General features: G+C 31.0%; 13 protein-coding genes, 1 long non-coding RNA gene and 2 pseudogenes across 19 annotated transcripts; 10 read left to right on the top strand and 6 right to left on the bottom strand.

Moving 5' to 3' along the window:
• Positions 1-27,623: 27,623 nt before the first annotated feature.
• On the top strand, positions 27,624-29,427 carry LOC124826962 (transcription factor bHLH94-like). The gene is made up of 3 exons (XM_047299936.2): positions 27,624-28,214; positions 28,341-28,754; positions 28,855-29,427. Exons 1-3 carry the CDS (start codon positions 27,696-27,698, stop codon positions 28,948-28,950), a joined length of 1,029 nt encoding a protein of 342 aa, XP_047155892.1. The 5' UTR covers positions 27,624-27,695; the 3' UTR covers positions 28,951-29,427.
• A 7,118-nt stretch (positions 29,428-36,545) lies between these two features.
• Positions 36,546-37,650, top strand: LOC148194535 (UDP-glycosyltransferase 88F5 pseudogene; annotated as a pseudogene).
• Positions 37,651-38,749: 1,099 nt separating this feature from the next.
• Positions 38,750-42,799, top strand: LOC148194536 (phosphoribosylamine--glycine ligase). Of its 2 annotated transcripts, none has more exons than XM_088096886.1 (5): positions 38,750-38,935; positions 39,269-39,541; positions 40,234-40,604; positions 41,015-41,545; positions 42,070-42,799. In XM_088096886.1, the coding sequence occupies exons 2-5, from the start codon at positions 39,277-39,279 to the stop codon at positions 42,484-42,486; spliced, it is 1,584 nt and encodes a 527-aa protein (XP_087953012.1). In that variant the 5' UTR covers positions 38,750-38,935; positions 39,269-39,276; the 3' UTR covers positions 42,487-42,799. The 2 variants fall into 2 exon arrangements, with proteins under 2 accessions (XP_087953012.1, XP_087953013.1); XM_088096887.1 differs by lacking the exon at positions 38,750-38,935 and adding an exon at positions 38,956-39,102.
• Positions 42,800-43,071: 272 nt separating this feature from the next.
• Positions 43,072-49,950, bottom strand: LOC124826960 (sodium/hydrogen exchanger 1-like). Its single transcript, XM_047299932.2, has 14 exons — positions 48,570-49,950; positions 48,322-48,440; positions 47,684-47,781; positions 47,447-47,506; positions 47,295-47,341; positions 46,883-47,077; positions 46,392-46,438; positions 46,074-46,140; positions 45,408-45,508; positions 45,007-45,108; positions 44,727-44,865; positions 44,580-44,642; positions 44,184-44,270; positions 43,072-43,716 (listed from the first exon to the last, which is right to left on the bottom strand). The coding sequence occupies exons 1-14, from the start codon at positions 48,741-48,743 to the stop codon at positions 43,411-43,413; spliced, it is 1,605 nt and encodes a 534-aa protein (XP_047155888.1). The 5' UTR covers positions 48,744-49,950; the 3' UTR covers positions 43,072-43,410.
• Positions 49,951-50,091: 141 nt separating this feature from the next.
• LOC124826959 (uncharacterized) lies at positions 50,092-53,397 on the bottom strand. 2 transcript variants are annotated; one of them, XM_047299931.2, is made up of 7 exons: positions 52,850-53,361; positions 52,350-52,429; positions 52,191-52,251; positions 51,646-51,703; positions 51,398-51,455; positions 50,831-50,903; positions 50,092-50,354 (listed from the first exon to the last, which is right to left on the bottom strand). In XM_047299931.2, the coding sequence occupies exons 1-7, from the start codon at positions 53,156-53,158 to the stop codon at positions 50,262-50,264; spliced, it is 732 nt and encodes a 243-aa protein (XP_047155887.1). In that variant the 5' UTR covers positions 53,159-53,361; the 3' UTR covers positions 50,092-50,261. The 2 variants fall into 2 exon arrangements, with proteins under 2 accessions (XP_047155887.1, XP_087953016.1); XM_088096890.1 differs by lacking the exon at positions 50,092-50,354 and adding an exon at positions 50,361-50,562 and having other exon boundaries at positions 52,850-53,397.
• A 200-nt stretch (positions 53,398-53,597) lies between these two features.
• Positions 53,598-57,710, top strand: LOC148194537 (UPF0603 protein At1g54780, chloroplastic-like). Its single transcript, XM_088096891.1, has 3 exons — positions 53,598-54,134; positions 54,318-54,510; positions 57,288-57,710. Exons 1-3 carry the CDS (start codon positions 53,697-53,699, stop codon positions 57,533-57,535), a joined length of 879 nt encoding a protein of 292 aa, XP_087953017.1. The 5' UTR covers positions 53,598-53,696; the 3' UTR covers positions 57,536-57,710.
• On the bottom strand, positions 57,557-60,556 carry LOC148194538 (GDSL esterase/lipase At1g54790-like). Of its 2 annotated transcripts, none has more exons than XM_088096889.1 (5): positions 60,025-60,556; positions 59,311-59,508; positions 59,040-59,206; positions 58,668-58,869; positions 57,557-58,122 (listed from the first exon to the last, which is right to left on the bottom strand). In XM_088096889.1, the coding sequence occupies exons 1-5, from the start codon at positions 60,269-60,271 to the stop codon at positions 57,893-57,895; spliced, it is 1,044 nt and encodes a 347-aa protein (XP_087953015.1). In that variant the 5' UTR covers positions 60,272-60,556; the 3' UTR covers positions 57,557-57,892. The 2 variants fall into 2 exon arrangements, with proteins under 2 accessions (XP_087953015.1, XP_087953014.1); XM_088096888.1 differs by having other exon boundaries at positions 58,668-58,938; positions 60,025-60,536.
• Positions 60,557-62,404: 1,848 nt separating this feature from the next.
• On the top strand, positions 62,405-74,347 carry LOC124826954 (uncharacterized). 2 transcript variants are annotated; one of them, XM_088095733.1, is made up of 12 exons: positions 62,408-62,609; positions 62,751-62,791; positions 62,927-63,027; positions 63,110-63,190; positions 70,412-70,491; positions 70,763-70,814; positions 71,360-71,449; positions 72,654-72,722; positions 72,859-72,960; positions 73,604-73,672; positions 73,774-73,830; positions 74,069-74,347. In XM_088095733.1, exons 1-12 carry the CDS (start codon positions 62,521-62,523, stop codon positions 74,174-74,176), a joined length of 939 nt encoding a protein of 312 aa, XP_087951859.1. In that variant the 5' UTR covers positions 62,408-62,520; the 3' UTR covers positions 74,177-74,347. The 2 variants fall into 2 exon arrangements, with proteins under 2 accessions (XP_087951860.1, XP_087951859.1); XM_088095734.1 differs by lacking the exon at positions 72,654-72,722 and having other exon boundaries at positions 62,405-62,609.
• Positions 74,348-74,366: 19 nt separating this feature from the next.
• On the top strand, positions 74,367-75,585 carry LOC148194539 (uncharacterized). Its single transcript, XM_088095736.1, has one exon. It carries the CDS (start codon positions 74,818-74,820, stop codon positions 75,376-75,378), a length of 561 nt encoding a protein of 186 aa, XP_087951862.1. The 5' UTR covers positions 74,367-74,817; the 3' UTR covers positions 75,379-75,585.
• A 145-nt stretch (positions 75,586-75,730) lies between these two features.
• LOC124826968 (phosphoglycerate mutase-like protein AT74) lies at positions 75,731-78,547 on the bottom strand (annotated as a pseudogene). Its single transcript, XR_015781346.1, has 2 exons — positions 77,969-78,547; positions 75,731-76,436 (listed from the first exon to the last, which is right to left on the bottom strand). The product of XR_015781346.1 is annotated as a phosphoglycerate mutase-like protein AT74 (transcript).
• A 4,873-nt stretch (positions 78,548-83,420) lies between these two features.
• LOC148194540 (uncharacterized) lies at positions 83,421-84,563 on the bottom strand. Its single transcript, XM_088095735.1, has one exon. It carries the CDS (start codon positions 84,243-84,245, stop codon positions 83,421-83,423), a length of 825 nt encoding a protein of 274 aa, XP_087951861.1. The 5' UTR covers positions 84,246-84,563.
• A 1,049-nt stretch (positions 84,564-85,612) lies between these two features.
• LOC124826966 (receptor-like cytosolic serine/threonine-protein kinase RBK2) lies at positions 85,613-89,163 on the top strand. Its single transcript, XM_088097240.1, has 8 exons — positions 85,613-85,742; positions 85,833-86,180; positions 86,269-86,520; positions 86,607-86,764; positions 87,707-87,786; positions 88,033-88,168; positions 88,737-88,886; positions 88,987-89,163. Exons 1-8 carry the CDS (start codon positions 85,613-85,615, stop codon positions 89,161-89,163), a joined length of 1,431 nt encoding a protein of 476 aa, XP_087953366.1.
• A 1,604-nt stretch (positions 89,164-90,767) lies between these two features.
• LOC148194541 (uncharacterized) lies at positions 90,768-93,252 on the bottom strand. The gene is made up of 3 exons (XR_015781463.1): positions 93,096-93,252; positions 92,875-92,946; positions 90,768-90,856 (listed from the first exon to the last, which is right to left on the bottom strand). It is a non-coding gene; the product is annotated as an uncharacterized LOC148194541 (long non-coding RNA).
• Positions 93,253-94,435: 1,183 nt separating this feature from the next.
• Positions 94,436-101,697, top strand: LOC124826952 (autophagy-related protein 18h). The gene is given in 10 exon segments (XM_047299926.2): positions 94,436-94,909; positions 95,677-96,120; positions 96,419-96,859; positions 97,168-97,413; positions 97,676-98,102; positions 98,105-98,469; positions 98,546-98,721; positions 100,420-100,550; positions 100,751-101,065; positions 101,258-101,697. Coding segments are annotated over 10 exon segments (2,721 nt in total). The 5' UTR covers positions 94,436-94,738; the 3' UTR covers positions 101,263-101,697.
• Positions 101,698-112,014: 10,317 nt separating this feature from the next.
• On the top strand, positions 112,015-113,438 carry LOC148194542 (histidine-containing phosphotransfer protein 1-like). Its single transcript, XM_088095701.1, has 6 exons — positions 112,015-112,215; positions 112,325-112,455; positions 112,575-112,643; positions 112,901-112,972; positions 113,062-113,134; positions 113,217-113,438. The coding sequence occupies exons 1-6, from the start codon at positions 112,153-112,155 to the stop codon at positions 113,247-113,249; spliced, it is 441 nt and encodes a 146-aa protein (XP_087951827.1). The 5' UTR covers positions 112,015-112,152; the 3' UTR covers positions 113,250-113,438.
• A 6,323-nt stretch (positions 113,439-119,761) lies between these two features.
• LOC124826951 (uncharacterized) lies at positions 119,762-121,711 on the top strand. The gene has a single exon (XM_047299925.2). It carries the CDS (start codon positions 119,823-119,825, stop codon positions 121,503-121,505), a length of 1,683 nt encoding a protein of 560 aa, XP_047155881.2. The 5' UTR covers positions 119,762-119,822; the 3' UTR covers positions 121,506-121,711.
• The last annotated feature ends 11,133 nt before the right edge of the window (positions 121,712-132,844 follow it).

The following is a 132,844-nucleotide window of genomic DNA, read 5'->3' on the forward strand; positions in this document are numbered from 1 at the left end:
AAAAAATTACTTTCTCTTTTTATTTAGTCAACTTTTTAATTCCATCTTAAACACGCGTCTCTCTCTTTTTCCCCACTCATTACATAATCTATTACGTTTCTTCCTATTCAAGGAAAAGTAATATATTTTTTATTTTTTTATTTTTAATTTAGCATCTATTCAACTCACTGATATCAATTACATCAGTATATGTATCGAGTGAAGAATCTCAAATATATAGCTTTGTCGCGATTTTCTAATGTTAATAATACACGTAGACACCAACAAAAAAAAGTTACCAATTTTAAAAAGAATAAAAATACATTAATTATTTTTCCGATGTATTAATTATAATTTTTGTACTTTATTCAACAACGTTAAGCAAAAAAAGAACGAAAAGAGTGTTTTTTATTCTTTCTTTCGCTGGTTGTGTATTTCACTGTTTTCAATTTATCAAAACTCATCGATAGCGTCACTCAAACTATCTGATCACAAGGAGTTCCTCGTGTAAGTGCATATTTAGCTCATTAATTAAAACTGAAAAATAATATATATTTTATTTTTTGCATGAAGAAGCACGTCCCTGACCATGCAAAATAAATAAATAAAAAATGATTTTGTGGCATTTGTAGCACAACCACGCTGAATTCCACAGACTCCAACTCTGAGAATTTTGTCGTAAAGAGAAAAGGGAAAGTGAGAAAAACTGAAAGGATTCTCTCATTTCGAATTTTGTGAAACTGTTTGTTTTCTGAATTATGATTTTTGAAGTAAAGAACTTATCCCAAATGTTACTGAAATCTCACTTTCAATATTATGTTTGGATAGATCAATTTCAAACTAAACACAATGTCACGAAGGAAAATATAACTAAATGAGAACCTCTAGACTTCCCAGATTTTTTTTTTTACATAAAAATAATTTGTCTATCATGTTTTGTAGTATCAATATCAGATTGGTTGGCTTTTATAACAATATACACAGAAAAAAAACATTAAAATTATGAAACATTTAAACCATCGTGTCTTTTACACATACATTTAATATTAAATGGACCATATTAATATTACACGGAATAATATTGAAATTAATAAATATAACTTATAATGTGTTTATTTGATATAATATATGTTTAATACCTTTTTTTGTCCCAATTTTGGTTGGAAATGTTCGAAACGGTCCTAATTTTTTTTTATGTTCAATGTTGTCCTAAAGAACATAATTTATGTTCAGTTTAATCTTTTTTTTGCAGACGGCGTTTAAATAGTTAGCAACGCACTGTCCAGCTGTGCAAACTCCAAATGAAATGGCATTTAACTGTCCACGTGGATTCCCTTCAGGCACAATGAGGTGGAAGGCAGGAAGAGATCGAGCAGTAAGGGAGAAGAAGAAGGGAACCGAACGGCTGAAGGGATGAGGGTACCGAGCGGTGGAAGCACAGGAGCTGATCGGTTCGCCAGAGGGATTTGCGATTTAAGCTTGTGGTCCTGCATATTTCTGGTTCTTGTGGTTTGCAGGTTTGGGGTTGGCGAGGATGATGGAGGTGTGTGTCACCGCGGCGCGTTGATGAAGGTAGCGGCAGCGATGGAGATTCCGCTGTTGGCTATGAATGTTGTACGAAACTCGTGATTTAGGTTGGTGCTAGAGGAGGAAGACTCGTGATTTGCTGTAGGTTTGATGGTGTCGCGGATGAAGATGTGGTGGTTGCAGGTTCTAGCGTTGAGTGGCGTGATTGTTACGGCGGCAACTGCCTGAAATGGGCTTTGTTGTGCAGTAGTGGTGGCGGCCTAAGGTTTTGGAAGCGCGAGGAAGATGATGCGCGAAGATGGTGCGTCGTTAACGATTTAAACACCGTATGCAAAAAGGACTAAATTGAATATAAATTACGTTCTTTAGGACAACATTGAACAGAAAAAATAAATTATGACCATTTCCAACCAAAATTGGGACAAAAAAAAGTATTAAACCTATAATATAATATAATATAATATAATATATAGCCATAACAATTGTAATAAATGTATGATAATATTAACATTTGTCCGTAAATACAAATTAAAAGATTAAATATTGTGTATTTATTAAATATTCATAAAATTTAAATCCATATTCATAAATAGCATACACTAACATAATATTAATAAATACATAATTATAATTAATATTAATGGATATAAATTAGTAAGTATTTGTCTGGTATTAATAATGTTAAATATATTTATTGGATTTTTTAAATATTACTATAGTTGAGATGGCTTTTATATATAAATTTAAAATATGATGTATTTATTATCATAGAATTTTATACCTTGTAAATGTGTTCGATATTAATATCAGTAGTTTATATTTGATTAGTTAAAGTAGTTAATGTCATAATAAAAACGTAATTGATATTTTAATATTCGTATACTTAATTTATATTTATAACTTTCTTCATATTATTAACTTATTTATATTAATTAAATGTTTAATTAATTTTAATCTGAAATTTATTTTTTCTATGTCACGGTCTCGATCATACTATTGCAATTGTTACGTACCAATCGATATATATAATAGAATGAACATGAAACTACGATGAAAAAGAAAAATGAAAATAAATAAAAGAAAGAAAGGAGATTTTTGTCTCTTGTCACACATGGGAAGATAAATAATGTTGAGAACTATAGCTAATGTTAAGAACAATTCAAGATAAATATATATGCATCTATATAAGGTTGATTTAGGGTTTTTCTTACATTATTACAGAGACACAGTTAAGTAAATAATAATATGAAATGAAATTTGATATTTTGATTCCTTTCTAGAAAAACATGATTCATTGTTTAGACTTCTGTATTCTCTCTCTCTATCTTCGTTTGACTTATATTTTATTTATTTATTTTAAGTTTTTTCCCGACGATTTTCTATGCAATGAATTTGATTTTGGAAGTTAAGGCACACACTGGTCAAATTCTAGAAACCGTAGATTGGACTTTGGTGGCTAATAAACTGTTGTAACTTGGGAGCTTTACACCATACACCTAACTCTTCCTTTTCAAACCTTATCCTCTGCTTCTTTTAATACATCAAAACATTAAATATCATAGAAATCAAACTCAAATCTTTAGGATTCATCAAACTGCTCAATCCTTTATATTAATTACTTTCATTTCACTCATAGTTACTCTTCATTTTAAAAAAAAAAAAGTTAAAGTTGACTGTGTTATCAAAATTGGATAAATAATTAAAGTTTTATATTAAACTATTTTTTCTTTTTATCTCAGCAAAAGTAATCTCTTTATTGTTAAAAAATGTCATTTTTAAAAAGTTACATGTTTAATTTTAACTTTTATATAAAATCATAGCAGAACTTGTTTTCTAATATTCTTTAGATAACTACAAACTGCTTACACACATATATAAATAATTATCATGAAAATATCAAGTCTTTCAATATACTTTTCAATTATTATGAAAATTCAAGCCAGGACCCCCAAAACATAAACTATTTTCTTTTCACTATACCTTAGAGAAAATAGAAAAACCACATGATTACCCTATTGAGAGTATGTTCGCTTATATATGATTCGGTGTATCATTAGAAATTGTATTGGTCAAAGATACAGTAAGTATTGAAGTTATTAATTTAGACAAAAATCAGAAAAGTTTCTTTCTAATATCATTTCCAATTAAACATGATTTTACTTACTAGTAAATAATAATTAAGGACTGCATATGAACTATATATATGGAAAACTTTGTAAAAATTATTATATTAAAATACCATTAAATTAATATAATAATGAAAGAAACCAATCCATTAAAGGAAAACAACAAGATTAAGGATTACTAATTTTCAATGTCTAATTCTAAACCTTGAGAAAATTAATAAATTATAAATAAGAGTTTAAGACTTTAAAAATTACAAGACACTATAAACTGAATGGTACTGTTTAAGTGATTTTCTATTCTTTTTACTGCAATAATTATATTTTTGTTCAATGAAACATAAAAATAAATCAATAAAAAAAAGTCAGATAAGTTTATTAATTTTTAAAATATAAAAACCATCAATAATTATGCAAAAGTTTTACTTGCTAATTTTTTTTTATAGATATGAAGATAAATATAAGAAAGAGACCATCAAGTGGTTAAAGTGCAGTACACTTTTCTTCATCAAGACCGAACCATTAATTATTCTTTTTGTTTGTCATTAACTAACATCGACAAAATTAATTAGAGATGTTTTTGTTTGTCATTAACTAACATAGACAACAGATTAATGCTGACACTAGGGATACCAAAATAAATATGCTTTTGAAATTTTTTCAATTTTTTGAAAATCGTTCTAATTTCTACCTAAGCAATAACTTCCTTTGCTTTTTTTTATTACAGTAAGTTATTCCACGCTTAAATTGAGAAAATTTGAATCCGACCAAGAAACAAAAATCACTGTAAATGCTAATCAATTGGTTGTTTCTTATTATACATCATTACTTATTTATGGTACGTGGCTTAAATGGGTGAGATCACATATCACTAAATAAGAAAGACAAGAAAACACTCTTATCCATAACCGATTTGTGGTTACTGGTTAACATAACGATGTTCTTGTATTAATTAATACATTTAAGTCATGGAATGTAGATTTATATTATGTGGTGAATGATATGCATCCTAAGGTTAGGTTTGGTCCACAATTTGATTTAATACGTGTCTCTCAACAACACCATAAAATTGTTAATGTTATAAATCCTTTAATATTATTTTCTTGTCCTTTTATGTATATGAAAATATGTTTTACTGATTATAATTAAGAAATACAGATCCACTTTAAATATATTGGTGATTGACAGTTTATAAAAAAAATTATTAATTTTTTATGACCGAAAATAATTTACAAGTATATTAACATTATAAGTCGCTCCATTATGTCAATAAACTAATTCTTAAATATGTGATAAGTCGAATAGTATTACTATTAAAATCCATTTTTACATTTTTAATAATAAAATGTAAAAAAATAAAAATAAAAAATAAAAAGGGTAGTCTTCTCCTTTCAGTCATGGTTCGATAAGCAAAAGTTTTTGTTTTAGTAAAACCATGTTCAAACTAGAAAGTTCCATTGACAAAATTTGTCAAATCTCTAACGAGAATGATTGTATACTTATTTTATAATTGTACTATAGGATACCCAATCCTCCAATGGTCGACCGGTGACTCGGGCGACCTAGTGACAGTTGAATCAATACGAGGCCTTCTTAAAGATACTGTGTCGTCGATCACTTGGCCCTCGACAACCAAATAGTGATGTCGCGACATAACGTTCGCACCGCGCACACGACAAGTCACCTATTCATGTCGACGCACAAGATGGTCGACATACAAGCGCTATATCGTAGCGTGCAGTTACAGATAAGCAGTTACGCATAATCAGCTAACCAACGCCGCGAATCACGGAAGTAATTGACTCAGTATCAGCACACGATCTAGCAGTTACAACTTCTACACAGTCAAACTTCAATAACTGACCGGATTGTCAGGTAACGGTTTATTTTACTGTTTTAAATACACAGAGCACACCAGAAAAAAGGTACGTTTTTTCCCCTTAGAGAAATTATTCTTCTTCTTGATCACTTTGAACCAAAAGATTCAGGTGACTCCTTTTCTGACTTGAGCGTCGGAGTGCCTTTGCAGGTACCCAGCCCACCTTTTCCTAAGGAACAGAACATAAAGAGAGGAAGGAAGCATTGTGACGAAAAGCATAAAGAGAAGCAGTTCAGTTTTGTTAGGTTTGTATCTCGGCCCCCACATCCCTACTGAAACAATAATTATAAGAAAATGACATTATTATTTACTTTTTCGTTTGGTCCAGTAATTTTAAATAAATTGTATAGTATTTTATGGAATTTGTCAAAACCAAAAAAAGTCTCTAATTAAATACTTGTTGGGATTTTGTAATTATACTTGATAGTAAAATATTTAAATTATTGTTAGCTGTTTTAAGGACTAAACGACGGAAATAACTAATATAAAGTTAGATATTTTTTTTTTCTTTTACTTTTTTACGTTCATTATTAACTGAAGGAATTGAATTTGTGACTAAGTTAATTTGACTTAACCTTTTCATCTTTGGTCTGATTTCGAATCATATTTGTAAGAACTTTATGAAAAACTTTAAAAGTATAATTCAATTTAATTACTTTATTTTACTAAGTAAATGTTAGCTTATTAAGCATCGGTCCAGAAGAAAAATTACATAAATGAATATCTTAAGACTATGCCATATAGAATCAGACTTTAATCGAGAACTAATAAAGATCATGATTTACCGGCTTTATCTTTTTCAATACTTTGACAAAAAAATCTATTAAATATTATAGACATGTTATAATAATACTATGATTTATTAAAAAATATTCCATTTTATGTGTGCCTTTAATATTTTAGTTACTTTTATATTTTAAAAAGGAAATAGAATATAAAACTCGTAAAAAACAGTAAGTATAATTTTCTATTCAAATTCTATTATTTTAAAAAATACATTAGAAAATTAATTTTGAAAAATCATGTAATTATAACAAAAATAGTAATATTCTCACACAACTATAACAAATATATTATTATATTACCTATCTATCACAGACATGTAATTATAATAAAATGTAAAATATGAAATTTATTATTTATTGTGTATGATATAAAAGCATACTATACCCCTTTTGAGATTACCCTTTATTATATTGTTATACATGAGTGTATCAGATGGGCCTTATTTATAGGAGTGTATCACATGGGCCTTATTTATCAGATGGGCCTTATTTATATGAGTGTATCAGGCAGTTTCTTCTTGTACCTCCATGTCTTTCTTCCTGCTCTCCCACATACAAAAATTGTTCATTTTGCATTTTTTTTATTGTGTGATCCAAGAATAAAAAATAACTTTTGGATTATGCAATTTAAACATTTTTTTTAAGAAAAAAATCATTTTAAATTAAATATTCCAAAATTCATTTTTACTTTTAGATTATACAATCTAAAAGTTAAAAATAATTCCTAGATTGTACAATTAAAAAAAATGAAAAACAAATCATAGGTATGGAGAAAAAAAAGTTATGGAGGTGCAGGAAAAACTTTCGTGTCTCATTAGCCTGAAAAGTGAAAATGCTCTGGTGCATTAGTAAACCTCACGATTGATTACTTCCTCCACCACCATACAATGCTTCTTACACCTCTTCCTTCCTTTTTTGTCCTTTTATAATATTTAATTTTTTGTGATTAAAAATTTTAACTTTATAATTTATATACCGAAACGAATATCAATATCGTTATATTTTTAAAGGGATGTCAATGAACGAATATCAACATCATATTTTTAAATGGATGTCAATGAACGAATATCAACATCTGTTGGATATCTACATCGGATATCACATTCCCAACATAGAAGAAGAGGCTAAGAAGGGAAAAGTAGTAAAGAAGAGATTTTGATAACAAGAAAAAAAGCTGAAACTAAATCGTAACCGAGAAGAAGAAATATGGTTAGGGTGGCATCGTATTTCGCAATGACGCTGGGTGTTTTCGTGTTCTGGCAGTCCATGAACAAAGGTCATGTCTGGATCACCCTCAGGACGAAAATGTTCATTTTCTTCATCTTTCTCTCAATTCCCTTCTCCAATTTTACTCTTCAGCAAAAAAAAAACCTAGATATCATCAAACAAATCATTGTTACAATTATAATTTCACACCTAACTAAACAAGAAAGCTAAGAGAGGAAGAAGAAGACACTGAAAAGAAGAAATGAAGGTTATGTGAAGGTGTGGGGTACTGCAGCGTAAAAAAGGAATGAGAAAGAAAATTGAGTTTTAAATTAAAATAGGTAAAAGTAAATAGGTTAATTTTGGAAATAAGAAAAGTTAGAAAGGTGTAAAAAACATTGTGTAGTGGTGGAGGGAGTAACACTTAATCATATTATTTTATTTGAATAAAATAAAACTGAATTCAGAACTTCAATTATTCTTTTTCTTTTCAGATTTAAATATATTCTTATTGGAAGGAATTCAATTATTTAAATATAACACTTGAATTTAATATATAAAACTTAAATTATTTAAATATAGCATTGAAACTACTCACTTAACTAAATCTAAGAAAAAACAATTTGATTCTCTATATGATAACAGGCGTTCAATCAAATATTGTGTTGTACATAAAAATAAATATAAAAGTAAACAACCAAATAATATGTTTTTTCTTAATTTAAAAATAAAATAGTAAACAAAATCAATATCTATTATTTACTTAAACATAATATTGAAAACAAACATAAATTTACGTCACTAAAATGTAAGTCATAATTGAACATTTAACGACATTGCTTATGTATTTATTTAATAAAATTATTTTTAAATTAAGATCATACTGTAAAGTAATTTAGGTTTAATCAATTTTATAAAAGTGACTTAGGATGACTTATATTTATATATTGCATTTTGATACTATATATATAGTTAATGTGAATTTTCAAATTTTCTCATTAGTAAATATCATCACCTATCTTAGGTTAAATAGTTATTCTAGAAGAAGGATGATACAAGTATTTACATCCCTGATATTTGGGATAAAAGCTGTAATTAACATTTAACGAGTTTTTTAAACTAATACTCATCACTTACATGGGTTTTTCTTTATCTGTGTACAGTTGGTAGGCTCAATTTGATGGGAGTTGTTACTCATAAAGCATACATAAGCAAAAAGATCAAAATGTATATTTTTAAAATTACATTAATAATATATTTTTAAGGACCTTGTTTTTTTTATCCTTATAAACTAAAGATGGTCAGTTTGAGGTTGTTGAAGGGAAAATGTCTTGAAAATTTTTTAATTTTATTTATTATATTTTAAACACAAAAAAAAATCATTTAAATTTCTGTTTTGGACTTAATAGATGAAATTTTATTTGTTTTTTTAAAAAGGAATTTGTTTTTAAAATTTTTTCAAATATACATGAATATTTTTATGGATACAATACTTCAATATTTTCATTTGACATACAAAATCAATCAGATAAAGAAAAAGAAATGAAATAATTTTTTTATTGATATATATATATATATATATATATATATATATATATATATATATATATATATATATATATATTTGTGTTAATAAAAATTTATCTTGTTATATTACTTAGATTTAGGTTTTTTAATTAAGGAGGGTCAATTTTAATTTTCTTTAAGAAAATTACCAATTACGTTGTGCTATATTTTGAAAGTAAAGTCGTCAAAGTAAATGACTATTTTGGTATAAATTAATGTTTTGAATTGAAATCGTCATCTCCTATAATAATTTAGTATAACTGAATTTGAATCACAGTAATCGTGACAATTTTAGTATAATTAATTTTAAATTACAATCATCATCCTTATAACAAAATCAAATACCAAATCCACTAGAAAAAGATGACCACTTCATTTAAAAAATAATTACACTAACATCATAAAAAATAATAACATTTTTGTTTAAAATCAATTATATTATAAGAGATTACAACTTTAGTTTAAACTTTAATTTATATAAAATCATCAGTTTTGACGATTTCAATTTTATAGTACAAAATCATCCATGAACATGACGACTTTTTCAAAATAAATTAAAATAAATTCATGCTTAAATAACATGATTTCATCTTAAGTACTCCAAGTACTCCTGTATCTTTTTATTATTTTTTTTATTCCAAAAATACTCTATACATTTTCACTATTTTTTTCATTTCAAAAATACTCAACACCTTCCCACTATATTCAACAATCTTTTTCTTTCTCTCTCCATATTAATGGAGCATTCACATGACTCAGATTTAAACTTGTGATATATTGCAAAATTTTATTTACACTTTCCCTTAAATAAATCTGATTCAATCTTATTTTCACTGTTCAATATATTTTTTTTTCTTCAAATTACTTAATAAATGATAAAATTTTGTTCTAAATTTCTAGAAAAATGTTTATATATATATATATATATATGTGTGTGTTTTATTTTTACATTTAATATATATAATTTTTAACATTATATTATATTTTAACTTACCGACATGTTTGACTCAAATAACTTGAATAAAATATTTAATTTATTAGATAAATAATATAAAAATATTATTAAATACTTAAAGTATAAAAGAAAAGTTATTTGTTAAAGATTTTGAATTTATTTAGTTCTTTCGTCGTTATAAAGTTAGTTTATAATAATAATAATATATTATTTACTATTAATATTATTATGTTTATTATTTTATATTTGCATCTAACTTTTAAGTTTATAAAATGGAAGTGGTAGAAGCACTAATATTGAAGTTTCCTCTGAACTTTATATTTTGCAATATATCACAATGCAGAGAGAGAAATAGAAAGATTGGGAGGATAGTGGGAAGGTGTATGATAGTTTTGGAATAAAAGAAAATAATGGAGAGGTACAGAAAAACTTGGGGTGATCGGGGAGAGCAACACCCTCACCTTAATATTGGTAAGTTTTTATTAAAGGGGACCCAAATTTATAATTTTAGAAACAAATTAATCCTATTCGTTTAAAAAACTTTAGATTTATTGAAACTCCTCACTAACAATATAATGGACTTAAGAGAATATATTTGAAATCATACTTTAAAACTAATCAATGGGCCAAATCCTATAAACCAACTTAGTTTCCCATTGATTCAAAGTTGGACTAAAAATCATTGTAAATTTTGGTGTGAACCGAAATTAAACCCAACCCATTAATAATACAATAAACATGATGTAATCTAAAAATAGTTCAACAAAATTAAAAGATGGTCTCTCTCTCACACACACATATTATATAACCTAATATTTTCATATTCTATGAATATGTTGAATTATTATTTTTTAGATATTATTTATAATTATTTAATATTTGTGTTTGGTAATGCATATTGGCATAATATTTGAAATTATCATCTATAAATATTAATTAACATATATTAACACATGTTGTGGTTGTTATAATATATTAATATGCTGTTTTTTTTCATGATTAATCAAATAATTAAGAATCTAGTTAAAAAAATTAATATAATAAAAAGTATATTGTAAAAGAAAAGTTGAAAACTATAATGTTTTTATCTTTTTAATTAACAAATAATTTGAATTGAGTTGACTAAAAAAACAATTAATCTCTAATAATTTTATTCATGATATATAAAAGTATAATTGAATTGTAATATATATTGACTTTATCTTATTAAAATGTTTTTATAAAGTTAAATTAAATTTAAATTCTAGAAAAAGAAGAATTTTTCTGTTTTCATTTGGATAAAAAGAAAAAAGAAGAAGAATAAGCTCGAATAATTTGATTGTGTCATTATATGTAGTACAAGTTATCATTATGTGTACTACAAGATATGGATGAACAAAATTATTGAGGCAATTTGGCTATGTTTGTTCTTGTGTAATGATTAGAATTTAAAAATGAATTTGATTTCAAATTCAGAATAAGCTGTTTATTCAACATTTAGATATTTTACAATTCATAGTTATATCTTACTAAAATAAATTGATGTTTTAAAGAATAATAAAAATATCTGTATCTGTTAAAAGCACTTTTTAGAAAACACTTTTTACAAGATAATAATAAATGTTTTGGGTTTAGAAATGAAAGTAATGAAATAAAGAAGACGAATATGGCAAATCCAATTTCTGTGGGTTCCCACATTTCAAACTGTTCGGCTCATGACCCCGGCTATGTATTCTTCTTACACGTAACTCTTTTTTTTTTTTTTTATCAATCACATAAAGTATTTTATTTTATATTTTAATTAAGTATATTTTAATTTATGTAAAAAATCTGATAATTTTTGTAAGAGATTAAAAAAAATTCTAATATATTTGTAATATGTTCAGCATATATTTTTATTTTGAAAATCCTTATTTCTAATTTCTTTAAATTTAAAATATTGTCTTTTTTTTTTTTGTTTTTATAAAACAATGATTTGTTCTAGTATTTATACTTTCTATCTCTTATTTTTTAAAATTTAGTGTTACGAATTTTTTTTCTTAATTTTACTAAAGATAAATAAATGGTAATTTAAAAAAAAAATAGGGATACTAGTTTGTATCATAATAGGATAGGATATCATTTCAGATTTTGGACACACAGAAAGAGTATTTTTAATGCAACGTAAAATCGTTTCATTATGCCTTATTTTATTTTAATAAATTCCATTTTATCAAATTATTTTAAAAATATTTTTGTGTCTTTTGCTTCAATACAAAGTATTATAACATTCACATTTTTATATTTTTTTATCCACATCTCAATTTTTTACAATTTAAAAACTAATTTAATTATTATATCAAGATTGACAATTTTTTTTTTTAAATTTAACGTCTTAAATTTTTAAATCCTTTTAGTTTTTACAACTTAAAAAGACAATTAAATTAAAATTTTAAATAATATTGTTTTATTCTCTACACTCAAGATGTTAAATTCCAGATCTCTCCATGTTATGTCAAAATGTTCGACCAAGATTTTCTTACAATACTCAAATTTTATATTTAAGGTTTTAATCACAACATCTCTATGAGAGATGTTCTAATACGTAAACTAAAAATAAAATCATAATTTCGAGGAATTTTTTTTATTAAAACGAAAAATATAAATACCCGTATATTTTTACAGTAACAAAATCATACTTAAGTTATATATAAGATGTAAAAAGTTACTTTTAAAATATCAACATTAATGTAATTAAATTATAATCGATATGTTATATGTTAAGAAAAGTGCTATGTTTGAATAATTAAAAAAAAAACAACTACCATTAAAATATAAAAAAAAAAACTAATAAAAGACAGTTAGTTAATTATTAAAAAAAACTAATAAAAGACAGTTAGTTAATTATTTTAATAAACATCAATAAAATAAATACTAATATCATGCAAACACAGTCTTTATATATAACAATCTGTAAAATTTTAATTTCATTTCATTTTTCTTTAGCGCGTTGTTTTAATATGGTAAATTAGTCAATGGACAAAGGAGAGTGTTCACATTGGAAATTAAATTAGAGTTAGATTTTAGTAGCGTTGAAAAATAACAATTAAATGTCAATCAAAATTTGAGATACATTTTTTTTTAAATCGAACAAAATAAGTGTCAAACATTTAATACAGAAATTTGTAAGAATAAATCAACTTCATAAATACCATAAATACGTTGGATTTTTATATTTTTCGAAACGAGAATTCAAAGTCCAATTCAATGATTACTATGTAGTACAAATGCGTTTTAGTTTTAAGGTAGAGTCGAAATATAATCAGTGTACAACTAATACAGTCATTAAATTTTGTAAATTATGAGTGACATTTATTGATAAAAAAATAAAGTTCACAATTTTTTTATAATTTAAATAAATTTCAATTAATGATAAATTAAACTTCGAGAGCATTATTGGAAGCGAGTTCCGACAGGTGTCCTTGTCGCACCTGCTTATTCTTGAGTGTCGCCGACACTTTGTGTCTCAAATTACTGTATATTTAAATTTTATTCTAAATTTAATTTAAAACATAAAAATATTATAACTTTCAAATTGGTTAAAGTTCGAGATAATTTTTTTAATTCAATTAAAAAATGCTAACACACATTAACACAATATTTAAATAAAAACTGAAACTTGCAGCCGTTACCACATTTTGTTTTTACGTATGCTCTTCACAATCTTTCAATTATTGTTGTGTTGTTGATATAAATTATATATAAATCAAACCACTAATTACTTTAGTAACATTAATTAATAGACGCGTGTCGAACTTTTGTATTTATACCACACTATAATCTCTATCTAATAGAGGAAAACAAACCTTCTTTTCACACTTGTTTTTGTTTTTATGTATAATATAAAATTATCTTATTTAATTATCTTCGGTATTTAAGTAATGCTGTCAACGAAAACTTCAAATAAAAAATGGTAATATACATTGTAACATTCCTTTCTTATATTTTTAACTTAATTTATAAAGTATTTTACATTTCTGTTTTTTTTACCTGTTTTTATATATTTCTACCAGTTAATAATAAAAAACTTAACAAAATAACGATTTAATGATAAAAAGTGCCTTTAGGTTAAAAAAAAATGTAGGGTCAAAATAGGTTTTTCATCCCTTCATGTTGTGAGGTGTCCTAAACAATGGAAGGATCCAATTTTAATTTGTTTGTCATCGTGTGTGAATCCTTACGTTCATAATAACTTATAACCTATCAAATCAAATGCGTTCATATATCGGATTAAATTTATAACTTTTTTTCATAAGTTTAACTAAACTAATTTAATCAAGAGTTTAATTTAGATCAATCGACTCCCTGTATTACTCCTTTTTAATATCTTTAATAATTTTTTAATTTTGTTTATAAATTAAGCAAAAAAATATTTTGTATACACGAGAATCAAGATGATTTGTTATGAGGTGTTAGAATTATTTCCTTCACTCTTCAGGGACATGCATATCTAGTAGAAATTAATGTGAAATGCATTTAATATCTATTTGCATGGTTGATTAGAAAGTAACAGCCTTTTAATATAAACATGGTGTCGAAAAATTAAGAAAACAACTTATAAATTGAGGAGTAGTAGTGATTTGAGAACCCAATTGAGAGAGAAAAAAGATATTTCACCATTCTTAGTGAAATTATTATACGTCACTAAAGAGAAGTGTTGCTCTATATATCTTTTTAAGAGATATCCTTTTATAATTATGCTTTTATAGTGAAACTCTTACCAATTTGGACAAGTGATTTTTTATTTCCACTTTGAGTAGATTTTCTATATCAAAAGAATTGTGTTATATTTGTTATTATTTTTTTTTATCGTAAACTTGTTTAAAGTTACATAGATATATGGAGGGAAACTTTTCCGTTTCTACATAAATTTCTCTGTTTTTCAGTAATGATATCAACTCTTGTTTTAAATGAGTAGCATATATGCGATTTAAGATGGAAGAAGTAATTTCACAGAGATATGTTTGAGTTTACTCGTGAGGATTACTTGTATTGAAACCCACAATAAAAGATCATTTACATGAGTTTATAACATGTAATCTGAAGCCAATAGAGAATATTTCCAAAGAACGAGAGCTTTTGAATCAAAACATTGCACCAATGATTCAAAAGTTTATTAATGGAAGTCAATTTGAGCACGTGCTGATGTACATTAACACTTAGGTTAGAGTCCGAATGTATTTTTTTTTAAATGAAATCAAACATCTAGGCTTGTTCATGTATATAGGTTGAAACTTTTATTGATAGGTTTTCTCTAATAATCTTATTGTTCAAGATCGAGGATAATAGGTCTTAATTTCATTCTCTCTAAATAGTTTTATCGCTCAAAACAAAAAATTACAAACCAATAGTTTTTATTCTATTCCATTTGATCAGCCGTCATCCTCTCGTAGAGAATTTATAATTTTGAACAAAAAATTGAATAATTGGAGGATACCTTAGAGTAAACGTGATTGTTTATTAAAATATTTTGTTTAAGTACATTGTTACCTGAAATTAGAAAACACTTTTTGTTTTTAACCTTTATAATTTTTATTAATGGTTGTTTACAATTTGGATTACGATTTTCATTTGGTAATTTTATATTATGTATTATTATAGTGATTACAAATTACTAGTACATAAATTTGCATTATTCATTTAAAGAGGTTGCCACACCTCTCCCTTTTTCTTTATTTTTTCATAGTTGTCTCTTTTTCTCTCTTTCCAAACTTCAATTCTTTTTCTCTACTTCCATTCCTTTACTTCATAAAAGAAAATGTTCTTTTGAAATAAGAATTACGAAAAGAACAAATACAACCACTATCATAACACAAGTTTTTTTCTTTATTGCAAGAAAAATAATAACCAATACAAGGTTGAGGTCAAATGACAAAATTTCACTAATATGTTCAATTAGGACATGAAAAAAGATATTCAAATTTCAATATCTTCAAAAATAATATCAAGATTGTAAAAGATGAATTATAGGAAGAACTACTTGTAAAATCTTGTTACAAAACCAACAAATCTACATAAGATTGACTTATAGGTAATGATTATACGAACAATATGACTGATGATCGAACACCTTTCAAAGAACTCAATAAATCATATTGATATTTCTAAAATAAGAATTGAGAGTGAAGAAAAACATGTTGCAAAAGGTACAAAGTGATTACAATTAAACTTTAGTTAATGTCAAAAATATATATTCCTAACATTATTCAAAATTTGTTAAGTGTTGCTCAATCCTTAAACAAATGTTATAAGATGTTATTTGAAATTAAACTTTATGTGATTAAAGATATTGACAACCTATAAATATTTAGAGTTCATATGAAAACAAAAAATTTACTTTGAATTTAACAAAAAGGAATTGGCTACATATGAAGATATAAAAGAAGAATCAAAATGAAAAGAATTTGGATATATGTTGAAAAGGTTTGATATTTTAATATTTATTAAAGTTTCAATGTTACTAATATGAAATGTCACATAATAAATAAAGAAGACGTTGTTGATAAAAGAAAAAATACAATAAAAAATGTCACATTGAATAAAGATATAATTGCAAGAGAGAAAAAGAAAAACACAATTTACAAACAAAAGAAGAAGGAAAAAATCAAACATAAAAAAGAAGAATAATCAAATTTTTAATTTAAAATTTAAACAAAAAATATTAAGAGAAAGAAAAATATTAAAAATATTTACTTAATATCTTTTTTATTTAAATTATTTTTTAGAAAACATTTCAATTTTAGAAATATCTTTTATACAAAGATAAAAATATATTTAATTATTTAAATTTGGGAAATATACTAATATTAAACATTTTATTACATTTTTCTTTACATATACAAATATATATGAATAAAATAAAGGCTTAATATCCTATTTTGTCTCCCGGCTCGAAAATGTCAAATTAGTCCATCCATTACCAAATGCGTCAATTACGTCCTCACTTGATAAAATTTGCATCAATGAAATCCCTTCCGTTAAATCCGTACAAACAGCGTTAATTGAGGAAGTAGAAGAAAGAGAAAAATAATTAACGCAGTTTGTACGGATTTAAGGGAAGGATTTGATTGATGCAAATTTTATTAAGTGAGGACATAATTTACGCTTTTTTTAAAGGATGGACTAATTTGACATTTTCGAGCGAAACTGAGTAAAAAAATAAGGTATTAAGCCTAAAATAAAATAACAAGTTACTCCATATAACTTATCTCTTATATTTCTATTTTAAAACAAAATCTTATAATCCCATCATCTCTTATATCTCTATTTTTTAAAAATATCTTGGCAAATGTTTTAAATGAGAGGGAACACTTATTTAAATATTCATACACATTTTATCATATATTTAATTTTATCTATTTAACTTATGAAATTATTGTTTATCTTTTATTTTATTTTATCTATCAAACTATTCCTAAAGTTTTTTCTAACGACTTTACTTTCAATATATTTCATTTTCTTATTTTATTTTTACTCCCTAATCTAAAATTATGAGCATGTGAATTTGGTCTGCTACAGTGTACTTATCTGTTCTCACTTTCTTTACTTATTTTTTTTAAGGTTTGCTATGACTCTTTCTGGTTAAAAAGTTTAACGTCATGCTTGGATTAACCGCTATAATTTTTAATTCATCTGCATTCCTGCAGGGTAAAAAACACACATTAACAACTCACCCTAGTTTTACTGAAAACAATCATATTTGCGTAAAAAAATATACACAAGATGGTCAGAACTTTCTCTTATAAAACTCTGATATTTACAAAACAATCATCTTGCACTACATATAATTAAATTGGAGATGCTGTATTTGTTTAAAGATATCTAATTAAGATTGGATAAAATACGATGACGATGATATAGGTATAGACAGTGTTGAGCTATATATTAGCAGTGGTAGTAGCGTTTGTGATATAATTCAGCAAATCTAAATAAATTGTTTGCGAAACATCCTTATCAATGTCAATGTCAAACTCAAAGAGAAGGGTAGCGAAGGTGTTTGTTTGTGTTGTTTGTTTCCAGAAACCAGAGCCAAGGTGGAAACCGCTTTCCACTTTGGCTAAGGTGGTTTTCTTCTCTCTAGCCGTTGTTTTGATTCTTGTCCCTGCCCTGCTGCATCCATGACATGAGGGAACTGTATAGTGATGTTGTAGCATGATGCAGTAGCATCACAACTGGGGAAATGTATGGTCCAGATGCCTACATCATGTGCTATTCTAATTCATAATGACAAATTCCTTTATGTCCAATCAAACAGCCCAGAGCAATAACAAATCAGGTTAAGATATGTTTGGTCTGCATGGGGGCCAAACACTACCTCTACCTTATATATATCTATATACATCTATGTCTGCTTCCAAAACCTTAAGCATGCATGCATTCTAGGACCCTGTTCTTCATTGCTTCCTTCACCTCATCTATATTCTCTCCTCCAACAAACCAATCATCATATGCATGGCACACATAACATATACTAATTGAGTCCTAAAAAATGAGAAACTTTCATTAATGAAGAGTTAATCATCATAATTTGTTGTTTTATACAGAGTGGTTCTGTGCACAGTAGATATATTTATATATAGTTTCGGAGTTATATAACAATTTATAATGGTAGGTGCGGTAGTGAAAAGCAACAAGGATACCAACCATGTTTTTGCTAGGTAGCACGTGTGGTTACAGTGGGAGGGTGTAATGAAAGAGAGGTTAATTATAGTCGTCCATATAACATAAATTGACAATTCCACTATGCATAATGATGTTTTGGAAAACTGGAGAAAGCTTCCTATCACCTGGAGACACTAAAAGCCTTGAGAAGAATTTGATTGGATGTGGATGAACTTTTCACTATAAAGAATCACAATAATTATTCAAAGGTATTTGGGATGGAGACGTAAAGAAGGTAGGTAGGGATTGTGGGCGGTCCAAGAATTAGAGACTGTAAAACCTTTTTTTTTTCTTAGGATTGAAATTGATTTTGCCCTGTACGTTAGGATATACGTTTCGGGAAGAAAGTGTTTGCCTTTTGCGATTGATTTCCATGCTGAACTGGCTTCTCAAATTGACCAACGTGGGTTTGCTTCATTGGAAGATTGAATCCATCACATATGAATTTACTCAATAATATACTCATTTCACTGCTCTTGTGTCTGCACATTAATGTGTATATGGAAAGATGTGAGTTGGATATGAGGGAATAAAGCATTGATTATCAGGACCCCACCACAAGGCTGATAAAAAAGGATTAAAGGGCTCATAATTTTTTTGCTTCCACACATAAAACAATCACACAGACACAGTATCTAGCTATAGTTCCCTCAAGTGAGAATAAAGCAACGACTTTTCTCTCATTTACTTGTCATTTTGAACCCTCTCTGCACTTTATTCTATGCATTAATATTGACAGCCAGCTACAAGACAAAAACGATCGAGTAACTTATTCACTCTTCTCTCCACTGCTAAGTTAATTTCTGCTTCTCTTTAGCTATATTCACGTTCAACAACAGAATTCCCGTGGATGTGTTCTCCAAAACAAATCAATTCAACCTTCTCTACAATCACTTTTCCCAACTCATCACTTTCTTCCACATTCTAATTAACCAACCAAGATCGTTTTATCTGCAATTGGTGAAATCCATGATCTTGCTTATACCCAATTGCACAAAGACAAGATGTACTGACAGCATCCTAAAATCTTGGAACAAGGGTCCGTTTGGTTTAAATAATTGACTTAAAAGGCTTGAACTGTGGATCTCGAATAGAATACGGACAGTTTTTGTTTTTGTTGTTAGCTTAACATGTATTTCTATACAGAGATGAAAACATTATATATATATATATATATATATGTTTCTCTCATAAGCAATGACATAAGGATGAGCTGTTATACATTAGGAGAAAGGAGCAGTGGTGTGTGTTTTTTCTATAAGCCAAAAGATTAATATAAGTGGTTATGATTAAATATGTGATTAGTTAATTTGTAGATGACCATGCATGTAATTTTAATACATATATAGGATGTCATTCATTAGGGACAAGAGCAGTGTAGACCAGCAGGCATGTGTGTTTCGTCCTTCTTCGGCAACACCAAAATCAGAATCCTTGAAATTAAACCTCATTAGGGACAAATTTTTCGGTATCTTTTAGCAAGATTCGACCAATTAACCGATTCCAAACCTTTCCTTAATCTGAATTAGTCTTCAATTAACCCTATCTCTGTGATCGTGAAGCAAAGGTGAGAGCAAAATTTGAAACAACTTTGATAATCTTACCGACTCCCTCGTCGACGCGGCATTCATGCATTTGCTCAAAACTTATCCAACTTGAACCCTAGAGTTAACCAAACCAAGACTTCAGCACACACACACATGTATGCGTTGTATCTGCCCAATACCATGCATGCCAAAATATGCAAAACCTAATTGGTTTACCTTGCTTCATATCTCACTTTAATTTGTCTCCAATATATAACATTAAATTTATATATACTTGTCCAATGAAGTTGATATATGTGTATAAATCAGCACCATTAATGCTTCCATACCTTATTTCAATGGAAATTGACCTGTGAGAATAAGTCTCCGGCTTCTGGATCAAACCGGCCTAATGCCTAAATAATCTTTCATAGCCCTAACCACATCCACTTTTAATTAATAATGCTTGTAATTTAGTGTGGATTTACCTAATCAATATCTCATTTTCTTTGATCTCTGGCTTGAATTTCTAATGGACGGTACTTGCTTTACACAGCTAATTATTCATATATATATGAAGATTCTTTTTTGCCCTAGCAGGGTAGCATGTAACCAACTAATTTAGATTAATATGATGCCTATATATATGGGTTGCCATTTACTTTAATTCTACGCTGTAATAATATTGATATATACTTGATGATTTGAGCTTTGGAATTAATTAATTAACATCAATTTTCATGCATAATATATAATAACATTGAAGTGAGGTTTTGAAGGCATCAAATGACAATATATATTAAAAAAAAAAATTTGATATACAAGTCATGACTTACGACGCCAGCAACGCCATTTTATATATTCACTTTGTTTTGTTTGAAGCATGGATTTATCACCATGTACAAAACGACAAGTATAGCTTTGTGTACAGAGAAAACAAAAAACTAATTAATTCAAACTAGCTAGACTAATCCACTAATTAATTTATTCAGATGTTTTCCTCGAATAAAATGAAAACGTGATATAAGGACTAAATTATATAACCCCACAGATTCTATATTCATTATTTATTACTGTATGTACTCACACACACATTAAAAAAAGCTGCTACGTAGGGAGACCTACTTCAGACTCTCCCAAAAATGATTATCAGTTTCTTCTAATTCACGTTTTAATTAAAAATAATTCAGTAAATTCCATGCATATATAATTTGAATTATCATTGGTTGTTTATTGCATATTTTGCGGAGAGAGAGTAATCTGAAAATGAATTTTAAAAAATGGTTCTTTGCATCTACCCACATGTGGATAACCTCGATCGCTAGTCAAAAGTAAGTCGATATTTCGACATGTCTTGTTTTTTGTTTATTTTCTTATTTTTGTGATGATACGTCTTCACTGTTCCACCTCACACATGCAGCAGCAGTCACATTAATGTATACATTACATACATATGCTCCTGTTGTTGTTTTTATGCATGAAAACAACCACAACAAGCCATAAACGTACTGTACTGTCTACTAATGCCTATTAATTAAAATCTATAATAACAATTATTAAATCCACACCAAATTAGAGAGGCCCCCACTAAAGTTAATCACAAAAGAAGATGAGACCCACAGTTCCCTCTGTTAGAAGCATCTTAACCACATGATCGACGTATTAGTGGTCACAACTGACAACATGCTTATTATATATATATATAGTGATCGTTATTGTACGTATCAGACAAAATAAACATATTGGTTTAATTGTTAATTAGCACTCTTCATTTTCAACGTATATATATATATATATATATATATATATATATATATATATATATATATATATATATATCTATTATGTAACAATACTTTTGAATGGTTCAAGCGATAGTGCCAGTTGGGTCTAACATTTCTTTTAATGGTTCTGTAGGTTGGCCAATATTAACAGTGCTGCTGATTAAACAATATCAATACTCTGCATTAATTAACTGGTTTTCGGGAAAAGCTTTTTTTTTTTTTTTGTAGCTTGGAAATATACTAATTCCTCCATTGGTGAGTTTGGTGTGATTAACCTGAGTTTGGCTGAGAAAGTTTGCATGCACGTTGAATCTGAACATTGTGTAACCAAAAGAAACCAAACGGCAACTTCAACGGCACCATCATCACTATTTGTCGACCATGTTTATGTGTTACATAATTCAACTTAGATTAAACAGTTGTAGCCTCGTAGGTTACGGATGTATTCGACCAAAAAAAGAAAAGCTCAAAGTTAGGTTTCCTTTCCCTATTTTAGAATTTTTTGGAAGCTTTGTGGTTGCTTTGAAGCACATGGTCTCTCTGCAAAATTCTGACGATGGAAATGTACTGCACTCTCTCTCTCTCTCTCTATATATATATATATATATATATCTCTTTCTGAGTAAAATTCTTAAGGCTTAGAGTCTATGTTTTGATTAAATCTATCAGTAAAATGAACCATACGTATCTTTTTTTCCTTTAAATCTTCTGTTTCTTTTCTTCTTCGTTGATCTTACTTCTGACCGCGTTATTCCCAAATCAATGACACAGCCAATTTCTCTTTATGTATTGAAGATTGTTGTTTCCTCTCACAAATCACAGTGGAGAAAGTCCATGTGCTTGTGTTCATTGATGTACATCATGGTCTGATGCATCCAAGGATTGGAAGCTGAACATTTTTCAATGTTTCTTGTGAGAAAATATAAATGTCACTTTTTTCCCTGTCAGCGTGAAACAAAGGACAGTGATAATGGAACAGCTTAACATATTCTTCATTCACATGTTACTTCATTCTATTTTTGTTCTAGTGAGGATGTGTTTGGTAATGTTAGCAAAATTCATATGAATAATGTGTTTTTTTTATTAAATTTATTACTGAAAAAAGAATTTAAGATAATTTCCTTTGAGTAATAAAAGATAATTTTTTATACGTAAAGTCATAAAAAGTTATATGCATGAAGTTGGAAAGTAAAAGTTGAAGGATAACTTTTGAGAGGGAAAAAATGGTTAAAATTAGTTATTGAAAAAAAAACCTTAAAAAGAATGAAAAACCTTTTATCTGGTTTCTATTGACATCTTAAATACGATTATTATTAAAACAACCTTTTGTTTTCTCAAAAAGTGCTTGAAATGTATCCAAAGTAAATGTAATCGACAAGTTTGAGCAAAAGAGAATTTTTTATGTTAGTAGACACATAAAAAATATTTTTTTTACAATATATTGTATTTGAAATAAAAAATTAACAAAAAGTTAATACATTGGAGCTATATTTTAATCAATTTCGGAACGTTGCCTTTATTAATTAATATACAATTAATTTCTTTAATGGTGTTTTCTGGTGAAGTTTAGCTGCTTAAGGAAAATCATTGTTAAAAAATAATCATGAATAATAAATATTATTACAGCATATATATATTGGAGATTCTCTAATACTTATATATTCATATCACAGCCCCAAAAATAATTTTAAAATTAAGCAATTTAGATATATCTCCCTAGTCCTTTTCGAGGCATGGCTTGAAGAGTCAGTGTCCATTTCTTAGGACTCTGTAATATAATTAGATTTTTAATTTCTTAATCAATAGTATTTCTTATTGAAATTTTTTATAGATTATGCAAACCTTGTATGAATTTAGTAACCATTTTTAAATGGATATAAGAATCTATTCACAGTTTACTATACAAATTGAAGCGTTTTTAGATACATTGAATGTTTATATTAAGCAAAGCATATGGGGACCCACTTATGAGTAACACTAAGTGTTAAAAAAAATGACAAATTTATGGATGAAAAAAATATTGTTTCTAATAAACTAATCTATACATATTAAAAATTTAATTTTTCATCACTAATTCATTTTTTTCGTGTTATATATGTCGTGGGCACTAGACAATCACAACACAGAAATTTGTATACTTATTTGGAATAAAATTTTAATACAAAATTAAATCAACATATGTAATTAGTAAAATGAGATGAGAATATAATAGGTTTAATGTCACACGTCCTTTTCTTTCGCTACTTTTGTAAAATTGAATCAAATAAAGGCTTTTCGTCAAATTGATCAAACGCCATTAAGGAAGGTGTTACGTGGAATGCTGACAGTATACATGTGTAAGGGAAGTTGGCGACGTGGCATGCTGATACCCTTGTGGTCGACCTAGTGGTTGACCACTGGGTTTGGTGGTCAGCCTCTCAGTCTAGTAGTCGGCCAGATCCACAAACCGTTCGGTTACTAACTGTTCGGTTACTAACTGTTCGACTTGTGAAGGAAGTGTTCATGACCGTTCGGCTTGTGAATTCGGTTTGTGAATGCATGCTCATGACCGTTCGGTTTGCTCTATCTATACCGTTCGATCATTAACTGTAAGCACCCTTCGACCTCTACCAATAAATCTTGGCCGAAGACTTTCATTCCCTACCAAACACATACACTCCACTAAGTTATGTTTTCCTTCTAATACAAAGTTTTAGACATTATGAAGCAATTCACGTACCTATGGACAAAACCCCTCATAAATTTCTCCCTTTGCTACACTTTGTGGGCTCCACTTGTATACCAATCATAAAAATAGAAAATAAGGACTAAAAACCGAACGGTCATGAGCATTTCTTCACAAACTGAATGGTCATGAGCCATTCCTTAACAAGCCGAACGATTATGAACACTTCCTTCACAAGTCGAACGGTTTGTGAATAAGACCGAGTTTCCGACCACCACATTGATTGGTCAACCACCGGACCGAGTGGTCGACCACCTGACTGAGTGGCCGACCACCAGGGTGTCAGCATGCCACGTCAGCATGCCAAATTCCCTTACAATTCAGTCACGTTTTTAATGTCACGTAATAAAAAATTACAGTGTCAGCGTGCCACGTAACACCCAACTTAACGGTGTTTGATCAATTTGACGAAAAACCTTTATTTGATCCAATTTTACAAGAATAAGGACCCAAGCCAAAAAAGAATGGACCTATTTGAGATTCTGGACGAAAATAGGGACATTAAACCAATATAATATATTATGTGAAAAAAAAAGATTTTAATTAAAAAAATTGGAAATAATTATTTAAGAAAAAAAGAAGAAGGGTTTACTGAAACGGAAGTGGCTACAAGCAGAATATGAGGCCAATGATTAATCCCAACATTTTTCCGTGTATAGGGGAATTTAACTCATTATGTTCTTCGACATATCATTTTCATACAAATACAGACATGACCGCAATTGTTGTAGAATTGGTTGCTGTGTTCTTTTATTTTATTTTCTTTGACGTTAACCATCTTCTTTATTACAACTTCACTTCATATACACCTACCATTGCCACCACAATTCCTTCGTTTATCATCTCTTTTTACCTAATTAACTAATTTATTTTAATTATTCAGACAATTCAATTTTTGCATTCTCTTTTTAACACTTTTATAATTTAATCATCTTTGAAATAATATGGAAGTAACAATATTTAGTCGTCAAAAGAAAACTGTGTTTTATTTTATCGGTAAATTTTAAAAAATAAAATAGTTTACTTGGTAATTTACATAAATAGAGTATTTAACATTTTTTTTATGTATTTAAGTAATGAGAGTCTTGAAGACTTTTTGTATAAAATTTTGAAAAGATAAAATGTTATAATTCATGACAATAATTTAAATCATGACGACTTTTAATTTGAATTAAAATAGTTAAGAATGATGACGATTTTTGATTTACATTGAATCAAAATAGTCATGACTCATTACAATTTAAATTGTAATGAATTTTCTTTCGAACAATTAAAATCAACATAAATCATGACAACTTTAGTTTAAATTTGAAGTCTTTATGAATTATGACGATTTTACATTTTCAAAACTTTATGAAAAAAATCGTTAAGATTCACGATGATTTATCTTAAATCTATTTTAATTATTATTTTTTAAAATTAAGAGGAAAACTATCCCATTTTTTAAACTTATCTCTTTTATTTCTTAACACATGTCGATTTGTTATTTCTTACTAATTTACTAATTAAAAGTAAAAGAAAGTATAATTTTCAATTTATAGTGAACGAAAGTTTTCATGACTCGTGACGATTTTAGTTGTAATGAATTTTTTTTCGGACAACTGAAATCGTTATGAGTTATAACAACTTTGGTTCAAATTAGAAATCGTTATAAATCTTCACGATTTCCCTCTCTCATAATTTTATAAAGAACATGAAGACTCATTGTCATTTATTCAGTGAAAAAGGTCAATCGTTAGTTTTTAAAAATTATTAGGCAATTTATTTCTTACTTGTTCATTAATTAAAAGTCACAATAAGCATAATTTATGTCTCTGTGTCACTGTAATCCGAAAAGTTTCAACATTTTTTTTATTCGGAAAGCTTCCATATGTAACACTCGTGCTCAATAACATGAATTCCAAATAAAGTGACTAAAGCAAATTCAATTTTGTTTGGAGTTTTTTGTGTGTTGTTATTGAATGATAGACGGAGGTCGTCATACAGAAGAAATGATCAAAACTACCATAACGAATCTTCACATTTTAAGAAATTAGTTTTTCGTTTTTAACCTTAAAATATCTAACACAAACAATAATTTCTTTTGCGATGATTCTGTATGTATTAATTATATATACATTATATTTATAAGAAAAAACACCATTTAAAAGAAATATTTGTTAAACAATTTAATATCATCATTCAACGTTAAATTTTATAATAACAATACTGAACTTTCCATGCAGAAAATTTGTGATTTTTTTTTTCATTTACAAACATAACATAAATATTTCATCTTACATTAATCCAACTTAACACAAAGTGTATAATTTCCGGTTTATTGTGGAATAGTTTAAAAATTTAGTCAGAAACATCCACCAAACAAATAACACCAAAAATAGAGTATAACCGAACTGCAAGTGCAAAAATTGATATAAGGTAAACATAAGAAAAGAAAAACAAACACACGCATAGGTTAAACTTGGCTCAAATCTACGTCCATAAAAGAATTTATTTTAATAGATATTATAACTTAAGGTTTCTCTAAGATAACTCAAATGTTATACAACTTTATATCAAAATGTAATTATTGAATTATCTAAACTATGTTAATCGTCTAGGAATCTCTTAGGATAAGATTATGATATACTTAATGTTCACTGAATTGAATACAAGTATAAAAGTATATTATACAGATCAATAAACTCATTTTAAAAAAACTGTCTTATTTGTTTGATGTATGAGATGAAAAAAGAAAAAAGATGATTGAATATTGTGACAAGTTATTTTGATATTTTGTAGTGTGTGAATAAAAGTTACTGTATTTAACATTGAATTAATTGTATTTCACGTGCAAAGCAGTGAGCATTTTTGGGGGGCTTTATAAGGCAAAAACTGGTTGCAAAGAGGACCCAACACAAGACTAGCTAGTGGTGTTTTCCTTTCATCGTCTTCCTCTTGAAGGTATTGAGGTTGTTTGTTATGTGTTTGCCAGAGGGAGAGAGAGAGAGAGAGAGAGCCATGGCACTGGAAGCAGTGGTGTTTCCACAATCACAAGACCCATTTGGTGGTTACGGATCAGTGAAGGACTTCTACAACTGCACTTTCTTGGCTGCTACTTCACCTAACTGGGGGGACTATGAACACATCAACATCAACATCCACAAAGAAGAAGAACAAGGTTCCATCTCTACTTTTCTCGATAATAGTAACAACCAACCAGACAATTACCCTTATGGAGGAGATTGGACCAGCTCCTCATCCTCTATCTTACCCCACTTGAATGATCTTCAAGAACCCACAGACCCCAGTAACGCCACTCACAGCTTGGATACCTTAACCACTCGTCCCAAGAGGCGCAGAGCCAAAAGCAGAAAGAACAAGGAAGAAATTGAGAACCAAAGAATGACTCACATTGCTGTCGAGCGCAATAGAAGAAAGCAGATGAATGAGTATCTTTCTGTTCTTCGCTCTCTCATGCCGGACTCTTATATCCAAAGGGTACTTCTCTCCTCTTCCTTTTTTTTGTTCTTACCTATTTGTTTCTTTACTTGGTTCCTTCGAAAATAAAAATTTTGTTTGTTTTGTTTGTTTGTTTTGTTTGTTTGGTCTGGTTGGCCATTGAAGGGTGATCAAGCTTCTATAATTGGAGGTGCTATTAACTTTGTGAAGGAGCTTGAACAGAGGCTGCATTTTCTTGGTGCTCAGAAAGAAGGAGAGGGGAAATCTGATGCTGGTGGTGCAACGAACATGCCCTTTTCTGAGTTCTTCGCCTTTCCGCAGTATTCAACAAGTGGTGGTGGTGGTGGTGGCTCTGATAATTCTGCAACCGTAGGTGAAGACGTGGGTGAAGTTAAGTCTGGCATTGCTGACATAGAAGTGACAATGGTGGAAAGCCATGCAAATCTCAAAATAAGATCCAAGAAGCGCCCGAAGCAACTCTTGAAGCTGGTCTCTGGTTTGCATACTATGCGCCTCACAATCTTGCACCTAAATGTTACCACCACCGGTGAAATTGTACTCTACTCTCTAAGTGTTAAGGTTTGTCTTTATTGGTGCCTTAAACTTGAGATATTTTTAGTTAATTGTTTTCTTCTGGAAAGTGAAAATGTGCTGAGTTTTTTGTTTTGTTTTTTTGCAGGTAGAAGATGATTGCAAGTTGGGATCCGTTGATGATATTGCTGAAGCTGTGTACCAGACGCTGGATAGGATTCAGCAAGAGGCAGTGTTGAATTAAGATGAGACGATGAGCACCAAATTTGGCTTGCTCCACTTGGTTTTTAACCTTACTTCATGGTGGATCATTATCTCTTGCTATTTTTCTCTTTCAAGATGTACCTAATTATTGCAACTTCTATTCACTTCACCCTTTTTTAATCTACTGATGGTGCCCTGATGTGGACTCCTTGGAGGAAGTTTTTTGGTTTATTCCTTCTTGTGTATGTCTTTGTAGCTCACGAACTTACTTTTGATCTCTCTCTTTCTCTTTCTTCTCTTTTTCTCTGAGGTAGGGGTGGAGGAGGCTCTGTGGTATATTGTTCTTGAGACATATTCTAGTGCTTGGTCAATTTTGCCCACTTTGCTTTGAAATTGGTGGGTCTTGTCTACCTCAACTATAAGCCAAAGCCTAATTGTCAAGCTGAAATTGGGAGCATCTCAAAATAAAATTGAATGAAAATGAGAGCCAAAGATTTTTGGCAATTGTCACATATAATCAATACTCCATTTTTCTTTCTTTTATTTGGCTGTCATAATTCAATAAATCTGTTCTAAATTACTCATCCATTCCCTGTAAATGTCATCAGAGGCTTAAACTCCATCACTTTAAACTGATTCTATGTTTATCATCAGAACTAACATGCACTTGAATTGAAGGTTATTTTTTGTGTAAAAATGGATTAAAGGGAGATAGTAACGAGAGTTTGCATTATTTTCTGTTCCGAATTTGTAGCAAAAGGTTGTAACTGTCGAAGGAGACCCACCTACACCGTAGTCTGTACCAAGTAAGTACTAAGTAGAGTTGCATTGCAGGGGAAGGCTGCGGAGCACAGCTTGAAAAGGGCTTACCTTTCTCTGTGCATTGTGTTGCACGCAGAACAATAAATAAAGGGTCCATCTTTTATGACCATTATCATCATCAAGATGGGAATACTGAATCCATGATGCATGTGTCTGAGAGTACGTGTATGTATTCTATCACGGATTCTTAGTTCCCATTCTGTGTATAATTATATGATAACTTAGAAAAAAATGCAAATGATTAGCACATTGAAGGGAAAATAATGGCCCCATGAGGCAGTACTATGTTCAATGCCGAATCCCTAGGTGAAATAAAAGATAAAAAAATGAAGGTTGGTTTGGGGTGTGGTGGTGGGATCTCCAAGAGCAGAATGAAAAGAATAAAGTTACAGATGTAAAATTAACTATAGTGCCAAAAACCAAAGTCCTTTTTTGCGGTTAACTTGTTGAATGATTTGAGAGCAAATAGCGTAAATTGTCTGGGTGAAAAAGTTTTTCTCCCTTCATCGATGCACTTTTTGTATGCATTGGAGGTTTGAGTTATCATCATGATTGATTGCTGGAGTAGTGAACTGTGTGACTTTTTCAGCAGAGGCCATTCGACAACCGTGATCTCTATCTCATATTTTCTCAAATTTAAAACCTTGTTCTGTTCCCTATTTGAGTGAAAATATTTTCATTTGGGTCAAATCCAAAACAGTAATGACATAGATTCATGGAATACTTTCCAACTCTGTAAAAGGATTTCCACAATTACTTCAACTATCTTACGAGTAAGCGTTTTGAACGTGTGTTCCTTTTGAACTATCAGTGCCACCAACCACCAAAGGTAGCCAAAAGTTGCCATCTTGCTGAGAAAGTTACAGAAAAGTGAATTCTGCAACTCCTAATTTCTTGTACAAAGAAAAGTCCTCAACAAGTATAAATCCTTCTCTGTTAGTCCACTAGCTTTTGCACCCTTTCCACGCCACACCACAGGTAATTATTGTTGCAAAGAAAACACATTAAAGCACTAGAAACACATACATATATATAAGATAATAAAACTATAGGTAAACATTCTCTAAAATAACGAGTATTTTTCAATTTAGTTTTTAAGTTGATATATTTGATTAACATTAAGGACTAATTTAAAAACTTTTCAATATGTAAAAATGATTATGCTGCTTTATTTTTAATACTTGAAAATTATTAATATTTTTTTACTTTATCCTCTATTTTGTAAGAAAGAAAAAAAGAGGAAATATAAAGATGAGTCCCAATTTTGTGTTAGATTGATGAAATATTTTTCTCTATTTTTCATTTTTCTTAAATAAAAATTTCATTTCTATTCAACTGTATATTTTATTTTATTTTTATTTTTATTAACTCCATTCTTTACATGTTTGTTTATTTTTATCAAATGGGCCACTAAATACTATTTAGAGAGAATAAAAAAGTAAGGAGGAAACATAGCATTTATTAATTATTTTATATAATTTCGTAGTACAACCTCCATTTCCTTTTATTTAAGGTGACTTATAAATATAACACAAACTTAATTAATAATTTCATTAAGACTAAATTTATTTTTAATTTCGTATCAATAACTTTTTTAATTTATAGTACATGCGATATGCAAATTTGTTAAATACTTCACAAATATACTCCAATGATCTTATTTAACCCAACTAATATTTATTTGTAAATATAATACTTGTAATTATTTTTTAAAAAACACAAAAACGTCCATGGTGAAGATACTAATTAATACTATATTAAAGTTTCAAACAGACAAATGAATAGATACAATTTGTTTTCTTTTAAAAATGGAAAACCAAAGGAAAGAGGTGAAGCATTCATTAAATAAGTTAAAATTAGCATGTGAGATAATAAAACTTAACATTTAATTGATTTAATTTACCAAACAAAATCATTAATGATTAAATATATTAGCATAGTAATTTAGAGTACATGACAACACATTGAATTTAACCTTTCACATTACTATCATATTTTTACATTGACTTTTAGCTTCATGTCCTTCATTTGCTATTCAATGAAGGATCTTAAGCTACCTTTATTGTATTAAACTATTAATCTAATAATTTATCTAGCTACTAGATATAGGCCTAGTTTTAAAAACAAAGTCATCATCATTATGGTGATGGAATTTTTCAAGTTGTTATTATTTTTGGGTAAATTAGAGGGAATGTGTTAAATATACATTTAAAAAGATATAAAAATAAGTGTGTTTTGTTTCAAATCATAACTATTATATAGAAATCTTGCTTGAAGAAAAACAAAAGTACAATTTGGAAACATGTGAATTTTGAGGTCCAAAGTACTAAAAGATCTCCAAATAGATTGAGGAACAATGACTCTAACTATTAAATTCAATGAATGATGATGTGATCAAATAGGATTGTGGAGGATTTTGGATATTATTTCTTTTTTTCTTCTTCTTGTGTTATTGTAGTTTTTTTCTTTTTCCATTTATAATTAAGCTCATTTATTGATTTGTCCATAAATTACAACGGCTATTAATTTTGATTTCATAGTGTTACAAATCAGACATATTGATCTTCTTATACATTTTGACTTGATTATTTAGTGACAACAATAAAAAAAAAGTACAGCTACTATGGCATATATGAAATTGATCATCAATTTCAAATAAGTCCGACAAATATTCCAAATATAAAAGCATAGATTGTCATGATGTAAATTATGAATATAAGTAATGAAGCATCTAGACTACCATATAATATTTAGATTCTTTACGTATATTTAATTTATGAATAAATAGATAACTTCTTATGTTTTTATATACTAATATATATGTTTAATGCAAAAATAAATTACAGTTTAGAGTAATCATGAATTCAAATTAGGCGCATGTAATTTTTTTAAAATATTATATTTAATATTTAAAAAAGTTGTGAAAAAAATTGAATACAATTCGTATAGGAAAGTACGACTTCATTATTGACAAATAAAAAATAGTAAGTGTGAAGTTGTGTTTAAAAAACAATGAGTTTGGTTATTTGTTAATAAAAAAAAATTATGTTTTGAAATACAACGTTTTTGTATTAAAAATATTTTTCGAAACACAACATTTTTTTAAAGTTGCTCCTTAATATAATTACGAAAGTAAATGATACCATTTCAATTATTTTCCATTTAATCAGCCGCTAGAATTTATAATTTATAATTTATAGATAAAATCAGGGTTATTGAACTGATTGAACTGTTCGTCTATGGTTAAATTATGAGAACAATCGTACTTCGTTAATTTATTTGTTTGTAATTTCTTATACAATATTTAAAATTAAAAATGATTTTATCATTAATTTCTAGTTGTTGTGACTTTCTACGAATATGCTATGTCACATGTCATCTCAATAATCATTGAACTAAAATGATTAAATATGTCAAAATAGTACTTGTTATTTTCAAATGTTAAGTTCTCCCAAGATTAGAAGCATTATTTTGAAGGACGAAGATTAAATTTTAATATATTTATAATAATTAAAAGTGTGCTGTATATGAGTAGAAAACTTGTTGATTCTATCAACTACATTTTTTAAATATTAGTTAACTCGACTTGAAACTGTTTATAAGATATCTGATACCAAATGTTTGGTAGTCGATAAAATTCATATGATAATTACTAAATACTTTATAAATTTATAAATAATGAGCTATTTATTGGATACCAAGAGTGTATATCATAAGGAATAAGTTTAATGTTGCATAAGCCACACCAATAGTCGAATATTGGGTGTTATATTTTTCAAACTAAAGTTTACCTCTTATCATCTTATAAGCATGTTTTTTTACTGGAATCGAGTGTTGCTTGTTGTCGGTATGTACCTTGCTCGTCGAAGACATTTACACGATAGACAGCTTAGCTAAAAAGTGATTGCAAGCCATTATAAGTAAGCTGGGTTTATGAGTCAATTGACCTATTTTTGAGGTCTATTCGAGTTAGATTCTAGCAAAACACTTATATAAATATTATTTTAATTACGATTCATTTTTTGTATTAATCCAATTTTGATTAGAATTTCTAATCCAATACACTAACTTGAACGTGAAAGAATCTTATGTAGATACTATATTATTCAATAAAAGACAAAGATGCTTGAAAGACGAGTACTAAATAATAGTAATAATAAGTGAATATATAAATGAATAAGATAAATATATTTACTTTTACCTTTTTTAATTATTTTATTTTTAATACAAAATTTTACTATTTTATGTTATATTATTTTGGGTATGAGATCAAAGTTAACCGTCTAAGTTGTGGTGAGTCATTCAAAAACTGAATGTTGTTCTAAAGTTCAAGTGTTAGGTCAAATCGATCGTTTAAATCATTCTAAAAATATATGTAAAAAACACTTTGATGGCAAAAGTCAGTTTCACCTTGGCAATTAAGAATTAATAGTGTAATAAATACAAAATCACTTTTCTCTTTACCTTAATCCTCTACTTATAAGTTTTAGGATGAACTTTTAATTAACGTTCACTTATTCACAACCTAATTACGGATAATCATAGTTTATCTTTAAATTGATAAGTATTGAGGTTAATATGTTAACTTATAATCAATCGATTTACTTGATATCTGTCAATAACCATATAATAGTTGTAATAATATGTATAATTAGAATCTCCTATGGTATAACACATATATAACTACATGTTATCATGAGATATAAAAATATTTTCTATTAAGTATATATCAATTATTGGCATCTAATATACGATTTTAATGTTTTGAATATAAATATTTTGCTAGTTTTTGTTGAAGGTACTTGTTGTATTTAAGAAAATTCCAAAGACCTTTGTTTAGGCCTTGTTGGGGAGTGTGGGATTCATAGATTCCTATACCCTCTCACACTCTCTCTCTTCTGATTTCAACTTTTGTTTGTTAACAAAAGAAAGAGGTTGAAAACAAGAGTTTTGGTAGGATTGCAGTTCCAAGAAATAAGCACATAAAAAGAGAATAATTGAGAATAAAATTTTGAATTGGTGCACTTGAATTTAATAAAGAACTAGTGTGCAAACTAGATAAGATTTCTTCATTTCTTTTGTTTGATGAAAAAGTATAAACAAAGCAAAGAAGGCATAATAGTGAGTAAAATAACGATGACAATGAGTCCAAGAAAGGAAAACAGAAAAGAAAATGGTATAGAAAGAAGACAGTAATAATTGGATGAAAATAAGCAGAGTGATAGAGAATATACCCTAATGTTGCTCTGCACCAGACATTGTTCAATGGCTTTTTCAAATTCTGCAACCATTCTCAAAACCAGGAAATCAGCTCATCTTTCAGAATTCTTTGTGTGATACTAATGCTTCAAATAACTGAATAACTAGACCTTTTATTAATACACATCAAATTCAAATTTCTTGGTGTCATTTCTACAAGAAAATATTCTTGGATGATTTTGATCACCATTTGTTTATAGTCCTAATTAACTATTTTATTAATAACTTAATTTTAAAATTTAAGTTTTAAATACATCTCATTCAAAAATTGATTGACACCATGAGTATCTTGATAATATATCTTCTATTACTTTTTCACTTAAAGAGTTTTGATTAGTCTTTTTAGGTTTAATTAAGTTTTTGAGTCTCCTAAATTTTAGATATTTTTAATTAACTTTTTATTGAATTTTGTTTATTTATTGACTTTTTAATATTTTTTATTTTTTTTAATTAAATTTTTTTTTCTATTAAACGAATACGTGGTCGTCATGTCATCATTTTACTTACTTATCTCAAAGTGTTAATAAATGAAAGGGTTAAATATGTTTTTAGTCCTTAAAATATTGGTCGTTTCTGGTTTTAGTCCCTCTTTCAAAATAAGGTACAATTTGGTCCTCATTCTTTTCGAAACTTTGGTTTTAGTCCTCGAAAACTAACGCCGTTAAAAATGTGCTGATGTGTCTAACGTCTCTGTCCACGTGTAATTGCTTTTTTGCTGACATGTGGACAGAGACGTTAAACACATCAGCACATTTTTAACGGCGTTAGTTTTTTAGGACTAAAACCAAAGTTTCGAAAAGAATGAGGATCAAATTGTACCTTATTTTGAAAGAGGGATTAAAACCAGAAACGACCAATAGTTTAGGGACTAAAAACATATTTAACCCTAAATGAAATGGTGTAATTAATATAAAAATAATATTATTGTTAATATAAAAAAACTACTTACTTTTGTTACTTTCATTAACAACATATGATAAGAAAAATGATTTCATAAATAACGAAGATCGTTGACCTCTCATTACTATTCACTTCGATAAGTTCTGGTCTTTCATGTCAGATTAACCATGTCTCAAATTAGGTTTAACCGGAAAAAAAAGGTTTAAATGCTTACTTCGTCCTCATGTTAAGAGGTGAATTTCGGTTTAGTACCCGATTTTAAAAATGCTTCTATTTTATTTCAAAGTAGTATAAATTGTATCAATTAGATCCCTTCCGTTAAATTGACATAAACAGAGTTAACTCCCTGCACTTTTTCGTCTCTCTCTTCTGCATTTCCTGCAATGTTTCAGTTTTTTCTGTTCTTCTTCCTCACTTTTCCTGCTCTTCTTCTCTTATGCTCCTCTGACATGCAATTAATATTTTGAAGTATTTTCTTCTACTCCTGTGCTCCAAAATTGCAAACCAATAACAACGAAGATGATTGCAGAAAATATATGCTTTAGTGTACCTGTTCCTCTCATGTTAGATTTTCCAAGAGAGGGTTGTTCTCTCGCTTAGATTGAGGTGATGGAGGTGGCAGTGAATGGAGGTGGCGGTGATGGAGGAGCGTAAGATTGGCGGGGGAGAAGATTGATCTGGCGGAGGTGGCGACGGAGAAAGGGTAGGTGGAAAAGGACACAATTGTAATGTGTCCAGCACCAGGCATAGGCCACCCCAAGCTCATCCAAACTCATCGTTTGAACAACACCATCATCCTCCCCACGGGCCTCCTCGACCACCCCACCATCGAAGCCTATATTCGCCGTATCACTACCGCCCATCCCTCCATCTCCTTCCTCCGCCTACCCCACATCCCACTCTCCGCCTCAACCTCCATAAGCCTCGCTGCCAGAGCCTTCGGCTTCATCAAAGCAAATGCTTCCAGCGTGGCCACCTCCCTTTCCCAAATATCCCAAACCTCCGCCGTCAAAGCCTTCTTTATCGACCTCTTCTGTACTTCCGCTATGGAATCAGCTTCTTCCATGGGAATCCCAGTCTACTACTTCTTCACTTCTGGTTCGTCGTTCTCGCGCTCTTCTCGTACTTTCCGAAACACCACGAAGAGAGGAGCGAGTCGTTTAAGGATATGGTCGGGGTGGAACTGCGCGTGCTGGGCAATGTGCCTCTGAAGGCGGTGAACATGCCGGAACCCCTGTTAGATGGCTGCGAGGAATGTCTGCGATGGCTGGAGGACCAACCGAGCAGAAGCGTGGTGTATCTGCGTTTCGGAAGCAGAGGATGATGGTAATGGATCAGGAAGCAGCAAAGCCAGGGGATCAATTCGACTTGGCTTTAGTGTAGCCATATGGGTTCCTTGAGAATACCAAGGATCGAGGCATGGTGGTCAAGGCCTGGGCACTGCAAGTGGAGGTGCTGAGTCGTGAATCGATGGGGGGTTTGTGAGTCACTACGGGTGGAACTCGGTGTTGGAAGGGGTGGTGGCGGGGTGCCGATGGTTGCATGGCCACTGTACGCAGAGCAACACGTGAACAGGGAGGTGATGGTGGGAGAGATGAAGGTGGCTGTTGGCGTGAATCAGAGGGTAGGAGATGGGTTTGTGAGTGCAGAGGAAGTAGAAAAAAGAGTGAGGGAAGTGATGGAGACAAAGCAGATCAGAGAGAGAAGCTTCAAGCTCAAACAAAAGGTGGGAATGCCAATGAGACCAATGAGATTATAACTGGAAACAGTTTCTCAGAGGTTGCATTTCAGACGATCAAAACAAAAGGAGCAGCAAAAACAACAACATGGGTTCTTGTTCTTTAGAAAATGACATTTAATTGAATTAGGATGATGAAGTCTTCTTGGCCCGCAAATCCTTGAAACTGGGAAACGAAATTGCCTCGACGCGTTTAGAGAGCTAGCTCTCTGTGTTGTGCGATTCTGAAATGGAAGAGAAAAAAAAATTGAATTTGGAGAATCGGTGACAATTGCAACTGGCAAATGCAAAACATTCATGAGTCATGAACGTGCATTCTTCCTTAGCATTAATTTAGGTAGTTAGTTTCATTGCATGTCAGAGGAGCAGAAGAGCAGGAAAAGTGAGGAAGAAGAACAGAAAAGGCTGGGACATGATAGGAAATGCAGAAAAGAGAAATGAAAAAATGTGGATTCGCCAGCTGGGAGTTAACTCCGTTTATGTCAATTTAACGGAAAGAATCTAATTGATACAATTTATACTACTTTGAGATAAAATAAAATCATTTTTAAAACTGAGTACTAAACAAAAATTCATCTCTTAACATAAGAACGATGTAAGCATTTAAGAAAAAAAGAAGAAGGTCATGCAAGTTATTGATTTTAGCCTAATTTTAGAAAATTGAATTAATCATGCTTGAAAATTGTTGAACTTAGACATTAATTTTTAGCACAAATTAAATACAGACATATTAAATGTAACTGGCGAGCACATTAGTTTTTAATTTTATATTTGGTTTGAATACTTTTAAAATTTCTAATTGGTTTGCAGTATATATATATATATATATATATACATATATATATATATATATATACATATATATGTATATATATATATATATATATATATATATATATATATATATATATATATGATATCTTAACAATTATTTTTAACCACTTTTTTTAACAATAAAATATATATTACTATTTTATTAGTTTGAATATTTAAAATTGACTAATAATGAGCTATTGGTAGTTGTAAGAAAAGTTATAAAAAAATTGTTAAAATAAGATTTTCCTATGTATATATATCATACTCTTGAGTTTTATATTAAATTCTACTGAGAGAAAGAGAGAGAAAGTGTTTGAATTTATTCAATAGGTGGTGATAGAACCTTTATCATTTTTTACATTTAATAATACTACCAGTAATTTTTTTGAAGGGGTAAGGGGGAAAAAACACAAGACGGCGCTCATAGTTTTTGTCGGAGAAACATTGGAACAAGGTTGGTTGTGTGTGAGAGGAGGATCGTGATTCCTAGGTAAAATTCATTTCATTACTTTCTAACTATCAAGTTCAATATCGGTAATCTCTAACCTTGGGTTGTGCCACTGCATATGTACCTTTAAAACCATTTTCGGTGCATCAATCCACTTTTTCCTTTATTGTTCCCTCTGGCTTTGCCAACACTTCGTCTTTATTCTCCAAGTACGCAACCTGTTTGATAAATTAACTCAATGGGTTTTATTTCAGTTTAAGGGACTGCTTTTTAAGTTTTAAATATATATATTTTCTTTCCTCTTTCTTTTTGCCGTTTCTTGGAAAGATTACACTTTTATACCGTTTTCACTAAAGCTGGATAATTTTGTAACAGGGAGTAGAATGTCTTGCGCCACCTTCAATGTTGCATTTTCTTTGAATCTTCATGGATGCAATAAGAATGCAGTTTCTAAGTCACTTGGTTTCAGACACCACACAACTTTCCACAAGTTTTCTTCTCTCTTTTTCGAGACCTTGGATTTGAGCCCCACTAATCGTAGTTTTGTCCAGCATGCACCCTCACGCTCATTCCATAGTGTTTTCAAATGTGCTGCTCAGAATTCCCAACCATCGCCTTCAGTTGGCATTGACACAGAGAACAATTCTCGTAAGCACTGCCGTTATTCTATCTACACATTCCTGTCTTTGTATTGCGATATTATATATTTTCATTATGGTTTTTAGGGACTTTGTCCTTCCCTAATACCGTCATCGTTCAATGGTCACATTAACGTAACCTGTAGTTTTCTCTATGGTTCTGAAAATCATCGAAGAGACTCTGTATTATGAAGTAAATTTCAAAGTTGTCGAGGTTGGCCCTTTCTTGGTTAATACCGATTGAAATTCTCATTAACATCCAAGTATAGGTTATTCTAGCATACGTTTACCACATTTAAAGTCTTGAATTCACAATTGTTTTCTCCAGTGAGGTGTAAACACTTGGTATATTAATGTAATAAAGGTTTCCGGTAATTGGTAAACTGCTGCCTGACAATAGGAACTAATGTCTTTATTGAACAGGTCAATGAGGGATAATTTTCCATTGTGACTTTTGTTTTTCACTTTTTGACATGATGGGGATTTCCAATGATATTAATGCTGTGAACATAATATAATGTGTACAACCGCATGCATGTGGCTTATAGTTTCTTGACAATTGCAACTGATTTAATCTTTTGTTTCTGTTAAAGTTTCAGAGTCAAGAAGATTCAGTGTCTTATATATCAGTCTTTATTCACTTTATTATATTTACTGATATTTTTCTGCTTACTTTCAAATTTCCTTGTGCCTCCTTCAAAGAAAGAGTGACTGTTCTGGTTATTGGTGGAGGAGGACGTGAACACGCACTTTGCTATGCCTTGCAACGATCACCATCCTGTGATACAGTACTTTGTGCCCCAGGCAATGCTGGGATTGCTAGCTCAGGAAATGCTACTTGCATCTCAGACCTTGATATTTCTGATGGAGCATCAGTGATCTCATTTTGCCAGAAAAGGGGAGTGGGACTTGTTGTTGTGGGACCTGAGGCTCCACTTGTTGCAGGTCTTACGAATAAGTTAGTTAAAGCGGGAATCCCAACTTTTGGTCCATCTGCTGAGGCTGCTGCTTTGGAAGGTTCTAAGAATTTCATGAAGAATTTGTGTGACAAGTACGATATTCCAACAGCCAAGGTCATCTCTCTTATTTTGAATCTCATCAACCAGATAAATAATTATTCCTAGTTTTGCTGGAATGATATTTGTGCATGCTTCCGTGTATTGTATCTTATTAGGAGCTTCTTCGTATATTCTGTAACATACTAATTATAATTAGTAAGCAGATTAGTCAAAACTATATCGTGTTGGTTTCTGGATATGAATTTTTGATAACCTGTCAGGGTTTCCTTGATATTAAATATGAATGTTGCCCATTTGGCTCTTAATTGTTCTATTAATCAAGTCAGAATATATTAAGAAGTCATTTTTATGATATTAGTGAAGTCATCATGTGCGTGCCTCCATTTTCCATTGACCCTATTTATGTCAATTTCACTCTGAAGAATTTTTTGTTAGTTTTTATTAATTGGGGTTTACTAGTGCAGTATAAAACATTTACCGATCCATCTGCTGCAAAGCAATATATTCAAGAACAAGGAGCCCCAATTGTTATAAAAGCAGATGGACTGGCTGCTGGAAAAGGAGTTACTGTTGCCATGACATTGGAAGAGGCATATAAAGCTGTTGATTCAATGCTGGTGCAGGGTGATTTTGGTTCTGCAGGTTGTCGTGTCATTGTTGAAGAATTTCTAGAAGGAGAGGAAGCATCTTTTTTTGCATTGGTTGATGGAGAAAATGCAATTCCACTAGAATCTGCTCAGGATCATAAGCGAGTTGGTGATGGTGACACAGGGCCAAATACTGGTGGTATGGGTGCATATTCCCCAGCTCCTATATTAACCAAGGAACTTCAATCTATTGTAATGGATTCTATTATCATCCCAACAGTAAAAGGAATGTCGGCTGAAGGTTCCAAGTTTGTTGGGGTTTTGTATGCTGGGCTTATGATTGAGAAGAAGTCTGGCATGCCTAAGTTAATTGAGTATAATGTGCGATTTGGTGATCCAGAGTGCCAGGTCAGTTAAGTATAAGATGCTTACTAGAATGAATTTACTTTCTGATGTAAGTAGTTATACCTTGAAATACAATAGTCTTGAAATCAGAAGACATTACTGAAAATTAATGCTTGAGGAATTGAGCTCATGTCATGGTTAGATATATGACTTGCATTTTTTCTTTATAATCCTTTTATCGAAATTTTAGTTTGAAAAATGTGTCAAGGGATTGTGATGTCTAAATATCTTTCTATGATTGTCCGAGTTTTGGGAGGTCATTATATTTGCTTACAAATTGCAAATTGGCAATTTGGTGGCCTACCCTTTCAAAGCTTTTTTAGTCATCTTTCTAGTTCATTGATATCATAGATCTTATTTAACGCAAGCACATGCCCACACGCACAATCATCAGTTTATTTTCACAATACAAAGTGTACAACCTATGTTAACAACATATAATCACATTTGCACTGTTATATGTTAATAACATGGAAGCTATGCTAACGGATAGTGTGCATAATTTTTCCTTCTGAAATTTTGAACAGGTCTTAATGGTACGGTTGGAGTCTGATTTGGTACAAGTTCTGCTCGCAGCATGCAGAGGAGAGTTGAATGGGGTATCACTGAAGTGGTCTCCTGGGTCTGCCATGGTTGTGGTAATGGCAAGTAACGGATATCCTGGATCATACCAGAAGGGAACAGTGATTGAAAACCTTGAAGAAGCTGAGGCTGTTGCTCCAGGTATCAAGATATTTCATGCAGGAACTGCATTTGACTCTGAAGGAAGGTTTATTGCAACTGGGGGACGTGTTCTTGGGGTCACTGCCAAGGGTAATGATCTTGAAGAGGCATGTGATCGAGCTTATCGAGCTGTTGAGAATGTTAATTGGCCTGGAGGCTTCTACCGTCGGGATATTGGCTGGAGAGCCCTACCTCAGAAACAGCATGCTAGAAAAGAATAAATTACTGAGACTGAGAACATTAGACATTGGCCAACGCTCAATACTGGTAAATCGGTTTACAAGCATTATGTAAGAGGGGCTCTCTACAGTAGATGAATCTTGTAACTTTTACTTTTCAGGTGTAACAACATCATTAGCCATGGTGGGGAACCTCGTGAGAACATATTCCTCCGCCCCCATCTCTTAAACTTGGTTCCAATAAAAGAAGTTAACTTATTATATACTAAAATGTATACTGAAATGGGTGAAAATAAATCCTTCTTCAAGACATTTTTAAGGTTCAAACATGAATGCTGAGCTAAAACTTGTTTAATATCATCCTTTCAGTTTATTTCCGTTGATTCTTTATTTGAGGGGTTCCGTAGTTCATATTTAAAAAAGTAGCGACTGATGTCGACGCCTGTCAATGTCCCTTGTCAATCTGTTCATATCCATGTGAACATATTCAAAGGATTAAAGACAAAGAAACTAACTTTATTCACGCTTGGAACATTTCAAAGTTTAACAGTATAAAGCTAATTAAATACAATCTTGTGCAGTTGGTGTTATATAATCATATCATAATCACTACATACATAAAAAATATTAGTAACAGGAAGTCGCTTAACGCAATTCAAGAAATCATTGAGCAAAAGGATCATCCATCCAACATAATGGAGCGAGGAAGGACTTAGATGTTTACATAAAATTTTATATTCAAACTTTATTCAAACTTCTTTGAAAACTTTATTACTTTTTTTTTTCAAAAAATCATCACAACAAAAATCTTACATGATAATATATATGATACATCTCGTGATCACCCTGAGATCAGACGGCAATTTAGAGAGAAGATGTATCAAACATACAGTGCATACAAGGTTCGGTTGTGCACCACGTTATTGAAGGAAAAAAGTGAAGAGAAGCAGCTAAATTGTTTGTGTTTCAAAAAATCTCTGCTGCTTCGCCAGGAACAAAAGGCACAAAACCCCTTCCACCAAACACAGGTCTCATAAACTTGTCATCGAATTTCCTCCAAAAGTAGTGAACAGTTTTGCTTGGATGGCTTATTAGCATCCTTATCCTACTTTGCCTTTGAATTTGCATATTGTTGCTTTGGTTAATGGGACCATTGTTTTCAAGCAATAGGAATCTCAAATCTTCTACGTTATCAGTGGAATCAAAACTGGTTGGTTTTGGATGCCTTGGTTGCACAGCCTCTATCAGTGGCTTAGTAATGGAGCCAAATACCTGTTTACAATTTTTGTTTGTTTGCAGTGAGCAACCACATTAGTACTTTATTTGATCTTGATGCATGTAATATTATTTATCTGACATATTTGTATATTTTACTACACAATTGTAATCATTTCCTGAATTTTATCATCAGCATTATATTCTATAATTGTTTATCATATATTAAATGTGTAATAACTGGTTGGCGTGTTCCTAAAAAAAATTATAACAAGTAAATAATGTCATTTTGCAAAAGTTAGAAACAAAATAATGTTGTTTAATAAAAACTGTATCAAAACAAAGTCATTTTGAACCTTTTTCTGGGGGGCCTCAACCAGTACTTATATATTCAACTGATCAGAAAAATGTATAAAGACTGCAAATTACGATAGTAAAATACACTAAAAAATGAGTAATAAAATTCACAATAAAGTAATTGAGTGATATTAAATTAAGACTGTTTATATCTATATGAAACCCACCACAGTGCTGAACAAGACCACAATTATAGAAGAAGTGATCATTAAGGCAGAGTCTTGAGTTGATGATGTACTCTTGGCTTCTGCAAACTACATTTCAAAGCATCACGGATGATTTAGTCTCCTGGATTTAGTCAAACTTTTTTTTTTTTAATTTTGATCATTGCAAATATTATTTTCTTTTGAAATGATCTGCATAATTATTTAGCAATAACATAACTGCAACTAGATATGAAAGTTACTACTTTGAAATAGCATCAGCCATGTCTAGATGTACAGCATGTTATTATAAAAACTATTTTTAAAACTTATGAGAATTAAAACTAAAATAATGAAAGACTGAAACCAAAATTTGCATTGACTAACATATAAACACAAAACCTTATATCATGCACTTGCCTGGTTATAAGATAGGGCAATAGTCACTGCACCTCTCATCAGGCCAGCCCACCATATGATAAACTGGCATTTTGAATAGTTTAGCAAAAATTCAGTTTGGTCAACTGAAAAGTCAATGTTGTCGAATTATAAGTCCACAATTATCACCTGTGAACGAAATTCAATTCTGGTATTCTCTCTTGTATTGATACGATTTTTAATGTATGCAATAGGGAACACAAAAGCTGCTCTTCCAATCAACACTAATGCAAACAAAGTAGAACTCACAGCAACTGAAATTCCTGCACTGCTCCAACAACATGGTAATGTATTAAGAAAATGACAATGATTAAAGTAGAATTTATGTTTTCCTTGATGAAAATATATGGTTGCATCAGTGGTGCTGAAGATCCTGGCTAAAGTGCAACATGGAGAATTTTCTGGTTACCTGCCTTTACTGCTTTTCCATTTGTCAATGTCTAGAGCATCCATGCCAACACATATAAATATAAAAGTTTCTGCAATGAATGAGAGGGTTGCAAAGGCGTGCCTGAAATAGTGAAAGTATTTTTCAAATTAGGATTCTAAATTGTTTCACTTGTTTAGTTAAAATTTATTTATTTTGCCTGCTTCCATGGTCATCTTTGTTTGAAAAAGAAGCATCAAAACAGAGTTTAGATACCTCAATAACACTCAAGGAAGAGAGGAGAAAAATAATATTTCAGTAGAATGATATGGTTTTCATAAATCTCATAACTACGTGATTGTCATTGCATTTCTCAGGGTTGACGAACATTAATGATTATTAATCTTTTCCTTTTAAAAAGAGTTAAGAGATCATGTCCTTACTTGGTTGTTGTCCTTGAGCTTAATGTAACATTGTGCCAAGTGTAGTGTGACATAACAATGCCACAGAAGAAAATAGTCAATATCCCACTGAGGCTCAAAAGCTGCAGAAGCCACACACATATGTACATATACATCTTGAATTTCTAAAGTGAAATAACTGCATTTATGATACACTACTAATGAATATTTTTTTCCATTCTGCAGAAAATTTGTAACACTCATGTACAAAAAACCTCTGTTGATAGTAATTGTTCATAATGTCATTTTCTTCAGCCACTTTCCTAAGGAATATTGCCCGGTTGGAACTTGGAAAAACTATGTTAAGTATTTGAATAACACATATTGTTCTTGATACTGTATTTATCGCTGGTAAGTGGTACCAAATTAACGAGGATTTGATGAAAACTGCATATACTTTTGGTATGGCCCTCATTTTCAATTCAATATTGATGCAAAAGTTTTCAAATTACTCAGTATGTATAAATGTTTGATCTTTTTTTGTTATAATCTTTTTCATAACTTTTGGGCACATGGATTTAATTTTATTATGCACGGATCAAATTAAAGTAAGTACCATATATAAGAATTGAGGATATATTTTAACCTAAAGATTGAAGTGAAAGTAAACAAAACAAAATATGTATTTTGTAGATGGTGGTTTTGTACCTCAGCGATCATATATGATAAATATGCCAACAACATCATAAGTGCAAGTTCACGATCAGTAGAATGCCTGCAAATGAAAGGCACTATATAAGACAGATTGCACAAAGCCATCGGTCAAACATAGTACAAGTTATATTTGTTAATCTATTATACCATTCTATAGTTTCATTAAGTTTTAAAACAGATTAACATAATTCAAAACTTTAGTAATTGGGTTATTCTAAAAGTTTGTAATTGGGTTCTAATTGTAAATTACAAACTTTTAAGCCAAAGGAAGCTATTTGAAAGATTAGTAAACTAGAGGGAAGGAAACCACACCTTCCCAGGTAGAGTTTTTTCAAAATATAAGCACTTAAAAGGCCAACCTGAAAAAGTCATCATCTACAGCAAGTCAGAATAAATTGCTTCAACACTCTCAACAATTAGTAATTTAAAATTGCACGAAAGTTGAATGCCATTTTTTTTAAGTATTGTTGGTGTTACTCTCCTATCAGAATAACTATGTATTACTGAGGTGAAACTTCAATTTTGTTTGAAAAACAGTTCACCTAAGTAATTGTATATCTAATTTTGTTTGCTCACAAATGGGGTAGTTGAATCAAGTCCATGTAATGCTTTCATGGAGAAAATATTTCTTCAGACTGTTTATTGTTAATACAGATAATGAGAGAGGTGATTACAGAAAGAGAAAATATAACTATAGGAAGCACTAATATGCTGCCTTATATTAACATACAGAATTTCTCACTATGGCATAATTTTGCCTCCCGGAAAGTCTGCTCTAAAGAGTCTTTTAAAGTTAAACTTACTGCTATGCCAAGGGCAGTACTAGTGCAGAAGAGGTAAAGGAAGGTCCCCAACAATTTCAAGGCTGTCATAGAATTGGAGCTGCTGAAGTCAAGGGATTGGACCGAATTGAAAAGCACAATAGACGTGGCATCATTTACTACTCCCTCCCCAAATACAATGCTGTAAAGCAAGGGTGTTTCATCTTGATTGAGAACCTTCAACACAAGAATGGAAAAAGGAAGGCATTTAAATGATGATATATGAAGATTTTAATTTCGAATGAAAAACCAGGGTATGTATGATTTCTAATGTAGTTATAGTGAAAGACGCTAAATTTAATGTTTACTTGTGATTAAATAGCAGTAAAAACCTTCTACAGAATAAACTATTTTCTTTTATATAGATTGTATCTCCACCAATGTTAGAGTGTACCTGCAATGTACAAACTGAGTCCGTTGCTGACAGTATGGCACCGATGGCTTCATATGCACGGCACACGAACAGTCATCAGAATAGAAGGACGAGTGCTGATTAGATTAAGGGATAGTGAGTGAGATTGTTCTAAACCAAAAACTATTTCTCACCTAGGTAATCTTTTATGCCAAGGTTAGATATTCCAATCCATTGAATGAGCATAAGGGCACCTAGAGAAGTTGCAGAAGAAATTATAGAGTCTTTAATATGTTCTTTTCACATAGATTGTGTAATTGACAATGAAAGCAATGCAACTGTTTTTCATTGGTATTCAACATAAGGAGGCTAAGTGCGTCTGAAATTAAACGATTTGAAACTGAATGGTTACCAGATAAAGGAGATCTTACCGACAGATATAAGACAGAACGAAATAACTGTTCCAATGACTCCAAAGAGCAGTATAATGGTGAAATTCTTGAAGAACTGTTTCTTCTTGACTTGGAAACTAACATGCCATTTGAAATGATACAAAAAATCGAATAAGTAATGAGTAAAATAACTGATATGGAAATAGTAGATAGATAGAGAAAAGTGACAATTGTTGGTTTAACAACAACAAAAAGAAAACAAGAAGAAAAAGAGATGACAGAAACATTAGATCCAACACATTTTGAGATTAGAACCTTATTCGTAGAGTGGTAAACATCTATATATAGATTTTGAGTGTAACTGAAGATTTTTACAATGGTTGAGATGCTGAACGCATTATATCATCATATAAAAAAGAGTAGAGGATCTAGCTAGAAGGCTACTAGACATGTCTATCATACGCACGTATAAGATCCTCTAGTGTTCTTCAGACGCATCCAATTACCAAACACTCTCATGTTCATAGATGCGCTTAAAGACTACTACACCACCATTCCGTCATAACACTATTACTAAATCGTCTAAGTAGACAATCCAGTAGAAAATCTCCTGTGCTTGTTATAAGACGATCATGATTTTAGAATCAATCATCACAATAACTTTTAAGCATACTTACCCGGCATTGAAAATGATAGGGGGAAGCAAGTAGAGAAAGAACAAGTCTTCACTGAATATTAAAATCTTGGCACTTTTAAAGTTAGTCACGAACAACACCACCGTCCCAGCACACAACCCCTGCAAGTTTTTTAAGCAAGCCAAGCAAAATGTACCATATAGTATATTAATATAGAAACTCTAGAAGCACAATATTACATGTACGTACGTGGAGAGTAGAAGAATGAGTTGAGTTGTAGTGTTGTATACCAGAAGGAGGGCAATGATGGATTCATTAGCCCACCGATTCTCTTCCAGAAGATGGCCAATGATGACACAAGTGCCTAGGAGGGTGAAGAATACACAGAGAGCCACAATGGTGCTTGTGCTGAGATAGGAAGTTGAAAGAAGAAGCGGTGGCAGTAACAAAGCCATTGCGAGCATTCAGGTTAAGTACTTAATAAGTTTGTTGTCTTTTCTGACAGTGGTGATGATTACTGAGGTGAGTTATATATAAATTTGGTCCGCGTGGTTTGGTTCTATACACCGATAAATATCAAACTAGTTTGAGAGTTTTGTCACAACGTGGAGGGTAGCACATATTAGATAACGCTGAGAAGTGACAACAAACTGCAAGTCTAATTTTCTCTTTTTTTAATTATTTCTGTACATTGAAAGAAACCTAACATTCAGGCACTAGACTGACTTGCTGTTTGCATTTCCTTTTAGCATTTCAAGTTTATAGTATCACACATTATTTGGTAAGCTAGTCCTTTTCCCTAATTATGCCATGTGAGGCAAAATGGAGGTCATAAGTTAGCATGTATTCCGTGCAGATTGTTCTTTTGAGTCCATTATCAGAAGAGAACCAATAAAAGCAATTTTGATAACCTTTTTTCATCTGCACAATGAGTCCTGTGATTGATTTTGGATAGAATTCATTGAACCTCTAGGACTCAAATTATGTTTTTTAACACCTCGAAAGGAAGTTTGGTTCTCAAACACGCTATTTTAGACATTTTTCTTACAGAAAAAAAAAAGTCATTCGAGTGAAATGAAATTTGCTGGTAAAGATATCATGCCCAAACACAAATCAATATTTTTTGTTTAAATCAATCCAAAATCTAAAATAATTGCCCTCAGTGCTACTATGCATCTTATAATATTTTATTTCTTTTATAATGATCACCTTGAGATTAGAACGAATGATCTTATGCATACTATCCAAATATACAATTTAGGTAGTTGTGTATCATTCAGTACTTGTCTGCATCATAGTTGTCTCGAGTTGCATTTGTGCTTTCTAAATCTTGGTATCATGCTAAATGGAATAAAATCGTCTGTCTCAGAAGTTTATCCCTTTTCCTGTACCTTCCAATCATACTTTCAGACGTCATTATTGAATCCAAGTTACTTTCAATCATTTTAAGGAACAATAATACAACCTTTCACATTTTGGATTTTGTCCCTGGTTCTCCTTGTAACACCAACCCAATTCCAATTCATCTATTCCAAACCTCAGTAACTAGAATGATGGATCTTTCCCATCATATTAGATAAAAATTTCAGTAATCAGTACAAGCAATTGCTTTAAAACATTAAAAAAGAATGTTAATTTAATGTCCAATGATTAACATCTTTTCAGCTTTGACGGGCAGCTGAAAGCGCTCAAGATGTTAAGGTTTATGCAGTCATGCAGACGACAAACAGAGAACTGCTTCAAATCAGAAAGAGATAAAAAAGAAAAACATTATTATGGAATAGAAGCTAGAAAGATTTGTTTGACAAGTCATTGAACCCATAGAATAGAATGATTAGACATTTATCAAATGAATGGCCTACATCACCAGTTGTGACTTAAAATAGCATATAATGTTACACTAGATTAAAATATTAAAAACCATACCACTTAAGTGTTGAAATTATGAGTGACATACCCAGCTAAAAAAAATCAGTACATGGCTACAAAATTTTTAATGATATTGCAGCAGAACGAAGCTTTACACCATCGCTGTCCCACTTCGACTGTGGTGCAGTTGCTCCAGCAATAAAAGCCTACAGAATATAATAAGGGCCAGGTATCTTACTTTTCTGTAATTTATGTTGGCGAAATATAAAGTGATTGATGTGTATCACCACAGAAAAAAAAAAGGAGAATTTCCTCTACTGGTATTGGCTTAACTAGCAGAAGTTGATGACCAATTGGCAGTGATTTATTCCTACCATTGCTTATCAGTATACTGGGATGTGGAGAGAGGCGAACCTACACCGAATTGAGGGTGGACAGTTTCGTCCTCTTAATGTTCTAAATTTATAATTAAATATATTTATTTTTTACACTTTTTAAATTTCTTATTGATCTTACTGTCAAGTGATAAACATACTAATATATTGATATAAACATATGCACATTAGTATATTTCATGATATTAATAATTATTCTTTATTAAGAAAACTATCCCCCTGGTCCAGGGTCTTTCTTGCTTCCGCCACTAGGCTAATTATATCAGTAAATGGATGAAGCAACAAACCTTTCCATTGCTGACACCAGTCATCATAGCTACGTGCTGGTCATCTTTACCAAATTCATAGAAATAGTAAGTCCTGGAATTGTAAAAGCCAATAATGTATTGGAATTTGATGCAATACAAAGACTAAATATTATAGAGACACATTAATAAGGTTAGTTCCATATAGGGTGGTAAAAAGGGCCAACTGATCCGATATTGGCATGCCAAAAATGGGCTAGACCAAGCCGAGCTGACCTATCAATTGAAAATGAATTGAACTTTACAACCTAGTCCACCGAGTTGTCAAGCTAGCCTTGACTCTTTTTTCCATTCTTAGTTCCAAATGAAATAGCAATGTTTAAAAAATTAATTCACACCCAGAATTTTCTACATTAGCATTTTGAGTATTCAATCAAATATTGGGGGAAAGGATATGAATGCTATTTACTTTTAGCCATTCTGTTCTTAAGACAAACTCTGTTTTTTATTTAGAAAGAAATATAAAGAAAATGACTATTTTTGTATGTTGTCCTGAAAAGGAGAAAAGTTTTGGTCCATATAGTTTCAGTCAGTTGAAAATGAACTTACGTAAAACCCTCATCTTCCTTTATTTTTATTGATCTTGCAGAGTAAAGTTTGGACCCTCCTGCATGCACATCATGGGAAGAATGAAATACTAATACCAAGAACTATAAGTAACCGGAAAGAGCAACGAAGCATGTCGTATAATTTGAAAAACTAAATGTTGGATATAACAATCAACGAAAAAAAAAATTTGATAAAATTAACTTCTTTCTGAACCTACAGAAACATGAAGGCATTTAAACAAGTTGTACCTGGAACAAATATTTTTGCTGCTTCCTTCAGGGACCCTAAATCAGATAAATTCTGAGCCTGCTCTAATCAGAGAAGAATACGTAAATTCCTTGAGGGGTTCTCATAAAGAATAGCAAACAGGACTAGATATAATTTCAGTTACAGTGACTTATTCATATGTTCTGATAGTGAAATCATGACGAAGTAAAATGATTATGAATTATATGGACTAAACCAGTTTCTCCATCCTTTATGAAATTATCATGAGTAGCAAAAATTTCCAAGCTCTAGTGCAAGCTCATAAAAAGGAAAAATTTCAAATAAGAAAGAGCTCAATGCTAACTCAACATTGAACTAGAAAGGAACCAAACCAATACAGAATCTAAAGGCCAAGCCGGAGCAGACTCATCACGTTGACTTAGACAAGGGTTTCTGATGTACAAATAGCAAATGGCTCGCTTATCTTTTACTAATTACTCATCCATGGTGAATTTTATGCCCTACTGATATAATTTGGGGGAGAAAAGTACATGTGTATAATAAATGTCATTGACAGCATGATTACCTGCAAGAAGGTGATTTTAAGTTGATTGGTTGGACGAGTGACAACACTTAGAATCTCAGATCTGTTACAATCGCAGAGAACATGCTCCTGTTCATTCTAAAAATACGCAAGTGCATTGCAAGAAAATGTGGAATTGCTGGGAATTCAATATAAAATTACCCATCGGATGATGCAAACCGTGCTGAAAATGTTTTTGCTTTTGCCTTGTCCCCATAAAGAGACCCACCAGCATTGAAATCCTACAAGTAAATGGAATATTATCTCACTCAACTAAGTTTCACAAAGTTTCAAAACCTTCAATGAAATTGTTGCTAAAATGCAAGTTCTCAAAATTAATATTACTGTGTGGTGCATTACGCAGATCAATAAGCTATATATAGTTGTACAATTTCAATTCAACTAATAAGACTAACTAATTCAACCATAAAAATGACTTAACTAACTATTACATCAAACTCCAACTAACTGAAAACTGGATTCAGCTTAGTTGAGCAAACCCCTCATTACTAAAAGCTGTAGACACCTTCAAGTTTCTATTTACACATTTCACACTCATCTTTCAATTGTAGATTTCTATATTACAATGTACTAAGTTAAACAAGGAAATAAATTCAGTGATTGTAATTAAAATTGAGAGAGAAAAGTAGTTAAAAGTGCACCTCTGGTTCCATGATATCCTTAAACTCTGGCGGGACTCGAATGGAAAACCCATCACCGTAGAACTGAAACCAAGATGACGTGTTTTCAATGCCAGAAAGAAGCGATTTCGACGGCAACGTTTGAGGTGACGATTGCGCAAGTGAGACTCGAGGAGTTAGGCCAATGCCAATGCTGACCAGAGAAGTTTGAAGGATAAGGTTCCGTTTGGAGGTGAAATTCTTGGCCTCACAAATTATGGGTTTTGAGGTGAAAGAGAAGAAGGGTTTGGTGTTGTTGGTGATGCAGAGATTGGATAAAAGAACGGCCATGAAAGAAAGTTCATGGAGACAGAGGTATCATTAGTTTCAGCCAAAATAAATTGATTTTGAAGTTTACCCAATTCAGGGGCACATGATTCATTGTAATATGTAGCTTCTTTTTTAGAACATTATCCTCACAGAGGAACAATTATGATCAGACAAAAATTACGGTTTAAGCTTAAACACTGTTTCAAGAAGACATTATAGGTAAGAAATGCTAAAAGTTCAGAAATAAAAATAGCTAGTTAATCAGAGCATAACCACGTTAATTTATTTAGTGTAGTAAACATTATTTATGAATCAAGGAAAATAATATATAAAAAATTGAAATAGGCTTATTTAGTTATTTAGAAATGCAGGTTCGCTTTGGAAAAAATGAACACTTTTAGTTCTGTGGACCAAAAGATCCACATGGCTAATAGACGTTATCCACTTTCAAACACTGCCGACCAATCGAGACCACCCGAAATCTGAACCAAATCAGAGGACAAGGAATGATGTGGAAGAGAAGGAGCCTTCTGCAATTGAATCCTTGCTGATCCTCATCATGGGAGCCATTTTTCCTCCTCACTCTCTCTCTCCACTCCTCAACATCAAACCTTCACCCTCAAGAATCCTCTTGGCTCCCTCTCCCCAACCCAAGTCAAATTCTCTCTTTTGCTCCAAACCCATTGTTTCCAGTCTCAGAAAGAACCAAACTTCATCTCCTAAACCTTCATGCACAACCTGGTTGTCTCATGCTCAACAGGGCTTAGCAGCTTTGGCTATCTCCTTGGCCCTCAACTTTAGCCCAGTTTTGTTCAGTGACAATGCTCTGGCATCTGAGTTTGATGTGCTTAACGAGGGTCCACCCCAAGAATCTTATGTGGTTGATGATGCAGGAGTTCTTAGTAGGGTGACCAGGTCTGATTTGAAGCGGTTGTTGTCTGATTTGGAGTCAAGGAAGAACTTCCACATCAATTTTATCACTGTTAGAAAACTCACGGTTAGTTACACAATTATGTGATTAAATAATTAAACTGTCTTTCATATTTCCGCATGATGCTCTGTGAAGAAGCATTTGGTTTGTTGTGCAACTTTGTTTATGTTCTCTGCCATGCAACTGAACGGAGCATGAAACAAAATGCTAAATGAAATGTTTTTATTGTATGAATGTGGCTAATTGCAGAGCAAAGCTGATGCATTTGAGTATGCTGATCAAGTCCTTGAGCGTTGGTATCCCTCTGTAGAAGAAGGCAACAACAAGGGTATTGTGGTTCTTATCACCAGTCAGAAAGAAGGAGCAGTCACTGGTGGTCCAGCTTTTGTCCAAGCTGTGGGAGAAAACATCCTTGATGCCACTGTCTCAGAGAACCTTCCAGGTATTTACAAGTTTGCAAAATTATTTACTGGAATTTAATTGTCATGCACAAAGATTTTTATAGTATCAAACAATTAGAAATCATCCAGTATATGAAATTAACACTAATAAGTTTAAACACAATTTTGTTATTACATGTGTCGAAAATTCTTAATTTGATCCCTTTAAGCACTTAGTTTGGTTCTTGTAAACATAACACGTTCTTAATTTGATATAGCGCATTCTTAATTTGATATAACGCATTCTTAATTTGGTCTCGTATATGTGATTAAAAATGTGTTACGAGGTTAGAAAAGTCACTGTACAAGGAATCACATGGAAATGATGAATTGGATAGAAAGGAACCTGGGAAAACAATTATGCGGAATACAAGTGACAGAGGGTAAGGAAAGCAAGGCTAACAGAAACCATATTGCCATTCCACTTATACCTGAAACCTAAACACTAACCATAAAACAAACAACCGCCCTCCCCTTTTACCTACCCTAAACTAAAAAACATTCACTCAACTCTTAGATGCCTAACAATGTCAAAAATGTCACCATCCGAAATGCAGTTGAGGAAGGACAAAGGGTTGTTATACCTGTAATGACAAATTCACACTTGTAATTTCAATTTGGATTAGTTGAAGTAGACTGTCTTGGTCAAGCAGTTTTGGGAAGTGGAATGGTAACGGATCAGTCCAAAGTGCAAGCAGTGTTGAACTGGAAGATTCCATCTACATCAAAGAAACTACGGAGTGTTTTGGGCTTAACTGGATACTATTGGAGATTTATTACAAGTTGTGTATCCATAGCTACACCTCTCACTAATTTGCTAAAAAAGGATGTTTTTGGTGGAACTCTCAGGGTACAACAACGTTTTAGCAATTAAAGGAGGCCATTTGCCATCACAATGGCGCAAGTTCTAGTAGTTCCAGATTTTTCAATACCTTGATGCAACAAGTTCTCCAAGAATTTCACATCTCTCCCATTGGAGGACATGCCGGAATTGCACACTGTGGCTAGAATTGTGGTCCAATTTTTTTAAGGCATATACTGGGACATTAATGACCACGTGCAGCAATGTCTCCTATGCCAACAAGCTAAAAAGAATAACGTGCTACCTACTGGTCTATTGCAACATCTTCCCATTCCTGCCCAAATTTAGGAAGACTTAGCCATGGATGTTGTTGTTGGTTTATCTCCCTCTAGTGGCGTTGCAGTTATTTTGGTAGTTATAGACCAACTGTCTAAATATGCTCATTTTCACAAACTCAACCAATTAAACTAGCGATCAAGTTACTAAAGTATTCATGAAACACATTGTGAAATTGCATTGCCTCTGAAAATCAATATCATCCGATTGTGACTGAGTCTTCACTAGCAACTTTTGACTGAGTAGCACTACCCTTGCCATGGGCCCAACATTTCACTCTCGAAGTGATGGACAATTAGAGGCCTCAATAGGTGTCTAGAGATGTACCTGAGATGCTTCATAGTGAATAATCCAAGGGAATGGAGTAAGCTACATCCTTGCGCAGAATTTTGGTAAAGTAGTTCCTTCCAATATAGCAATGGCATGACTACCTTTTTGAGTTGTTTGTAGCAGAGATCCCCCAGCCATTACCTAGAACCAATTGAACCACAATAATCCACCCTCCCTACAAGAGTTGTTGCAACAATGAGATTTAGCCTTCTAAAGTTTCATTTGCTCAAGGCTCAACATCAAATGAAGAAATTTTGTTGATAAAAAGTGTATTCCATTGTATTTTGAGGAAGGTGATTAGTTTTGGTTGAAACTAGGACTCAGATATTTTGGTCATTTTCCCATAATCCAGAAAATTGGTATAGTAGCATATGAGTTACTCTTGCCTGCTTCAGCAAAAATTCATCTAGTCTTCCATCAGACCTTACTGAAAAGATGCAAAGATGATCATCAAAAGTCATATCTGTCACTTCCTTTACTCACCAATGAGTTCGGTCCTATGGTTCAAACAAGTAAAATTCTTGATTCTCGAACTATTATAAGAGGTGATCAACATATTATCATCAGATTGTTTGGATGCAAATCAGGATACTTGGGAAGACACCACTGTTGTTAGCATAGATTATCCTAACTTCAACCTTGAGGATAAGGAGTCACATGGAAATGATGAATGGATTAGTAAGGAACTTGGGAAAATCGTTGTGCAGAATACACAACAAGACTAACAGAAAAAAGTGAGCGTCAGAGGAGGGTCAGTCAAACGTTGAAGGAATTCATCTAGTGAATGAAGTCACTATATAAGGATTAGAGAGAAGGGAAGAAAGAGGAGAATATTTTGAGAATCTATTTTCTCTGGCCCTTGGAGGAAATTTCTAATCTTCTCTTTCTCTGTATTCTGCTTCACTGACATTTGTGCTTGCCTTCACTCCCTAATGTAAGAAAACCATATACTACTATATCCAAAATACAATACAGAGATACTTCACTATTACTCTGTTCTTTTCCATTGCCTTTTACTGTGAGCTTCTTACATGTTACGTGTATGGCAACCAAATTAAGAATAGATCACGTGTATAAAGGACACACAAATTAATAATGTGTAAGGGGTTAGCAGTGGCATGAACCATATCGGTTATGTTTACATGTTAAAGACCAATTTAATTACTTTTTTTCTAGGGACGATATTGAGAAGTCATGACATGTATAAGACTAAAGATATGTTTAACCATTTACAGTGGTTAATGAACTACAACAATCATTGTGATTTTCTGGAGGGGTACAAAACTAGCTATGTGTGGTTTATGTATGCAGTTTTGGCTACGGATGAGAAGTACAATGAAGCTATTTATAGCACAGCTAAACGTCTAGTTGCTGCCATTGATGGCCTTCCAGATCCTGGTGGGCCTTCATTTAAAGACAACAAACGTGAGTCTAACTTCAAGACCAAGGAAGAGACAGAAGAAAAGCGTGGACAATTCACTCTGGTTGTTGGAGGTTTGTTGGTCATTGCATTCGTTGTTCCAATGGCACAATATTATGCTTATGTATCCAAAAAATAAAATAATGTAAGTAGATCTGTCTTTCAAATTCTTACTCTTTATATTCAGATGCATAATATGCAGTTGTAGCCATGCTCATCTTACAATTGAGTGTGGGAAGGCTGAAGAATAAGATGAAAGTTTTTTCTTGTAAATTCAATTCCAAAGTATATGCATTTGACTATGTTATTATCCAGTTGGGTTCTTAAAGTCGGGTAGAAGGAGTTCCAGTTCTTAAAGTCATTTTATTTGATTATTTCATCCTGAATCATATAGTTGTTCGTTTCACTACAACAGTACCATAAGAATGAAATTGTTAAAACAATAAACAGATGAGGGTTTAGAACTTGAGCTAGAGAAGGAAGGCATTTAGCCTCCCTAAAAAAGAGTGGAGTAGTTTCCAGTGAGAATTTGTGATGCCACATGTTGATTTGCTGCCTCAGTGTAGTGAGTTCCGTCCCAGCTTACGTACACACTGCTGTCGTTGCAACCTTTTGCTGTTATTTCAGTCCCATTCAAGATCTTTGTTAGTCCACAAGAAACTCTGCTGTCAAAGTTGAATGGTGGACCTCCATATCCACAGCATGCCATAATGGATTGTTTAAACCCTGCAAACATATATTCACAGAAATTTAGTAGTGTTTGACCGAAAAGTACTCGTGTTAGAAAAGAAATAATGCCATATTGGCCTATCTTGATCCCTATATTCATCATACTTAGACACAATTCTAGAATTGTAACGATTTTGAATGTAATAGATAACTGGGGTATTTTTGCTGCAATCAGAATTGTGATGCAGTGGATTCCCATCAAGTGTCATGCAGTGTAAGTGTTAGTCGAGTTTAGATTCTGGGTTTTTTGTATTGTTTCTCCTCTGAACCTTCAAAATATCTTGATATTGGTATACTAAAAGAAAGTTTTAATATATTTTAAAATATCAAACTCAGTGTTCGTCGGTGTATTTTGAAGACTCGGTAGAGGGACGACACAAAAAACTCAACAAAGAATCAAAATTCATGTTAGTCGCTCAGTTGCATTCAAAATAATATCTATAAGTACTGGGAATAAATGATCATTACCCCAAAAAATGGTGAAATCAATAGTAATTGGAACTGAGATGAAGCAACATATAAATTTCTGAAATTACACTCACCATATTTAGAATAGTTTGCAATGAGGTTTGATTTTATGGTAAAGATATCAACATGTGTTACATTTGCATCTGGATACTGTCCTTTCAATTTACTGCAAAAGGCTTGAAGCTGTATATTAAAGGCTTTGGCAGCTTGGTTGGGTGAACTAACACATCCTAGTTCATCAAGCGTTGATGGATTAGTGCCAAATTTGGCAACAACCTGAGGCAAGCATCCAAGTGGACCCGTGTTATGTATCCAGAAATTCCTTGCCCCGCTATCATAAAGTTTCTAGCTCACACATCACAGAGAGATTGTTAAGTTCGGTATAACTATTTTTATGGAAGTAATAAAATGAAACTTTTAGGAGAAAATAATATTATGCTATCAACCTTTATTCCACTTTCAAATTCTAATAAAATTGCTTGAATTGAGGAGAGTATTTGGTCCAATGTTTTTGAATAAAACGCACCAGCAAGATCGTTCTGGCCTATGTCAAACATGTATAACCCCTTCTCAAAGGAGTCTACAGCAGGGACATACTGATCAAATTTTTTTCCTGAAACATTATTGAGATCACTTTCCTTCAAACGAACGGATAAACAGCAAGCTAGATTTTGAAAACAAAGTAGTAAGAACATAGTTCGTTATTTTATCAAATACCTTGAAGCAATTGAAGAGACAGAGCTCTGAATCTCAGAAACTGGTATACCTGAACCCCAAAGCTGAACGGGCTGATGGATGCTGCATTGGCTGGAAGGATGGTTGAACCTGCTGCTGCAAAGTTGCATCCTCGCTGAAAATTTGGCAACCCCACAGAATCCATGTAGGCATTCAAGAATGGCAATTTCATCGCATCCACTGCAATGCACAACCAACAGCAACACATGGAACTATCATGTCAATGCAAATGATACATTTGGTGCTGCTCACTTGGCTATATGTTCACAATTGCATGGATGATAGTCAAGCCTTAGAGTTTCATATGCTTAGTTACCTCACATTTGTAACATTAGATGATGGCAGTCCAGATTCTCTATGGATTTTTGGTACCAAACTGATGTTGATATATTAAATTTCTTTTTAATATCTCTTAAACCATCATAATCAGTATCCATCAGCGTATTTTAAAGGCAACACACCAAAATAACACAGAAAAATCCAGCAGAAAATCCAAATTCATTAAACGTGTTCCGATACAAACAAAATCCCACTTTAATAAAAATAAAAGATGCACATAAAATTATATACACCTAAGATACTTTCATTGGTAAGAGACTTTTAGAATGTAACCAACCTAAGATGTCGTTGTTATTTGCCTATTTCATACTAGTAAGAGTACGAGTGTGACAATTTCATGAAAGATTAGAAACTTACTCAGAAAGTCCACAATGAGACGTCCATCACAGAACCTCCCAGATGGGGTTTTGAAGTACTTCTGTCCATTAGGCGGGGAAACTAAAAATCCCATAGCTGCAGCAAGTTCACCTGTGTCTGAGTTTGAATCACCAAAGTTGAAAACTGCAGGGTAACTGAAATCAATCGAATTTGCAGCAGCCAAACACAAGCAAAATGTAACAACTTGAAAAGCAACAACATTCTTAGAATCCATGGCAACTCTCATTTTATTCCTGCCAAATACCAATAACACAAACAGAATACCAACTATAGCTAGACTCTATGCTTTTCAACAAAACCAGACTTATTGCATTATTCAAAGACTGTTCCATAAGTTAAAGAGATGGTTTATCTTGTATTAGAATGCTTCCCGTGAACCTTTACACATATCAATGACAACTGTTTCCATGCAATCCAACGAGAGTGAAAAGACAGATGCATTAGCTTTAACAAATCCCACATGTTCTCGGTATGCGTTACATGCAGTGAACAGATTCATCCTTTTATTATTATTTGTTTGGGCTGCCCGTGAGCAATAATGTGCCAAATCTGTAGCAGAAACAGGATTCTTGATCTTGTTATTAGATTCTTTTGAAAAGAAACCAATATGTATTGTTTTTGTGCCAATGTTAGAGGACACAAATTAGCTTTACCTAACAGCAGACAATAAATAATTTGCTTAGAGTTCTCACGTGGCTTAAAGATATATTTGTAATGTTGTGTTAAAGCTTTCAAGTGCACAATTTTGGATGATAACAAAAATTATTTTCTTCTAAAAATGTTATTCAAAATGCTCTATTTAAGAATTCAAGAAATTAATAGTACTGAACATATAGAAGTCACTTGACCCACTTTTTTAGTAGTGACTAAAAGTGTTTAACATGATAATGTATTTAATGTTTCTTAATTGGCATCATTGGGATAATGACCAGCAAAATCAAACTCCAACTTTTGAAAACCTAAAAGTCTTAATATGATTTATTAATATTTGGTAAAATATATAGTGTTTCTTTTTTCAATTATACAGTGATATGTTGTAAAAAAATAAAAAGTTGAAATTAATTCGAACACATGATTAAAAATTGTTTTAGTTTAAGTTAGATTAATTTTTCTTGTCAACAAAATAAAGTAAAAATATAGTGTCTATTTTATTCTTCTAAAGGTGACTTTTAGATTACTGGTTGCAAAAATCTTCCCAAACAAGCATTGTAAAAAATTTTAAACAAGATTTTCAGAATAGGATTTTTAAAACACCTTTTTCCTACGAAAACAAGCTTTTCAAAATGAGTTTTCCAAAATAAACTTTCCAGATCAAACTTTTGAAACATATGAACATATGAGATGCGTTCTTATGTTTCAACATTTCTGGAATTAAGACTTTTGGAACATATTTTCCACAACATATATAATATTTTCTAGAACAAATTTCTCTTTTTCTTTCACCTATCGAAGAGTACGATGACAATTGAAAACGAAGGTGTAGTTTGAAGCAGTTGCAGATTTGGTTGCTGGTATGGGGTGGAGGTAGTAATCATGGGGTGTAGGAAAAATATGCTTTCCAGTCAAATACTCTTCTAAGTAAATTATACACTTTTTCTATTTACACCCAATACTTTCCTTCTACACCTCCCACTTCTCTCTACACTTATGAAAATACCATATATATATTTTTTTTTCTTTGAAGCTCGTCTTAGTAAGAATAGAATTCTCTTACACATTTGACTTTCAAATTGTGCAAGTTAGATTACAAAATGATTGTTTCATCCTACAGTTCCAATCATTTCATCTTGCACTTCCAAATTTTTCTAAAATTCTAAAACTATCTTTTACAATTCAAAATACTCTACCTTTCATTATTTTTATTTCATCAAATTTTGAAATTTAATAAATGATTTTTTTTATTAAATTTTGAAATCTGACAAAAAAATTTTCAAAGTTTCATCGAAATTTAAAATTCGTTAAAGAAAAATATAATTTCTAAAATTATTTTTTAAAATTGGAGATATGATATGAAATGATTGGAAGTGTAAGGTGAGACAGCCTTACAAAATTGTGTTTCAAACAGTAATATGGAAGTCAATTTTATATTTTAATTAATAACATTACTCAAATTTATGTTTTAATTAATAACATTACACAATTCAAATTTGAATTTTACAATTCCAGAGTAATAACTCTTTTTTTTCATATTACACAATAATAAAAAAACTCAAAACTAGAAAAATGTAAGATTGTTGAAAATCAAAAGTAAAAAAAATAATTAAAACTAAAACAACTACACAGTTTTAAATCTTACAGGGTGCAGAAGCAACTTATGGGGTGAAAAAGAAATTCCTTAAATTCTAAGCTCCTACCTTTTCTAATGAAAGAAGGCTTAAACCCTTGAAAAACCAGAGACCTGTGTGGGGGTGAATCTTGCATCCTCCGTTCATCTGTTATCAAAGGTGTAATTGTAACATTAATGTTTCTGAGTCCATGTTGAAGATGACGACGCCGTTCAAACGCTTACATTTAGTTCGCACACTTTATCGTTCATCTCAAATTGGAGAATCTTCGTCGTATCTGTGAGTAAAAATACTGCTTTCATCGGGATCTGAGAAAATGCATTTTCTTTATCAACCCAAATGGTTGTTCTGACCTTGAAATGAAAGTCATGGCGCAATTTGCATTTCCTTACTATCAATTTGGTGTGTTTAAATTTTCAGACTCGTTAGCTGCAAGACTTATTCCTCTGCTATATCAAACGGTAATCTACTTTAAATTTGTTTTGTTGCTTCATTTCTATGCGAAAGGGATTTTATAAGAGAGATGTATGTGAACGATTAGGAACTGGCCTTTAACATCTACTTGTTTACATTCAAGTTAGTTTTTGCCTGATCAGGTTCTGAGGGTAATTTCAGGAGCTTCTATCCTCATTTATTAAAGGGCCAAGATGGCTTTCCCTTTACTGGTGTAAAATCTTTGACACTGCGATCTTCAATGGTAAATAGTTTTGAACATTTTAATCTATTAGGACCGTGATTTTTGGGATTGAAGCTTTTTGTCATTTTTATGTTTCTCTTAGGCGACTGAGTTGTCCATTTTCATGAACGATAAGAGGATGATAACTACTCAGGCCAAAGCCCCAGCACAAGCGCGGCAAGTGGTATCTCTCTTACGTTTCTTTTCTTTGTTTTATGACGCTCAAGTGTTTTCTGCTATTCTTCATGGTACATAGTATATGCTACACGTGTTTTATCCAAGATATTCAAAAGATAAAATTTATGGGTTGTTCTTTTTTGTATGAATGTTTTCTATATCTTTTGGGCTTCAGTCTTTAGTTATGGAACTGTTGATTTTAAGGATTGCTATCCCTCTCTCATTTATGCACTTCTTGTATGCTGGATTATATATCCATTTATTTGAATATTGAAATTCAATAACTGGATTAGTTATCCTGTTTCCTTTCAATGAAAAAAAAAATACCAATTGAGGTAAATGGATTCTTCAAACAAGTTTTTTCTACACTTCAATGACATGGTGTGGGGAAACTAAGACATATAGTTTATGGCTACAGTTAAGCTAAGTCATTAAAAGATTTTGATTATTTATAAATTTAGAGTATTTTCATAAGATTCAAAGCGTATTAGCATTTCAATTAACAGACCACCCGAGAAGCCTCCATTTTAAAACCTGGATATGCTAGATGTAAGTGCATGTGCCTCATTTGGGTCTTGTTCTCTAAAATAGCTAGCTAGAGAGTTGATGGCTAGATGGATTTCAGGCTACCCTCTTATTTGAATTTGTGCATTTATGTACAACTTAAAAGGATAGTGCAAATGGATTTGATCTATAATAGTTGTATGTGATTGTAACATCCCATTTTTAATAGTTTTAACACTACTATGGAAGTCTCACATATTTAATAAGCAAGAACAGTTAACTTAGTAGAAAACCTATAACATATCATTATAGTTATCCACTCATAACCATAATAACAAACTTTATATACAACTGACATTTTAACACTAAGAGTTTCTATACAAAAACTTAAGGTTTAACTAGAGTTTTACAAAATATTAACTGTACACATAAACTACTCTTACTGTCTATACATTTGTACCATCACCCTCCAGCTCCTGCTCAACAAAATCATCCTTCTCTAGTCACGCCATTTAGATGATTATTGCAAAAGAGAAAAGAAACAAACCAACAGACACAAAAAGAAGGGTAAGCTAATTTACCAAAGAGCATACATATAACTGAAACATACATCCCAAACACATCAACACAGATAAATAAAACAATCCTAAGCATATCAGCTTACATTCTAGAGTTGACTATCTAGATAAATTTACTGATGTCGAACTTTGGTGAGTTTTGCACTTGTAGTGGTGAAACAGTTTGTCCACCCAAGCTACCACACAAGGTTAATCCATCAACCAATTATGGAAAAAGAATCAAGCCATAGACTAGGACCTCTTGTTACTCCTCACGACATAACCCACCCTTCTCTACTTGAGATTGGATGGTTATTGGAATGCTAGGATAACCCCCAATACAGAATCTTTACATTGATACATACACTACTTGAAACAACCACAAGAACTTCCCCCTTGGAATTCCTTTCACAACATTCTTTAACCATACATATAACCATGTTTACAAACTGTTGTAATTTGAAATAATATTTTTAGAATCTTCCTAATTACAGGAAATAAATATATAATCTTTTGTTTTATTTTATTTTCCTTATTTTCCTTTTTAGGAGAATTAAATTATTACAAATAGAGGGTATCAGAATGTTTTTTTATGATTGAGAATAATAAATGAGTCTTATTTTCAACTTGGTATCAGAGCTTGTCTGATCCGCTTCCGCTGTCTTTGCTGTTTGCCGGCGGCCCCCTAAAAGTCTCTTCTTTAACATGTGTTTTTAATGGGCTCCAATTGCCCTAATCAAGTTCTGCCTTAGAATTCTGGTCTTTTTTCCAGTATTAGCAAATACAGAGTTCTTGTTTCTTTTCTTCTCCCTGACTTCATATCTCTCTTGGCACATATCAGTCAACCACGCGCCAGGGCTCACCAAAAGTAAGCTTCTTTGGATGAGTTTTGCTCTCTTTTTGGGTCGCTAAGGAAGCTTACACCCCTTCATGGCCAGAAAATCTTCCTCTTTCTCCTTGCTTGAAAGAGTGATGTAAAGCTTCGGCCACACTAGGGCCCGTTCCTCGCCGTTGTTACCGTCGCTGCTGCGATTTTTCCGCTCTCCTCAGCCGATCCCCTCATCGTGTAGTACCGGTCCTCCTTCTCTGGCGATGTTGATTTCCTGGTCTCATCGACCAACGATCGGATTTCTCTGCCGTGCACCGCTGCTCTCTGCCGTCGACCACCGTCTGCCGTCGGCCACCGTCGCACTTTCATCCGATGACCAGCGGATCTGGACCGCCTCCTTGAGCCACGGCCAACCCCGCCGGAGTCAGGACTAGACTTCGCTCAACACGCCTCCACGCGTCGCCTTTCTACAGCTGGTCTCGGGTGCGTGTTTGTCATGCGCCGCCTTCTCGGTGTCGGAATCGCAACGCGCCGCTACCGGTCGTGTCGCCGAACCTCCATCTCTATGTTCTGACCCTCCATAGCAGCCATGGCTGCCATCTTCATTGTCTTCACAACATCTTCGTCTTCTCGAAGCACACTTCCGCACCGCTGGACCTCCTCTCGTTTTTGCGTTTTGGTTTGGTCTTTCATCCTACCCTTTGTTGTCTTCTCCGCTACTTTGATGCCGCTAATGCCACAGTCGGCGTCGGCGCAGTCAATCGCCGCTACAGTCAGTCACTACCACCACAGACGGGAGTGGCGTCGCTTTGCGAGCTACTGTCAATCTCTCTGCAACCCTTGACCAGTCTTTTGATCTTCGGGTGTTCCACCTCCAATCCAACTTGGAGGAGTTGGAATCCATGTACGCTCCTTCTTGGGACCAAGCGATCGCTCTTCCTTTCCTTGTTGCTCCGTTGATTCAACTTGTGAGCCACTGATGTGTCTCCACCATCTGGTTACAGTTCCGTGATTCTCTCTTGCAAGTGTTTTCCTATCACAGGAAAACAAACCTGGCCATTTCCTGTCTACACCACTTAATTCACTTTCTTGCCGGGTTGACGTGTTTAAGGTTGGGGGATCTCATTATACCTCAGACTCTTTGGACGCCGTTGCCTCACTTCATTGGTTTTTTGATGCCATAATAAGTTCTAAGTGTTTTGCTTTCTGCCATGTGAAAGGATCTTTGCACCGTCAATGCCTTGTTGTAACAGCTCACTGAGAGTTGTTCTATGAGACCGCCCGCTGATTTGACTCGTTAGATGTTAGGGGTTTCAGATTTGTCCCCAAGTACGGATCGGTTCTCACTAGTTCTTCCACCTTCACGTTCTGTCATTGACGTGCATATGACGTTTAGTCGTGAGGGGAAGAAAAGTTTCAGCCGTTGTAGGGTGGTTAAGTCCCTATAGGTTTTTTGCTGTTAGCCGCTGCAGGGCAGTTCAGTTCCTGCAGGTTTGTTGTTGTTAAGGCAGTTAAGTCCCTAAAGGTTAGGACAGTGAAGTCCTTGAAGGTTCGTTGTTGTTAGGTAGTTAAGTCCCTAAAGGTTCGTTGTTGTTAGGGCAGTTAAGTCCCTAAAGGTTAGGACAGTGAAGTTCTTGAAGGTTTGTTGTTGTTGGGGCAGTTAAGTCCCTAAAGGTTCGTTGTTGTTAGGGCAATTAAGTCCCTAAAGGTTCATTGTTGTTCAGGCTAGTTAAGTCCCTACAGGTTTGTGGTTGTTAGCCTTTGAAGGTCTCCCATATGTTACTCATGGAAATCATGTTCTTGAAGTTTTGTTGTTGTTCGCCACTATTGATGGCAATCCAGTCCCTGCAGTATGGTGCTAGTTTGCCTCGTCCATTGCTGTCCAAGTTCAAGTTTCATTGTGCTAGTTCACTTTTGTTCATTGCTGTCCAATTTGGTTTATTGACGTTCTCTACAATTGAGTTTGACTATTCCAAGCTTGGTTCATACAATCTTGTATAATCCAGCTTGAGGGGGAGTGTTGTAATTTGAAATAATATCTTTAGAATCTTCCTAATTAGAGGAAATAAATATATAATCTTTTATTTTATTTTCCTAGTTTCCTTATTTTCCTTTTTAGGATAATTAAATTATTACAAATAGAGGGTATTTTTTATGATTGAGAATAATAAATCAGTCTTATTTTCAACTCAAACCACAAAACATCCATAATTCCACACAAGTAGACATTGAATCTATATAAACCAGTTCAAACCAAACAAGAATAAGAAAAACACAGAAAACATAAAAAGACATGAAACAGGGAGTGCCCAACGTCCAGAATTGGTGCCCAGCGAGCCAACCTCTTGCCTTGCGTAAGGAGAAAAAGAGTCTAGACTTGCAAGGATGAAGTGGCGCTCAACGTCCAAAAGCACCGCTCAGTGGCATATAACACACGAGCCCTCTGACTTCGCAACGCTCAGCACCCTGGAGCTTAGAGACTCTCTGACTTTGCAGAGCTTAGCGCCACATGGGGCCACTCAGCATCACACTAGAAGCCATAAACTTTGATTCTTGATCTGATTGCACTCAAGACCTATCCCAATGACCTAATTGGTATTCTTAACATTGTGATTGATTTGAAAACATGTTTAAACATCATATTGAATACCAATTTGCTCTATTGGTCAACAATTCAGTCCATCAGATCAAACCAGTAACAACCAAAAACCCAAACAACATACCAAATGACCAATTTCCAGCAATAAGCAAAGCTAACCAAGTTCTAATGGCACAAACTCGGGCTTCTAACATCAAGCTCATTTAATAAACGATTCTCAAAGAATTTCACCTGTCAAACCGCCAATTCTAGACCAATTTTGTTACGTACCTGAGTACGTAAACTAGCCAAATACAACCTTTCACACTCTCTCACACGTAACAGAACAATAAACAAATGATATTGGATGAATGAATCTCTTTTATTGATGGTAATATATGAATAAACAAGGGTAAACAATAATTGGGAGCATAACCTCCTTCAATTACTTTGAAAGCATAACCTCCCTCACAAGACAATAATGTCTGTCACAAAACTCAATAATCAAAAGCATGTCTTTAACCCTAGACTCAAACTTTATTTATATTAATTATTTCCCGCCCATCTCTTATTAAATATTTCTCTAGAATATATATACATTTAATATAAATATCCTTATATTTAATATTTAATATAAATATCCGTATATTTAATATAAATATCTCTCCGTATATTATCCTAGCATATATCCTTAATTATAAATATCTTATATTGAATATTTCCCTGAATATATATTTATTTACTATAATTAACTTATACTATATTTATTTACTTTAATTAACTTATACTGAATATTCTCTCTGCTTCCCACCGTTTGGCCTGGTCACGCCCCGTTGTCCACCGTCCGACCTAACCTCTCCATGCCTTCCACCATTCGGCCTAACCTCTCCATGTCTTCCACCGTTCGGCCTTTACGGTCAATACCGTTTGGCCTCACTTCCCTCCTACCTTTCTTCTCCTTCTCATTACCTCCCACCTTATACCCTAACATTAATGTTACGATCTAAGGTAGGGGTAATAATAAGGGTTGGAAAGTATATGAGCAGAGAGAATATTTAGTATAAGTTAATTAGAGTAAATAAATATAGTATAAGTTAATTATAGTAAATAAATATATATTCAGGGAAATATTCAATATAAGATATTTATAATTAAGGATATATGCTAGGATAATATACGGAGAGATATTTATATTAAATATAGGGATATTTATATTAAATATTATATAAATATCCCTATATTTAATATAAATATCTCTCCGTATATTATCCTAGCATATATCCTTAATTATAAATATCTTATATTGAATATTTCCCTGAATATATATTTATTTACTATAATTAACTTATACTATATTTATTTACTCTAATTAACTTATACTGAATATTCTCTCTGCTTCCCACCGTTCGGCCTGGTCACACCCCGTTGTCCACCGTCCGACCTAACCTCTCCATGCCTTCCACCGTTCGGCCTAACCTCTCCATGTCTTCCACCGTTCGGCCTTTACGGTCAATACCGTTCGGCCTCACTTCCCTCCTACCTTTCTTCTCCTTCTCATTACCTCCCACCTTATACCCTAACAAATTTCCAACCAGCACTTAACCTATTACTAAACCAAAGTTCAGCAGCAAAATGACCAATCAAAAACAGAAATTGTATTATTCTCAGCTCATCAAAAACCAGTAACAATCAGCAAGCTATCTATAACAAGAATTCACCATACCAAACTATCAATTCAACATGTCACACAATACACTATCATAGAACTCAAAACAGATTTCAACAATGGTTCCATACAATTCCTACATACCAAATCATATTATCAAGTTACTAAAACTTTAGAAACAAGGTATTTAACTTTCCTTACTTGTTAGAAGCTCAAATGACTCTATCTTCTCCTACAAAACACCGAATCATGATCAGGGTATACCGTTAAAACCACTGATAAATAGAGAAACTAATGGAAGACTCAAACAACACATGCGATATAGCCAACATCACATGCATTGGAAAACGTGAAACTAGAGAGAAAAGAGCAGAAGCTAAGTTACTCTTTTACAAGACCTGATTGGATAGATTAGAAGATCTCACCTCAATGATCACTTAGGCGTTTCCTGATCTTCAAATAGATAAACAATGGATGAGTAGATTTAGTCAGAAGGTAACGATCTCTAAGAGAACAAGTTTTAGAAAGATGGTATGTTTCTATATAATGAAACTCTTTAATTGGAATTCTATTCATACTTTTGAAATTTTATAATAAAATAAGCGAGTGTCATTATTTAAAACATTCTATCACTTCTAATATTCTATTTTCTAGACTTTCATAGTGATCATTTAGAGATTGTTTGATTTCTGTTTTTGAGTTTTAAAACTATCCTACAAGATCAATTTTGAATACTAAAATATAGAAACAGCTAAAAGATTTCCAGACCAGTTTCCATAAAATCATGATGGCATAACTGTAAATATGTACATTCACTAATGCCAGTTTTCTAACTAACAAAATACAATGGTATCATTTGCATATGAATGAAAAGTAAACCATTCATATTGATGGAGCTCAAACCTCGCCAATTTTCAAAACTTTAGAAGTTGTCCTGCCAGACAAATTTTTCATTCATTCTGTTTTCAAAATGTTATCTTATCTTAAATTTCATACTGTTTTAAAAATTAAAAACAGAAACATATGTCAAACAAGGCATTAATTTACTGATCTGGTAATTATTTTGATGCTTTGCTATCATATCATTGATGCAGGGTCAACAAATATCCCTATCAAGTCCTGGATTTATCTATGAACCTTATGAACCTCGTGAAAAAATCCCATTTTGGAAGAGGTTAGATCTCAGTGGTTTTAAATCTCTATGGTTTATACATGGCTTGTCGTCACAAACAGACTCTAGTGTTGTGTATGTGGGTGTGTGTATATAAATTTGAAATTTGCATTGCTATTTATGTTTTTATTTTAACATTTAGAATTCTTTATGCCTTTTTCTAGTTATTTTCTTTACCATTTTGATATGCCTTCCGTGTATAAGCATTACATTTCCTTATAAACTATGATAATGATTTATCATGATCTTATGTATAATTTCTCTGTATCATCAGATGGTTCACTATAAGTGGTTGGAGAAGAACAAAAGTTGACATAATTCTTGAGGTGATTATGCATATAAATTATTTTAATTTTGTTTTGCATTATTTCCCCAAATTTCGAGAATAGGACCAAACTATATTAATGTAATCATTCATCCAAATTGTTCTTTCCATTCTCTTTTCTTTACACCCAGTCTTGGATAATCACAGAAGATTGTTGCTTTCTTTGAAGGGGAGATTATTTTCCTCTCTTTGACTTCATTCTTCTCCTTTTCTCCTAAATATTCTCTTTTATAATAGATTGGAAAAGAAAATGAAAATGAAAATCACTCTGAAAGTTTTGTCCTTGGATCCTTTTATTTTGATCCATTCTTCTCTCTTTTCTTTACACCCATTCTTGGAGAATCGCAGCAGATTGTTGCTGTCGGGAGGAATTATTTTCCTTTTTGAGTACATTCTTCCCTTTTTCTTCTAAATATTCTCTTTTATAACAGAGTGGAAAAGAAAAAGAAAATTAAAATCAATCTGAAAATATTGACCCTGGACCCTTTTATTTTAATGGAGCCTATCAATAACCTTAATCAAGCTTTGTGTTTTACTCTGTTGCAGCTCAAAAGTGCCTATGCTATTGCTAAGTTAAGAAAAAAGGGATATTCAAAAAAACAGTTCTACAAAGAGGCTGTCAATATGTACAAGGAGGTATGCTCTGTTGCCTTTACTAAGTTTTTTTTTTCTAATTCATCGTGACAAGATCAAACAACAACTAACCCGCAAAGTCTTTCTCCTTTAGGTGGTGATGTCTGCTAAGTAAATCAAATAATGTGTTTTTCTTTCTTGCTACTGATTCTACCATTTGATAAGATCTTTTACCAATTACCTGTTAGTTCAGGCAGCACTACTGTAGAACTAAAACTAAAAGAAATTAAGAAATGGAAAAAATGTCTTATTAATTACACTTTTGGTCCCACTAGTTTCAACTTTAACAATATCATTCATATGTTTGAAATTTCTAATTGAAACAAATAAAAAAATTCAGTCCTCCTGTTGTTTCATTGTTTCTATTGTCAGAAAAGATAGTGCCACTGTGCCACATTTGTAAAACTGACTTGTATTCCCATATCTTTTCTTACGGGGCTCATGTTTGCTGGTGTTGCACTATCTCTGGATTCTCTACTGCCACAGAGATGATGTCGATCAGTTCCAAATCTTCAAGATTGTCAGATGATATTACATCAATTTGTTGAAAACTAGAGGGATCAATTGTTAATTAATTTAATTTGATACAAGTGTTTAAATTGTTCAAAATTATGAATGATGAATATGCTGCTCTGAACATGCAGTCTTTTTTAAATTTGAAATCTCTGCTAGTTGTTGAGTTACTTATGATGATTTCAAATCCTTATTTAATTGAACAGATTGTGTGGGTAAAGCAGATACCTAATGGCATTTGATGCCCTGTCTTAAGAAACAAAATCACTCTTATTTTGTGGAATTGCCACTCCTTGTGAATGCCAAAATTGGAAGCACGCACTTTCTGTTATAGAATGTTGGTGCATGGTAGTTATAATTTAATATATTAGGAGAGTGTATTATTGGAAAGATTTGAAGGGAGACCATTTTGGAGTGATACAGCCAATTCAGATAGTGTTCAGGAGAAACAATTTAAACAAATGCCTTGAAGAAATTAAGTACAGAAGACACTTTGTCTGGTCTTTGTTCATGTTTTGAATTTTAACCAGCTAGGACAATTTGTAATCCTTATTTCTTGGTAGTTTCTTTCTATTGGTTGTAGTATACGTTGTTGTATTGACTTTCTTTTCCTCTATGATTTCAGTAGGGATATCTTGTTAGCCCCAATGCTGATATTTATATATATATATATATATATACATTTTTTTTTCAGATAAACACTCTAATAGCCAATGGTGACAGAAGATCTTTACGGAAATCAGTTACTGAGAAGATGTTTTCTGTATGCTTCAGTTCTTTTATGTGATTTTATTAGTGAATATGACCTATAATGCAATTCTGTGTATTATTTTCATTAATAATTTCTAAAGGGAATATAATTTAATTTTTGAGATCTTGTGTTCATTTTCTTGTCCAAGGCACTTAAGAATGAAATTAAACAAAGAGAATCTGCATGGAGCAAGGTATATTGGGAAATGGTTGAGCCTGTTGTTATGATTCGAACTTTGCGGGCACGTCTGGTTAGTATTCTTCTGTACTGTATTTAAGTTTTGGTCATGATGTGGCAGGGGAACTAAAAATATAGCACAAATATGAAACAATAGAAAGAACATCTGCCTTTACTGGCATTAGATCACATCAAAGAGCTGAGGCGTGAACTTGCTAACACTGAAGCATCACTTATCAAAATCTGGTCCCATTGGATCAAGTAATAGTATAACTATGATTAGCTTTGGTAGGATGCATTGCTAGAGATGTTCTGACCATTTTACTACTGAAAAATTTGAAGTTAATCAGTTTGTTTCTTGGTATCTTTGTATAGTTTCTCTGGAGATCTCCCTGGAGTTACTAGTTATATCTTTTGTAGGCATCATGATGAACAAAAAACTTAATTTTGAAGTTTTTAAAGTAGTTTGCGCTTTATAAATTCTGGGATGAAATAGTTCAACAAAATTTTAATTGTATATAATTGAAATATTCTGAAGTGCTAGTCAACCAAGCACGTCCTTTTGATCTACTAGCTTTATGCTGAAGTGCAGATTATATGTGATGCTGAATTGTATTGTCACTCTCTCTCTCACACGAGTGCACATATTTTCAATTCAGTATTTTGGTTTTCAATATAATGATTTCTTTTATTGATGACTTTCTTTTCAATTACAGATTGGAGTTGATCGGAAAGACCTAGATAAAACATTTATTCAGCTTACTCTCGAGATTTTGGCTAAACAGGTATGCTTTACATTAAAATTGGTCCAATCCCTGAAAACTTATACCATGAGTAATAGGAATTTAAACCACTCAACATTAAATAAATGTTATATTAATTGCAGAAATTTGAAGCATTTGACTCGAAAGGATCTGTGGTAGCCGGAGATAAAAGCAAGGAGGTAATAATGATGCTTGCTAATTATTGTTTTTAAAAACAGTTTTTTGTATTTCAAATTTTATGTTCTTTAGAAGTTTGTCTACGGGACAATTAAGCATGTATTTTTATAGTAAATGAGAAACCATCTCCAAACTCATTCTTTTTCTAGGAAATGACAAACTGTTTTAGTGAAGGGAACTTCGTATCCTTTTGACTTCCAAAATCAATTGGTCACTCAAGTTTGCTCCTATATTTACCAGGTTCTTGTCCGTGATATATGGGTATTTGAGAAGTCCATGTTTCACCCTGGCGCAAGGTGGCGTCTATGTGGACGGATAACACCAAAAGCATCATACTTATCTAGTTGAATAAAAAGACTAATATTTATGATAGTTAGCTGTTCCCGTGTTGCATCTTGTAACTGTTGAGCTGAATTCTTATATTTGTTTGTCTCTGGAGCCTTGTCCTCTGAATATAAAAGTATAGGTGTAAACCTGTGCAAATTTTGTTATTCGAATGAAATTCATTTGGAAATGTTTTTTTCTTCGTGTCTCCTTATCAGTTTCTTTCCTTGTGGGAATGGAATCTGCCAACGTAAAACATTAATGAAATAGTAAACGTGGAAGAATGGGCAAAAGAGATTCTATTCTCCAACCCTGTAGATTTCATCACGACAAATACATTGTCAACTCCGTATTAATTCGACAACCCTGCTAATAATTTGGAAAGAGTAACTAAAGCATAACAATTAATAATTAATTTTGGTCGTATCGCAGTAAACATAATCAGAGCAGGGGAGATGCAGTCTCAAGCAATGCCTTCCTATGTTCTTGCTTTCTACTTTCAGATTCAATGGCAACTTTCTAAGAAAAGCAAAGAATATCTTCAAAATATTTCAATATCTACTTCCTGGTATAAACTTTTATATTGTTAGTTGACGGTGGGTTTAATCAATCTCTTCTTCCACCCTTTTCATATCACTTTTTTTTCTCTGGGTAAGTTTTAGCAGATGGACCAAAGAGAAGTCCATTTTCAACCTATTTGTTGCAGGCTCTACCATTTCCTAAAAAAAGCTCTGACTTCGCAAGCGTCAAAGAAGGTGACTTTAGGGCGTTCTAGACATGACAGTTCAAGCTCGACTGCGCTAAGAGGTTCTGACTCTAAAGACGAGGTTCAGTCAGAGACACCAAGCGAAGTTGATGACGGCAAGAAGCTTCCACCAACTAAAGGTCTTGCAGGTGACTCTATTTCTTCTCATGTACAGCTAGCTGAAGAGAAGAATAACTCATGCATGAACGATGATAATAAGATGGAAGGAAAAAATGAGGTATTAACATCGCCAACGCCAACGCCAGCGCCAACTTTAGCAGCAACGCGATCTATAAGGAAAACCGTAAGCATAAATGAGAACGTGGAAGAGATTCCGCCACCTAAGAAGTTTAAGAGGATCTGGAGTAAGTCCTTCCAAAAAATAGGTTCTCGGGATGAGGAAGAAGAACCAATGCCTCCTCCGCGACCTATTCTGAAAGTGGCTTCTGATCTCACTGACAAGTCATATTCCTTTTCTTAATTTCACGTTTCAGAGTGTAATATGTTAGTGGTTTAGAGTTTACACAAGCCCGTGTGAATGCCATGGGTCGCCATAATGATTCTACGATTTGCTCTCTTTTATTCTTTACATTAATATTTCTAAGTCCTCTTCTGCTTCTTAAATGCGAAAGAAATCAACTATTCATCTTATTAAATGCACATGTCCTCTCATTTGAGTTTCTCACTAGACTGTGATACCAATAATATTTGCAAATACTCCAACTTTGTCCTGTGCAATATCTGTTTGTTCTATACTAGACCGCATTTGAAAATGAATCAGAGAAATTTAATAAACCATACTGAACAAAATGATCGTGCCGAGATTCATCATATCCATCATAGAAACCATACTGAACTCAGATTAAAACATTGCAATATTTTGTAAACAATGATAACGCAGGCTTTGCCATCGTGACAAGAAGTAAAAGAAGCTTTAATACAATTATACAAAGCCCTACAAACAGAATAAAGTTGCGTAGTCGACCTACAATCAAAAGACTACCTATGAGTAAACTATCACTTTCCTAGTTTCCTTCCATCCTATTGAACCCCTTCTCATGTACTTTAAAACAAATCAATCTATAAACCAATATGGGAAGCACACTATGTACATACACTTAAAGAATTAGGATCACCTTCATTTTCCACAGGAGCATCATCATCATCAGAGTCTGTAAGATGATCAAAAAAACTCCCCAAGGTACCAGGGACACTGATCATTCCAGTCACCCCTGCACGCCGTGGCACGCCATTTTTGGTCAGCTATCATCTCAGGAGAGAGTCCCCATTCCAGCATTTCTTCTTCTGTATGATGAACAGCTAAGCTGTATTCACCACCACTTCCTAGCTCCATAACACGGAACTCGCAGTTCCCAAAATTGTTTAGGACCTCAAACTGCTCAACCGTCCACTTGAACCACTTCATAAGGAAAATACGCGATGTCAGCCCGTGAGAAACAATTACGAAATTCAAATCATTGGAAGGATCGTGACGAAGCCTGTTCATGTCTATGTCCCTCCACAGAGATTCAAAGAAACCTGTAAACCAATCAAGACGGAATAATGTTATCCAGACACGTTTTACCATTATGTTTTAATATTAAAGAAAAAATTACTTTCCTAAAAACTTTGACAAATATTTAACATAGTGATTACTTGACACAATCATGAACTATCTAATAGTTCACACTAGACAACAAAAATTTTAATACGAAATTTGTTTTAGTTTGACTCTAATTGCACATTTTACCATTCAAAATTTTTTCATACAAGTTTCAATTCAATAAATTTTATCACTAATATTTTAAAATTAAACACATTTGACTTCTTAGTTTAAGTCTGATAAATGTTAATGTCATAATGACCGACAAAACTCAGACAAAAAGAAGTAAAATATACTTAATTTAAAAAAAAAAATAGTAATATAATTTGTTAAGCTGACACTCAGAAATTAAAATATGGAAAAGCGTTAAACCTCAATAATGATATGGGCAAATAAGTTTAAATGAAAAAAAAAAAAACAGAAGCTTATTTTTAAAATTTTGTTTAATTTCAACATCTTACGTCATAAAATATGCTAAAATTTTAAAATATTATTGGTCACATTTGTCAAATTAAAATAAAATTAAATATATTTTAGTAAATGAACATTTAATATAAAATTGAAATTCTTTTTTATATGAAACATTGGTATATTTTATGCTGTCTTTAAATTTAAATCATAACTAAATATAGTTTTTTTAATCAATTTAAATTTTTAATTTTTTTTTGTATTAAAATTATTATAGTAGTCTATTATTAAAGTTTGGAACAATATATATCAAAAGTTTCAAAAAGAGGAATTCCAATTTTACTTTAAATTTCAACTATTAAAAATATATTTATCATTTTCAAATATGCAAAGATATAAATTTATTCTGTTATCTAATCCTTTCCGTCTCCTATACCCATTTCACTTTATTCCATAACCGTTTGATACCTCAATATAATAATCAAACTAGCTGGTAACATTTGTGCTTGAGAACCGATTTGATTCCCTTTCATTCTCCAAATTCATAGAGAAAAAACATTACTCATGTTAAAGTTTGATATCAAGAAAAATTATTATTGGTATTACTGCTTATAATAGTAATTAATGAATGATCTTTAGAAAACCTTTATGTTGGAAGGACATGTATTAGTTTCATTTCATCATACTTAAATTAAGTCTGCATCTTTTAAGCAAGATCTTTCTTTCAAAGGTGGATAAAGAAAATATAGATTTTAGAACAGAAGATCTCAGCAAAAGTTTTCACTAAGATTTTTAACATAGATTAGTCTCTCTTTTTTTAGTTAAATATGTCAGAGAAGCATTTTTTAAAACGCGTCTTCATGGATTGAAAATTATTAAAACTAAGAAAAACGAGTCTAATTATCGTTCTTCTCTTATGAATTATTAGTTCTGTGAAAGTTCGTTCAAATCGTGATAATTTCAACTGCTAAAGTATTTATCGATAAATTAAATAAAAAAATGAAGGATAATGAGAAGTTCGTTTTGTAGACCAATGGTAAAGAAGAGAGAGTTAGGTTACTTGAAACGCGATCGAAAACGTCGGCGGCGGACTCTCCCTCGGGGAAGCGATAGAAGAACCTCCCGAACCGTTCGCGGGCTTCTTTTATCACCTTCATCCTCTCTTCCTCCTGAAAGTTCCCGAAGTCCTGCTCCCGAATCCGCGACTCTTCCCTCACGCCAATTATCCTCTTCTTCGAGAAACACCGACCTACCTCGCGCAGCGTCGATCGCGTGCGAGCGTACGGCGACACGTAGAACTGCACTCGCCAGTCCGATGAGCAGCCGTCCCCGCCAATCACTCGGCGGAGGCGGACGCCAGCTTGACGCGCCTGTGCGACACCCTGCGCGGTTAAATGAATGCTGTGGTCGGGAGTTGTGGTGTACGCCGCCATGTCTCGGTTCCCCTGCGACTCCCCATGCCTCATCAGAATTATTCTCTTCGGCAGCACTCCCTTCATATTTTTCTTTTCTCCCTCAATTTCAAATTTACAATGTTCTAACTACTTCAGAATTTGAACAGACACGCCCTTTCTTTCTGCAACGGATTTTGAAAATCAAATACTGTTACTAGTTTTGTAAATATCAGAATTTAATTGCTTTTATATATATACAACTCTATGTCAACATATTTATTATGAATAGAAAACCGTTTTCACAGTAAAAATGACTTTATTTTATATTAATAATAATTAAATTAATTTGATTTTAGGAGAGTTCCTCTGGTCAAGCCCTGCAGCTGTATGGCGTAAGCGTGTACACCTACTTCTCACCCATCTATAAATTTTGGTAGCTTTTTGTTGAAAATTTTAATTACTTTTCTTTTCTTATTTTGAATGTTGTACTCTTTTCAAACTTCAACCCCACTGTATCAGCGGACACGGTGTTTACCTAATTTTATAAAAATGATATAATTTTAAAAAGTATAAACAACTACAAACATTTTTAGTTCAGAAAACTTTTCTTTGTTACGACAAAAATTACAAGTATTATTGATAACATTGTTATTTATGTCAGAATATTCTTTTATACTTTTTATTAAATGATTTTATTTTGTATAAAATAGATAAGTTTATTATTTAATTATATATAGTAATACCATCTTTCTAATAAAACCTATTTGGATAATTCATCAAATACAATTCCTTATTTCTTTCATATGAAATAATTATATTTTACTTCTAAAATTTTACTTTTTTAGATAGAAAAATATAAACACAAAAACACAACTGTGTATTTTCTCTATTGTGTAATAAAAAAAATAGTTTTAGTACATTACACAACTTTTAAGCCAACGAATAATTATTTTTTTTGGGTTAAGTATCTTTTTATTTTTGAATTTAAGTGTCGAATTTGAATTTGTTTTTTTCTTTCAAATTTTAATATATTTTACTCTTTAATTTTTTTAAATTTAATAACATTAATTTTTTTTTTTAAATGTGTTTTAAACTGCTAAGCTAGAATTCTTTTTAAATGATGCAAATAACTAAAATCTCATCTAAAAACACATTTAACATATGAAGAAATAACGCAGAGATAAAAAAATTATATTTATTTGTCTTTTAAAAGTTGAGACAAAAATGTATTAAAATCCAAGATACGTTTGAATTTTAATTTTATATTTCAATTTAGAAATTAAAAATATATTTAACGCTTTCTTTTATTATTCTAGTATTCTAATAAAAATGAATTTGTCTTTTATATAAATTTTAGACTTAATATGCTTTTATATTTATACCATTTATTCAGATTTTTCTTCTCTAGATTATAAAGAAATATTTTTTATACATTAATAAAGCTTAGAAAAACATTAACCTAATAATAATTCAAATTTAGACATGACATTAAATTATTACATTAATTTATGTAATTACAGTGATATAAATTTATGAGAATAAATTTTAAAATATAAAAAATTATTAAAACAATATTCTACACGATAAAAGAAATAACAAATAAAAATATTAAAACGAAGTAAAAATATCAAATCTGTACACCATTGGATGAAGAGAAAATATATATAATTAAATGTCTGATAAAATAGAAAAATAATTCGGAGATAGAAAAACAAAACATTCCAAATAAATTATCGATCTAGTTGAACCATTAAAAAATAATAAAAAGTTATATGAGTAAAACAAAAAGTTCGAAATAAAAATTCAGGATATAAGAGAATAAAGAAGATAAATTCTTTCTTATTACCTAGTAAATAAAGAGTGTTTACAAAATTGAATAATTAAAATTGAAAGTGAAACATTCTCATGTAGAAAAAATAAACAATAAATAAAAATATTAAAAATGAGTATTGTACTATATATGTCATTAGAAGGTACATAGTAACCAAATTTCTTTATTGATCGTCCAAGTTTGAAGGAGATAGATGATTACGATCGAAATCAACTAATTATCTAGCTAATATAAATAGGTTACTAATCAGATTTAATGAAATTGGATTGTTATTAGGTCAACCATATTCAAGTCCAAGGAGAAAATTATAAATATAAATAAAAAATATGATTATTGAAACTTTTTACCATACATTTATTACATCATTTATTGCTTAATTGATCGAACCTGAACTAACTTTAAGTATCAGAGTATTTTTAGTAGGTAAACTCAATCAGTTGGAGAACAAACTAATAAAGGACTATCCTTTGATCTATAGAAAAAGAACTTGAGGAAGACCTATTGCAATTCAAAAGACATATGACAAGGTCAAGGAACATGAAAATCATAGCTTGAGCATAATTATACAATAGTTTACACTGTTAAAAATATTTGTAATTTTCTCTTAATTGTAAACAATTTGTTTTTGTTTCTAAATTTTCAAGTTATTTTTGAACCCGATATCTTTGAACTTTCTTTTAGGATTTCTAGGTTTTCTTAAACTTATGTCTCTATATATAGATGTACTAAAGATTTATGTAAACATTTTTGAGTCATATTATATACGTTTGCATTATTATTTGAGAGAGAATTGTTTTGGTTATTGAATTAGAATTCTGATTCTTATAAAAAATTAACATCTTTGTATTTTGTGACGACTCTTCACTTGACTTATCAATTTACTAGATTCTAGCATCTTCTGTTTTAGTTTTTATGTACTTCTTAAGAATTTAAATTTAGAAAAGGTCGTACTCTTTCGTTGACATTATCATAGACTGTTCGAATAAAAACAATGATATATAACGAAAGAGCAAGTGGCAAGTAAATCACTATAAACGAGTATAGAAACAATTAAATGTGAGACCTTAAAAACTATTTAATTAATTAACTGAAATTAATAATACGTTGAAGATAACTACATAGAGAGAAATGTATAATCAAAATTGTGTTAAAAGAAAAAAAATCATGAAGATGATAGATCAAATAAAAAACAATTAAAAGAGAAGAAAAAAAATGTGTGTAAGGAAAAAAAAAAAGGGTTACAAAGTTGAATACTAACTCTTTTAGGTTATTTATTAAATTATGATTATTATAGAAATTTAAACAATAACGAGAATAAAGACTGAGATGAGACGGACAAATATATTTTACATCCTGATCTATATATCCAATGAAAAAATTTGTATGTACACTTGTAACCTTACTTTAGTGGAGAGATTTTCTATCAAAATAAAAATAAGTTCGAAGAATATTCACAAGTATGAGTCTATTTATATTTTTATTTGTATAAAGTGTTTGTTTGAAAATAATTGTAATGATTAAAAAAAGAAAAAGATTGCTTTATATATATTAAAATTTTTAAACAATATATTTTAAGCTTAAATATAACATTTATCAAGAAGAGTTATCACTAAAGATAGAAAATAAGTTGGATTATCCCATGATCGCTTACATCAAGTTCGAATCATACACACTTTTTTATAAATTTGATTAAACTTAAGTTTTAATAAAGTTTTATTTAGTTAAGAATGTTAAATCTTTATACTAAAAAGTACTTTCATCCTAACATATCAGTCTATGTAAATGTAAATAATATTTTTTAGGAATATTGTATTAAATTATTCATAATACACTAAATTCGTTTATTTAATTTTATTAATTAATATGCATTACATAAATAGTCAACCTTATAGAATCATTGAAAAATAAATTCAACATCGTTTAAATAACCTAGCTACAAAATAGATTTTTTAAATAAGTAACGTATTCCATATAATAAGTTTACTAGTCTTTTAAAGATTTTATAATGAAATAGACTTCTGAATATTTTTAAATCACACCATTAAAAATATTTATAACAAATAAATAAATTTGAATCAGAATTTTTTTTTAATAAAGGATACTCAAACTTAATATAAAGTTTGACTCAACTTTATCTGTTTTGACTCTATTACTCATTTCATAGCTTAGAAGTTTAATTTTTTTTTTAAATCATGTCTTTAAAAAATTAATTATTTTCTTTTTCTTTTTCTTTTCTTTTTCACGCATATCATAGCTTACGTGAGAAACTATATAATATATTTTTAAATATTAAATTTTGTGTAATTTTACTTTTAAAATAAAGTTATTATAAGTTTAAAATCGGTATGTAAAGAGAAGAATAGAAAATATCATTACATTTTTTATTTTTCAAAATCAAGCCATCAACTATATCAAATTAAAATCTCCTAACATCTCCTTACCCACAAACATAAACAAAAATATTATGTAAGAAAAACACAAATCTTGAATTTAGAATCTGATGATCATATGGATAAAGACGAAGTTATTTAAAGAGTAATTACTACAAAAATTAAAGTTATACTTAAAGGAAAGAAAAATTATATAAGAAGAAATAAGAAATTATTTATCGTTACTAAAATCTCTCATTGTCTTCCATTAATAATAATATTATCGTTACTAAAATAACCACCTCCAAACAAAATGTACATTAACAAATAAGAAATTATTTATATGTTTCTAATTTGTAAAGTGAAAATAAAAAAAAAAATGTCTTTAATATTAAAAGTTTCAAAAAAAGAATACCAATAGCTAATATTTAGCAGTAGAGGCATCCTTCGACATATATTTTTCTTTTTTCAATTTCTTATTATTTGAACTTTTAGAATAGGGACGAAGGACTACCAGCTCCATAATTTTTGTTGTTGTTTTTTCTAAACAAAATTCTAGATTTTACGGGAGTGTATGAATAGAAACTACAACATTATCATGTAATTTTTCAAATTTTCCTGGTGGATCTCTCTTTTAAAATCACTGAGAGACTCTTATATATAACACTTATATACCACAAAACACTGTTTTTCTCCAATAAGAAAATAATTTCACTATGTTCATATACATTTTCAGTATAACATCGATCATGGATGTTTTGTAATGAGAAATTTAGTAAGTATAAACATAAGTAAAATATACAATCACAACTATACAATAAAACAAAAGTATAGATACCATGTGTGAGCCTCCAAAACTTAACTTCATATAATGGCAATGATGCCTAACATGAATCTATTTAGAGTCTTCAACTAATTTCATGCATAGGAAAGTCCATACATAGGTAAATGGTAATACCTCCCAAGAGCCTTATGATGATGAACAATATGATTAAGAACTTCATAATATTTCATAAAACTATCACTGGGAAGTTTCAATCCTTCAACACAAATATTCTTATGGTCGTAGCTGCATATCTCTTGAACCTCTTCCTTATCCTCTTCATATTCCTTTATTGATTCTACTATAAATTGTTCTTTTTCTTTTTCGTTTACATCATCATCATCAACTAGTTCTTGTTTCTCCTTCTCCTCCTCTTCCTCTTTCTTTTTTTCTTCTATATCTTCTTCTACATTATGATCTGGAATGAGAAATAACCTCAATCGTCCATCTTCTCGTGTAGCATGGAGAATTTCCGGCCTTCTTATTCTTATTTTATTAAGTTGCATCCTTCCATTTTTTCTTATTGGTACAAAAATGAAACTAGGTTGTCCAAGCTCATTTAGCGATGAAATTGGTGGAGGGAAGTTTCCTCTATCCTCCTCCAACTTTGTCCTGTTCCAAGAGTAATCTTCATCTTCATCTTTAGTAATTTTTTCATCATCATCAATTTCATCATTAATATCGATGCTTTGAAAATCACTATCTTTTGTACAAGGTATCAAACTTTCAATATCTTTATCAATATCCTTTATTAGTCCAATATGTTTTGACAATAAAGAATAATGCAAAGCATACAAAATAGTGTTAAAGATGGCAGCAAGACATAATGATAGAAGGTGAATGTATTTCTTAAACACATGCAAAAGGAAAGAAAAAGAAACTGAAAGAAGAATAGGAACATACAAAAGGAAAGACATCATTGTGTGTATATCCAAGGATATATATAAAAATTATTTGTACAAAGATATGTACCTATGTGTTTTGTTATATTGTGCTTTATGATTGTAAATCTTAAAGAACAAAAATGTTAGCAAGATTGGAAGGTGAGAATGAATATTCTCACCCTCCAAAGATAGATGGTTTTGGTAACAATGAGGTGAAGAAAATGGAAAGAAAAAAAATAAGAAGAAATGATAAAAGATGGTTATATATCAATATAAAACACGAGTTGTAGTGAAAGAACAAAGTTAACAATTAGCAAATTGTGCCGAGTCCCACTCAGATAGGCCTATGATCACTCCCACAGTGGCACATTGCTAGTTTTCTTCCACATATTCAAACTACATTCTCATCCTCACTTTATTTTTCATGACTAATGACTTCGTTAAAGCATGAACACGTAAAAAATAGTATGTAATAATATTTAGTGTGATAAATGTTATGTTTTGTGTGATTTATTTTATTATTGACCAAGGTTGTCAAATTATTTATTTGAATATATTTGAACTATTTTTAGTGTCACTAGTGTCTAAAGTAAATAAACAAGCATGATATTAAAGAGGATCTCTTTAAGGGAATTGGAAAATTAATTTTCAAATAGAACATTAAATATAATTTTGATACATATGTTTACATACTAATTAAGGTATAAAACTGAATAAGTATATATACATATTTTGACACCAAATAGGATCTTTAACAATAATAAAAATAAAATGTAAATCTCATATGTTTGAGATAATAATTTAAGTGTAACCAAAAGATATAGTATAATTAACTGATTATTATTATTATTGAGGAAAGAGGCAGTGCACATCCTCTATTTTTAAATCTAAATTCACTAATAACACACTTGATTAATTATATTTTTAGGATTAAGTAGATATAAAATCGAAAAAAGTAACCCTAATAAAACTAATGGTGGGTTCTACTCCAAACCTTCGTTCCTCGTAAGTCGTTCACTTGGCTTTCCCTGTCTGTAATGTTCTCGTTTGTCATTGGTTGAGAGCACATATCGCCACAACACAACATGCTTTCATCTCATCAATGTCTAATGTAACACAATCTAACCTAATTAATCCTTTTTCTGATTTCCATTATGGATTTCATCCATCTCCATCACTGCACATTCTAACATACAAAGAAATAAAACACGTTTAATTATTCAACAAGGGCCTCTCAGTTTCCCAACCATCAAGTTGCATCGTTCTCTTTTGTCTTTTCTTCTCTTTCATGGCCAAGCAAGCGCTAGAAAAGTGTTTATGGTATCCATGTCTCTTCTTCCGCGTAAATGTTGCCCTAAGATCATGCAAAATCAATATCCATTTTTTGTTTATAACTTTCTGTTATGAGATATAATGGGACATGCAATTACAGGGACCAGGAAAATGCGACTAAATCGAAAAAGGTTTCACTTTGGGATGCTTTAAATCTTAAACCTGAAAAAAAAGATTTGTCTTGCTCATCTTCTGCTCATGGTTCTTTTCAAATCCTAACCTTTCATCTCAATTGAGAAGACTCAAGGCTTCTTTTGTTTTTGTTCATGATTTCCATTTTTATGTTCCCAGATTTGAGGCATTTAGAATTGGAGAAAGAGAAAGAGAATGGGGCATCACCAAGAGGAGTCTTAGAAGTATACATGAAAGACTTTGATTCTCGAATATTTACTAAACCAGAAAAAAGTTGTTCAAGCACAAGGGCACACTCTAACTGGACCAATTTTTTCAAACTTTTCAAGAAAAAATCTTTTAAACGGCTAGGGACCCTCTCCAATATTAGTGTTCCAAAGATACCAAAATGGAAAAGCAGAAGTACTAGAGAAAATCACGCTCTTAGCAAGCTATGTAACTTCAACTCTTCTTGGGTCACTTTTAGCCTTTCTGACCTCAGAAAAGCGACCAACAATTTTGACAGTGGTATGAAATGAAACCTCACCCTAATTAGGTCAAAATTTGATTCTGATACTCATTTTTCACTCTTATATATTTGCTCTTTTACATGTAGAAAATATAATCGGAAGAGGTGGTTTTGCTGAAGTTTACAAGGGGTGTCTCGAAGATGGACAATTAGTAGCTGTGAAGAAATTGAATAAAGGAACCACAGAAGAAAAAACTGCGGGCTTTCTATCTGAGTTAGGCGTAATTGCTCACGTTGACCATCCTAATACTGCCAAGCTGGTTGGATGTTGTGTAGAAAGAGAAATGCATCTTGTCTTTGAACTATCTACACTAGGAAGTTTAGGATCTCTTCTTCATGGTTTGTACCTATTTTGATTCTAGTATCCTCGTACCTGAAAGTTGTTACTACGTATTTCATGTTTATTTTGTCATTATGTATTCCAGGTTCAGATAAAAACAAACTAGATTGGAGTAAAAGGTATAAAATTGCTCTGGGAATAGCTGATGGTCTCCTCTATCTGCATGAGTGTTGTCACAGACGAATCATTCACAGAGATATTAAGGCAGAGAATATTCTAGTCACGGATAATTTTGAGCCACAGGTTTTCACTAAACTTGGTTTAAACTTGTCGTCTGTGTAGGAGTGTTAGCTTAGTCATTAGTTTTATCAATTTTATCTTACGAGTTTTGCTGTTATAATCAACTTATATTAGTTTTATCAATTTTATATTACGTTTTGCTGTTATAATCATCTTATGTTGTTTTCCAATGTATGTATAGGCAAAGTTAAGTTTATGGCTTTTGTCTTTTGTCTCATATATTACGAAAGTACACAGTTTTAAAATTTATGAAATAGATAAATTGCACAATTTCCATTTGACTTATAGAAGAAAGTGTGCATCTTTGAGATGATTTTAAGTTTGTTATATTTGAAAAAGTCGAAATTGTCTACTCTTATACACTGGCTTTAAAATAAGTTGTCTATCCCACCCACGTTACTATAATTTTACGATTATCAATTCTCATAATCGATTAAAACGCGTTTAAAGAGTACATGACATCAACTTTTTAAGTATACTAAAATTGAAGTCGTCTAGAGAGTACACAACTGGATAATATTTTTAAAATTTGTCTATTTTTATATGAAATTTTGTGTGAATTACATAATTTGTCTATTTTCATATTTTTTTTAAAAATCAGCTTATTTTAGTAATATAAGAGGCAAATTTGCATCTTCTCATAAAAAAAACTAAGTTTATATTCTATTGCTCATGAAAATGTCTCCTTGTATTATCACTAATTAAGCAGCAAGATGTTGTTTTCTAATTATCCTTATTATCTTTTTCTCTTTCAAATTTTGCCAAAAGATAATATTTTAACAGAGTTTTCATGTCATGTTCTGTGTTAATTGTTAAATGTTACCTTTCATGACTTGTTGCATTTTATGTTATACTATTAAACTTGATCAAAGAGTGTTTTAAGGTTGTATATATTCCTGGTTGTTTTTTATATATCACTTCCTTGATAATTTAATTGTTTTCTAGATATGTGATTTTGGGCTTGCAAAGTGGTTACCTGAACAGTGGACTCACTATAATGTATCAAAATTTGAAGGCACATTTGGGTATGTAAATAAAAAAAAGTTACTGATGGTATTCTTTTAAGTCTGGCATTCCCATTTTTCAATTCAAGATTTTGTGCAACATGTTTTTAAAGCTTTGTAAAATGCTGAAAGCAAAATGTGTTGTCTTACTAGTTTTTAGTTTTATGAAAAATGAAAGAGAAAATGAAAAGAAGCAGTGAAAAAAAGTTATCAGAGTTTAGGTTCTCATGATGATTTAATAAGTTTCCCTGATGAATCACTTGACAGTTATTTTGCTCCTGAATATTTCATGCACGGAATAGTAGATGAAAAAACTGATGTTTATTCATTTGGGGTCCTGCTTTTGGAGATCATATCCGGGCGCCCAGCTCTGAATGATTTGCAGCAAAATATTGTATTATGGGTAAATCATTTTCATAAAAGCCATATATTATAGACTGAATTAAGCTTCAAATTGTCAATGTGTATCTTTAATTAAATCTTTACTAAAAATTTTACTTATCGAATATATAAAAAAATTATATTTTTCATTTAAGCATCTATATATTATTTAATTTCTTGTGACTGGGATGACATGATTATTTTCTTGCCTCCATTATTTTACATTCTTATTTTAAAATATTAAAAAATTTAAAATTTATAATTAATATAAAATATTAAATTAAAACTTATTTATTATTTTATAATTATAATATTGTTTTATATTAATCACAACACTTCATATTTCCAAAAAAGTAAGATAATGGACAAGATAAAGTCACGTCATTCAATAAAAAAAATAATTAAATAATAAGACTGAATTGTAAAATATATTGTCAATATCCAATAGAAAAAAAGTTAATAAGAAATCAATTGAAAATACACATATATTAAATTATTTACTTAAAACTTAATTTAACTTATATTATCTATTGTATAGCTGCACATGCATGCATGCAGACCTTAACGTTTTATCTTTTGTTGTGATATAGGCAAAACCTTTGCTTTGTGACAATCATACAAAGGACCTTGTTGATCCTTCACTTGGTGATGATTATGATAAAGGGAAGTTGGGTTGTGTAATTGTAACTGCATCGCTGTGTATTGAACAGAGTCCTATCTTACGCCCCAGAATGAGGCAGGCAAGTGTGAAAATTAAGAAAGGAACAAGGAGACGGTGAAAAGAAAAGAAAAAAGAGAAGAAAATACAAAGATTGATCTTAGTTTTTTATGGATATGCAGATTGTGGCGCTACTAAGAGGGGAACAACATGTTATGAAATCTAAACGAGCAAGTGGAAGGAGACTTTTGGAAAGAACGTACTCAGAAGAGCTCTTAGATGTGCAAGAATACAACTCAACAAAATTTCTAAGAGATCTCAAGCGGCATCAAGAGATTGCATTGGGTCTCGAGAACTAAAGACATTGCTAGTTTTTAGGACTACATAGATGTATAAAATTCTCGAGGTAAACTTCTTTAGTGTCATCGAGTCATGGAAATGAATCCCGTGTTAAGGTAACATGAAAATGATTAAATATAATTTTAGAATTTAAATTGAAATTAAAATTTGTTTTTGTTTTAATATTAATAATCACGTATTAATTATATTAAAGTATATATTACAAAGATATTTATTAAATATAAATATATAATTAAAAGGCTTAATTATGGTTTGAGCCTTTAATAAATTTGTAACTTTTCAATTAAATATTTATTAAAATTCTATTTTAGGAAGTTCAAAATGAGTAATTTTAGTTCATTCATAAAGTTTGAGAGTATTTAAGAAAATTTTATTTTGAGATCGCATATCAGACTCTTAATTATTATTTTATCTTAATTGAGTTTCTAATTTTGAAAAATTAAAATAATCAAACCCTTATCACTAATATGTACTACATTATTAAAGAATCTGTCATGTGATTATTTTAATTTTTAGAAAATAATGATTCAATTGAAACTATAGAAATTAAAGAAACTGATACGCAACTTCTAACATTAACAGAAAAATGGAAACCTGGAATGATTAAACCTAATTAATCAATAACATCATGTTTCAAAAAATTTAAATATATTATTTTTATGTTCGCTTCCTTTTTACTTTTAAAGGATGAATTTATTATTTAATTTAACTCTCATAGAAAAAGTTTAAAACTAAAAAATAAACTATCATAATATATTTGAATATTAAGAGATTCAATTATTAATAAAATATTTAATAATCTAGTCATAATTAAAATAGAATTATAAAAACAATATATAATAAATTTTTTTCTATATATTAAAAAAATTTACTATACAAAACTTGTATACTTATGAGTAAAAATTTAAGAAATCAAAATTGTAATATTAAGGGACAATTTTGTTTTCTTCTAAATGAAACACAACATTTTATAAATGAAAATAAAAATAATAAATATGATTTTAATATTTTTTTCAGAAAAAGAAATGTGAAAGAGTGAAAGATGAAGAAAAGAAATAAATAAATCAAGAAACAAATAGAGAAAAAAAGTAAGAAAATATCTTAATGATTTTTTATTTTTATTATACTTAATTGTATGTTTTATTATTTATTAACATAAATAACATATTTGATAAAAAAATAAAATAATTATCTAATTTAATTTTCATAAGCCCTCACCATACATATACAAAATTTTTAGAATCATTGTATCATATATAGCCTTTAAGAAGATCCGCCCTGGTTATGAGATGTTAATATTTATATTTCTTACTTAAACAAAAAAATTATTCAAATGATGAATAATGTGACATCCCAAAATATATAACAATGTATATATGTAGAATGCATCAATTATAATAATAGAAAGCAATTAAGAGTACACAAAAGATAGGATTAAGGAGTACAGTTATCCAAGTCTGGCTGGAAAACTTTAAACTTAAGTACAAGTTCATAATTCTCCAAAATACAAGACTAATGAAATTTTAAAGGGACCTAAAAAGTTTCCCGAAATGACGGATCATGATAAAATGAAGTCTAGAAGTCTTTCAAAATAAAAAGCTATTTAACATAAGAGCTGGTAGAAATCCTAAGCACTAGGTGCTGGGTCTTCCTCAACTTCCAAAGCTTGCTCCAAAGGTACATCATCACCTACTGCTCACATCCAAAGGATTGGATGATCATCGCAAGGGGGAAAGCAAACACATGCAACACATACAAATGCAAGGGTGAGCTAGGTCTCAAACAATCATACAATTCATTTTCAACCAATCTAGCATTTACCAGAATATCCATACACATAAGTCATCATAAACATAAGCATTTATTTCATAAAACTCATCAAGACCAGCATCCTATCATGTTAAGACTCTAGACACGTCCGGACATAGAATGTATGTAGAGCTGGGGCGGGTTGTGCACTTGTGATGGCCTCTACTGCTTTGCAAAGCCATTGCCGAGGGGTTCCACCCGACCATACACAAGGCTAATCCGTTACCGCGGAATAGACCTCCAGTGATAGCGTCTACCCTAGGACCTCCCACTACTCCCACCACACGCGTCAATCCTCTCTAAGTGAGAATGAAAGACCGTTGGAGTGTTAGGGATAACCCCCCATATGGAAGCCTCTTACATTCATTCAATACACTAACTGATCTCACCGAGAGATCTAAATTTCCGATTCAATCCAACCATTTTAAATCTCATAATATTCTTTTGGATCAACAATGTACATCATAAACCACTTATAACATACACTTTCAACCAATCTGGATCACATGAAGATGCATTCATAAATCGTAACCGAAATATTTAATTAACAAAGCTTACTGGAATGAGAGAAAGCATAAAGGAAAATATCACCACTGGACGAACACTGTTTGGACGAGCGTCCAAAACCTTGAACGGACACTGTTTGGACGAACGTCCTAACCCCTTGGGCGAACCCCATTTGGACGAACACTTCAATATCAAGCCTCATGACCGAACGCTAACACTTGCTACATGAGGGTATAAGACCGAACGCTATTATCACTAACACATGATCCAGACCGAACGCTAACATCACTAGGACGAACGCTAACATCCCTAACACGTTCCAATGGACGAACGCTGTTAAAGCAAGCGTTCCATGGACGAACGCTGTGAGATCAAACACTAGGCCGAACGTCACCAATATGGACGCTCGCTACTACCTATGGACGCTCGCTATTAATTCCAACCCCTGACCGAACGCTAATAAAACCTTCAACTGACCAACGCTACTAAACCTTCAACTGACCGAACGCTACTAAACCAGCGAATGAACGAACGCTACTAACCAACACCTGAGCGATCGTTACTAAACCATAACTTGAGCGATCGTTACTTAAACCAATGACCGAACGCCATTAATATCATCCCTAAGACCGAACGCTCCCTAGACAAGGACGAACGTTAAGTCAAGCCCACATTTGACCGAACGTCACTCAGCGCATGGCATGACCGAGCGTTCAACTCCGACATGGACGAACGCTCAATTTGCACATTCTGCAGAATTTAATTCTGCAGAATTCTCAGAACTCTGCAGAATGGTAACAAAACCTCCCTTGACCATTTCTAACCACTTTTCTCAACTTCTTAGACTCTTAATTCTCGTTTTAGACTTAATTAAACTTATCCAAATGATTCTAAACATTTCTACTACCATTTTTAAGTGATTAAAGTTCACTTTCAGCTCCAAAACACTAATTTCAACAACTTAGGGACCCAAATTCGATTCCACTACTTGGAACCTGTTTTCAACTACTGTTATGCTTCTAACAAGTCACAATGGACTTGTCTAGGCTGCCCAAACAGTCCAGGAACACTGCAGCCTTCATTTACTCAAAATCCCTACCTCACTTCCTCTAAAATGACCAAAAAGTGACCCTAAGACACTTGATTTTCCTTCCTATCAACACCACAACAAATTTTACACACCAAAACAGTTCCAACATACATAATTCATCACTCAAAATCATCCCAAACAGTTCATATCCATCAATCACCACATTCACGTAGCACTCACACTTTCATACATGCATTTCAAGTTAGCAAAATTAAAAATTATGCTTCCAACAACATACCAATTTGAAAATCACCATGTAATCACGTCATACAATAAAATCAAAAAGAGAACTAGCTCCCCTTACCTGGTGGGTTGCTCAACACAGTTCAGAGATGCTCTAACAGTACCCCCTACACCGTGCGAAACTGTACAGAACCTATAAATCACCAAATAGGTGCTAGACTTTAGCTCTTTGAGTCGGAATAAACCAAGAATGAAAGACAAACTCACACAGGGCACAAGAAATCAGAAAATGGTACAACCTAGGACAAGAACAGTGAAGGGAAAGAGGGAAAATCTACTTACCCGCTGGAACGCAAAACCAATCGGATGGTTTCGTAGCTCTTGACTCCAGGAACAAGAAAACACCACCAAATTAGGATTCAATCGGTGGAAATGGCTGGAAACCTAGAGAGAAGTCAGAGCACTTGAGTTAGGGCAAGGTTTCTGTTCTAGAGAGAGAGGAATCTGTGAAATGAAATCTGACTTGCAAGGAAAGAGCCCCTCCCAAGGTTCAAGTGTCCTTGGGTCAATGGGCCTGGCTTGTCAAATTAGGGCCCAATGACTTTATAAAATCTTCAGACCATTACAAATAATGAAAAAAAACTGACTAATTTTAATATATTATTGTTCAAGTAATTTATTCTCATTAAAATGATTGAGTTTTTATCTAAGAGATATCGTGTATATATTTTAATACAAGATCTAATATAAATTGTTATATTTATTTGTCTATCTTTATATGATAAATATGTTAACATTTAAATTTATACTTGTGTAAAAGTTGAACTGTTCATATATTTATCTGGGTACCCCTATTTCCAAATATACACATAACCCTAAATAAAACTGGTTAAAAATAAATAAAAATTCCCGAGGTGGATTTACATCCACTCTAACTCTACCTATAATTACGACTCAATTATTATTGTCACTTTCTTGGTAAACAAGTTGATGTTGGAAGGGAAATAAAATTTATTTTAATTAGGTTCGCATCTAGTTTAAGATATTCCCACGCCTTGTCCCTTTGGTAATCAACATGCCGTGTGGACTCTATTTTTTACGACAAATTATACTTCTTCATCAATTTATAAAAATTACACAAAAAAAAAACTACTAAGAGAAAAACATGTGATACAATATAATCAATATGACAAAAAAATATAATTTGTTGTTAGAAATTTTCTTTTCATAAGAATATTATATAATTCTATTTTAATTCCTCAAGGCACCCCTAAATACTTGCGTATTGGAATTGTCCCCTAAACTTGCTCGTAACTCGATAACGCCCCCAATCTTATACTATCAAAATACTACACGCACGAAACACACGAGTTCAGCAAGGTAATGTCCAATTTGCCCCTCACACTCATCCACCAATAATTTGCTTCCAAGCATTCAATTACCAACCAAACCGTCCTTCCCATCCACCAACCAAACCCCTTCGTTTGCCTCGGCAAAATAAATGTAAATATAATAAATAAATATAATTAATAATAAATAATATTTTATAACTGTTATTATGAGTTGAAAAAAAAAGGAGAAAAGAAGAGACGCAGGGGTGGATGGTAATTTGGAGCGAAGTTGAAGTTTGAAAGCATAAGAAAGGGACGTAACGGGGATTTTGGAAAATGTCGTGGGAGCGAAGTGGCAATAGTGAAATAAGAGTTGAGATTAGCACCAAGCAGAAGCGGAGTAGCGCTGAGTCTAAACTCGAAACGGGAGAGAGAGAGAGATACGGAGAGAGAGAAGAGGAACCGTCTTCGTTAAGGTCAAATTTCCTCAACCACCAACTAACACGTATCGCCGGAGTTCTCCGCCGCCGCGCACGGCGAATCCCGACGCCTCTCAATTTATGCTATATTCGATCGCCTGCGTTCCGCGACTCTCGTCGACGGAATTCCCGGTGACTCACCGGTGGCCCGTAGAAAACAGTTTATCTCCTTATTATGAAGAATCAGACCAAGGACAACGGTGGAAGCAAGAGCAGCAATGGATTCGTTCCTTCTTCCTTCAAGTTCATATCGTCTTGCATTAAGACGGCGTCCTCCGGCGTACGTTCCGCCGGTGCCTCCGTCGCTGCCTCCTTATCCGGGGAAGGACACGACCGCAGAGACCAGGTAGCATTTTTGCGTGAGTGCTACTCTTCGAAACTTGTCAGTTGGCGTTGCCTTCTGAAATTGCGATTTGTGAATGCTGTTGAAAACTGACAAGTCAAACATGCTTGCGTTTTGAACTTTGTTCATTGAGGAAAATTTAGTGCGGCAAAAACTTGCCTATGCTGGGTTGTCTTTATAGAGATGCTCTTTTTTGGTTGAGACACTGTCTCCAATCTCAGGAATGAACTGTTTATTGCTATTTCATGTGTTTTGTCTATAACATTGGTGTTACATTTATTCTGGATTATTGAATGAAGCTAAGAGCGTAACCCACATGGCTATTTCTATGCAATTCCATTTCCAATAGTTTTCTTTTCTTTTTGTCCTTTGTTTTTGTACGAAGAGGCATTGAATATTCTGATTAACAATAGCGATTTCTTTAACTCCAAAAAAATTGAAGAGATGTTTTTTTTTTCATGATTGCTGAACATGATTAATCTGAGACTGGTTTGTTCGATGGTAATGGAGTGGTTAAACAACTTCTAACGGGCCTTGTAATTGCGGATAGGGTTAAACTGGGATATAGAATAGGAATTATGTATGTGCTAGTTATTAGAAGCATTCACTGTGTTCTGGCACTATCGAGTAATTTACGGATCCCAATTGTAGTAATGGAATTATAGTTTGATCAACACTGCCATGTGGCAAACTTCGCAATTGCTCTCCGGCTGTAAACTTTTTACTTATGGATGGAATCAGAAATATTTACCTCTTTATTTGTGGAACAGGTGCTTTGGGCTTGCTTTGACAGGCTAGAACTAAGTCCGTCTTCTTTCAAGCATGTCCTCTTACTTGGTTATTCCAATGGCTTTCAAGTTCTTGACGTGGAAGATGCCTCTAGTGTCAGGGAACTTGTGTCTAGACGTGATGATCCAGTTTCCTTTTTACAGATGCAGCCTGTCCCTGCAAAATCAGAAGGTTGTGAAGGATTTGGAGCATCCCACCCTTTACTGTTGGTTGTTGCATGTGATAAATCAAAGATCCCCGGTAAAATGCTAAATGTAAGAGATGGCCATAATGAAGCTCAAGCGGAAAATATTGTTAGCTCAGCTACAGCAGTTCGGTTTTACTCATTAAGGTCCCATACCTACGTTCACGCTCTGAGATTTCGTTCAACTGTATACATGGTTAGGTGCAGTCCTCGAATGGTGGCGGTTGGTCTAGCTACACAAGTATGGTTTTTGACTAAGTACTTTCAATTTGTTTGTAGCACTTTCATTGTTAGTTCTGAAAAAATACATGTTACTTTGTTGAGGAAGTTTAGTATATTATTGTTTTAGATTATGGGCAGGTCTTATCAATTTCCTTGAACATAATGTAACTTTGCAGGTTAATTATAGATTATCCTGTCACCTAATGGATCAATTATGTATACTATTTATAATTTCATCGTAATACAGCAACCTAGTTTGCTATTGCCATAGGTAAAATCTGCCTAATTTGTTTCCTTCATTTATACGTTGCTCGCAGATATATTGTTTTGACGCTCTTACACTTGAGAATAAATTCAGTGTTCTCACTTACCCCGTACCTCAGTTGGGAGGACAAGGAATGATTGGGGTTAATGTTGGCTACGGTCCTATGGCTGTAGGTCCCCGGTGGTTAGCTTATGCCTCAAACAGCCCATTGTTGTCAAATACTGGTCGCCTGAGTCCTCAGAGTCTTACTCCTCCTGCTGGCAGCCCATCTACATCACCCAGCAGTGGAAACCTCGTAGCTCGATATGCCATGGAATCTAGCAAGCATTTGGCAGCAGGGCTGATCAATCTTAGTGATATGGGATACAAAACATTGTCTAAATATTATCAAGATCTAATACCTGATGGATCTAGCTCTCCTGTATCATCAAGCTCAAGTTGGAAAGTTAGTCGATTTGCATCAAATTCTACAGAAACAGATACAGCTGGGATGGTGAGTAATCTATTTTCTGACAACTTAACACGTTATAGTATGATTTTATTTTGCAATGTTCTGGACCCTGACTAGATATTTTCTTTCTTAAAGTAATATTGGCATCTGTATTACAATTTGCATGAGATCATCTATTGGTTCAGCTTAGCCATAGAAGAAGAATTTTATAAGGTAGTTAATAGCCCTGAGTATTTTGCCGTAGTCTTTTCTCATTCCTCGCCCTTCTTTTAATCATTGTTTTATGTCAGTTGAAACAGGAAAGTAACCATTCTATATACTTGTTGACTAGTATTTCTCATCCATTGCAGGTTGTTGTCAAGGATTTTGTTTCTAGAGCTATTGTGGCACAATTTAGGGCTCATACTAGTCCAATATCTGCATTATGTTTTGACCCAAGTGGGACACTTTTGGTTACAGCCTCAATTCATGGCAACAACATTAATATATTTCGAATTATGCCATCCTGCTCAAAAAGTGGATCAGGTTCTCAAAGCAGTGATTGGAGCTATTCACATGTGCACCTTTACAAGCTCCACCGTGGCATGACATCTGCTGTATGCTTATATTCTCACTGTTTCTTTAATGCCTTTTGTGTTTAGAGCCCAAATTTGATAAACTGTTAGTATAAAGCTTTTTATACTATCTTCTAATGATGTGTTGACACATTATTGAAAGAGTTACATTTTTTAGGTACAAAATTCTTCACTAATTTGGCATTATATGTTTGGATGAGAGTGTAAATAGCAGAATATCAAAATTAAATCCTTATGTTTATTTGCTTGAGAAGGGCTTTACTTAGTTGTGCAAATTATACAGGTAATACAAGATATTTGCTTTAGCCATAACAGTCACTGGGTGGCCATCATTTCCTCCAAGGGAACTTGTCATATTTTTGTTCTTGCTCCTTTTGGTGGTGAGACAGTTCTTAAGATGCACGATCAAGACACAGATGGGCCTGCTCTTTTGCCAGTTTTTCCTCTACCATGGTGGTTCACTCCACATTTCACAGTAAATCAGCAGCAATTGAGCCTAACACCCCCACCTCCTGTTGTTCTTTCGGTGGTTAGCAGAATAAAGAATAGTAATGCCGGATGGCTCAATACAGTTAGTAGTGCGGCATCTTCTGCAGCAGGGAAAGTTCCAATTCCATCTGGTGCTGTTTCTGCTGTCTTTCACAGTTCCATTCCTCATGTTTCACAGAATGCATACTCAAAAATTCAGGCTATGGAGCACTTATTAGTTTATACCCTTCTGGTCATTTAATTCAATATAAACTACTACCACCATTGGTGTCAGAGTCAAGTGAAACTACTTCAAGAACAGCCCTAGTTCCATTAGCACAGATACAAGAAGAAGATTTGCGTGTGAAGGTTGAACCTGTTCAGTGGTGGGATGTCTGTAGGAGATATGATTGGCCAGAAAAAGAGGTGTGTGTATTGGGGAATACTGTTGGTGGACTGGAAGCTGAAGAAATGATTTTGGATAATTCAGATTATGAAGTTAATAGAATCGGGAGCAATAATTCTATAAAACTTAATAATCAATGTCATTTCTCAAACGCAGAGGTACATGTAAGCTCGGGGCGGATACCAATTTGGCAGGAGTCCGAGGTAATCATTTGATTTCTGTGCTGAACACAACATTATTTTTTCTTTCATATAAACTATTTCTTGCTCAATTTTTTAGGTCTCTCTCTTTGTGATGAGTCCTTTGAAAGCTGGAGTGCCAGATTTGTATGAGCTTAGTACTAGGGGGGAAATTGAAATAGAGAATATTCAAGCTAATGAGATTGAAATAAAACAGAAAGATCTGTTGCCCATCTTCGATCATTTCCACAGAATTCAGTCTACTTGGGGTGACAGGTAAAATTACTTATCTGCCGTATTGTAGTTGGTCCACTCGGTACTATGTCTTACGGAGATTTACCACTCAGAAAATTTCCATTCTAGATGCATTCAATTTAAATCAGGCTCTCAGATTTTCTGCACTAATGAATATATTTGAGTCTCCTGAGTTGTCAAAGATTAAATTGTAAGTTACAATTAGCGCCTGGCTTTGTTCTCTGCTGCTATGCATTTCCTTCATGCTTGCAGTTTCTTGCTGAGTTTTTGTTTTAATTTTCCTTCTTTGTCGCTATAGCTTTGTGATAGATACTGAATCAGAATTAAACAATAAAACTGTCTTACTTTCAGAACTTTTAGGATCTACTTCACCCATTGCCCTCTTATTTATAGGCAACATGCGTTATTTATTTAACCAACTAAGCTAACTGGCTACTGGGTATCTATCATTGCTAGGGGTGAGGAAATAATTCATTTCTCCATTATCCATCCACAAGTAAATCCATCCATTAAAAAATATAAAAAATGGACTGGATCAGATTCATCAATTTTTTTTATTTCAAAATCCAATGAATCCTCATCAATAATTGATGGATACAAATTAATCCAACCAATATTTTTTCATAATTATATATTTCTCAAATTTACTTTTTCAAAAGCTCTCAAATATATTATTGAAGTCAAATATATTATTGACTTCGAAGAGTCAAATGCAACACTTTTCTTTAAAACCAACCCTTTTTTTAGTGTTTTGGACCTGGCTCATAAGTCAAAAGATTGACCCAGATTCTGTAATTCCAATCTGGACCTTCCACCCTTGTTTCATATGCCACTCTTTTTGTACTCGCAATTCAAAGGTTCATCTACCTCTAATAAAAATCTGCAGCGGTTCTTGCAGTGAGTTCGTTGATCAGCGTGCGTAACTTACTCTTTACGATGACTGATGCGGTTTTGCTGTGGTAGTGTGTTCCCCTTCATCCCCGCCTCTTTTTCTTTCTTCAGTTCTTCTTCTTTTGTTGTTCTTGATTATTTTCTTGGTTGAAAAACACAGCCATTGTACAGCTTATCCTTTCAATGCAAATGCAGCATGCCACAATATCTTCTCCTCACTTACTCCAATGGTTCTAAGCTATAGATTTAGTTTCAGTACCACCACCAATAAGCTTCCCTCCCATCAAATATTGACATCATTTTCATGAACAATTCCCACAAAAGTCAAAGATCGGAGATCGCGTACTATTTGATAGAACGTAATCAGAATTACATAAAGAAAACTGTCTGACTTACAGAACCTCCGTGGTCTGCATCTCCTGACGCTCTTACAAATGACAGGATGATCTCTCTTCCCTCCCCTCTTATTTTCTGGCCGCATACCTTATTTATTTAACCAACTAATAAACCTAATGGGTACCTATCACTATGCTTATTTTTATTTTAAAGTTCTATGTGGAGATGTTTTAAAGTCATGGGAGTTTGAAATCTCATATTTGTGACATGCTGCTATTTATGTTAATTTTCCTACTCATTTTCCTTTTGTTTTTAAATAGTTTATATATGAATGTTTTTATAGTGATATTTTGGGGAATACTGTTTTATTTGTCATTTGTTTGGATTTAATTTTAGAGTGTTTCTTCATCTTTATTTTACTTTTGTCTGAAATTTGCAAACATCTGTGCAACCGTCCATGCATATGCTAACTAAATCCACAATTTTTGCCAGAGGTATTATTATGGGACGGTGCTCTAGCTCTTCGTCTGATTCCCATGGAACTGAGGAGAAGTTGTCAGAAGAAGCTGCAATTTTCAATTCAAAATTGACGGTACCTGGTCAAGCTGTCAAGACGTTTGTTGGTAAGAGAAGCATTACAACGTGAAATCTTCTGTTATATTTTTTAGTGAACTATATAGTTGTCTGACTTGTCAAGATTTTTTTCTTCAAATAACTTGTCTAATAGTAAGATTAATTTCAAGAACAGAGAGGTGGCTGAGTTGGCATCACCTCTTTTAAGCCACAAAAGTCTAAACTGTTGACGCAAGTTATGTTTCAACAGGTGCCTCAAGTTTTGACAATGCTATAACTGCAAAGGTTAAATCATCAAATCATGATAAAGCCAATGACAGTTTCAATTCAAGTTCTAGTGGCTGTGAATTGAATATGAATGTTATTTGTGAGGAGTCAATACGTGACTCACCAGACTTTGATCAATTTTTTCAAGAAGGTTATTGTAAAGCATCAGTTGATTGTCATGAATCAACAGAAGTCATAACAGAAGTGGATTGTAGCAGTCCCTGTGGCAGGGAAAAATCTGATGAAGATGGTGATAATGATGACATGCTTGGTGATGTATTTGACTTCTCTGAAGAAGGTATGAATCTGAAGCAGGCTAATTTTGATTTCAATGATATTCAGCTTATCGATAGCTGCTCAGTTTGTGCACGTAGTTTTTGTGGCACTTAAAAGATGTGTATAAAAAGAAAACTAGATATTGAGAATGCTTTAGTCATCTTGTTGGTTTGGTTTTTATTTTTCTTAAAACTACAAAATGTTTGTGTTGCAGGTTGACGATTACTAATTTTATGCTTGCCTCCCTCTGAACTGCTGTAAATTGGTCCTGTAAAGGAGAAATTAATTGACAAATGCAGGTGATTTCCTTGCAACAACCTAAATGCTACTGACCATTGATTCAAGGAATTTGTTGTTTTTCCCTTTCAATATTCCTTCCCAGTCCAATGATTCTTCTCACCTTCTAATTTCATGTAAATGATGTAATTGAAATTCAGAACTACAAATTATTTGTGTGGGTTCTGGGTGGGTTCTGTGCGTGTATTATATTTTTTTCTTCATAGTTCATTGCTTTGGAGGCAAAGCGAACAGGCCAAAGAGAGGGGGAGAGCAGATAGTTTGATTGTTTTACCCTGCTCTCTTGTGTTTCGTTTATGCTGGGTATTTATATTTTTCGTCACAGTCTTTGCTTAATTCAAGAGATTCATTTGTCCATTGCAAAATAGTTTCTTGATCTTGAAAAGTATCACTCCAGCATAACGCCACATACTGTTATATTCTTCTCTTTTTAATAAAGAGCAGACATATGACTAGTATATTAGTCCCATTTCTATCCTGTTATTTCTTAACCAGAAAGTGATTATAGCCCAAAATGATTCTTAAATGCACTGAAATACGAGATAAATGTTGTAAAATTTAGTAAATGCGTTGCAATTTTATTTATTATAGAAAATGTCATTAATCTTAATTTTTGTCTATTTTAATTCATATAAATTAGTTATTTTTTAGTATTATCTTAATCTTCATATAACATTTAAATATTTCGTACACTTATTACAAATAATGTAAAAACAACAAAAGATGACATAAATTGAAATATGAAAAGAGTAAGATACATTACATGACTAAGTGGTTATTTAAGTTTTCCAACCTAATCACCTCGTTAAGAAGAAAATTGGAATATCCTTCATCCTTATCTTACGTAAAGAGAAAGTATATGTCTTTTTTTTTTACTTTATTTTAATATTTATTCAACAATTTTTCGCCTATAAATAAATGGTCATTTCTTATGTCTTTTACAAGCTTCGAAGTTAATGATAATTAAAATTTATGAGATTTTCAAGTCTTGAAAGTTTGGTATTTTTAACTTATTATCTTATCTTGAACAGATTTTCTAAAAGGGGAAACAATCTCACACTTGTTCTTAGTTATTTATGTACCATCTCATTTAATAATATAAATTTTTTAAATAAAATGTTATAAAATTAATAAACCAAAATAGATAATTAGAAATATGTATGCAATATTAATATACTCATTTAAAATAATAACTATAATAATAAAATATATACAAATTAATTATGGATCACATGAATTTATTTTTTATTTTTAAAAAGACAGAATTCGGATTTAAAATAATTTATTGGTAAACTATAAAACTATTCAACAACATCTTCGTCTTCTACTAGAAGAATATTATCACCTAATTTCTCATCTCCTCACATTTTTTATTGCAAAAGAAATAAACACAAAAGAATAACAAGGTAAGTTAGTGTGAAAAAGTATTATCTTAAATTATATTAATTATAAACTAATCATGTATAAAGTACAAACAATTGACACTACACTCAGCTATCCAAATACATGTCTTTGACATTGAGATTCAGTATAAGCATGCACTTGTAGTAGTATTTATGTTCTGCAAAGTCAAACAAATGAGTTATCATCCTATTACTCACAAGGTTAGTCTCCTTCATGCTATGACCAAATGGTCTAGTATGTAGGACCTCCTACGACTCTCACCACATAACTAATTTTATTTTATTTAAGTGTAAATAGTTATTAGAGTTCATGATGCTTTCTTATTGGCATCTCATATGTTAATCACCACAAAGAATTTCTCCTTAAAAGTTTTTCAACACCATCATAATACATATTCACAACCATATTATCAGTTTAATCAAACACCATAATAATCATAAAAGTTTATTTTAAATCTATCTCAAACAATCGAAGAAGAAAACAGATCCAATATACAAACTAACACTCAAAGATGGAACTTAAAGTCAAACCTTTCTTAAAAAGTCGCGCTTAACATCATTCTTCTCACAAAACGTTGTGTTTAGTGACACATTCTGGCGTTCAATGTCTTGGAACTAAATTGTCCCATACCTGTAGTGCAAAGATGGCACCCAATACTCAGCGGCAAAACATTAACAAAAAAGTGGCAGTCAACAATACAATATGTAGCACCTAATGATATTATTTTCTTAGTGCATTGATTCAAAACAATTTTAAACATGAAAACTCGTACCAATTTGCTCAATAGCTTAGATTCTAAGTTCTCTTAGTTATACAAACCCAAGCACAAATAAGAAAAAAAATCATGAATCGAACATTCAAACTATACAAGTCAAATCAATCATGCTCATCACGAATCCAATTCATCAAAACAATAAAGTTCATTTCCAATATGAAATCAATCACCAACATGTATTCATCAATTTAGCAAGAATATTCCAAAAGAATTAAAGACTAGTTTTCCTTATCTTGATAAATTTGCTCAAAAACTCACAAAGTCAAACATCTTCCAACTTGCAAGGTACCCCTTTCTACACCTAAACACAAACTCAAAAATCATTCGACTATGCCAATAAAGACATTGATCAGTAGAGATTCAAGAAACACAACATAAGGAAACATGTAAGCAAAAAACCCCGCATGCAACCACAAGAAACATAGAAGACGAGGAGAAAGGGATTGAAAACTAACTTACCCCAAAGAAGAAATTGATCAATTGATCTTGACAAGCTCGTAGCAAGGAGAAATCTTACGGTTTATGATCTTCAAAAGTATGAACAAATTGTGAGAAAACTTATTAGAAAGAATGGAGATAACACTTAGAGAATAGTTTATACAGAGATAAAATGTTTTTAAGTAATGTGACTCTTTTATGAGATTTTTATGTATATAAAAGCATTTTATCATTAAAATAATAGATTCTCGATATTTTAAAACACTATCACTCATAAAATACACTTGGCTAGGTCCTCACACTTTGATCGGTTAGTTGTTGACTTAACATGAACATACTATTTCCAAGGTTGACCATCTCACTTCAAACTTTCTAGCTCTCAATTATTCTTTAACTCTCTGGCTTTTTCTTAAGCATTCAAACACTAAGGCTCTTAAGTTCTAATACCAATTTCTTCACAACAAGTTTTTCTAAATAAATATACTCTGATATTATGACTTGTGAAATAATTTAAATAGTATATGAACTATTATTCACAGACCATTTGTCTTGGCCTTTCAACCACATGCATTAAACACAAGTTACATAACTACTACCAACTCGTCTACTACCAAAACATAATTAATAACCTCTATTACTAGACTTAATTAATACTAAGAATCACTCCTAACTTTTGCAATCTTTCAACTAGTTATAACAAAACATTATATGCAACTAAACTACATTTAAGTTTATCCAACAATAAGAACCCTTAAACGGTAATAAAACCCTCCAATTATATTTTCAAAAAATAAAAGAAAATTATTAATAACTTGAGAATTGAAATGATTTTAAATCTCACCTGGTATAAAAATGATAATGTTGAACACCATATAAAAATAAAACACATAAATTTATTGTCTTAGTTAAAAATGATGTTAACCAAAGTTGGACTCAAATTTTATCAGTGTTCTATATAAATTTTTTTGGACCCGTAAGTGACGTAAAAACTAAAAGTTAATCTCGTATGAACGTGGAACCCATCAATAACAACCACCTACCATATATCTTTCTTTTAAAAACCACAACATTTTTTCTCCGAATACTCACTCTAGAACCATAACATTTTCTATGAAAATACTGTTCAATAATACATTTCTGTCTTGGTGAAATTACTAAAAAAATGTAACTATTCTTTGTTTGCTACTGATTTTCATCTTTTCAAAACACCATTATAATTTGGGTAGCAACTTGATGCAAAGCACGGCTAATAGGTGTAGGAACGTGTGAGGTGTTGGTATGAATATGAATGGATAAGCCTTTGAGGGACCGAAGAAGTGAAGAATCAAGCATCCCAGCCACACATATTTCTGCATCAAATGGTTTGTCAGAGACAGTGTTCAACAAATTACCAAAACATCTCCTGTCTGCTTCAGAACCAAAACTTAGTTAAAAGGTAAAAACAGAGAATCCAAGTGTGAGTTTAAATTACACGTTGGATAAAAATGAGAAAGTAAAACATTATATAAAAATTAAAGATTCATTAACTCATGATGTTATAGATTTTTGGATAAAGAGTGGTGTCAATCTCTTATATAATTAGGTAAAGAGTGGTGCTCCGGTTAACCTCGTCCTTGATAATCCAACCGTACGAGTAATAGCTTCCATTACTTAAAGAACTTAAAATGCATTTAGAATTTCTGAACTTGGTCACTTTACTTTATGAGCATTTTGTTTAATGAATGGGTGGCTTTGGATACCTAAAATTCCTACATGTTTGTACTCTATGGGGGTTGCAGTGATGGGAAGGAAAGGTGCATTAAGTGCATGAAATGTAGGAAATAATATTGGATACGAAAAGCTCAGAGACAGAGAGGGTGGTCCCTTCACATCTCAGTTTTGTAGCTCCAATTATTCAGTACCATATACACAGTTTCTGATATGACACCAAACCCACGATCGACTATTTGATTGTGGAAGATAAAATCAGCAGCCTAAGCTAAGCTACAACCTGCAGATGCTGCTTTGTGTCCCCCCACTTCCTGCTCATCTCTGTAATCAACCTTTCTGTGCTTCCACTCACTACACACTCCCCACTCCATACATTTCTGTGCTACCTCTACTGAATATCACTATTATAGATGGTATTTATTAACAAGTAAATCTTAAATCTAACTCAATTTTATAAAAATTATTTATATAATAAAAATTTTATTTACATATATATTTTAAATTAATTTAGTTTTAGTCCACAAAACACTTCCAACAATATTAAAAAAAAGTGGGTTGATGCATGAATATAAATTCTAACAAAGTTCGTAAATCTTCTATACTTAAGCTAAGACTAGAATTCAGATGTATGAAGTCAATTTGTGAACAAAAACTAAATTGATATGCATATGGGTGAAAATTTTCTAAATGGATAATTTCCATTTAGAAAATACAACAATATCTCAATATTGTTTAAAGAAGAAGAATTGAAATTTGTCAGCCTCTTATAAAATAACAAGTTAAAGTGGAAAGAAATGTATAATGTTCGATAAACACTCTCTAAGTAAATATTACTAAAATAAATATTTTGAAAACAATAAATTATTGAAATGAACATTTTACTTGTCATAGACTTAAGTGGTAAAGTTAACTAGGTATTTAACATAATTAGAGCTGTCAAATGAGCCCCTTTAATAAGATTTGGCCCTAGCCCATGTGGGTTGGGGCCAAAAAAGCCCACAGGACCAAAAAAATTCTTTATTAAAAAAGCCCACAGGGCTAAAAAACCCCTAAAGCCCTATAGGCCAGGGCCAGCCCATGGGCTTTTCTTTTTACAAAATTTAACGTCTAGAAACATAATATCATCATACAAGTAATCACAAATCATATGTATTTTTTATCCAGCTCTCATTTTATCTTTGTTAGTAATAACTTATAACCATAATTGATTCATGTATAATTATATTTTTTTACCAATAAAATTAATTTTCTACTTCATAACTGTTTCTATATTAATTAGTTTAATAATAATGCTTTTATACAATTATTTCTTAATTTTCAAATTTTGTTTTGATAATTTTTCATCTTAATTTTGGTTTCTTAATTTTGGTTTGTAAATTTGACGGTTCAGAGATATCCACATAAAATAGGTTTAAAAGTTAAAAAATTTAATTTAATATGTAAAATTTTGATGGACTAACGAATTTATTTATAGATGGTAATCTATTTTGTCACTAGTTTAAATCAATATCATTCGACTAAGATTTGTGATCAAAATTACATTATTTTTAATTGGTGTGAACATGTTAAAATTTTGACTTAATAACTTTTTAACTTTTTTAATTTTCCAAATTTAATAAAATTAATATTTATTATTTACAAAGTTATATAATTCTTTTAAAAAAAATTATGAAACGTATTATTTAGTCATTTACATCAATTTATATATTTTTATGTCTTTTTCATATATTTTATATTATATTCATTTGTCTTTTTTATTAGTTTCTTATTAAGAGACATTGATGTAATTTATTTATTATTATAATTTTTATTTATTTTATATGTTAATAATTAAATACAATAATAATTTTAATTTTAGTATTATAAATTATAACATTATATTTATTTAAAAATATTGTATCTATTATTTAATTATTTTTTATTACAATCGGCTCAATTATGATAAATAATTCAATAAAAACGATCTTTGTTGGATAAAGATAAGTATGATTTTAAAATATTAATTTAATCTAAAAGGTTAGAAAAAAAAATACGATTTTATAACCACTAGGATTACATCTAGATCTTGTATACTAACATATATGATATTTATAAGAATTTTGCCTAACAAGGATTTTCACTAAAAAGTTAGTTTTTTTATTACGTGAAATTAATTTTAAACTTTACAAAGTTTGTGGTTTAATTTTTTAATGTATATATATCTATACAAAACATTCAACAAAAGAATTTTATATGACAAACTATAAAAAATAAAAATTTTACACCGATATTAAAAATTTATCCAATCAGTAAATTTGAATTTAAAATCTATCCATAATTAATATTTCAAATATTTATATAGATATTAGAATTCGATTATTGAAAAATCGAATTTTCAACTGTGTTACTTTTATAATTTATTTTTTGAATTTTTTTTCATCTATAAGGAATTAATGTGAGTCTAAGTTCTATATTGAATAAAAATGAGAAAGTAAAGACTCATTAATCCATTGTCTTGTCTTAAGTTTTTTGTTGAAAGTGGTATCAATCCCTTATATAGTTAGGCTTAGATCTTATTGGTGTTATGTTTTCTCGGTGAACTACCTCTCTTGATAAACTCACAAGTGATATTAAAGTCAGATTCGTCTTGGTGATCGACTCAAACGAGTACAATATGATCTCTTTATCAGAAGTTTTTCTCACAATGGTTCTAGGTTAAGATGGTGGTACAAAATGGTACTTGTGATTGAAAATGCTTCCATTGGAGGAGAAGTGTACCAATATTGTGAAAGGGACTCACCCTTGAAAGGGATATGGTTAGGAATTCAAGTGTGAATCTAAGTCTTACATTAGATAGAAGTGAAAAGTGAATACTTATTAACACATTGCCTTAAGGTTTTAGGTTGATAGTTATGTTAATTTCTTATGTGATTAGACTTATGTCTTATTGGTGTTATATATCTCTTCAGTGAACTTCCTTTTCTATAAAACCTAACATTTTCAACATAAATTTTATTTTTAATATAACTAAATATAACCTGATAAAACTAATAAGCAAACATAAGAAATTAGAGATGAAAATTATTCAAAACAATATAAACATGAATCTAAGTTTTACATTAAATAAAAATAACAAAGTTAAATACATTATAAAAAATACTTAAAAATTCAGTGTATGAGATTTTTAGTTAAAAGTTACTTTAATTCCTTATGTATATCAAAATTTTCGTGAGACAATAAAAGATAATTTGTGATATCAAAGTCGACTATTTGTTTTGATAACTAAGTAATTCGAGAATTTGGATTAAAATAAAATAAAAACAGCATGAGAAACAATTAATTAAAGAATGGAATGTGATGTATAAAGTGAAAGTGAGAATAATTCCGATAATGTATTATGGAAACAGTCTATAGTTGGTGATTTTCTATCCACCACTCGCCGACACCTTTTTCCGTTTAGAATAAAAATACATTTATTTGATGTTTTCTTATTTTTTATTTTTCGCAGGAAAAAGGTGTGCCTCTTCTCTCCTGCCTGTCATTATAACCATGCCAAAATCATTTCACATTCAACTATTTCTCATCTTCATGAATAAAAATATATTCACTTGCTAAAAAGTAAAAGGAAAAGTGTGAGAAAATATTGATGAGACTGGCCTAACTTTTTTGCTTTATTTGATCTTCCATTTTTTTTCCTGGGCCAAACATATCATAAACTAATGTTTGTATGTTATTAGTTTAGGTATCTCTATTGGTATACTCTTTACACCAAAAATAGAAAAAGGTGACTGCTGGTTTACTTTTCTCATCTTTTTACAAACAATAATTATGTACCAAATGAACTCTATATTTACTCTTCTATCTAAACTTATCTCTTATACAAAATCAAATTCTTACAAAAATTAATGGAGTACTTTTTTAGGTGATCCATGTATATCAATGAAGAAATGCTAAGTTCGCAAGAGACATCAAAGAATATTCATTTATAGATGATTTTTCAATTTATAGAAAATTTTTCTTACACTCAATTCAGTAAAAATTATAAAGAACTATATACGATAATATAGAGAATGATAAAAAGTGAGTATGATATGCTATTTATAAATTTATCAGGTACATGAATAAATGACTCATAACATATGTAATTACATGTTGGAATTTTTTTTCTAAAAATAATTAATCATTATATCTATTATCTAAATTATTTTGTAACAAAAGTATTTTTAAAAATATAATTAATTTTGGAGTGTCGTGTCAAATACATGAAGTAAGAAATATGTATACATATAATATTTTGTGATGGTAAATTGTTACCATGTGAAACTATTCATAGTTATAATAAATTAACTTTTCCAACAAAATACATTAAGCATATTATTGTCTATTATATATTACATGAATATTTTTTGCTATAAAATTTTCGCACTGTCATGTACCATAATTGGAGATCAAATCTCCACGTCTTTGAGTCATATCCATGATTTTTCCCCAACAAAACAATCCATGTCAAAATAGATATCTTTTATCGAAACTATTTAACTCGAATTCATCAGATCTTCATCTCTTTCAATAAAATCTATTCAACTTTTAAACCTCTTCCATAAACTAATATCATCACTTTAAATTTAATTTCTAGGATAAGATTTATATTTATTTTTCTAAATTGACCTTATATTTAATTAAAAAACTTCTAAAACACATTCTTCAAACTGAAATTTAAGAGACTTTCAAGACACATTCTTCACACTGAAATTTATACATTTTATAGTTAAGAGACTTTCAAAACACATTTTTCACACTGAAATTTATACATCTTATATATAAGATTAAAGATTAATAAATGAAATAACATGCTTAATAAACAATAAATACTCTAACAATAGTTCTAATCCTCAGTAAAGAAGTACACTTTAATTCAACCTCATGATATCATCTTATAAGATAAAATTTGCGTCTTTTGTAATAAGAAAAATTAAAAAACTGTAATTGTACAGCTGTCATGACTAAAAAACTAAACTTGCTACTTCATAATCAGAGAGAAAAATCTAAAGTGTGGGGCAGAGATGCCATATTCTATGGTAAATTGTCGCTTTTGGAAATAATTAATAGCGGTTGTTCATGAGAAGCATCACCAATGAAACATCGACAACAAGAGAAAGTACAACAAATACGAGAGCAGCAGCAGCAGCAACTTTTGATATGTGATAATAATGAGTCTCTATTCTATGCGATTACACACACTTATTACCATGCTTCACAGTCTTGGAAGAGATAGCGATAGATTGGAACTGTGAAGATAACAACATAAGATATGTGAAATAGCCACAACCAGATTAATCTTAAACTGACACATAAGTTCATTTTTTTATTATATGTTACCTACAACACCTTGGAAAAGACAAAGTTCATTAAAAATATCTCTAAATGCCCTCTACAAACTTTCTCTTCCCTTCTCTTCATGACAGCAAGCTTGTGTTGCAAAGAAAAATAGAATATTGTTGCCCCTTACTTCACCCATATTCTTCATTCGATTCTTTCTTTGACTTTTTAAGAATTTAAAACGTGTAACAACTATAGAACAAGCAATTTCTTCGAAAAACTATATCAAAGAATTACCCTTTTAAACTTGATCATATATTTACAACAACTTTACTGCTATGTCAGCCGAATAGAGTTAAAAATGCTGTTCTTTCGGGTATATATATTATCCTTCTAGTGAATAAAAGCAGTAATACGTTATGGTTTGTATATATGTATATATCATACTACTTTTGCTTTTTATGATATACCGAACACAGAATAAAACTTATGGGTTGTGTTTGGTTCGTTTTTAGTAGTTTATTAAATGATACCTCTTTGGGTATATAATGATCCGGAAGTTAGGTTAGGTTAGGTTCGTTTTATTGCTTTTGCAGTTCAAAAACTGCCAATTTAAGCTTAGTTTAGCAAGAATTTACAGGTAAGTGTGAAGTGAGAAGAAAGTTGGTGTCTTGACTTTGAAAAGAAAAAATTGGCATCATCCCAATATAAGCAAAGTCAGCACCTCGGGTTAAGGGGTGGAATTCAAAATGATAAGCTTGCTTTTGAGAAAATAATAATAATAATGCATCAAGAAGAGATAAAGATGGAGGTAACGTCTACCAATCTGCTAAGAAATAAAAAGAGGGGGCAATAATTACCGAATGAAAAAAGAAAGAAACATGGATGGTACGTGGCGTAAGTTTTAGATTAGATCTATTGATCCTTTTTAATTTAAACTATTATGGGTGAAGGTGGCCATAAATGATAGGTTCATGGGGAAGCAATGAACAGGAATACTATAAGTGACTGCCTTTGAAAACTGTTACCACATTATAAATATATGCATATTATTATTATTATATAAAACACACATGATAGTTGTCTCATCTCATGTATAAAATAAAAACCACACTATATATAAACTAGGCAGCAGAAGAAATGAGTAGCTAAAATATTGAGTGAGTGGTTAGAGCTTGAGACTAACAATGGACGGTCTAGTTCAGCTGCAGAAGAACCTCGTTGATTACACTGCTTCTCTATTTCATGAGGTAACTCAGTATATGCTTTAAAAGAAAGGTTCACGAGTTATGTTTACTGGTTTATCTGATTTCTGGTTTACTTTGTTATCTCCGGGGTGTCTTTGTTTTCTTCAAAAAGGGTTTTTTAGATGAACAATTTAACCAGCTTCAGCAACTTCAAGATGAAAGTAACCCAGATTTTGTGGTTGAAGTGGTCACTCTCTTTTTTGAAGACGCCGAGAGGCTTCTTAACGAGCTCTCGAAAACACTGTAAGGGCACTGCAATATCCTGTTTTATTATACATCTTTAGACCAAGGAATCATGTCTCTTTGGGAACCTCTTTCCTGTCTCTACTCTTGAATAATGTTGATTCATTTGGCTCTAACAGAGGCCAACCTAGCATTGATTTTAAAAAGTTGGATGCTCATGTTCATCAGTTGAAGGGTAGCAGCTCCAGGTAGAATTTTCCTCAAAACAAACCATGTTGGTAATGTTGTCTTTGTTTTCTTAAGTCGGTGGAAGTTGTATCCACCTTCTGTCACTAGAAATACAACATTTTTAGTCTCAGTTCAGTTGTTTTGTTTTTGCCAGTAACATGTAGCATAGTGGCATGACCCTCATCTTTGTTTTTGCCAATACACGTCCATTTGTCTTACCTCACTATTTGGTGTTTATACAAGTATCTTAAATTTGATCAAGTTATTGGAAATGTAGCATTGGAGCACAGAGAGTTCACAGAGTCTGCATTTCCTTCCGAAACTCTTGCGAGGAGCAAAATGTTGAAGGGTAAGGTTTCCATATCAAAACACACTTCACTAATATGGTGTGTGTTAAAATCTTCATATGTTAATATGAAATAAAATCTTGGTGTTCAGGTGTCTTAAAAACTTGCAACAAGTGACACATGAGTACTCCTTGGTGAAAAACAAGCTTGAAACTCTCCTCAGGGTAAGGGCATATGGTGCTTTCTATAAAATCCTGAGAAGCCTTAAAATTTTTAGTTTTTATCTTTTGACTTGTGTGATTGTAGATGGAGCAACAGATTTTGGCTGCTGGTGGATAGGTTTGTGGGTAGTGTGACACGAAGCAGAATGGTTTGCTGCAACTAGAATTTGGAAATAACACTCAGAACAACCATGTCTAATCTGCAAACCAAACAGACCCACTTCTATGTTGTATTTTTCACTTTGTGTATGATTTTGTCAAGTGGATCATGGTCTTGAAATTTATCATTTGAGCAAGAGTTGACCTATATTTAGTCCAAAATTTTTGCCAACGAAATGTCATCTATAATATGCACATCCTAATGCAGGGGCAAACGAGTTCTCATAATGTGAATCCCTCAAACACAGATTGCAAAACTACATTCATTTACGTTCCACTAGCACTGGCCATGCACCTGCTTTTAGAATCGATATATAGCAAGCATGTTTTTCGACAGTCACAAATTTGTCAGCAATGAACTGAGAAATCCTAGAGTAAATTGAGAGTAACAATCAGAATGAATTGAGAATATTTTAAATAGAATGATACTGACAGTTGGAATAGTTTTGCAGTGTTTTCCATTATCGGAGTATGTAAGAATTTGTTGTTTAGAAGGAATGGAAGGTGGTGGTTGGTGTTGATGTGTTGTGAGGAAAATTTGTAGTTAGGATTATTCAATGTTGTTTGGTCTGAAATGAGGTACATTGAATGCATTGGTGTATTTTAGAAGGTCAACTTGTTTCAGATACGTGAGATGTCTCCTGGTCAGCACGTCATTTGCAGACAAGATCCAAAACCAAGCCAAGATAGCTGTAATAATCACTCATGACAGAGTAGCTCGCCATTTTTTTTTTCTCCTCAGTCACCGAAGACCATCTTTATTAATAAATATCAAACATTTTTTATACCACACACTTATCTAAACGATATGAAACTATTCCATGTATATAGTCAGATTTTCACAGCATATCATCAAGTTCAATTTTGTAGTTTAAGAAAATAATAGTAGTTTAGAAGTTGGTAGTGTTCTTCTGATAAGGAATCTATAAAGATTAAAATGGTGTTATGGGAAAGATCCAAAACGTTGGTATGACAAGTTTTGGTCTTATCTACTTGCAAAGTTATTTTGACTATTAGTTTCCAGCTGGGTTGTTTCTGTTTGGAGTTATTATTAGAAATTCTACATTGATATAGGTCAATTTAAAATAGATAAATTTAAGATGGATAAGTAGGTCCAAATTTAACTTTACAAATTGATTTGGTAAGGTTAAATTAAGTTTAAGTTCACTAATCAATAATTTTATCTATGTTTTACTTTTCTTCATATTACATCTCTTCGATAAGGTATGTGTATGCATGTATCTAAAACAATAAGGAGAGTCCATAATATGATAGTTAAAAATTTTTATCATAATGCAATTATAAATAAATCGTAAAATCATTTTTATTTATGAGTATTGATTTATTTACACTAAATTGTTAATTATATTAACTCGTGTTATTAAAAAATAATACAAATTCAATCTGACTTAATTTATTTTATTCACAATAAAACGGGTCATTCGGTCTAATTCAATTCGACTCACCACGGTTGGTCATTTAGTGAGTCAATTTAATTCAACTTATTTATTAATAAGTCGAAAAAATTTGAATCTGACTCGACCTACCATGGGTTGGCGTGTTAAACGTGTTGGCTTACCTAATTACAAGTTTTTTTAAAATAAAAAAAATTACATTTCTTTTGTAATTCAAATTTAAATAATTTCACTCTAAAATAACAATTTAAAATAAAAAAAATTAACATACAACTCAAACGTAATCCAAAAGCAAACCCAAAAAACGAATAAATAAGTTTATAATATTGGTAATTTTTGTGTCACTTATTGATTTATAAGATTAGAGTCTTGAATGGATAAATTTATAATATTTTACTCTCTTGAAACATCTATTTCTTTATTTTCATTTATAATATAATACATATGTTAACTAATAATATTGAAACATAAAATAATAAATAATTAAATTAAACTATGTGGGTTGGTGAGTCAACATGGATAACTTGACTCAGCACGGGTTCAATCCGGATGAACCGAGTTCTAAGTAAACCAGATTGAAACTTGTCCCATATAAAAAATTTCATTTTTTTCAAATCCAACTTGGTCTGAACCCGTGATAAGCCGAATTGACTCGCGGGTTCTAATCCACTTTTACAACACTATTAATAATTTTAACAAAATCTATTCATAAACACTTCCTGGTATTACATTAGCATCTCTTTTAGGCCTTGTTCACATGGGAGGATTTGTGAGAGATGATTTGGGGGAGAGTGAGGGTAAATTTTTTGTTGTTTGTTTGAGTGGATTTGAAAGTAATTGAGAGTAGATTTGGAAGTAAAGTTTGTAAGAATTAGTGTAGGATTTGATTGATGTGACAAATTTAAAAAATTTGTTTAAATGGTAGAAATTAAAGATTACCAAAATGTCCCTAGTTATATTTAATTGAAAGAATGTTTATAAAAAGTAAAAAATTAACATTAATTATTAAAATTAATTTTAAAAATGTACAAAATCGTGCTCTGCCTAAACCGTGCTAGGGTTTTACAAACCAGCTACGCAAGAACCCTCAGGGGCCGTCCAGAACAAAATAAGGAAGAAAGATGGTGGCTGACAGGACCCGAGTAGGGGGAGAACCTCGACGAAATCGACAGAGAACTTGTCCTTTCAATTGAGAAGTTGCAAGAGATCCAAGACGAGCTGGAAAAGGTACCAATTCTTCAATATCCCACCCGCTTTCCTTCTTCCTCTTTTTTTGTTTTTTCAATATCGTGGATTACGGATCTTCCCTCGTCTTTTTTTGAGGTTTTTATGTGACGTTGGAAATGTGACTCTGCTTTTGGAGCCTCCGAATTGCACGTGCTAAATGTGATTGCTTTTATGTTTGATTATCTGTTTCTGGTTTCGGAACGTATTGTTTGTGCTTTGTTTTATTTGTTGGCTGTGTTGTTTTAGATCAATGAAGAAGTCAGCGAATACAGACATAAAATTGGGAATCGAATACAAGTTTTTTTATATATGTGAGTGTAACCGTAACCGAATACGGTTTACATATAATCGAATAACTGCATGCATGTTTTTCACTGTGGTATTTTAGAATAACTCGAGGGTAAAGTTGACTTTTTAAACAAAATCCTCTCAAATTCTCGCGGGTGATAAAAATATAACATATCTCGCAAATCCGTTTAAATTATTCTTCGCAAATTTATTCAAACGAACACATTTTAATCAACGCTCGCATTTCCTTTTGAACAGGGTAATTCTTCATGTGAACAGAGCGTTAATGGAAATTTCAGTTGTAATTTCTTAGTTTCTTCATATTTTTTATTTTTAGTCTTCTTGGATTTCTACTTACCTATGCCAAGTTTAATATCAATTAATTACGTTTTTATCAGTTATATTCTTAACATGTATTATAATCTTAAGTAATTTATACGTATACTTGTGTTTTTCTTATTGTGTTTCATCGGATAGAAATAGTAAAATAGTAAATTACACAACTATTTTAGTCACAACTTCGTAAAATGTAACAAAGCATGTAAAATGATTTGGTAGAGGACCTATATAAAATATATAATATTTAAAAATACATCCTATAAAGCTGAAAGAAATATACATAAATTAAAATATTTACAAGAAATAAGTTCAAATAAAATATTTATTTTCAAGTGTATATAATAAAATCATTGCAAGTCACAATAAATATATATATATATATATATATATATATATATATATATATATATATATATATATATATATATATATATATATATGAGGATAAGTTATTAAAACAATTTTTTTATCATAAGAAATTATATATAAAAAGAGACATTTAATTAACAAATAAAAACAATTCAATCTCATTCAAATAAAATCTTAAACCAATAATATAGGTTATACATTATCTATTTATCAAGGGTATTTAACAATATAAATATCATATGACACATCTTGAAAGATTAAGTATTTACATATTAACATATAATCTAATTCAAAACTTAATTTACAAGTAAATTAAAGAATAATCAATTATGGTAAATTTATTATAATCAATATCACACTTTATTTTGTCATTACTTAATATTTTATCTTGTATAACTGGATCATTAGAAGTAAGAAGAGATTTATGTAACTACAAATTGATATAATTCTCAATGCTTAATACATAAATCAATAAACAATTCGTATATCATTTCAACTATCTAACTACAAATTCATAGAAGTTTCGTCATTCTCAATAATCAATTCCATACAACATGATTAACTTAAACAAACAAAAATAAACTTATTTAAATGATGATTTTTTCACTAAAGCAAAAATTGAATTTAAAATAAGATTGATTTTAAACTCTATTATCGCTCAGTAAAAATAAGCTAACAGTAAGGTTTTTGGATTTATGTTCTATTCTATTTTTATTTGAGTGAAAATATAAGAAAACTAAACTCTTGTACCAACAAAAAAAAAAATTCAAATGTTTATTCAAATCCACTTTACCAAATATAATTTCAAACAATTCAAAATATCAACGATTCAAAATTTACTCAAACAATATCCTTTACTCATTTCAATTAAACATTACCCATTATTATATTTTTAGTTCACAACACCCTTAAATTAATGCAATTTAACAACTAAAAAATAACAGTTCACCAAATAAACTTATCAACATGAATATTCAATTCAAAATATTCTAAAATAAGTATTTATTAATCCAAAATTAAAAAACAATCAATTTAAACAAAACATCATCCTAGTATAGAAACCAAAACTTTGTCACCAAGTTACATTCACATCAATATCATCTATCTTAACATCTATCAAAAACATAAATAGTTTCCTTATTTATATTTTTTTATTGTAAAGAAAGTTCTAATTCAAACACATACTTACTCAAAATCTAAAAACCTAAAGCAAAATATAAAAACAGTTAAATTTAAGTATGAGTTTAAACAAGTTAAGATAATCTATTTTTTCAACTGATCTTCACCAAAATTAATGACAAAATTATAAAATAAATAAATAACAAATCTCTAAGTAAATAGGAACTTAATCTATTTAAAAATCTAATTAACTAAAATTGATCCTTAAACCGCCAACCTACAATCAAGTATGATTTAAAAAATAAACTAGATATAAAAGACCTTAAAAAAAGAGAAGATATTTGTTAAGAGAAGAAAAAGAAAAGAGAAATTTAGGATGTTACAATTTTATTAGAAACAAATAATTATAGTATTTTCTAGTTCATGTCAAATTTTTCGTTGTAAGAAAAATAATTATTTTATTTATCACATTAAGATTTTTATAATAACAATAATTCAATAGATAAACACGGTGAAAGTGTCTTGAAAATACGAATCCACGTGCTTGCGTTGGTATTAGTCAGGAATTTTCCAATATTTCTTATTATACCTCAACTATTTTTATTCTTATTTCTTATTATTTTAAGTATGCGCAAAAACATGTGTATATTGTTTAAAATTCAGATTATGATAAACCAAATTCTAAATTAGTTTAGATATATAACTCAGAAGTTGGAGGAGAAATAGGATTTGTTAAAGGTGATAGTTGGAGACTCATAGACTCTTCTATTGACCAGCTCAATATGAACAAGTTTGATTATTAAAAAACATTTATTGCAATAAGTGAGATTTTAAATATATTTTAAAATCTTATATATCGTTCTATTTATTTATTAAACGTTAAACTTTTGAAATTTTTCATTTATATTTAACTGTGATTTTTAAAGTTTAAGATACTATCAGTTACTCTTTTATTATTTATATATTTACTTTTAATAACTTTACATACATCGTAATATATATAAAAATAAAAATTATAAATATTGTGTTAAAGCTAATCATGTTTATTCATTAAAAAATGGAAAGAGTAATATTTATTTCTAAAATATAGCATGACTCAATCAAGACCTTTCTATATGATATTTAAAGACCTTTAATATAAATTCAATGAATACAATAATTTTTTTATCTAATAATATAATGGTTTTCAGAGTTCAAATTTATCCTAATATTAATAATCGATCAATGTTTACCATCTCTAACTTCTGTGTTTATTCATCACTCAAGTCCTTTCCAAATCCCAAAACTTTGATATTGGACGTATTATGATTATCACAATTGTCAAATCAATTGATTAGTTGCTAATTAATACGGAGTAGGTTTGCTTCTCAATGACATGTATTTAAAAAATAATAATATTTCTTTTCAACTGCAGTTTAATAAAATAGTGTACTTAGATTTTTTACATTACAATATTTATTTATACACCATAACAAATATATACATATAAAGAAATTAGTTATTATTTTTGTAATAAATTGAACTTTTTGTGAAAAGAAAAGCGTGGGGAGCGAAGGGATAGAAGCGTTTGGAGTCTGAAAAATGAAGAGATGATTGGGGGCCCAAAATTTGAATTCGAAAAGCGAAGAGACAAACAGAGACCTATCCCTCTACATCCTATTCTGTGGTATTGTTTCAAACCACACTATATATATCCTTCCTAACACCACATCCTCTGCCGTAACAAGATAACGAGACAAAAACCCTAGATAACCCCTTTTCTTCAACCTCTCAGTATGGCCAAAAAGAAAATGTCTCATTCAGCCAATTCTCAAGAACCCAAGCACTCCCAAAACGAAACACAAACCATATCAATGGCTACCCTGACCGATGATTCCTATCTTCAACAGATTCAGAGCCTCAGAAACCTCAATGCCAAACTTCTTAAGGAGACCGCTGAGCGCCGCCAACAGATTGACTCCCTCCAGTCGGAGCTACACTGCTCCGCCATCTCCAACAACGACATAGTCGCTGCCTTCGACTTAGAGAAGGTAGTCACTTCGGTTGTCGTGGACAGCCACGTCAAGGAGATGAATCTCTTATTTGGCACACTCCTTGGAGAGAAGAATCGCGAGGTTGAACGTCTCCATCGTGAACGGGAAAGCCTCGCTGTGCGGTTCCAGAACGAGACGAAGCTGTTTGAGGAGAGTGTAAAGAGGGAGGGGAAGCTTCGAGAAGAAGCGGAGAAGCTTAGGTTGGAAGGTGAAAATATGTTGTTGCAGAAACAGAGAGACGTCTCGGAGTTGAAAATGGAGCGAGATTCGGCCCTGAAGAGCTCTCGAGAATCGTTTGAGGCTGTTGAAACGTTGAAGGAAGAGATTGAAGGGTTGAGAAGAGGGAAGGATGAGTTTGTGAAGCTAAGCAAAAGTCAGAAGCAGAAAATAGGTAATCTTGAAGAGGAGTTGACACGAGTCAACGAGTCTTTGAAGATGCAAGAGGAGTCCGTGCGTGTCAGGCTTGACAGTGCGGACGAGAAACTTGGTCTTGCGACGCAGAGGGCGGAGGAGATGACGAGGGAGATCAGTTCCTTGATCGAGGAGAAGAAGAAGATAGAAAAGGTTGTTGAGACGTTGACGGAGGAGAATGTTGGTGTTCGTAAGAGTTTGAATGTGGCTATGAAGGATTTGGGTGATAAGCAGCATGAGGTTGATGAAGCTCTTAGAGTCAAAGGTGAAATAGAGGAGGTGAAGGTTAATCTAGAAAGTGAAATTGTTGGTTTGAGAGTCAAAATCAAAGAATTGGAAGAGTCTTACATGAAGTTTGAAAAGGAAAACTTGCAGTTGCTTTCAGAAGTTGACACTTATAGAAGTGCTGTGAAAGAGGTGGAAGTTGAGAAGGAAAAGATGAAGAAAGAGTTTGAGGAGGAAAAGAAGAAAATGGAGAAATTAGAGCTGCTAACTGCAAAATTGCAGGAAACGGTTGTGAAGAGAGATGCTGATATGGGACAAATGAGAAGTGATAGAGATAAGCTGGGTGAGAATGAAAAGAAGCTGGAGGGCAATGTGAGTGTTTTGAGAAAGGAAAATGAGGCATTGCAGAGTAAGCTTTTGGAGGCAAGAAAGGAAGTTGAGGATGTGAGCGCTAAGATTGATGTTTGGTGCAAAAATTGGAACAAAGCCCTTGCACTGTTGCAGCATACGGCTACACTTGTGTCTCAACAGAAGGATATTGAAGAGGAGGTGATCCGAAATGGTAAGAATGTTGAAGAAATGGAAGAAATAGCTGTTGAAGAAGTGGAAAAAATAAAGAAGGCATTTGAAAGCAAAGAGGAGATGCTGGATGAAATGAAGCAGAAGGTGGTTTCATTGAACAAGTCTGTGGTGGATGCTCACAAAAGTAAGAACATATGGACTGTGTTATCTTCTGCAACTACAATTTTTGCTGCTGCTTTGGTTGCTTATGTTGCTAGAGGACGTTGAATCATTATCCTATTAACTTAGATGAATAACTTTATATCTTACTTGTAATATGATCAAGATGGTTTAGCCGAATATGAATGTCTTGATCTTTATAAAATTTTATCCTTATTATATAGAACAATATGTTGTTTGTTATAATGTTTTTGGCAGGAGAAATGGTTTAGTATTTCAGAGTAACTAAGCAATATATTTTGTTAATTTCTGCATGTGTTTTTTTGGGATTTATATCATTTCTTAACATCTGTTTTTTGTAATTATGTGTGTTACTTAAAAATATAAAATCACAAATTATATATATTTGTTTTTTTTAATTGTGTTTTCATATAATTTTAACCATAAGTAAGATATTATATTTTCAAAACATTTTGGGAACTGTAATTAAGTTTTTTAATGACATGTAAGAATAATTTATGATATTAAAGTAAATACGATTATTAAAGTAAAAAATGTTTATATAATATTAATGTACAAATAAAATTTATAATAAAAATACTATAAGTCAATATTCAGTTTCATATTTTTATAATTTTAAATTTTATTTTTAATATAAATACACGATTATTAAAGAAATGTTATAGTTAAATAGTATTCTTTATAGAAGATATTTTTATAAGTTTTTAATTTTTTAGTAGTTATTGATAAAAAAAATATTATATTTATAAATATTTTAATTATTATATTTATATTTTTACAATTTCATTAATTTAAATTGAAATACTTTTATTATTTTTTAAATTTATACATTTTTTAATGAAAATTACTCCTTACTAAGTTAAAAATTAATGGAAAATTATGATATAATTTTTTTAAGTGTAGTAAGGTAAGTGTCATCTTCTCCATGACCTACGTCATGAAATAAATAATGCTACATGCAACAAAAATTAAAATATAAAATGTTTCAAAGTTTATAAATATTAATTTTTGTTTGGGTATAAGATGGAAGGTCCATTTAAAACAATTTTTTTTGTTACGTGTTTGTTGATTGGTTTGGCAAGCATACCGAATCGTTTCAAGTAATAAATCATGATAAGATCAGTTATCGTTTTTCCTCGTTTTTCCGAAACTCGTAATACTACAGAATTGTGTGATTAACAACTCGTTTAGACTCACATCCATTTACAAGCATGTGCAAGAAAGATAAATTTAAAAGAAAGATAAATTTACAATTAATTACATGGTTGGACTTTTGTGTTTGAAGGCGCTTAGAAATGGAATAAACTAGAAATTGTATGAAATGACATTGTGTAAGACCCATGAAAAATATCTACAATAATACATAATAGTAATTTTTATTAATATTAATATTGGTAGTAATAATTTTCTTATGGATAGAAAATATAATTAATAAGAAAATTATTGTAAGAAAACTTAAAAAAAATTATGATAGAGAATTAAGGGTTCAAAATTTTGAGAACCAATTTTAGAAGTTTTTAAAATATAAAATAAAAAATAATAATAAAAAAAATGAATAGTAAAAAAAAGTGAATAGTGACAAAGGGATAAGCCATCCACAGTGGTGCATATAACGATCAGATAAGTTTTGGATTAAAATAATATTTTTAATAAAATAATATTAAAAAAATGAATAGTAAAAAAAAACTTAGTGTCAAAATTTTGGCCTATAAATAACAAGCAGGGGAGGCTGAATTGCACCCAGAAGAAGTAGAGAAATGTAGTGAGAAATAAAATTTAGGAAGAATTTGAAGTAAGAATTTAGAGGATGATTCTGGAAAAGATGTAAGGGAGCTAACCTTTCTTTCTAGGCTTTTATGTTAATAATTTAATATTATTTTATGACTATTCATGTCTTAAATTATTGTGTATGTCTATGTATTAGTTATTCAACTGTTCAGGCTTGAATTTATGTGTTAGTACTGTTAATATAAAACTATGTTGTTATTTTGAATCTGTGAATAAGAAATTTGTTAAAAACTAGTTGAGGAACAATTTGGCTAAGGAAAAACTTGGTACTTACTTTGTCCATTGTGACGCACCTATCTTTCTTGGAAGTCAACTCGACAAGTTTTTAACTTAAATCCTATTGAACAAATTATATACTGTTAAATTATACTCAATTGATATAAAATATGTGATGAATTCATTATGTTGGATATGAATATGAACATGTGATGAGTCTCGTGGAGAGACTCTATAGTGACATTTTATTAGTGTAACCGTTGATGTTGAGGGTCGCGTTGGGAAGGTCATCCTAATACTTTAATAACTCTCCAATCTCAATTAGAGAAGGATGAATTATATGGTGAGAGGGGCAGGAGGTCCTAGTCTATATGCCGATTTTGGACATAGGTGTTAATGAACTAACCTTGTGATGACAAGGTGGAGTGTATTTGGCCATGATTTTTGTATGGGGAGTGAAGGTCACCACAAGTGCACAATCACCCGTGACTTCCATCAATGTTCTATTTGGATAATAAGAGTCTAGTATAATCGTGTGCATATTACATGAATATGAGTTATATGTAATAGTAGTATCATGCATCATTTTTAATAGCATGTTGCATGATAGCTAACCCTTACTTGTTTATGTATGTGCTGGAAAATCATATTTGTGCGATGATCGTATGACGTGGTTGTTATACAGAAGCATATGAGGAAATCTGGGAGGATTGATGTCAGAAAAAAAATGATGTGGCACTCCACACCGTCAGCCAGGTCAACGCTTTTTTAACGCCGTTAGTTTTACAGGAAGAAAAATTATGGTTTCCTTAAGGAGAAGGCCAAAATGTAGATTAATTTGAAAGAGGGACTAAAAACAAATTCGCTTGATAGTTTAGGGACTAAAAACATATTTAACCATTTAATTAACTTAGGCCAAAACTATAAGACAAGTTATGGTGATAATATAAAGGTGAGTGGAATATGCTCTAAAAGAGGTTATTTTTATTATATTGTTTTTTGTTTTTAAATAACAAATCAAAATAAAAAAACAAAAAATTCAAATAAAACAAAACAAAACTTAAAAACAAATCAAAAGAATTACAAAATTAAAAAATATCAAATAAATATAACATAAAAGTTTCAAAAAATTTAACATAAAATTTCAAATAAAAAAACACATACATAAGAAACAAATAAAAATAACAAAAAAATTATAAAAAAGAGCAAAAATTAAATATTGCAAAATTTAGATAACTAATTCAAATCAATTAACGATGTTAAATTTTAAATAAAAATTAATTAATTTTTATTTATCCTTTCTAACACCAAATCCTACAGTGACAAATTAATTAACAATTTCTTTGTAACACCACAATTAATTAATTTTTATTTATCCCTTACCTCTCTATAAAAGAAAATATCACATTCAGCGTAACCCAAACACAAACATGTTAGTTGTTAACACCCAATTTTGTCCGAATAAATAAAATTTATCACAAAAATAAATAAAAAAAAACAAAAAAATAAAAATATTATTTGTTTTACTGTGTGCACCCCCAAATTAAATTTTTAACCCTTAGCCCAATGGTTCAAAATAATCTCATACTTTTTTACTTCCTCACCACTATTTTTTCTTATCACATTCACTCTCCACATCACCATCCACGTCACCTATATTTTTCATTTACTATTACATTTTTCATGTATTTACTTTTTATTTTTATTTTTATTCTTTTCTCCTAACTTTTCTAATTTTTCCACTTACTTTTTTTCATTATATTTTATTTCATCTCATTTCTCCTCCCACCTTTTATATTATTTCTTTCACTTATTTTTCACATTAACTTTTACTGTTTACTATATTTTATTTCACTTACTTTTTCCACCCATTTTTTATATTATTTCATTCATTTATTTTTCATATTAATTTTTACTATTTCCTATATTTTATTTCACCTATTTTCTCCACCAACTTTTTACATTATTTCTTTAACTTATTTTTTACATTAACTTTTACTATTTACTATATTTTATTTCACCTACTTTCTCCACCAACTTTTAATATTATTTCTTTCACTTATTTTCAACATTAATCTTTTCTATTAACTTTTTTTATTATATTTTATTTCACTTAATTTCTCCTCCATATATATATATTATTTTAATTCTATCCACAAGATCTTTGTATTAAATTGATATAAAAAGAAGCATATTGATTGGTTCAAATAGTAACCATTGTTATTTTTTAACCATGTTATCCATGGTTTCTTAAATTTCAAAATGATTATTGGTATCAATATTATAATTTAAAAGATAATTGATACAGAAATATGAAAAGAGAATAATTATAATTATAAAAATTAAGCAGTAATTAAATGTATTTTTTACTTTGAATTAAGTGTATAAATAATTATGAATTTTGATTCTTATTTACTCTTTTTTATAATGAGTTTTAAAAGAATAATTTTCTTAACTTAAAATACTTTATAATGAGAGTATTGGTTAAGTAGATTTTTTTTCAAAGAAATTAAAATTTTAAATTATGAAAGTAATTTTATTACTTTATATTGTAAACTTAAAAAAATACAAATAGCTCATAAATTTTAATGCTATCTTTTCTTTCTCACCTTTTTATCTTTCTAAGTGTTTATTATATTGTCTCTCCATCTCTACCCTAAGTCTTTGTTCTTTCTCTTTTTAAAGCTCTATTAGATATTTAAAATTAAATATTTTTATTTCGTAAATTTTAGATTAAAATTTGAATTATTTAACATATTTAATTTTGCATATAAATAATCAATTACTCTATTTAAGTTAATAATTTGAAATTTGAAATATTTCTAAATTTAATGTATACTTGGTACTCATAACAAATACCAAAAATTAATTTAATTTAAATCAAACATAACAAATTTACGAGATAACTGTTTATAAACTTGCAAATACCATGCATAGACTTAAAATATTAATGAAATACAACATAGTTGAATTGAAAATTGTAAGAAACCTTATTTTTTTTATTAAAAAACACATGCTGACATGCCTACAAAGTCCTATTAGCTTAAATTTGATATATTACAATAATTTAATGTTATCTATTTCTTTATTTTAGATTGCATTGGAAAGTTATGAATTTTCATTTAAATATTTTTTATGAATATAAAAGATTTACATCAATAATGAATAAGTAGAATAATTTCAAAGAATATTTTCAATGAGAACATTGAAAAGTAAATTAACAGTAAAACCATCCACCAATAATTTCTAAATAGAAGTGCAAATTACAAATAAATACAATTATCCATTTGTAAAAGAAGATTTTCCTTGCAACTTTCTCGCATATATGATCATTTGGAGACGTTGTTCGTCTCTAAGAAACCAATTGGACACCGAGTATTGTCGCAGATCTTCATCATTATAAGTTGTTTTGAGAAGAGATATGCCAGAAGATATGTTTGTGAGAAAATCGTAGCCTATTCCTGAAAAGATTTTTTTTAAGTAAATTTATTTAATTCATTTATAGAGTTAATGTATATAATATACATATTACATACGGATATTACATACGAATTTTGAAAAAAAAATTATATACGAATATTATATACGGATTTTTACATACGACAAATTTTATATAAAAATCGTATGTAATTTTAGCGCGTGGTGGCGAGAAAGTTATCTAAGGATGAAATCCGTATATAATTAATTATCCGTACGTAACTATATTGACGTGTTAACCACCAATGTTACATACTGATTGGGAAAATAATTTACTTAAAAAAAATGAAGTAGGTTCGGATTAGAATGAACCTGAAGGGAACCTCGAAGTTTATTCTTCTCAAAACCCTCGAGCTTTTCTCTCTCCCTTAGAACACTATTTGATCTCTCCCTCGGACCCTATTTGATCTCTCTCGAACCCTCGCGATTTCACATCTCTCTCTCGAGCCCTCTTCGCTCTCCTTGTCCCTCTCTCGAGTCCTCTTCGCTCTCGTTGTCCCTCTCTCGAGCCCTCTTCGCTCTCGCTGTCCCTCTCTCGAGTCCTCTTCACTGTCGTTGTCCCTCTCTCGGAACCCTTGATTTCTCCAAACATATTTTTTAAAGAACTACGTACCCTTGATTTCTCACATGAAAAAGGTCAATCCTAAAATAATCATTTTGAAAACCACATCAACTTTGCACATTTGATTAAAGGTACTGTCTTATGGCAGACGTTGTAGGGTGCTAATACCTTCCCTACGCGTAACCGACTCCCGAATCCATAATTTTTTGTTTCGTAGACCGTGTCTTTATTTTATGATTTTTTTCGTAATTTTTCAGAATAAACTATGGCGGTAACTCCAAACTTTAATTTTCAAACTCATTATTTTTAAATGTTTCGCGAGTCTCCCTATCGTGATCCCGATTGCGACACTAGCTCATGTGACAATTTATCTATGGAAGATTCTAAAGTGCATTGAAGATTTTGGCACCCAATGTGAGGAGTTGCACCGCTCGTACTGTGAAATGCTTGTGACCCAACACACAAAGAACACAGTCACTTCAATTGCCCTTGCCAACATATTGGAGGAGATTAACGAGAAGTTTTAAGAGGAAAAGAGGCTTTTGTTTTCAGAAATTGAAAGTTATAAAAGTGTTGTAGAGAAAGAGAAAGATGAGAATGAAAACTTGAAGATGCTGTATGATGAAGAGAAGAAGGTGGAAATGTTGGAGAAGAAAGTTGTTTCTATGGTGGAGGCATTCAAACGTAAGAAGATGTTGATTGTGTTCTCTTCTATTTTTGCTAGAAGACGTTGATGTCTTGATCCTTCGTTGATGTCTTGATAATTTCATCCTTATTATTATGCAGTAGAAGGTTGTTAGATGTAATGTTTTGGAATTTTGATTTTGAATTTAGCTTGTGTCGAAAACAAAATCCAATTGTTTTTGATTTTGAACTTAGCTATCTCAATCAAACAATCTCTATATATATAATTTATTTCAGTTAGTCGCATTATATTTATTTTGTTTCTGTATATATAGACACATAAACTAAAAAGAAGATATTTTGAAAGACAAAGAATACGAAAAATTATAATTATTGGGACTGCACGAGTGCCTCTGGCGATACTCTAATGCTGCCTGCTCTGTACATAATAAAGCCACGAAAGGAAAACCAAATTTTTAACTATTATTTGTTTGAAACTCAAAACTATAAAATTTTCTTTTCTTAATTTTTAATTAAGAAACAAAAAAATTGAAAGTCAACTGCTAAGTTAAATTGTGCTATTTAGATTTAAAAAAAAAAAATCCAAACAACTAGGAGAAATTTTACTCCTACTAAACTATTTAGGTGAAAAATCCATATGTAAAATTTTAATTTATGGAGTTTCAAAATAATGTCTTTACTCCATCTTATAATTTTTACCTTAGTGCTTCCTTTTAGCGAGAAACAACAATTAGAAATTAAAAAAAAATGTAAAGAGATTAAAATGAAGGAAATTCATTAAATCTAAGACTAATAAAAACTTTTAAAATCTTCAAAAATAAAAATATCATATATTCAGAATAATTGATAGTCTGTTGGATAACGTGGATATATTGTCTAATATAGTTTTAAAAATTATCAATCAACATTTAACTCTCAAACATGTTTATGTGCTGATATAACAAGAAATTTTAAAGAATACTTACTTCACTTCATTTGTATCAAAATAACTATGATTCAAAATTTATTTAGAAAAACCTTATCTCAAAAATACTTATCTCAAAAATAACTATGATTCATTTGTAAAGAATACTTACTTCACTTTATTTAGAAAGACTAACCATTATTTCAAAATATTATTATCTCACGTTTCAAAAAATGGATGTCCATAAACTCAAACTAATACTTGTTCCAATTTTAACATATTATAATATATATATATATATATATATATATATATATATATATATTTTATATATATCAATTTGCTAACTTGCGTCAGTTTGTTTCTTAGTTGGTATATTTTAGCAATGTGTACTGAATTTTAGTAGACAAAAATACCCTCATATATTATGGATTATAAGTTTTAAGGTCAAAGGTATTTGAATAATTTTATTTTCAAAACTAAAAAAAACAAGAAATCAAACCCTTACTCACCTCCTTCATTTTTTCTCAACCCTTTTTCTTTCATCTCTCTCACTCTAACATTTTCTCTCTCATCCCTACGGTAACCCCAAGTGAAAAAATCAGAAACACTCGTCGTTAAACAATTTGTCTTTGTAAAAAGTTGAGTCATTGACATATTCACCTTTAGGCAAAGGTTCATTCAAGATTTCTTCAATTTCATCATCTTCACTAACCTCTCTAATTTCATCGTTTGCAGACATCACTACAAAAACTCTCCAGGCCAATTACCAATTCCTTCACATATCATTATGCTTGTAAAAATTAGATAAAATTAGATAAGACAAATTATAAAATGAAAACTCATTATAAAATCATTTTTTTGAGTGTTTTTGATTTTTTCCAAGCCAGTTACCAATTCCTTTGATGTCACATCATTTTTTGTAAGAAATTTAACGGCCAGTGTTTCTTATTTGTAAGGGTTTGAGGATTTCTTGTTTTTTTTTTAGTTTTGAGAATGAAAATTATTCAAATACCCTTGACCTTAAAACATATAATCCATAATATATAAGGATATTTTTGTCTACTAAAACCCGGTATACATTGTTAATATGTACCAACTATAAAAAACAAGCGTATATAAGTTAACAAACCCTATATATATATATATATATGTATATATATGTATATATATATATGTATATATATATATGTATATATATATATGTATATATATATATGTATATATATATATGTATATATGTATATATATATATATATATATATGTATATATATGTATATATATGTATATATGTATGTATATATGTATATATATATATATATGTATATATGTATATATATATATGTATATATGTATATATATATATGTATATATGTATATGTATATATGTATATATACCTATATATGTATATATATACATATATATATATATATATACATATGTATATATACATATACATACATATACATATACATATATATATACATATACATATACATACATATACATATATATACATATACATATAGATACATATATATAGATATATATATATATATATATATATATATATATATATATATATATATATATATATATATATATATATATATATATATATATATATATATATAATTCTATCCAGAACATCATTGATGTTTATAAGAAACATATTGATTGGTTCAAATAGTAACCATTGTTATTTTTTAACCATGTTATTCATGGTTTCTTAAATTTCAAAATGATTATTGATATCAATATTATAATTTAAAAGATAATTGATACAGAAAGATGAAAAGAGAATAACTATAATTATAAAAATTAAGGAGTAATTAAATGTATTTTTTACTTTGAATTAAGTATATTAATAATTATGAATTTTCGTTTTTATTTACACTTTTTTACAATGAATTTTAAAAGAATAATTTTCTTAATTTAAAATACTTGATAATGAAAGTATTGGTTAAGTATATTTTTTTAAAAGAAATTAAAATTTTAAATTATTAAAGTAATTTTATTACTTTATATTGTAAACTTAAAAAAATACAAATAGCTCAGAAATTTTCATGCTATCTTTTGTTTCTCACCTTTTTATCTTTCTAAGTGTTTATTCTATTGTCATTCCATCTCTATCCTAATTTGTGTCTTTGTTCTCTCTTTTTCACGCTCTATTAGATATTTAAAATTAAATATTTTTATTTTATAAATTATACATTAAAATTTGAATTATTTAACATATTTAATTTTGCATACAAAAAATCAATTACTCTATTTAAACTAATAATTTGAAATTTGAAATATTTCTAAATTTAATATATACTTGGTACTTATAACAAATACCAAAAATTAATTCAATTTAAATCAAACATAACAAATTTATCAGATAACTGTTTATAAACTTGCAAATACCATTAAAATTTGAATGAAATACAACATAGTTGAATTGAAAATTGTAAAAAACATTATTTTTTATTAAAAAAACACATGCTGACATGCCTACAAAGTCCTATTACCTTAAATTTGATATATTACAATAATTTAATTTTATCTATTTCTTTATTTTAGATTGCGAAAATTATGAATTTTCATTTAATTTTTTTTATGAATATAAAAGATTTACATCAATAATGAATAAGTAAAATAATTTTAAAGAATATTTTCTACGAGAACGTTGAAATGTAAATTAACAGAAATTATAAATTTTATATATTAGTTTGTCCTGTTCCACTCACATTCGTTAACCATCCACCAATAATTTCTAAATAGAAGAGTGCAACTTACAAATAAATACAATTTACAGAAGCGGGTGTAGAAAACAAAAGCCAATTGTCTTTTGATTTTGAATTTAGCTTTAAGTATCTCAATCAAACAATCTCTCTTTATATATATAATTTATTTCAGTTAGTGTCTATATATAAGCATTTTATTTATTTTGTTTATGTATATATAGACACAATTAAAAAGAAGACATTTTGAAAGACGAAGAATAAGAAAAATTATAATTATTGGGACTGCACGAGGGGTGTTGCTCCCTCCACCACCACAGCCTTCTCCCTCCACCTCCCCTTTACTATTTTGCCTCTCAGTAAAATTTTATTTTTAGAATTATTGTTTTTTAATTTTACTCATTTATAACATATTTCACTGATAACCTACGTAGTTCCTTGTATGAGTAAAATATTTTTCTGCAAAGCTCAGTGATTGTGAAAAGAATTATCAAGCAATCTTCCTCTTGCTTTCGGTGCAGTACGTGGTGGAGTGCGTTTGTGGTGTAATGTGCTTGTCGTGGTTCCTCTCCAGGTACGTAGTCATAATCCTTCCAATAATCCTAAACCCTAAACCCTAAACCCTTCCAATAATCCTTCCAATAGTCTTTCCAATAATCCTTTAACCCTAAAACGTAAAATGAAAACGAAGCCTAAACGGATGACATCCTTCAACGGATGTCAACATCCGTTTAAGGCAAAACGGATGTCATCCGTTTAAGCTTTGTTTTAATTTTATGTTTCTATTATTATTTTATTAGATATTTTAATATTTTGATTTATTATTTTTGAATATCTTTTTAATGTATTTTAATAATGTATATTTATATTAGTTTATATTTAAATATTAAAATAATAAAATAATAAAAATAAAAAATTTTAACTTTAAGGATATAATTGGAATTAAAGATAATTGGGGAGGTGGAGGGAGAAGGCTGTGGAGGTGGAGGGAGCAACACCCCTGCACGAGTGGCTCTTGGGCCTAATGCTGCCTGCTCTGTACATAATAAAGCCACGAAAGGAAAACCTGGGCCTGTGGGGTACTCTAAAGAAAAGAAGAGAACCAA

Source organism: Vigna umbellata, chromosome 8, assembly GCF_029865625.1.
Source record: "Vigna umbellata cultivar VRB3 chromosome 8, Vumbellata_1.0, whole genome shotgun sequence".
Taxonomy (NCBI): domain Eukaryota; kingdom Viridiplantae; phylum Streptophyta; class Magnoliopsida; order Fabales; family Fabaceae; genus Vigna; species Vigna umbellata.

Coding starts and splice junctions, on each gene's coding strand:
- LOC124826962 (XM_047299936.2), top strand. CDS start 27,696: ATGTGTTTGCCAGAGGGAGAGAGAGAGAGAGAGAGAGCCATGGCACTG. Junction 28,215..28,340: donor CGGACTCTTATATCCAAAGG/GTACTTCTCTCC, acceptor TGGCCATTGAAG/GGTGATCAAGCTTCTATAAT. Junction 28,755..28,854: donor TCTACTCTCTAAGTGTTAAG/GTTTGTCTTTAT, acceptor GTTTTTTTGCAG/GTAGAAGATGATTGCAAGTT.
- LOC148194536 (XM_088096886.1), top strand. CDS start 39,277: ATGTCTTGCGCCACCTTCAATGTTGCATTTTCTTTGAATCTTCATGGA. Junction 39,542..40,233: donor TGACACAGAGAACAATTCTC/GTAAGCACTGCC, acceptor CCTCCTTCAAAG/AAAGAGTGACTGTTCTGGTT. Junction 40,605..41,014: donor ACGATATTCCAACAGCCAAG/GTCATCTCTCTT, acceptor TTACTAGTGCAG/TATAAAACATTTACCGATCC.
- LOC124826960 (XM_047299932.2), bottom strand. CDS start 48,743: ATGCTCGCAATGGCTTTGTTACTGCCACCGCTTCTTCTTTCAACTTCC. Junction 48,441..48,569: donor CCATCATTGCCCTCCTTCTG/GTATACAACACT, acceptor AAAAACTTGCAG/GGGTTGTGTGCTGGGACGGT. Junction 43,717..44,183: donor TGGTCTTGTTCAGCACTGTG/GTGGGTTTCATA, acceptor AATTGTAAACAG/GTATTTGGCTCCATTACTAA.
- LOC124826959 (XM_088096890.1), bottom strand. CDS start 53,158: ATGGCCGTTCTTTTATCCAATCTCTGCATCACCAACAACACCAAACCC. Junction 52,430..52,849: donor AGGATATCATGGAACCAGAG/GTGCACTTTTAA, acceptor ATTTACTTGTAG/GATTTCAATGCTGGTGGGTC. Junction 51,456..51,645: donor AGCAAAAATATTTGTTCCAG/GTACAACTTGTT, acceptor ATGTGCATGCAG/GAGGGTCCAAACTTTACTCT.
- LOC148194537 (XM_088096891.1), top strand. CDS start 53,697: ATGGGAGCCATTTTTCCTCCTCACTCTCTCTCTCCACTCCTCAACATC. Junction 54,135..54,317: donor TCACTGTTAGAAAACTCACG/GTTAGTTACACA, acceptor GGCTAATTGCAG/AGCAAAGCTGATGCATTTGA. Junction 54,511..57,287: donor TGTCTCAGAGAACCTTCCAG/GTATTTACAAGT, acceptor TTATGTATGCAG/TTTTGGCTACGGATGAGAAG.
- LOC148194538 (XM_088096888.1), bottom strand. CDS start 60,271: ATGAGAGTTGCCATGGATTCTAAGAATGTTGTTGCTTTTCAAGTTGTT. Junction 59,207..59,310: donor GTCTCTTCAATTGCTTCAAG/GTATTTGATAAA, acceptor ATAATGTTTCAG/GAAAAAAATTTGATCAGTAT. Junction 58,939..59,039: donor AATTTGAAAGTGGAATAAAG/GTTGATAGCATA, acceptor TGTGTGAGCTAG/AAACTTTATGATAGCGGGGC.
- LOC124826954 (XM_088095733.1), top strand. CDS start 62,521: ATGTTGAAGATGACGACGCCGTTCAAACGCTTACATTTAGTTCGCACA. Junction 72,723..72,858: donor TTACTGAGAAGATGTTTTCT/GTATGCTTCAGT, acceptor TTCTTGTCCAAG/GCACTTAAGAATGAAATTAA. Junction 73,673..73,773: donor TCGAGATTTTGGCTAAACAG/GTATGCTTTACA, acceptor TATTAATTGCAG/AAATTTGAAGCATTTGACTC.
- LOC148194539 (XM_088095736.1), top strand. CDS start 74,818: ATGGACCAAAGAGAAGTCCATTTTCAACCTATTTGTTGCAGGCTCTAC.
- LOC148194540 (XM_088095735.1), bottom strand. CDS start 84,245: ATGATGTCTTTCCTTTTGTATGTTCCTATTCTTCTTTCAGTTTCTTTT.
- LOC124826966 (XM_088097240.1), top strand. CDS start 85,613: ATGAGATATAATGGGACATGCAATTACAGGGACCAGGAAAATGCGACT. Junction 86,765..87,706: donor CGGATAATTTTGAGCCACAG/GTTTTCACTAAA, acceptor ATTGTTTTCTAG/ATATGTGATTTTGGGCTTGC. Junction 87,787..88,032: donor AAATTTGAAGGCACATTTGG/GTATGTAAATAA, acceptor ATCACTTGACAG/TTATTTTGCTCCTGAATATT.
- LOC148194542 (XM_088095701.1), top strand. CDS start 112,153: ATGGACGGTCTAGTTCAGCTGCAGAAGAACCTCGTTGATTACACTGCT. Junction 112,456..112,574: donor AACGAGCTCTCGAAAACACT/GTAAGGGCACTG, acceptor TGGCTCTAACAG/AGGCCAACCTAGCATTGATT. Junction 112,644..112,900: donor TTGAAGGGTAGCAGCTCCAG/GTAGAATTTTCC, acceptor TTGGAAATGTAG/CATTGGAGCACAGAGAGTTC.
- LOC124826951 (XM_047299925.2), top strand. CDS start 119,823: ATGGCCAAAAAGAAAATGTCTCATTCAGCCAATTCTCAAGAACCCAAG.